Below are 144,179 nucleotides of genomic sequence, written 5' to 3' on the forward strand. Positions count from 1 at the left end.
GCCCGAGCACACTGCTTAACATAGAACTCTGCATAAAAAGCCGAAAACGGCCATAAAATGGACAGCCCGATTTTACTGGGCTGTACCATTGGTATAAATATAAAACTTTGCAGTGTTGGTGCGGTGCCTTAATAAAAATCTATTGGTTTAAAAATATATAACCTTTATATGAAGCGTTAAAAAGACGCAGTGCTATACAGTGAATAGGCCTAACGCGGTTAAAAAGCGGCGTTTTAATTGGTTGATGCGCTTATATAACGATGGCGCTGATTGGCCGAAATTTCTTATTAAGGATTGCCAGTAGGTCAATCCGTTTTAAAAAAGATTTTCCCACGGCTGACTTTGTACTTTTAAGAAAAAGTAAACAATAATGGTTGATATGCAAAAATATAAATGAAAGAACAAGAATGAGTTAATCCAAAAGAACTTGGAGTTGTTTTATAGTATTAGATTACTATGTTTTTGTTACATTACTGTAATTATTAATAATTTATATCATTCATATGATGTTGTTATTGTATGTTATTCTTTGTATTGTTTTTTAAGGAGGAGAGAGAGAAAGAATAGCCCAATTTTTATAAGTAAAGATGGTGAAAACACACATACTGTTGTATGTGGCAGCATCATTACCAGACCCACTGTTCAGTATATACTGCAATGGGTTTGTTGGAGTCTTTAGACTTTGTGATTTGTGGTTTAAAAATTTGAATCCAAATAGGACTATTTTAATATATTAATTATAGAAAAAAGGAATACACAGATGTGTAATATGTTTGTGTAACAATATAATAATATTTGAGGGTTTTCCAGATCACAAAGTGGTTGAACATTGCCACAATATGTTTACATGCATAGTCAAGTACCATTTTTATGTGTATGTTTAAAGTTTAAACTAAACGCCAAACAACAAGATCTAATCATAAGAGAGATATGTTTATATCTAAGAACATTTATTAATAGGGATGCCAGAGCCTGATTTAACAGCTCTCAAATGTAGAGTGAAGTTGCATGTGCAAATGCAATTATATGAGAAGGAAAGGAAAAAAAAGACAATATATGATATCACATAGAGTGTGTAACTCTCAATTATATATTAATATTGCAATTGAGTATTGAGTTGTTAAAAAATTAATGAGTACAAGTTTATGTATGTGGCTCAATGTTGAACACTTGCAGACAGGGAATATAGCCGTAATGCTCCAACATAAGACCCTGTCTGTATGGAACTTAAGGAGGATTGGGCTATGGAAAAGAGAGATCCCCCCAGAGTGGCATTAAAACAATATTTAAAAGTGGGTTTAGTAATAAACCCTTATATGTTAAGGGCAATAACTTACGTATCTCCAAACGGTCACCTTCATAGGGCCACATAAAAATTCAAATTAGTTTACAACACATGGACCATTTATATCTAGAATAAAACGCAGATACGGGTAAAGCTACCGAGGGTCAAATGATAATTGTATCAGAAAATGGTTAACATGAGAAGTGCTTATTGAATATTGTTACTATATCGTAATGACTTTGTAGATCTTTTTGTTTGCACCTGTTATTATAAATTTCTGTCACTAACAACTACACGTTACGTAACTTCCTATATTATAACTCCAATTATTTTATTAGAAAGTAAACTACAGTCAGAACAACGAACCAAAACGTTCAATTCAGTAGCACATATGACTGTTGGATGTTTTAAAGACTTGTCCATCAAACATTTTCAGGTTCAGAATTGACAAATGAATCTTGCTTAAAGGTCAGTAGGGTAATAGGTTTTATAATAAGTCAATATATAGTCAATAGTGAGGAATTGTTTACAGTCTGGAGATCTTTGAAGAATTGCAAATAGCAAGTATTTCTAGCACCTTTCGCTGGAAAAAATAAATTGCGATACCAATATAGACATGGAACACAAAGTCATAAACCATTACTATCTCTAAGTAAAGAAAGTCATATATACTGATCTGGAGCAAATTATCAATTAAGAAAAGTTGAGCCGACGGACATAATCGACATTCTTTGAGATTGTGAAAACAACCCATAGTTTGACTTATATAAATGCCATCGCCTTAATAAGTCATTTAAAAATTTCATGAATATAATGTTAAGGATATAGGATAAATCCCATCGATATGAATATTCACGAACATAATATTCTATTTAAATAAATTGATTATCTGAATAATTGCAATTAATTTACGGATAATTTTTCACGAACTCGCATGTGAAGAGATATAAGACAGCAATTACGGAACAATTTAGAGGCACACATTGCAAATTTCTATACATTTTTTATCGGACTCTCATTTATTTATTACTATTTATACTATTTATTACTATTTATTTATACATTTATTACTCTCATAAGAGTAATCTTCTTCGTTGGTCGGAAACAATTATTGCTAAAAAGGATACGGTATTAAGACTTTGAAGTGCAATTACTAATGTGAAGGAGTAGACGATGTGGTGGAGTTAAAGGTGGAATATACCATCTTACTAAAAAAACAACAGATCGAACGTTGATATATTAAAAACAAGATGAAATGTTTAGATAAAGTGATCATCAATAAACATCAATCAACTTAGTGTTTTAAATAATTGCAAATAATTGTTTGAGAATAGTGTTCGAAAATCCCCATAGTTGTGTGCAGATATGTTAATACGATACAAACATAATATGAAACACATTAAGTTTAAGTGTCGCCATTTAAGTGTCGTCATCACTTGTTTTTGAAACAGTCAACAATTTAATATATGAAAATGTAACAGGTCTATAAAATTAGTGTTTTGTAACCAATTTCTTGTATGTAAGGTGGTGTATCGGTTGTGACTAGTTAGACACGCAAAAGTTCCGGTTTATAATACTTGGTTTTACGTTTTGAGATTGACGGTTCAAATATCAATTGGAATCTTGCATGTTTTATGACATCTTTGTGCCAGGTATGGTGATCTTTGTTTAAAGGTATCTGTCCCTGTGTATTTCCTGCATTTATGGCCCAACTCGCTTCTATTTTCTTCTTTCCTTTTTGATAAAACTCTTGGGCTGTCAATAACTTTTACATTGGTTGTTGCACATCACTTTCACCTTGAAATATTTATATTACAGCAGTCACAGTGCTAACCTCCCCAGGGGCTGAGAGAGACCAGGTCGAGAGTAGCTTATACTCCGTAAGTAAGATGCGCAGTTTGTCAAAGTAACGATGTATAAACACTATTGTTATTGTCACTGTGTTGTTTTCAGGATACCTATGTTTTAAGATAATTAATGTTATCTTAATATGCCATTTGTATGTTAATATGTTGATTGGAACCACCACACAGCATACCATTATGTTTTAAAGATGAATATGAGTTTGATGTGTATGTATAATTATTGAGTATGGTTACCACGGTAACCATCTATAATTTGTAACCTTATTATTAAATATGCGTATTGATAATTTGTATATTTTCAGGACGGTCAGCTACAGATCAGTTTCAACGCTCGTATATTTATTATAAATCCACTCAATAAACTTGTAACTGTCAGTGCCTTTGTTGGGATTCTGCCCCACATTTTGGAGCTGCCAGTGTTACAAAACCATTAAAAAATAGTTTACATTATTTATTTAATTTAAAACATTGATTCATGTGATTGCCTTATTTTAACTTTGAAACAAATAAATGTTTTACATTTTTATCTTGAATACTCGACTTTACGAGGTTTAGCCAGTATTATGAATTCATTATCTATCACGACAAGTAAATAGAACATTATACACCGCATGTCTAATAAAGTATTGAAACTTTGAGAATAATATCGGAATTGGAAGAATGATATTGAAGTCCGCCAAACACTTCGTATTGTATAAACGTTAGACATGACACGTCCGTCTCACTCGTAACAAGTACAGTTTTGAAAGATTACATACATTTTTAATTTCATGATGATAGAAAGACGATCAGATGTTTCTCCGTCTGCATCGTTAAGTAAAAAAGATTGATTCACAAAAATCAATCTCAGATTTATCGGCCATGTAATTCAATTAGAACGCCCATCTTAAAAGTGAGACACTGGATCATGTAGATCTATATCATTATCCTACAGGCATTTAAAGTGGTGGCTTCTAAATTCTGGTCGACAAGGTAAGTGTAAATGTCCACTCGGTGTACAAAATACAAGCATAAGTGCAGTTTACCATGTTTGACATTTCATCTTGAGAATTTGAATCTATATTTACTTAGCAATTTTCTATGAACATTTTTGTGTGATTATTTTCGATACGTTTGACCATAATGTGTCATCTAATCGATAATAAATGAAGCGTGTTTGGAAGGCTATTTAATTGAGCTAATGACCGCTTGTTATTCTTTCAAAAAGTTAACCTTTACAATACAGTACTAGTTTATTGAAGTTTGTTGGGTCATTTATTTTTAAGATTTCGTTTGGTTAACTATTTGTTGTTAAAATTGTTTAATTTAAATTCTGAAATATCTGATTTATACTAAAATAGAGTTAACTGTTAATAAACAAATATACTTAAAAGAAACATACACGCAATATCGTATATATAGTTAAATACTGAAAGTGCTTTCCATTTGCAGTGCCTTCCAGTCGATGTGATTGATAAACTCATTATTTCCACTTGCAATTTTATGTTCCTACAACCAAACTTGTAAGATGTTTAAGCAATTGTTTTCGCTTTTCTTAATTTAAAAAAAAAAAGTTTATACAAATACTATCGAAATAAGATTTGCGTACACGCATTCTTTGACAAACATATTTACATAATACATTATTTAAGCAATTTACAAACCTTCGTCCGAAGAGTCGCTGATTAAAAGGCGAGAAATAATGAAATGAAAATAGAACTTAATTGCAGAAATAGCTGATCAACGCATAATTTCTTGCGTGTTCTGTCACATCCAAGACAGGCGGATATTGGGTTTTGACTGGCATGGTAATTTCCCGGGGAATATCATATTGCACTGTGTACAAAGAAAATGTAATGTAGATGGATAATAAAACTTAAAATATTCATTTTTGTTTGGGGTTTAATGATTGTCTATAAGCAACATAATAACATTTACCTAATGTTTACTTAAAACTCAAGTTTATTGGTCTGAAAATAAGTATGTGATTTTTCTTCTCTTCGGGCGCAAGTTAATATTCCATATTTAAACTTGATGCTAACATGTTCTTTACTGATATAATTTACAAACGACAGATATCAAGATTACGTAAATTGTAACATTATTCGTACATTATACAAATAAAAAAAATGATCAAAATGTATTGACTAGACACGTTTCAATTTCAAATGCAATAGATGTAAAAACAAATTAATATGATATTTTTTATTTAAAGAAAGTCTCTTCTTAGCAAAAATTAAGTTTAGGCGGAAAGAGTTGTTCCTGATTAGCGTATACGGAGTGCACAGGCTAATCTGGGACGACACTTTACGCACAATCATTAAACCCCTTTTTTACAGAGCACCACACATATCAATGTCAGCTTGTCAACCCAAGAACATTAAGTCATCATGTTACGGAAGAACTATTTTTCCATTTATGCAAAATAATAGTACGATCGAATCAAACTTTACAGTTTCCAGAATGATATTTTTGATTTCAATCATATTAAGCACTGCCAAATATGTACGTTTTTGAAAATTGCGAACGTTATTTGTAAAGGCTTGAGAAATAATACAATCCACAAAGTCTGTCTTCGTTTCTGCTGCACGTCATTTCATTGCTCCAAATTTATTCCGACTTGAATTTTATATAATTATTCAAATTTAATGTATCTTTCTGTGAATACTTGACCTAAATAAGCTAGAAAACAATTTGTTCACAAGTGCTCACATGTTAAAGGGTCTGTAACGTTCCATCGTATTTATCTGAAAATGCTTTTTCAAACCTTCACAAGTCAGTCCTAACTTCAGTTCCCAAACATACGATATGGCAAACATCTTGATAAGATTTTGCACTGTCTTTGATCATAATTTATCAAATATGTATTGTCATAAGATAATATAAAAAAGAAGTCAAGTTTATGACAATCAATTATAACATTGATTTTGTTATAAAGTAATTATGTTTTGAATTTTATTACATTTTTGACTACAAGCGAAAAAATTCATGTTCATTTATAAGATTGCTCTATTATTTTTGAAGTCAGGTATGATAAACTGATTAACATTCCTTATTTGCACGAATTTCGTTTCGGTATTTGTTGCGACTAGGAAGTTAATCGCTGCAATGAGTTAAGTAAGCGGCTTGCTTCATGTTTGTGTTGTCCTTGAGAGCAGTTTGGAAAGAAACGCGAGTTGTTACATATACAGCAATACTCACTTGCAATACTCTGTTAACACAGTTTCGAAATGTATAATGATCTCATTAATGCGTGTCTCTGTAAATTCGTAAAATGTTATTTGTTTCCGCCGACACAGCTGGGGCACACAATTAGGCTAAACGCAAGCAGAATAACCTTGTCTGGAATGTAAAATGCTTGATCGATTTTTTTTAAACCTTTAGGGGTATATCTTACCACCATTAAAAATTCGTCATTGAGGAAATATATTTGCGTTTTCTGTATTCGCCTTATTCATCAGGCTATTTTAGCGAGAGATATTAAATAGATACTCTGTGATGTTTATGTACAATGGTTAATTATATTATCCTTTGTAATAACGAACATCTTGTGTTCTGATTGTCTTTGAACTTTTGAACTACTTGGACGCGTTGAAACTAAGCAGTCTACTTAAACTTATGAACTTTATATGTGCAATATGATCTAGTTTAGTTAATGTGATTCTCTAAAAACCGACTTCTTGCTTTTTACAAATTGAATTAAATGAATCTCGGTATTACGGCTTTGATAACTAAATTAACGTTATTTGAGACTGACTTTTTAGATACGTTTGGTATGAAATATTATTATTGTTATAGTCCAGGACCGATATTCGATTTTTTTACCGAACCTCAAACAAATTGCAACAGAAAATGTTTTTAGTGATTTGGACTCTTGCATATGCTATCTATTACGTATAAAAAATCGCCATTGATAGATCAAGAGCAAAAAGTAGTTTTTTGCCTCTAAAATATGACATTTTGAGAGTTTTTTTAGAAATAACAATGAATATTATGTACACGGTTCTTTACATATTTGTCGTTGTTGTATGTTCCTCGCGATGCGAACTTGTGACACTGCATTTGCATGTTTAGAGTAATACATATGTAATAAACATAAATGGAATTTAGTGATATGACCTTGACCTTGAGAATTTGACCTTGGGCAAACCCGCGGACTGTTAACCAAATATAGTACATTGTCCACTTTATACATCGGTATCAGATACGTCCAGTTCATTTTGCAAACTATTCGAGCAACTCGATCCTTTGCATTTTTTACACGCTATGGAGCACTCAAGTCCATGTTTTTTGCACGAACACCGCTTACTGTCACAGTTCGTGTCACAGTTCGTTTTGCACTTCCATCTGATGATTGCCACGAGTTCTGATGGTGCGGGCGGCATGTCTGTCCTGATTGGAACAAAGAGCCCATTATCCAGCTTCCATTCCCAGCAACATGGATCTTGTGTCGACTCTACTATCCAATCTCCTATTTGAAGACGGGCGCGAAGACAGTAAAACTTTGCGGAAGCAGATGTAGGTGGTAAGGTATGGATTTCCACAGTTTTGCGGTTGTTGATGGCCTTTTCCGTGAAAAGTCGCAGGCGTAGGCTGTTTAAATTTTCAACGCTTGACCCGCCATATAGTGCTACTATAATTCTCTCACCTACGCACGTCACTTGTTCTTGATGTATGCATTCCTGGAAGTGGCTTATGTCATTCTGTAACACTTCACATGATCTCACTTTTTTCAACGCGGCCCCTTTGCCAATTCGAAAATTCGCGAAGTTGTATCACACCCTGTTAAGGCATGCACAGCTGGAAGTAAATTACAGATGCGTTTACCCAGAACAGTTTTGGTTTTTCTTACACTCCAAACCTTAACTTTTCGTGTTAGACCAACGTGTCTGTCAGACCGGAAGACTATGTCATTGTCCTCTAGCACTGCATGGTAGCACAGGAGCACCAATAAGTCTGTGTCTTCACCAATCAGTGTCGCTTTCTTTCTGGTAGCCCATTCGACAGCTGTTTTGTCGTCCAGTTCGAAAGTTAACACTGCACGTTTGATGATATAGTACATCTGCAGCTGGTAAATCGTGTGCATACCCCAATCGTGCCAGCACCTGATTTCCCCATTCATCATCTCTGTTTATTGACTGTTGTCGTATTTTATTTTGGAAATCAAACGTTAGAACTGGAAATACATCAAATCACCATTTGTTTCCACTAGTTTTCCCGACTTGTCCGCAAAATAAACAATGTTTTTCAAAGTCAAATCCACCGCCCGATCGCAAACGTTTATACTCTTCTGACAAATTATGATCAGGGTTTTTGGAACGCCTAAGTAATTAAAGTTCTTTTTGTCTGCAAAAGTCTCGCCGACACACTATATGTACGGTTTGTCCATGTATAACAGTGAAGGTGAGACCCAGTGTATGTGCTAAAGCGTTGATAGCATCACATCCTTTCTGGCGTAGAACAACTGTGGGCTGTCCATCTTCTATAAAGGCGTCGCAGAATATGCAACTCAGTTTTGGGCCCTGAAATAGACATAAAAATCGTTAACTGTGCAAAATATCCCACAGATAACAAGATATAAGAACGAATGAGATTTTGGATCTTTCATGATGACGCTTTAAATGAAAATACCCAAGCTTTCTTTGCATACACTTCGTCAAAATGTTTAAATGTATTGCAGTTATAATAAACTGCACTAACATGTCATTGAAATGTAATGTGTGGATGATTGGCACGTATAAATGATGATTGATTAAAAAAAATTCACCCGAATAGGATTCCGTAGTTTTATTTTTTTTTGAAAATAATGCACTGTATGTTTTATTTTTCAACAAGTACATACTATTGGTATCTCATCCAATGCATGCTTGTAAATTATCACCATAATACAACAAAACTGACACAAATAAATGCATTAATCTTGTTTCAATGATAAAAAAACAAGCCTCGTGTATTATGACGTCAACAATGCCGATCGTGACGTAGTAACTATATAAATATTGCATAAATCTTAATACAAAGCGGGTAAAATTACGAGGGATAAAGTTAAATGTTTTATCTTTACATCGTTGCATTTTTTGTATGTTAATAGTATACAAAGTTACTTACATTTTGATCACAATCGTTGACCGATGGATCAGTTATTGATTCTGGTTGTAACTTCCGGTGAAAACTTTCGGCATAGTAAACGCGAGTATGGTGGTAAATAATTGCCATAACAATCAAACACGGTAAAGACGATTTGTTTTTATTAATATTTTTTAAAAGGCTTCGAATTTTCATGGCGATTTTTTTGGTAATATGTATTTATTCATGGGTTACATGATGCAATTGATTTTATTTCTGTTGCAATTTGTTTGAGGTTAAACAGTATATGTCCTGGACTATTAAACATGCAACAAAACATAAAGTGTTTGTTTGTGGCCCGAAAAAACGCTTATATTGAATACTTTTTTATGTGCTTATTTAGGCTTTTACAAAAATCTCTAGTTTAATAATACAAAACAAAACACACTTTTATCAAATATCCTCGATTGTTAAATCATTCCATTAAGATACATTATATCAATAAATGTATTATTATTTGATACTTTCCCTACTTGGTATTTTTTATCCTTACAACGCAAGAAATGTAACAACTGTTTTTATCCCCACGTTTTTCGGAGAAAAAGTGGTGATATTGTGGTGATGTGCGTCTGTCCGTACGTCCGATCTGGCCACCTGCTCCTCCTACACTATTAGCACTAGAACCTTGAAACTTACATACATGGTAGCTATGAGCATATGTGCGACGGTGAAAGTGACGGAATTTTGATCTGACCCCTGGGTCAAAAGTTATGGGGGTTAAGGCGGGGCCGGGTCAGAGATTTTCACTCATTTTTTATGTTATTTTACATTAACTTCTTCAATTCTGCACCGATTTACTTCAAATTGATACTGAGCCTCTCTTATGACAATACGGTCAATCTCAACTATGCATGGCCCCATTCCAAACCCTGGGGCGCCTCGGCCACATAGGCCACGCCCACCCAAAATTGCCTTTTACTCTAATTTCTTCATTTCTACACCGATTCACTTCAAATTGATACTGAACCTCTCTTATGACAATACGGTCAATCTCAGCTATGCATGGCCCCATTACCAACCCTAGGGCACTCCGCCCACATAGGCCACGCCCACATAGGCCACGCCCACCCAAAATTGCCTTTTACTATAATTTCTTCATTTCTACACCGATTCACTTCAAAATGATACTGAACCTCTCTTATGACAATACGGTCAATCTCAGCTATGCATTGCCCCATTACCAACCCTGGGGCGCCCCGCCCACATAGGCCATGCCCACATAGGCCATGCCCGCATAGGCCACGCCCACCCAAAATTGCCTTTTACTTTATTTTCTTCATTTCTACACCGATTCACTTCAAATTTATACTGAACCTCTCTAATGACAATACAGTTAATCTCAACTATGCATGGCCCCATTACAAACCCTGGGTCGCCCCGCCCACATAGGCCACGCCCACCCAAAATTGCCTTTTACTATAATTTCTTCATTTCTACACCGATTCACTTCAAATTAATACTGGACCTCTTTTATGACAAAACAGTCAATCTCAACTATGCATGGCCCCATTACCAACCCTGGAGCGCCCCGGCCACATAGGCCACGCCCACCCAAAATTGCATTTTACAATTATTTCTTCATTTCTACACTGATTTACTTCAAATTGATACTGAGCATCTCTTATGACAATACGGTCAATCTCAACTATGTATGGCCCAATTACCAACCCTGAGGCGCCCCGCCCATAATAGGCCACACCCTCCCAAAATTGTCTTTATCCACACGCTTTTTGAAAAGCGTGGGGATATTGTGGTTATCTCCGCCGTCCGTCCGTCCTGGCCACTATGTCCTCCTACACTATTAGCACTAGAACCTTGAAACTTACACACATGGTAGCTATGAGCATATGAGCGATACTGCACTATTTGCAATTTTGATCTGACCCCTGGGTAAAAAGTTATGGGAGTCGGGGTGTGGCCGGGTCAGAGATTTTTACTCATTTTTTAAATTTATTTTAGTATAATTTCTTCATTTCTACACCGATTGTCTTCAAATTGATACTGAACCTCTCTTATGAAAATACGGTCAATCTCAACTATGCATGGCCCCATTACCAACCATGGGGCCCCCCGCCCACATAGGCCACGCCCACCCAAAACTGCCTTATACTATAATTTCTTCATTTCTACACCGATTCACTTCAAATTTATGCTGAACCTCTCTTTTGACAATATGGTCAATCTTAGCTATGCATGGCCCCATCACCAACCCTGAGGCGCCCCGCCCACATAGGCCACGCCCACCAAAAATTGCCTTTTACTATAACTTTTTCATTTCTACACCGATTCACTTCAAATTGATATTGAACCTCTCTTATGACAATACGGTTAATCTCAACTATACATGGCCCCATTACCTACCATGGGGCGCTACGCCCACATAGGCCACGCCCACCCAAAATTGCCTTTTACTATATATTCCTTATTTCTACACCGATTCACTTCAAATTGATACTGAACCTCTCATATTACAATACAGTCAATCTCAACTATGCATGGCCCCATTTCCAACCCTGGGGCGCCCCGCCCACATAGGCCACGCCCACTAAAAATTGCCTATTACTATAATTTTTTCATTTCTACACCGATTTACCTCGTATTGATACTTAACTTCTCTTATGACAATACGGTCAATCTCAACTATGCATGGCCCCATTACCAACCCTGGGGCGCACCTGGTCAAAACATGCGGCGTGGGGATATGCGTCAGCCTCTGCCGCGCCATTTCTAGTGCTATTTTACGGCGGGTATATGTTATCGATGGTCATCGAATTAAATAATTGCACTATTAGATACAGTGAACATACTTTATATGAGAGGAGAAATAAAAGAATCATTTTCTGCAATTAATATGATTTATTAATATAATCAATTGTTTTCTGATCAGCTATGTATAATAACTGTTGGTTTGTTAGGTCATTTGTTAACTTTAAAATGATACATGCGATTAGCAATTGATGTACTAAGAACAAAACACATATGTATCTAACATTAGTATTCTCTGATCTAATTGCAATACTGTTGAGAAACTTTTTGTCGTGAAAAGAGCGTAAGGTGGAAGTGCTCGATAGCCTAGCGCTATGTTGCTTTACACAGTACAATTTATGTATAAGTATGAACATCAATCGGTTCGTTGTTCTACAGTTTATCAATCATATCAAGAAAAAACATTATACTATGTATTGCTAGTACGAGGCTCTGAAAACTTATGATTCGAGTGGGTTGTGTGAAATCGTTTTTCTAGAACGTTGGAAATTAGAGAGCGATACTACATGATACAAACAACAAGACAAACTTTTATGACACCATCCTAATGCGATACGAATCCATTTGTAATACACCGTTTTCGTCATATCATTCCATAAATACCCAAACAAAAACGACATCAACGGAAGAAGGTAGACCATTTGTATACACAAAAAAGAAATCTGGGGATTTATATAAAGAGGAAACAGGACACTCTTTGTTGCTTTCAAATAAGAGTTGTAACATGTTTAACATTTGTTTTGATTGAACTTGCACCGATAAGTTTATTCTTAAATCGTTATAATAGTGGTTAATATCTAGTTTATAAACGACGTTTCAACGATACATTAGACATTATTATTTGTGTAAAATTATGTTTGCGACAGCTTCCGCAAAAAAAATGTTTTTTAGTAACCGATAAATGAATATAACAGGAAAATATTGAACCGTCGTTACGATTGCAAAGGCTCTATTCATTTAAGTATTTAAAGGAATTTGGATGTTGTGCTAAAACAAGTTTTTCAAATCCAATAACTGTGTCGTGGTAAAATACGCATACTGATGCTTTAGGACATTTACCGGTATTAAGACACTTATAAATGAACCCTTAACAGATCTGTTTAACAAACAAACATTTGCGACTGTAGGGGCGTTTTAATCAAATAAAATGTTAACTTTGAACTATAATGTGAACATCAGAGATTTTCTGAGAGGGCGATTTAAATGCAAAGCCTTGTCTTAAATAGCGGAAATATAAGTGATAAGAACATAAAATAGACGCCAACGCTAGTGATAAGAAAATGTATTAGACGAATACGTTTTTTATAAGAATATGAACAAGACGAAAACATAGGTGCTTAGAAAATGAACTAACAGAAAACGTAAGTATGTCATGGTAACATGTGGTTTGTTTAAATGTATGTCGATAGACTGTCTTTTCAAAATACCTTTAAACACTGCAAATATCTGGAAAAGCGCACCGACACACGATTAATGTTATAAAAGCAGTAACTAATCTTGCGCAGTTTATATGTATGTGTATAAAACCACGGCTTCATTATTCATTAGCAAAATGTGTAATAAAACTTATTATTTTTCTGTTTAATCTCTAGGTTATAAATTCGAAACAAGACAATACTTGGAAAAAATGCAAAGTTCCGTTTCTTCTTTTTATCTGACATGTTTTCACAAAACAGTTGTGATCAATAAATTTACTATTCCTGTCGATCATCAAAACGCTTAACATCCACAAACGTCTATTGGGCGAAATTGGAGGATCAACAACATTAGTTTCTGATATTTTTTCCGATTTGTAAAAGCCTATCATAGCGAATATCGGTGTTTTACTGACATCAAGTGATGCTTTCTATCTGTAAAGCAGATAAACACATTGTAAAATATAGAAAACCCCAATAGAAATATGTATCTGTTTAAAACAATTATTGACTTTTAATAGTTCTTTGTAGTATTTAGTTTCATTTGTTTTTACAATTAAGCGTATTGATGGAATAGTTTGAAAATTGTGAATGCAATACGTATAAAATTCGACTTCAATGTCAATAAGCGAGTTATTCAATATTTAAGTCCGTTGCAAGCATTAACGTTCTTGCATGGAAACGTAGAAAATGTATATCCTGGCCAGGATAAGTCTAGAAATGTACCAGTTTTTTTCTTTCTAGTTTACAAACTTGTACTGCTGCGATTTAAATTGGATAAACTGATAAAGATAAATGTTAGTTGTTTTGTTTATGTTTTATTCAACATTCTAATAAACAGTGATCAAGAATCAGACAGCTGTCCTCTGTGCACCGGTGTTTCAGAGCTTTAAGACAGTCAATAATTCCATTCTTATTGAGTCTTGTTTACTTCAAATTTAATCGAAATGGCAGTGTTTAGCCCTGCGAGTCACGAGAAATACAGCACAGCCACCAGACGTATAATAACCACGCAAACACACTCTACATGGATTTCTTGAAATACTCTTCACACCCCTCGACACTGCTTCCCTAACATTTAGAGGCATCGTGTACATAATACTTGTCCTTACTACCATGATAATTAAATGTGCTATTTTTAACTTTGATGTTTTGATGTGGAGGTATTCGACATATGTATATATTTGACTATTGAACACATAATGTGAACGTGATCTACATGTTTCTTCCCCATTAATGTGCGTTTTTAATCACAGCCTCACCAATTTAACATAAGATTCTTTATTTTTCGACGAGCGTATTTAATGTGCGTTCTTCTGCACGTTCTTCAACTAAAACAATGACCTTGCTCAGCATAATGATTGAAGGCCATTATGGATGCTGATGGATGCCAGCAATGACCTTGCTCAGCATAATGATTGAAGGCCATTATGGATGCTGATGGATGCCAGCAATGACCTTGCTCAGCATAATGATTGAAGGCCATTATGGATGCCGATGGATGCCAGCAATGACCTTGCTCAGCATAATGATTGAAGGCCATTATGGATGCTGATGGATGCCAGCAATGACCTTGCTCAGCATAATGATTGAAGGCCATTATGGATGCTGATGGATGCCAGCAATGACCTTGCTCAGCATAATGATTGAAGGCCATTATGGATGCTGATGGATGCCAGCAATGACCTTGCTCAGCATAATGATTGAAGGCCATTATGGATGCTGATGGATGCCAGCAATGACCTTGCTCAGCATAATGATTGAATGCCATTATGGATGCCGATGGATGCCAGACGCATGGGCATTTGTGTTCGACTTATGCTCTCAATCATACGTTCGGGTGGTTTCCTCGAAGACTAGGCAAGCACCTTGCATCATGTAAAAGAAACTGCCTAAAGACTTCTACTGATAGTATGTACATCCTTGATAACTTAGGAGGATTGAGAATTGGTTTGGGGTTGTGGGGGTGGTAATTATCTTTGAATCTGATACATGTTTGGAAAATTTCTAAATTTCTGATAGTAGTTGTTTTAATTGTGTTTCGATCTCACACCATATAAAAACCCACACCGTTTTAAAACAGATTTGCAACAGATTCAAACACATAAAATAATACTGAAAATCGATAGAAATACTACAAATGGCGTAGATTCGTACTGTAAATACATCATCGTATAATCATCATCATTTGAAATGGATAAAATTATAAAGCGGTATAAGAATGATTATGTTGTTTCCTTCTAATTGTTTTACAACACATGGGCCATTTATACTTAGAATAATACGCAGATAAGGTAAAAGCTATCAGGATTGCCGATGGTCAAATGATAATTGTTAACATGAGAAATGCTTATTTAATATTTTTGCTATATCGTAATAATGTCATAGATCTTTTTGTTTGCACCTGTGGTGCAGTATTATAAATTTATGTCACTTACAACGACAAGTTACCTAAATTCTGGCATCATTTCTCCAATTATTTAATTAAAAAATAAGCTACTGTCAGAACAACGAACTAAAAAGTTCAACTCAGCAGCACATATGACTGTTGGTTGTTTTGGGAAAACACGTCCGTGAAACATTTGCAGGTTCAGAAATGACAAATAAATCTTGGTTAAATGTCAGTAAGGTTAATTAAATGCCGATACCAATTACGACATTGAACACAAATGCATTAACCATGCAATGCATTTTGTCATTATTATCACTATGCCAAGAAGTTCTTACATACTGATTTGGAGGACATATATTATTCGTATAGGAAATACTAGTCGAAATAACTACGGATTATTAGTAACAAAACTATAAATTACGAAAATATTTTCCGACGGAAATACTCGACATTTTTTTAGATTGTGGACACAAACAACCCATAGTTTGGCGTATATTAATGACATCGCCTTAAAAAGTCATTTTGAATTCATATATTGTTATGGATAATTGATATATCACATCGATATGCATACCGATTTCACGAACATAATATGCTATTTTGATAAATTGATTATCTGAATTATTGCCATTAATTTACGGATAATGTATCACGAACTCGCATGTGAAAAGATTTAACGCAGCAATTACTAAACAATTTAGAAGAACACCGTGCAAATTTTCATTGATTTCTATGGGACTATCGTTTATCTTCGAAATAAGGGTTAGTTGCTACGGAAACAATTATTGCTAAATAATGATATGGTATTAGGACTTTGAAGTGTAATTGGTTATATTAAGAAGGAGAAATGATGGTCGAATTAAAGGTAGTATATACCATCTTACAAAAAAATCGAACGTTAATAAATAAAAAAATACTAGAAGAAATTTCAAAGGTGAGTGAGAGCATCATCAATAAACATCAATCCATGTAGGGTTTTGACAATTGCAAATAACTGTTTGCATAAAGTGTTTGAAAATTCCAAGAGTTGTGTGCAGATATGTTCATACGATACAAACACAATCTGAAAAAAATACTAGTTTAAGTGTCGTCATTACTTTTTTCAAAAAGTCCACAAATTGATATATGGAACCATTAACAATAGTTTCCATTTTTTATTTAATTCAAAACACCCATTCATGATATTGCCTTGTTTAAAGTTTGAAACAAAGAAATGGTTCACATTTTAATCTTGTATACTCGATTTTACGAGCCATTTACGTATTTTAGCCATTATTATGCATTAACCATTTATCACGACAAGTAAATAGAACATTATACGTCGCAAGTCTAATACAGTGTGTAAACTTTGAGAATAATATCGGATTTGGAAGAATGATATTGAAGTCCGTCAAACACTTCGTATTGAATAAACGTTAGACATGACATGTACGTCTCACTTGTAACAGGTCCAGTTTCGAAAGATTAAAAACACAATTTCATCATGCTGTTTTTCCCATCCACATCATGTAGTAAAAAAGATTGATGCACAAATATCACTTTCAGAGAATTTATCAGCCATGTAATTCACTTAGAACGCCCATCTTGAAAGTGTTACACTGGACCAAGTAGATCTATATTATTATCCTTCAGTCATTTAAAGTGGAGGTTCTGAAGTCTGGTCGACAAGGTTAGTGTAAATGAACACTCGGTATACAAAATGTTAGCAAACGTGCATTTTACCATGTTTGACATTTGATCTTGAGAATTTGAATGAAGATTTTCTATGAACATTTTATTGCGATTATTTTCGACACGTTTAACCATAATGTGTCATCTAATTGATAATAAATGAAGCGTTTTGGAAGACTATTTAATTGAGCTAATGACCGCTTGCTATTCTTTAAAAATGTTGACCTTTACATTACCAGTTTATTTAAGTTGTTTTGGGTCATTTATGTTTGAGATTGAGTTGTGTTAACTATGTGTTGTTAAAATTGTTTAGTTTAAATTCTGAAATATCTGATTTATACAGAAATAACGTAATCTGTTAATAAAAAAAATACTTAAAAGGAACACGCACGCAATATCTTATATATAGTTTAATACTAATAGTGCTTTCCATTTGCAGTGCCTTTCAGTCGAAGTGATTGATAAACTCATTATTTCCACTTGCAATTAAGTGTTCCTACAACCAAACTTATTAGAGGTTTAAGCAATTGTATTCGCTTTTCTTAATTGCAAGGCGTAACCAAGGGAATATGAGACCATGTCTGCATATTAAATTCCTCTCGCACGTAAGTGGCATAATGGCTTGCTTCAGTGACGCAATTTACAATGGCACTTTAAAATAACCTTCAACTAACATCACTGTAATTTCATCTTCTTGCACTCAAAGATATGTAGCGTCAGACAATCAGTAATACAAAAGCTAGGAAACACAAAATTGTTGTTAGCGATACGATGCGACCGCGAACGTAAGCGGCACAACAAAAATGATACGTGAAAATGAACTCTGTAAATTTGTTTAGTTCCTAAAACTTCTTACTCATATGCTTTTACGCAGACTAAAAAATCGAGCAAACATTTACAAATGTATTCAAATTAATCGTACAAGATAAGTATTGATGCAAAGCATCAATGGGCGTCGGGAATTTCAGTGTAAAAAGCACTCAATGAAATTACATAGAACGATTTTTTTTCTACTGTAAATATTAATATATTTGCCGATAATTTTAAACAAAATAGAAAAAGATACTGGTATAACCATTATCAATAATTTTGTGTTATAACCCCCAAATAACCATTATTTATGAGGTTGTGTTATAACCCCCAAATAACCATTATCTATGATGTTGTGTTGTAATCCCCAAATATTTCATAGTTCATTTTATTTACATTGGTTTCCTTTTTTTACTGGCATCCGTGTGCAGTTTTCATTAATGGAAAAGAACTGTGTAGGTTTTAAAAAATCTGCTTCATCTTGTAAGCGTAATTTCATATTTTTCTCAACTTCAAGGGTAGATGTTTCTGAATTTATTCTTACGTTGCTCATTTACGATAGGGGTTGAGTACTCATTGATATGAAAACACTGTAAAAGTTTGAAAATAAATTCAATGAAAACTGTAAATTGCATAAAGAAGCTGCATTTCACAATACTTTGAAATTCAGTAAAAGATCATAATAGATTTATTGCTCCGATATTCATCATTTTCAATAGGGTTCGAGTAATACTGATATAAAAACACTAAACAAGTTTAGAAAGATTCAGACGAAAGTTGTGCAATCTTTCAAACAAGTCGAAATTGTTTATTTTGTCAAATTTAATAGAAAAAAACTTATTGTCCCGATGTTTCTCATTTTAAATGAGGTAAAAATGCTCATGGATATGAAGACACTTTAATTTTGGAAAGAATCTGATGAAAAAAGTTGACATAATCACCTAACCAAGCAGTTTTTCACTTTTATTTTTAAATTCAAAGAGACATAATTCTGGACTTTCGGATTAAAATTTTGGACTTCGAACAACGATTTCAAAATTTCTCAAATTCTAAGGAAGATAACTATGGACGTAATGGTCGGATTATGCTAAAGGGCCCATACCACCTGGATAGTAATACGTGTCGCGCTTCGCGCTCTATATATGGTTCTTAAAAAAAACTCCGAGGAGTGCTTGACTCTAGGGAAACGGGTTGCTGGGACACAGCTTCTCCTTGATAAGCGGCTGCTTCCTTTATCGCAACTCATTGTTACAATCAATAATACGTGTCGCGCTTCGCGCTCTATATGTGGTAGGGATAGTACTTAGGGCCTATGATAGACAATCATAAAAATACATGGACAACAGATGTGTTGTTTGCATTTATTAGTTAATATAAAAACACGTGTATTTTTTATAAGATATTTAAGTGATGTAAGAAATTTTAATTAACGTTGTCACCACGCGGCATCCATTAATTTTAATAAAAATGTCCTATTGTAGTAAAATGGATTTTAAAATGTCTACATAAAATAAAGCTTTATTATATTTATTTACCTGACTGAAAAACATTGTCAGCCGCCGAACTGTTCCGTTCGTGCCGAACCCGGAATTGAACCGGGGTCCTTTAGATGATTGTTGCGTAAACAACTTCAGTCTAACGCTCTCCCAACTGAGCTATTCCGGCTGACATCATTTTTGTACTGCTATTTGGTGAAGTTGTGTATAGCGATCGTTATTATATGTCTATTAATAAACTAATACATTGTACGTTTTCGTACCACTACGCCTTCCAATAAACTTGCTTGCGCGATAGGTCGTCAAATATTGTATTACATTGATTCTCCGGTAAATAAGCAAATTAGAAAAACTACAAAATAAATATATTTTGATTATGATTGTTTTTATACAAAACCAGAAAGTTTCGCGTATTTGCCCAGTCCCTGTGATCTTTCCCCGGTGATCAGTTGTAGATCAGTTATTAATTAAAACAATTAGCTTTGCATTATTGGCAATAAATGTTGTAATAAATGTAATAGGCACAAATGCAGTACTTATTTACACTAATTTACACAAAAAATCACCGCTTTGCAAGATATTCTTAAAACAAAAATATATACATTGATCCGTAAAATAACTTTTCCTCCCATAAGCGAAAAAAAATGCATTACATACTAGTCGCCGCTCTCCAGAGCGACGCCAATAACAAAGCTTTATCAAGATATTGATATGGACGCTTATGAAATACAAATGCGATCTTAAATTACTTTCGTTTTTAAAGAGAGTGCATGTACGAGAAATTTGACATTAGACTCAAACATGTTTAGTTTGTTGAGTTAACCGGTTTATAAGCCATGTGTTAGCCGGTTAATTTTGTTGTAGCCTGTTGCATAGCTAGTAACAAGTGTTATTTGTAAGTTGCCAACAAGAAATAAATAAGTAAATCGCACCTTTGTGCGATAAGTCATTTATTTTAATGCGTGAACGTATCAAATGATGATTGCAATAAATTGCAGAAATAGCTGATTGACGCATATTTTCTTTCTTGTTCTGTCACCTCCAAGACAGGCGGATATTGGATTTAACTGACGTATTTCATCTGGTGGTAATTCCCCGGGGAAATATTGCACATTTAAAGAGAAGATGGAAAATAAACCCTTAAATGTTAGTTTGGTTGATAATTGTCTCTGTGCAGAATACCAGGTATCCACTTAAAAACTCGTGCTCATTTGCCTTCTCTACTGGCGCCTGGGCATTTTACATAATTTCTGTTTAAATTTCAATTGAGCGTGTTCTCAACTTAATTATATAACTTTGAAACAACTGATATGAAGATGGCGTAAATTAAAATACTTGTGTACGGTATTCACATGTCAAATGATTCTAAATATATGTATAAGCGAAAACGAAATCCACTTTACAATGAAATACATTTATTTTATACCTAATGATAAAATATGACAAATCTGATATTTCTTTATAAACCACCAGAAAGCATAAAATAAATGCTTTTTATTGATAAAATTGGGCGATCTTTTATTGATGTCAAATGTTAACTGATTTATTATTCTGACCTGGGATGATGTTACTTCTGACGGTAGTTGTTGATGTTACCGCAGAGCTTAGAAAATGACTTTCTTCGTGTGTTTGTTGTTGTCCGTGTGAATAGTTTGTACAGAAAATGAGGTGGGTTAGACATTTGGCACCGTGAGGAATACTCAGCAGTATCGAAATGTAGAATGATCTGATTAATGAGAGTCTATTTAATTTCGTGAAACAGTTTTTTCCCCTTTGTACACATCACAACACACAATAAGGCACAGCCTGGAAAGTGCTATTTCGATTGTTGTTGTTAACTTTGTGGGGGGGGGGGGGAGAACATCATAGGTTCTGATCGTTTTTGAACTTTTGAACTACTAGAAAGCGTACAAATTAAGCAGTCTACTTAATCTTATTAACATAATATGTGACGCGTGATGTGATATTGAAATTATTGAGCATGTCTTTAAAGTAAATGTTGTTTATTTAATGTGACCGTCTATTGAACGACATCTTTTTTTTCACAAACGGAAATAAATGTATGCGGGCATTAATTCTTTGATAACTAAATTAAACGTTATCCGTAACTGACTTTGTAAATACATTTGGTATGGAATACTATTATTGTTAGACTCGAAACAAAAACAAAAGGCATGCCCGTATATTGAGTACGTTCCTTAGTCCGTCTGTCTTTAAAAAGAATTCTCTAGTTTAAAAATGCGACAAAAGCATACACATTCATCAACCATCTTCGATTGTAAAAATATTCAAGTGAGACTCATCACTTGTATAATCATTGGATACGTTCCCCTGCGTTTGTATTTTTAATCCGTAGTAATACCAAATGTTTTACTATTAAATGGCGGGTATATGTTTAAGATATTCTTCGACGTTAATAGTTTGCATGCGTACAGACATTGAATATATGTTCTGTGAAAGGAGAAATGACCATTGATTTTTTGCTGTGAATATGATTTTATTCAATACGATCAATTGACATAACGCCTTATCAGTGATCGCTCCGCCCACTTAATCACAAGGCTCAGCGGGAAGGAAACCTAGACAAGCTAACACCAAAATGGCTTCTTTGCCTATAGACTGCATATAGATTTACGCGATATTCCGGATGCTTTTATGGACTTGTTTAACACCATATTACACTTGTAAAAGGGTTGATGCCATTTAGTTATTCTGCAAATGCAAAAAATATACGATTAAAGAGAACATCAGCTATTTATAACGGGCAAATCGGTACATTAAACACGCTTTTAAACGCTTGCGCGCTTACCGAATTCGAACCCGTTATTACGTGTAATGGTGGTATTTGCAATAAATTAACACTTCACCGGTATTTATCCGTGTTATTAACAAAATAAGTACGGAAACATTCCCCCCTACCCGTGTATTTGACACGAAAAAGCGCTTTATAACTGGGAATTCGGTGAAGTTTTACGCGCTTTCTGACGCCGGATGGGTACCTCAATCCCACATGTTATTGCGTATACTAGTAAAAGTGATATTAATCATATTAAAAATTGCTTATGGGACATTTATCAATCACTATAATTTAAAGCGCAAAAACAACACAGTAAGTTTGGACATAGTCTGATATAAAATTAGCGTTGTACGAAATGGAATACGGTCAGGCTATTATAAATTAATAAGGCTACCAATATCAGACGCTCGCGCAGGTACCGACTTCCCCGAAGTTACCGCATTTATTGGTTAACTAATATCAGTAATACTAACTCTTTTACAATAGCATTTATCGATACGTCTTTATTAAAATGATAACAAAATGGTTTTCACTTGTTTCTGACACACACAGAAACGCGATTTTTAACGGGGATTTCGTAAAGTTACACGAATTGGGTACCAAAATTCTCAATTATTTTACATGCACACGTGACATAATACATACTTAATAATGCTTAGTTATTGCTTATATGACATTTCAAGTTTGTGAAATAAATTAATGTTCTATAAAGGGGATCTCGGTAATTCTTGAAGCTTCCACTCGCTCTTGTCAAGACCGCATTGCCGCGTTGGAAATGGTATAAATTTAATTCATCTAACTTATCTTTCTGGATACCAAATGTCAGAGTTGCATTAACCCTTTTTACACCGTTTTTGCCATATTTCATTTCCGTTTTTTAATCGGAACAAAATAAACGAAAATCGTTTAAAAATGAGATCTAGGCATTCGAGCTCCTAGTGTGGATTAAAAGCGTTTATTGGTGACACCACATGACTGCAAATGTGTAGATACCGTTAATAAGATAATATATCACATGTCACCTTCAAATAACATGTATGATGTCAATTAAGTGTATTACTATCAGAGTAATAAAGCACAGCATGAATTAGGCTTCATGCTGGATTTCAGTTCTCGCAAAGTAATGCAGATGAACATGTCTATGATACGGTTAAGCGATATACACGATGATTTTGGTGAACATTTTTTGCCGTATAGATGCTCTCTACGTCAACGAATTCAAAGAAGAAAATTTGCTTATGAGTCGTACATTGACTCTGTCCGAATTTTTAGGGAAAATAACGATGAAATCGACGTCAAATCCCGTATTTTCAGAAGTCTTACACTTCTCAAGATCTTTTTTCGGCTTTGGAGACGAAATAAATTCAATGTCACCAACTAATCTGTCAGGATATCGATTGTCCGAGTTACATAATCCCCATTGACACCGTTTAACCATTTTTAATCGTTTTTTTAAAGAGGAAAACAAAAGAAACTCGTTGGAATAAAAGTGAACCTAAACATGTAGCTTGTCTAGAAAATGGCGGACAGGTCGTTGCTAACGAGTGAGCCCGATTAATCGATCGCTGATTGGTGGATCAATTCTATTGGGCGGAGCGATCATAGATAAGGCGTCATGTCAATTGTTTGTCTAATCAGCTAATTATATTTACTTTTGCTTAGCTATGTCTCGTATGACGTACTGTGGTCAATAGTTGATGTACGATGAACGTGAAACATTGATAGCTTACATTTGAGCCTCTGTGAAAAGGGTGTTAAATGCAGGTGCTTTAAGTGTCGTCCCATATTAGCCTGTGCAGTTCGCACAGGCTAATCAGGGACAACACTTTCCGTCTAAACGTGATTTTTGCTAAGAAGAGACTTCCTTAAAACCTAAAATGCCATAAAAGCGGAAAGTGTCGTCCTTGCTTTGCATGTGATTAGAACATGAAATAGAAGGAAACCTGTGTGATAAGAACAAACGTGTATTTTGTTTACGTTTTCAATAAAAAGAAACCGTGTTTCTTTGTCTTGCTCCGAATGCGGCACAGATTAGCTCTGTTGGTTGAACGCTTTTCAGTCTGTTTCGAGTTTTCCATCAGCATAACTTGTGTGGAACTTTGTCTGTCCTATTTCATTTCTGTTTCAAGCGGGGCAGGCCACAATTCCTGAAAAATAAAATAATAACGTAATGTTTGTCATGTTAACGTGCGATTTGATTAAATGTACGTCGTTATACTATCTTTTAAAAATGCCGTTAAACACGGGAAAATATCGTCAAATCACACAAGACACTTTCACCAGTACTTAATCTGGTGCAGTATATATTTAGTTTTATTAAACACGGCTACATTATTCATTGAAGATGTTTTATTTGACTTATTTTTATTTGTTTCTCTTGGTGGTATATTCGATACATGCCAGTACTTACAAAAACAACTATCCGTCAAATATCCATTTCTTCACGTACAAATATAAAACAGATGCGATCCATACATTAATCGATGCCTGTCGATTTTCAAAACGCTTAATATCCACAAAGGCTATTGAAAAAATTGGAGGATCAACTACATTATTTTTTTTAATGTCCGTTTTGTCAATGCCTGGCAACGCAAATATCTGTGTTTGACGTATTTCATCAAGTGATGATTTATATCTTTAGATAAAGCAAACACATTGTTAAATATAGAGAAACCCTAATGGTGGGTGTATCTTTTACAACAATTTAAATAGTTCTTTGGAGTAATAAATTATCACTGCTAAAGCTAAATTTCGTATCTATCAGCTTTATTTTTGTGTAAAAAAGTGCATTCATATTGTTTTCTCTTTGGGTACATATATTGTTACAATGTTTACAATTATTGGTGTAATATGTTAAAAGTATTATTGTTATACTAAAATTGCGATGTTAAAGCCATTGAGTCATTGATTCAATATTTAAGTACGTTGCTAGAATTTACGTTCCTATTTTGGTTCGTAGAAAATATCTGTCTTGGTATGGCCAGGTCTAGAAATGTTCCCGTGTCTATCTTTCTTTTCTTTTGCACTGCTGCAACTTGAAGTGGAGAAACAGATCAAGATACACTGATCAAGATAACGCAATTATTTGTCTAATTAAACGTTCTACCAACCAGAGATCAAGATTCAGACAGTTATCCTCAGTGTTTCAGAGCTTTGACACGGAAACACAGTCCAGAGTAAACTTCCTAATTGAGTTTGGTTTGCTTCAAATTGATTCACATTTGCGTGTTGAGAAGATAGAATATGTGCTCTTAAAACGGTGGAGCACGGGTTATGAACTATTGCCATTAGAAGTTTTATAACCTAAAAAACACGCGTTGGTTAAATGAAATAGTATTACTATACGACTGCACACACACTTAGAGGAATACTCGTTCTTACTAGCGTGTTAATTAACATTCAATATATGTAGGGTACTTTCTTGAAATGATCCTGGCTCACTCAATTTAAGCGCCAATCGTGAATCATCGACTATCTACGGAACCTCCGTAAGATTGTGTGCTGATCCAGAGAGGCAACGCGCATTTTATTTGCTTTAAACGCGATGTTTGAGGGTCATATGCAGCATGAAAAGCATGCTTAAATAAACTAACGCGGATTTTCAGCAGGTCCGAGGAGTGAATGATAATCATTATATTGTGATCCTTTATTTATGGCATTATTGAAAAAACAAACATGACATATGTACACTACACACATTGCCCTCATAACTAATGATGGAGAAAATATACAGGATGACAAACATATTATAAACATCAAAACCTGGCATGGCTTTAATATTAAAGAACTGTAGTTCTGCTTGTTTTACCATTCATTGTTTTATTGTTTTATACTGTCTTATATGCTGATGCCCAAGACTATATCCGGGGATCCAAAGACTTATTTATAGCTGTTATATAATCAGTGCAAAAACGCTCACATTTCTACAAGCATGTTCTGTGTACATTGATAATTAAAAAAAAGTCTTTGACTAAATGTAGTATATTTTATAACGTGTTAGGTAATAACTTGGCAATAAAAATATCGTAAAGTGCACCATGCAATTATGCTTCAAAATATAGAACTATTTAAATATTCAACAATTGTGAGGACAAATACTTTATCTTCTAATGCCATTTCATTGAATTTGCGTTTTTTCCTCATAGTGTTTGCAGTTAAACATTTGATTCTGTATTTAAAGACGAGCCTATTTTATACACGTTCTTCAACTGAAACTATGTAAACGATCAACATAAATCAGATTGAATGGATGAGGATAGAAGCCAGACGGGATGACATTTGTATTTTAGACTTATTTTCTCAATCTGACGTTCGCTTGATTTCCCTGAAGGCAGGGCAAGTACATTGCATGATATAACACAAGCTGTCTAAAGATGGATACTGATAGTGTGTTCATTCTGCCAACATAAGCGAATTGATCAGGGTTGTATTCAATTATTTTAGGATTTGATAAATGTTTTAAAAACTGCGTATCGTATTTGTTTTCATTTTGTTTCGGTCTCTTTTTACGTAAACATAGCATGAATTTAATTTATTATTTTATCGATAACAATGCAGATTAATTGTATTTTGGTCGGACAGATATCGTTTACAAACGGATTATGTTTGTTTTATTATATTTTGGGAATTGGTCTATAGTATATTTTCTATAAAGAGTATTACCTTAGTATACTGCACTTTTTTTTAATAAATTCGAATTATATGTTCGTAATATAACTAGTGTAATGTAAATGCATGTCCTTGCCTATTCTTATAAAATTGCGGATCGTAATTTAATTACAAGGAAATAAACGACAGATCTACTATTAGACGATATATATTGGAAACAAATTGCATATTTTGCCTCAATAAGAAGAGTTGTTTCAAGACATGTGAAACACGCTCGTCTTTATTTATGCGTGTCAAGAGTGTCGGGCATTTTTAAGACGATGTTCGTTTAGTAGGAGCAAACTATCTTGGTTATTTATCGTATCAATTCATTCAGTATTTTCTTTTTTACCATCATCGAGCCACCTAAAAATTGATCCAAAACACTCTATGTGCAATCTTTATATTTGTATCTGAAAACCATGATCTTTACTTCGTCCACAATGTACCTTTTTCTGTATTTATAAAAATGAATGCGCCATGACTTCGCCCGCCTCAAATGCGATTCCGGCTGATGATAAAGTATCTGTCATGAAATTATAACTCAATTATGCAGTTCTCGAGTAATTGACGGGAGAGCATTTCTCTAGTTTAAATAATCTTAACCTCGATCGCATCAGTCTAATCCGTGTCAAGAGAGCTCTCCACTAAAGTATAATAACCGTATATGGTACAGCCCAGTCTGTCACCCAATATAATGACCGCGAATATGTAATTGAGGATGAACTACTAACACGTTCAACTAGATAAGTCTATATATGTAAACTTTAACCTAACATTGTATACTATACAAAAATAGTTTTTGCAACAAAATACATTTATACGTAAGAGATATACAAACATAAATTACACATGATCCCTAATAAGAAGTTTAAATTATTATTATAAAGCGAGGCCATTATGAGAATCAAACTACTCATTCATTATAAGTATTATGCCTGGTATTTGTTTTAAAAATATCACTAATACTGCTGTAACATGTAATTCATATTTGTATGCTTAAACAAAGAGTCCGTGATATTTACACTCATTCCTGGTTTGAATGTATAGAGTCTCAAAGTAAGCTTAATTATTATAACATATTTAAAAAAGAATTTTGTTTTAAAACCTACTTGAATTGTGTAGATAATGAAAAACATAGAATTGCATTGAGTAGATTTCGATTGTGCTCGCATCACTTACAAATAGAAAGAGGAAGAGTTAATAATATAAACGTCAATGATCGTAAGTATAAATTGTGTACTACTGATATGATTGAAACTGAATTTGATTGTCTATGTATTTGTCCAATTTATACAGATCTTGGGTCAAAATACAACATAAGGCTGTCATTTAACACATTGAATTATTTTGAAAAAAAAAATTGTCAACAAAGTCTGTAAAACGTATCCGCAAAGTATCGAAAATTATCTATTTTGCAATGTTAAAACGAAAAGATGTCATTGATTCTTCTGTTGCTTCCTAGTTGCTTAAAATTCCTTCACATTGTTGTTTTTTCTTTTTTGCTACATTTTACTGTTTCTGTAGCCGTTTTGCCTTTATTTATATCATCTATATATAAACTATATGTATTGATACCAGATATGTGATGTAAATGTTTGTGTTCATGTTATGTGTATACATTTGGTATTAATTTTTTTTACTGGTAAACAAATATGTCTTCCTTTATGCATGTCAAGAGTTTCGGGCATTTTTAAGACGCTGTTCGTTCAGTAGGAGCCACCACCGTAGTTATTTCTCTATCAATATATTCAGTATTTCCCTCAAAATACCTCGATCCACTTAAAAAATGATCCAATACACTCCTTGCGCAATCTTTATATAGGTAAGGTATCTGAAAAAAGGTTCTTGTTTTGTAACCACGATCTTCACTACGTCAACAGTACCTTTTTCGGTATTTATTAAAAAAAAAAAGAATGCGGCATGACTTCACCCACCCCAAATGCAATGCCGGCCGATGATAAAGTATCTATGACATTTACCCATGTATGCCTAGTGGACTCTTCCATCCTTCTAAATTGGATCAATTTATTTCCAAAATTAGATATGTCTAGTATATTTATTTCTATATTTAGAGTATTTCTTACAGAAATTCCTTTAAGCAAACAGCGCAGACCCATCTGGGTCTACGCTGTTGGCCAAGGCCTTTTTTCTAGACGCTAGGCATACATGGAATAAATTACAATAACTCAAGTATCAAGTTATCGAGTAATTTACAAGAGAGCATTTCTCTAGTTTTAACCCTTTCAGTGCGGGAACCGAATTTTGAAGGCCTTTGCAAACAGTTTGGATCCAGATGAGACGCCACAGAACGTGGCGTCTCATCAGGATCCAAACTGTTTGCTATTCTGATAGTATTCTTTGAAAAAAAATCGAAGAATATGCTAATTTTAGAAATTCAGCAGACGACATTTTAGCAGAAGACAAATTTCCCAGCATTCAAAGGGTTAATAATCTTAACCTCGGCCTTATCAGTCTGATCCGTAATTGTCAAGACAGTTCTCCACTTAAGTATAATGCACAGTACTTGGGCCTCTTCTGTTTCTGCTCTCTACATAAATGATCTACCTTCATCTGTGAAGTCAAATGTCCGTCTATTTTCGGATGATTGTGCCATCTACAGACCCATAAAAACTTCGGCTGACACTATTCAGTTTCAGAGAGATCAAGATAGTCAATCATTGTGGGGGCAGAAATGGAAGATGTCTTTTAACATAGAAAAATATCATATTGTGCATGCTACTGTAACTGTAAACCAGTAAATACTTCTAGCACTCTTCACAATCAACCTCTGTCTGTTGTAAACCAAGCAAATTATCTTGGTGTTGAAATAAGCTCAACTTTAAACCGGTCACCCCATGTAAATAAAAATAGTAGTAAAGTAAGTCATAGCTAAATTAGGCTTCTTAAAACAAAATATTCATTCTTTTTTCTAGAATGGAAACTAAGGCAGCGGCATATAACAGCATTGTTAGACCATCCTTGGAATATTGCTCTAGTGTGTGTGACCCTTACCATCAGAAGGATATTGATAAAATTGAAAATGTTCAGCGTCATGCCGCCAGATTTGTTACGAATAATTACAGCAAGAACCCGAGCATAGTCACAAATATAATTAAGGATTTTAATTGGAATACCTTGCAATCAAGAAGACAACAAGCTATGCTCTTTTTGTTTTATAAAATTGTATATAATCATGTTGACGTCAATCCCCTTCACTATCTCACTCCATACAATAGACACACACGCCATCATCATCACATGGCATACAATATACCACAAAGTAAAGCTGATTACCACATTTTTTCATTCTTTCCAAGAACAGTTGTACAATGGAACACACGTCCATCATATGTAGTCAGCGCTGATACGATCCCTAGATTTAAATCAGCGCTGTCTTCCATCCTTAGTTCACATATTTTTGCTTTGATCCTGTTTTTAACTTTACTTATATTCTCATCTCATGCAATGCACAGCAGTATATGTATATATTTAAATCTTAAGGGTTTACTTGTGTTTTGGCACTGTTGATAGGATTTTTCTTAGTGGATTGAGTAACTCGGGTAACCTATCAATATATTTATTTTTACACCCCCCCCCCCCCCAAGGCATGGCCATGATGTATCAGTAATGAACAAAGCTATTATTATAAAAGAAGAAGAAGAAGAAGAAGAAGAAGAAGAAGAAGAAGAAGAAGAAGAAGAAGAAGAAGAAGAAGAAGAAGAAGAAGAAGAAGAAGTACATGGTACTGTCGAGTCTGTCACCCGCGAATATGTAATCGAAGTTGAACTAGCTACTAACATGTTAATTTAAAATTGTATTTGCAACACAATGCATTTATACGTAAGAGATACACAAACATGAATTACGCACGGTCCCATAATAAGAAGTATAAATTATTATGATAAAGCAAGGCCATTATGAGAATCAAACTAGTAATTCATTATAATATAGATGGTTTAGGTCCAAAAAGGCCGAAAACCAAAAAGGCCGCATACCAAAAAGGCCGAATACCAAAAAGGCCTTACCAAAAAGGCCTCAGAGCGTACCAAAAAGGCCGAAAATTGAACTAAAAAGGCCTTCAAGTAATTATTGTTTTTTTTTAGGCTTTAAACTGTGTTTACAAAGAATTACTAGTAAAAGGGAATAAGACCTAAAACAGGTATGCTTTTTTTTATTTTCTTTATTTGTTGATTATGTTTAAATATATATTTACGATTTATACAGTCAATGAACATGCTTAGTCACACAATTTATATAACAAAATTTACATAATCAAGCAAACATTTACAGACAATATACAGTCACACTGACAAAATACAACATAATTACATCATATTATTCTAAAAAATGTTGTTTTTTGTCTTTATTACAAAATATACATATTTTTAATTAATTTCAATTACATAATAATATGGTTTAACATGTAAATTATATTTTCTATTAATTCAAAATGGAGTGCTACATTATGAATGAACTTTTTTATTTTCTTTATTAAGAAAATACATGTACGAGAAAAAAATACAGACAATGTACAGTCATCGTGATACAATACAACATAATTTACAACATATAGCATAATAAAATATACATGTACAAGAAAAAGTACAGACAATATACTGTCAACGTGACAAAATACAACATAATTTACAACATAACTACATAATGAAATATACATGAACAAGAAAAACTACAAACGATACACAGTCAACGTGACAAAACACCTGTTCATTAATCCAGCACAACGCCGTACGCCTGACCGCCTTTCTTACTTCCAAACATAGAATACACTCGGAAAGTGTCTGTAAGTGAAAAAGTATAGATTAACATGACATACCTAATCACTAGGGACACTCACTTCTAGCAGTGGCATTGGGCGATCGTCACCGGCATCGTCGTCGTCGTCGTCGTCAACCTGGGGAACTGTGGCCTATGTAAAATTGTGCCATATGAACACGACATGTATTGCCAAATTTTATTGTTGAAGTTACGATGATATTACTAGTATTTAATCACTAGTCACCGTTTCACTAATCACAGGAAAAGAACTCGAGAGTGAATTGGCATCGTCAGATTACAAAAATAATATCACTTACGCTTATCTCTAGGACGGGCATTTCGTTGTCCAGGGCCTCTGCGTCTATGCATGGACGACACACATACGTTACTTTCCCGAGACGCATCGCCTCCCGATATGCTGTCTGGGTTATGCCTGTATTAATATAAACATTAAAACCCCGATATAAACACCACAAGAGACTTATTGTATTCATTATTTTTTAATAATATCACATAGAATACAGCATATTATTTCTTTCGGTTTAAGTCTTCCGAATTTAATGTAGCTAGTTGTATATCGTTAAAGAAACTATTTTAAAATGCGCAATTATCAATAGGTGTCAATAAGTGTCATAATCTACTAATCCGTTATCAAAACAGATGCAACAAACTGTGAATGACCCTTGAAACTTGGATACCCGGTCTAATTAGCGAGGTTTTTTGTACATGCAAATTCTTTCAAGTTTTTATATTTTAAACATTGAAAGAAATGTTGATTACAAGAGGACTAGCCTAATCAAAATAATGTACAAAACAAGCTACAAACAGATCCTCATATAATATGTAACTTATATGTGTTAAATATATTAAATATATAGTTAATATTCATATAATATAATACTATAACTTATATTATTGCGTATATTTTTTTTTGTACATTGTATTGTCAATTTTTTTAATATATTTTAAAATCACTGTGTATTTGCAATATTCTGAGTATAAGAGGAAAGTATCAACATCGGAATCCCGGTTCGGAATGTATCTCCTGTTCGTCAATACAACCAACGTTGAAGGGTACGTAGAATCTCACGGAAAATACTATTACATTAAAAACGTATAAATTTATTTGAATGTTATTTATTTTAAATGTTTAAATACATTATGTTTTCATGCAAGTATGGCACTTTACATCTACGATAATTCCGTACATTTAATGTATACTGAATACTGCGCTCGATCCCTAGGTAAAATCAATGTACCTATGCGATTTTTGTGAACATATATAAAATACTAACACAACGACGAAAGCTAAGTAAAATATAAATGAACTTTCTCTTAAAAATAGACGTTTTGACATATTATTTGGTATCTTATAATTATGGTTAACATCAATTTCATATAGTACATTTTGAAAATGTTACCTGTGCCACATTTGCGGTGTTGCCATCGGTTGCACCAGTCGCACTCAACTGCATGCTGGCGGGGCCGCACCTCCTGACCGCATCCTACACAAGGATAGGAGGCCAAACCACAACACTCAACGATATAAAAACACTATAATTCAAACGCTAAATAAAGTCCGGTATACTTTCCAATTTAACGAATAAAAAAGCAACTACTATTATCCACTCTGACACCTGAACGGGTTATATATTTCTCATTAATTCTGGATCTTATATATATCTGGCCGCCACGTAGTTTACAACACCTTCATTACTAATTTGTTACACTTTTAGATGCAAACAACAAGTTCAAAGAAATTCTTATTTTCTTAAACGGATAATTCCTAGTGATAATCGGCGATAACTATGCCGACTTTGATTACAAAATTAACGGCTTTTAATTAAATGAAATGAGGTATCTACTCAAGGAAACATATTGTAACTAACGAACAATACCTATGCGATAATTGGCGATAATTTTGCCGTCTTTGATTACAAAATTAACGGCTTTTAATTCAAAAACTGAAATATCTACTCAAGGAAAATATTGCAGCTAACGAACAATTTTTGCCGACTTTGATTATAAAATTAACGGCTTTAAGTAGACTAAAAGTTAAAACCAGAATTAATATGACTATTCAATATATATGATAATAAAATATCAGCATAACTAATCAATGATAGTACAAAATGTTGTATGGCCTTTCTGGTATACCATGAGGCCTTTTTGGTTTACTTATGCGGCCTTTTTGGGAAGGCCTTTTTGGGAAGGCCTTTTTTGTAAACGGCCTTTCTGGTACTATACCATATAGATCGATGTAAGTTCCTTGTCGATAACGTTGAAAACATTCGCGTCTGAGCATGCGCACGTAATCAATTTCCGGTAAAACGAAGTGTCGTAGCATTATTTTGTTGTTGATCCGGTTGATTGTTATCATTAAAACGGTAAGTTAACAACATAAGTACATGTTCATGTCTAACGCATATTTGCTTACACAATATTTATTCAGCTTAGTTTAACAGCGTTTGCATGTTGTACCAAATATACAGTTGCTCGAAAATAACTTGTCACCTCACAATAATTTGAATAAATGAATTAGAACCTCAAACTCACAAGAACGCACGAACAAATACATCGACTTTCCAGTTTAACAAAGCTATTGGGTGGTCATTTTGTCAATTAGGCCTTTTACATCAAGCATTTGTTAAGGGATTTTGCAAGATAAAGTAATTAAAAATTTCGAAATATTTGGTATTTTTTTAATTTTGGAAATTAATGTTGTCCTGGTGTTAGTTTAATTTTTAAACTTATTCATTTAAGCTCAATTTCATCAAAAGCCTAAGGTTTATTGAAACGTTATCGAGTCCATTTCCTGGGACTAAGAACCAGTACTTCGTGCCTTTGGGGAAGTTAAAAAGAACGCTCCCACATTGGGGATCAAACTAGTTGCAATAATTCAACTCCAAGCTTTATAGCCCAATGGGCTGCTTTGAGTTGCAATGCGCTCTCTCTTGGCCATGGGTGCAAAATGTTATCAACAATCCAAGGGTTAAGGAACACTGAAACTGCAAGAAGTTATTAAAGTTTACCTATCTAAACCACAAACTTATTCTAAATGGTACCATTAAAGCAAGAAATAATTGATTTTATTGACTTAGGTTTTGTTTTGTACGCTGTATCCGCCATATTGGAAAATTGACCCAATATTGGTTAGGTCGCAGTACACCAATATTTTGCACGTCAGGTTATGTGCTCCAGCCTATAAAGTTGATAACGATGTGGTATTCGATACAGAATACACTGTTTCAAATTTAAACATAAACATGTCAGAGAGAAAAGTGTGTTGAAACATCGTCGTGTTTTTATAGGGTGCATGCGAAGGATAACATCCGTAGGTTGCCATTCAGGTAAATTTAACATGTTAATGAAGTTTATTCATTTTTTTCCTCAATTTGTCTTGAACGACGTCTGTTTAGTGAAGCGCACGGATGTACCCATGTTTATGAAGGGGCAGTGCCTTCCCCAGGAATTTGTTCAGGCGCCCCGGGGGTGGGTTGGGGAGGGGTGTCCCCTCCCGACGTTGATTTTTTTTTTAATTTAACGTGTCAATTCACGTTCTGTGGTGCGTTATAACTCAAAGAAAAACAGCGTCAAAAGACGTCATTTGGTGCGTTATGACTCTTCAAAAAAATCCCCCAGTCATTTAAAAATATGTTTTTTTAAATTGTTTAATTGTTTTAAAACTTTAACGCACAGATAGTAAAATCCCGACTCGAACGATTCCCCAATACATCCGTTTCAACCCGACTCTATTACTGAATACTTACTATTTTTCAAGTTCCTATTTATTTCCCGATAATCCCGTTTATTCCGTTTTAATCAATCTCTTTCTGGTAAATATTTACGATAAAAGCTTTCAGTTATTTCTTTAACACAAACCTTGCCATTTTTTAAGTGACTATTTATAGATTTGATGAAACATTGCCTCTGAATATGCGTCAATCCCCTGACCTGTTGTGTGCTTGTTAAAACGCTCAATACACGCCATTTGTATGCAATAGACGCGACGTTGTACATGCTGCATAATTTTCGCGCTCTTTTTAATTGAGAAAAAGATTCGACACAAAATAAATTTGCACTGCTAATTTGAAGCAAAAATATTTAACGTTGCGGTAACATTTACATTCGGAACTGTGTTTCGGATTAAAAACGCGTTAACATCGACTTACGGTTCTGGGTTTCGGATTACAAATTTAATTATTTCCATTTGAGATTTCAACAAATATTAACCGTTGCGTTATAAATTCAACGATAATTTGTTTACACACTTTACGAGTCGAATAAATGTTTTGATGGAATTATGCATGAAATTCACGTTGTCCACGAGGATCACGGCCGGTTGCCATCATCAGTCTTCTAACTATCGAGTATCGGACGAAACATTTACAAGTCTGCGTAATTAATTCAACGAAAATTTGTTAAAGCGCATAACGTGTTGAATAAATGTCAGAAAAACGAGGTGAATCAGTTCTATAAATGGACATGTTGAAATATACATGTACTGGAATTAAATAAATTGTTATCACATAATTGTAACCGGGAGTCATTTGCACAACTTACTCGGCTATAATAATTAATTGTTTACCACTTGCAATTAATTTCTCGTATTAATTATGAGTCATAGGTAACACTTGTTTACAGTAAAAAGGTGTGATGATGATGCCCGAAACCGTCTTTAATGTTCTGTACTGTACTAATTACCGGTTTTATATTACTCAAATGGTACAACTTCTTGCTATTCAAGCTGCGATAAACTCTTACTTCATGCCCGACGTCAATCAAAAATAATGGTCGATAGTTAACCCCGCCCTCATAAGCATTCGCGTAACCGATTGGACGATGAACTTCACAGTTTGACGACTGGAAAGTTACCAGATACATCCTTGTCAGCATTTAAATGACCGTGTAATGTGGCTAGAATAATCGATACGCGCGTCATGCTATTCTCTTATCAGTGGACTATCCATTACCCCATGTGGTGTTTATGGCGATTACTTGTGAAAGTAGGTACCGAGTGCTCTTTTAAAACAGGGCATATTGATACACTGATAGGGAAACCTTGATTTTTTTTGGACAATCTCCACTTTCTGTTACTGAAGAATACACTGATCGGAAAATTTCAAGCGCCCCGGGAACTCTGATTTCGAAATTCAAGCGCCCCGGCAAGGGGCGCTTAAATGGCCTGGGGAAGGCACTGAAGGGGTGCATATGGACTGCCAGAGCCGCCAAAGCAAAAATTATCAAAGGCTCTGGGAGTCCGTTTTAATGGACTAGGGATCGAACCTGTGACCTGGTCGCTAGGCTGACACTATATCCACTTCATGAATTTTGAGAGTTGTGCCTCTTGTATATATATTGATAGTGTTTATCTAGTACATTTGTTAAACGCCCCCTTGTTATCAACAATGTTATATTGATGAAATTGCCAATGAAGACAAAACATCAGGCCTCGATACTAACAGTGTCCCGGGAACCCGAGACCCCCAAATTTTGGTGAGGAACACCAGTTTTTCCCAGGATTTTGCTCTAATTTTAATAGGCAGGGTTCCCTGTGGACACCTATTTGTAGAAGTAAGTGTCAAGCCCTGAACATTTTTTTGGTAAAGGCCTCCATTGGGACTGTTCAATTAAAATTTCAACTGCAAACAAGCGCTGTTATCATTAATGTTATGTGTATAACCAGGGGTTAACGTAAGAAATTGACACTCACTTGCCCGAGGGGCAAGTTACTTTGAACATCTACTTGCCCTCATTAAAAACTGGTTGCCCTATTTTGAAGTCAATTTTTTATTGTCATTTGATCTTTAAAGAATTGATACACATGCATTATTATGCTAGATTTAATTTCAGCTAAATTCAATGCATCAAAAATAAAATAATAATCGTTTTTATAATATAAAGTTGTAAACAAAACAAAATCTGGACAGTTTTATTTCATTGAATAGTCACTGTTGAATACAATACATATGAAGAGTTTATTACTATTAAAATTTTAAAACGGTATACTTGTCACTATATCTATACAAGTTATGGCATAGATTAAAAGGGGGGAGGGCTTAAAATAGTACTGTGAAAATGATTGTTCAGAGTTTGAAAATCATGTTGATGTCTTTAATGAAGAGTTTCTCACTATTTGTAACTGTGAATGTGTAACAAACAAGTTATTCACATTTTAAAATAGTGAGAAACTCTTGATATGCATTCTTAGCAAGTTTTAAACAGTCTGCATATTAAACATGATTTTCAAACTCTGAACAATCCTTTTCACAGTTATTATATTCATGTTCATAGACATCACTGTCACTCGTATACGCTTCTTCATCCAGTTCTTGTAACTGTTCTGAAATTGTTTCAGTTTGAGTGCTTTTACACAAGAAAATTGGAATAGCACAGTTACTACCAACAATTTTATCTTGCTTGTTATTAAAATCAGGGACATTGTTGTTTTGGTCTGGTTCAGAACATTTAAAATGTTTAAATGAAAAGATCGGCTGGACGCTACCGTCCGCCATGTTGAAACGTCTGCCGAGTAGAACTTGTTTTGAGCGTTTAGATTGGCTGATACAACGCAAGCGACCAATGAAATCTCGTTTTACTAGTACTTGATAAAAAAAATATTGACCCAAAGAAAATAAATAGATAAAGGTGAAAAGTCGAACAAATACCGCAATTATGCTAATACGAAACGGGCTTGCCCGGCGGACTATCTACTTTGGAAAATCACTTGCCCGCGACGATTTTTACCCGGCACGGGCAAGCGGGCGTCCGCTAAAAAAAAGCCCTGATACCTTTTGCTCATGTGCATTTCATTTGTAATTATTTTACTACTAAATGTACACCTGGGGCAATTTTTTATTTTGATATTAATATTTTAATGAGCCCAAGCATTTTTATGTTGCTTTTTGAACATGTTCTGTTCCTGTTAAAAAGGGAATTAAAGTTTTGATTTCCGCCTGCGATGTAACCAACTTGACTGTCTACTTATGCTTTGAAATCAGAATTGTGTATTCCCGTCTGATCACTGCTGTCTGCATGAATACGTCGCTTTTTTATGAAAATATTTAATTTTAGATTTTAAAAACAATACAGTTTGAACTCTTATATTTTAGATTGTCCAAGATAGATCCTGAAAGTCCCTGAAACAACTGAGAAGATATTGCATATAGAATGCAGGTTGGCACTGCTTCGGGACCTGAGAATCCCACATCGTACTACTTTAATCAGCGAGGGATATGGCTGACCTACATACTTGTGATCTTCCTAGCCCATCTCTTCATACTCAGCATGCCATTCTTTAGCACTGCAGTGGCGTGGACAGTTACAAATGTTCTACATGACATTGTAAGAAGCTAATTTGTGTCATAGCCTGCTTATGGCTCACATACATGACTTTAAGCTGATGCTGGGTGGTTCTCAAAAAAGGGCAGGGCTTTAAAAAGTTGTTGCCACACTGGGGCTACATTGGGGCAATTAAGACCAAGAATGTTATTAAAATACAAACAAAAACTAAGCATTTTACAGTGATTTAATAACAGTATTCTTAATAATAACAGCACATTTAACATGTTATTTTAGTAACAGCACACCCTGAGGGTACAATAAGTAGCCATGCTAGAAGGATTATCAAAATTATTAATATACATATAAACATTTTTACTATAGCAATTGTTAATTAGACTTTTGAAAGATGACTAATGAATGGCCTTGCTAAATTTGCCAGTATGAATTTAAACTGCTTTGACATCTTTCCCAATCATGTATTCCTTCACAAATAAACTTTTGGAAATATTGGTTATATATCTATGTCTATAAAAATAGGGTAAAATAGTGAATGTCCCCAGGTAGTTAAATGTTTTTGAAAACAAGAAGTCAAATGACTCTCGTGCTTGTAACATTCAGGGGTAAAAAGTCTCGATATTTATTTACTGAAGTATCTGTTCATTGCTCTACAAAAGTGGCTTGTATCTATTATTTAGATCATTTAATGTAATGAAAATAAATTTAATATCACTCTTAATCCTTGAAGTCTAAACATATGTCTTGTAAGTCATTACAATTTCTTTTATCTCATAGTTTGTATTTCCAGTGTATGTTTATCATTCTTCATGTGACACGAGGCACGCCATATTTCCTGGATGACCAGGGACAAGCCAGAAAGCAGACACAATGGGAACAGCTAGACCAGGGCAAGCAGTTTACACCAACCAAAAAATTTCTTACAATAGTGCCCATTGTTCTGTAAGTAGCTTTTCATCGAGCAGTGTCCGACAAATTTCTTATTTTTCAGGTAGCCCACTGGGCTACCAATAAAAATATTTGGTAGCCCATAAAATTTTCCTACAAAATGATGAGAGGCAGATTTTCATCTTTATTTCATTTCTTCATTTACATATACATAATATGTATACATACATATACATAAAACAGCAAGTAGTCTGATGTACACAGTCAATATCGTAAATTAATGCTACAGTACAGTCACCGTGTACTTAAATGTAAATGTACCAAAGAAAATCATATACTACATGTAGATATTACATGTATGTGCACATGTATTTGTACTTAAATTTGGACAGCACGTTAAGTCGTAAACGTAAATAAAACGTTTAGATAATCAATACGATTCGACTCGTATGGTGTTTATCAGTGCAATTTCCCTTTTTAACAACAAATACCGAGTTTCAAGAAATCAAGAGTATTAAATCATTTATTTACTTGTGTCAGACTTTAAGTACTGTCCGAATTTATGTATTGCATCTGTATGTTACGACACTTGTGTGCAGTCAGTATACAATACAATAATTGTTTTAATAATGAAGGAACTGATACAGCTAACGGTAACGATACAGCGTGTTTACATGATATTTTATTAAGAGAAAATGTCAAAGCCAAATAATTCGCGAGATACCCCAGAGGCGTATCCAGACAATTTTCAGAGGGGGGGCTGAACAGGGGAGGGTGCGGGAGGGGTGTCCCCTTCCGTCGACGAATTTTTTTTGAAATGGCACCTTGAAATGATGCGATTTCCTGCTATCTAATCAGCATTTTGCATGATAAAAGTGCATGTAAAACAAATAAGAACATGTGTTCACACATCAAGTGTGACAGACACACGGACAGACAGACACACAGGGGTAAATCAAATGTCTCTTAAACCACTAAAGTGGTGGGAGACATTATCTTTATCCATAACTTTTTTAACAGAGTTAGATGGTTGGACCTCCTATTTAACCTTGTTGGATATCATACTAGGTCAACTTAGGTACAACATTAAAATGTTTATGTCAATGTCCCTATGAATGGAAAGCAGGCACACAGCGGACAACCTGTCCTGACCCATTGATGATCTTAGTTTTGTCTTAACAAGTCCTTGGGCACTGATACTCCTTTCACACTCGCATGATGTAACAGGGAACACACATGATATGGACAAAACAGTGTAAATGATGGGGTACAGCTGGGAATCACAATGTGCAACAGAGCCCTGAAGGGTAGTAGGTGGGTTGGTTACACCTTTCCACATAGCCTGCCATATAAAGTGCAACTCAGCAGGGAGGGACTGAGGGGAAAGGAGATCATCAATGAACCATTCAAGGTCACTAGCACTGACAGGAGAGGCGCACATTTGTTCAGGTATAAACTTCAATCCCATGGCTGCCTTAGTCTGCAAATCACTGAATCAGGTGTCCATTTCGTTCACAATAGTGTTAACAAGGGGAGTCGTTAGATTTCTGTGTAGTTTAATTCGGGTGTTGCTGCCTCGATGTTCTCACGCTTTGAGAAAATGATTTAGTTTCATATAGCAAAGTAATTCTTCATTTTTGAGTCTTTTTTAATTTTAAAAAGTATGGATGAACATCATAGCAGTAAGCCCGATTTGTAAAAAAATAAAAAATAAAAAAATAAAAAATTGCCATTCATTAAGTGTACAGTTGAATTTCACTGGCAATAACTTGTTACTCAAAAGGATTATCACTCTAAAGAGCTAATACCAATTAAATTCATCAAAGAAATTACCGAAAAAATACTTATGATTGTCCATTGCGTTCGTCTAAACTCTTTAATTGCTACAAATTGAAATATTGTTTTTCACAAGTCTCATGCGGCAGCCATTTGTAAACATTTATCTATAGCTAAATGTATGGATGAATTTCATTAGTTGAATGTATCTTCTTCAGCCAATCAAATAGCGCAGTTTATTACTTACAGTCAATGAAGCGTGCACTTAAGCTGACGAAGGTTAGATGGTCTGTACACATGCCTGGGGGCTAATCACACAAATCGACAGCTGTTTATGGCTTAATTAGGGACATATGACAGGAAATACTCAAGTGGATTGAAACTGTAAGGGGCTCATTTTTATTAAAAATCGTGTCTAGCCAGCCAGCTGGGGGGGCTTTAGCCCCCTGGCCCCCCACCTAAATACGCCTCTGTACCCCGGTACTTTAGTTGAAATTCACAACAAAACTTTTAATGGAAATTAAATGATCTCAATGTTGTACCCGCTACGAAATTTTTATTTACAAATAAATACACCCATGCCAATTTTCACGCGCTTTTTATCAGTACAAAGAAATTCATTTCTTAAATGTAGAATTTTGTTACCTAAAATAGCTGTACACAACGCGTGCAAACCGTGGCAGGTTATTTACGCATGTTGCAATACAACGGTCCTGATTGGGAGCTTATTTCATCATATCTTTAAATAGAACCATATGCCGAAATTCATTTGACACTTTAGAAAATTTCAAACATTTGTGTTTATGACTCTTATCGTCTATATTACCCACCCATAATTTGGTTTTAAAAATATAAATCGGGCATGTATGGGATTATTGAATAACAGTCGATTAATCCAATTATTAATTGACAATGCAAACTAATTAGCAGGTGTTAACCGCGTTCACAAAGTTGTCATTAATATTCATTTTCGGTTTCGTTACTGTTTTGAAAAATCCGCTATTGTTTTGATTAATTTAATGTTTGGCGTCCTTGGATATTTAGCAACATCAAAAACGTTGTCGCTATTACTCATTGTTGCGGTAAACAAATAATTCCAAACTGCGAAATGATGTTGCATCATGTGCGCCAACAATCCAACAGGCTCTCATTATATTATTAGCAGACGACAAATGTTGATTCTGATTGGATGATTAAAATACACTGTTACTGTTTAAGACATTACCGCAAGTGATCGGTGACTGATTAGATAATTGATTGCACTTTGTTATCAGATTATAAGCAATACACAGTGTACAAACACATGGTCAGCGTGTTTATTCTACGTATGTCTGTCAATAAACCGGGCTACCGCTCTTATAGATTTATAGTAGCCCGGCGGGCGTCAGCTGGAAAATTTCAGTAGCCCGATGAAAAATTTCGGTAGCCCCCGGGCTCCGGGCAATGGATTTGTCGGACACTGATCGAGTTCGATATTTTGATATAGCTGTATGTGGGTGCTGTGCAGTCGAAGTTTTTCAGGACTGTTACTTAGTCATTCCAGGGCTCGAATTTAACTTTTTTTTCTACTAGCAAAACATTGCGAGCAGCTTAAATACCAGCTGGCAAAATCAAAAACAAATTTTGCTGGAAACATAAATAAAAGCAAGTTTGGACATTAGTTTAGTACTATTAAAACTAAATAAAATATGACACCAACCACAAGTTTTGGTGTTATATAGGAAGTTATTTTTCCCATTTTTTCACTGTTTTCGTGGAAGAATTTAATTTCCGTTTTTTTTCTCTCAACTCAACGGTTAACTTTGCTTTATATTTCATATTGTTATTTCAATCTGTGGGCAAAAAGAAACTAGTTTTTTTTCTCTTCGACGACATGACTGTTCAGGTTTTTTGTCTTTTATAGTGAACAATTGTGGATAATCGACTGTTTCATGTTCTTTTTACCAATACCATCCGCATATATGTACTATAAGTGTACCAGTCTACATACAAGGTGCGAGATTCCTCATATGGGTATTCGGACATTCTATTAATTGACATGCGGTTAAGCGTTCACAATGTCGAGCGCATTTAGCAATATAACTCTTTTTTTTTCACTATTTCTTCACTCTCAAGAAAATTCTAGTGGCTTAAAACTTAACTCGCAATCGGTATTGTTCACTCGCATTTTGCGAGTGTGCGAGTGTCAATTTCGAGCCCTGCATTCATCATGCAATTAAAGAATAATTACTACCAATACAGGGTTTCATCTTTTTGAGACATTATGTGTCATTTAATCCCACCATATGACTTTTTAACAATCATTTAATGAATCCTTTTACATTAATGTCATTTTCTCTATTATTACTCGTATGAATGTCATTGTGTACTCTATTATTACGTGTACATGTATAAATGCCATAGTTATATTTGATACACAAAGTCAAAATTAATAATAAGCTCATTTTTATAGGAAAACAATTTTTGTCCGGACTATAGCGTGGTCATTTGTTATGTCATTCAAAAATAATTAACCACCATAAGGAGACAAAGTTACAGTGTTGAGCATGTAACACCCAGCTCCTTACCGCAAAGGCCAGCAAGATCCCAGCTAGGGGTCAAATGTCAAAATTTGGCTATAAAGCTGCTTTTTCTTACTGTAATGGTTTCATTTACCATTTATAAAAAGTTTAGCAAATGTCAATGAGGAGAGGATGGTTCCCTACCCCACAGGTCAAGGTCACGTTTTAAATAAAAATTGGTCTGGACTGTTACTTCATCATTCATCATGCAGTTTTAAAGTATTAACCCTTTGCATGCTGGGAAATTTGTCGTCTGCTAAAAAGTTGTCTGCTGAATTTCTAAAATTAGCATTTTCTTCCATTTTTTTCAAAGAATACTATCAGAATAGCAAACAGTTTGGATCCTGATGAGACGCCACGTTCTGTGGCGTCTCATCTGGATCCAAACTGTTTGCAAAGGCCTTTAAAATTCGGTTCGAGCACTGAAAGAGTAAAATTTGCCACAAATGCTCACCATGAGGAAAAGGTGTGTCACCACATGTGAAAGGTCAAACATGTTAATGGTGCAGCTTGTTAAAAATTGCAACCATGATTGACAATTTCCTTGACATGTTAACAAAGGCATCTAGCGTATAATTTGTGCTGTTTGTTTTTATTATTAGCAGAGTAAACAAGAGTGCCAAACTGTCACAAGATACGCCAGTTCGAAGGTTTTGGACAACTTGAACTTGACATATATATCATCTAAACACAACTTCGGACCAAAGTTGGTGAAGATCGGATGAAAACTACTTCAATTAGAGAGCGGACACCATGCTAAATGCTTGAAATGCACTAAGTGACCCCGTGACCAAGGCATTACCCATATTCGAACTTGACCTAGATATTTTCTAGATACCACTTCTGACCAAGTTTATAATAATAATAAAAAAAAAAAAAAACCCGATGAAAATATCGCAAAATAAAACTGGATAAAAATATTGCATAAAAATATTGCATGTGTTAATCGGTTGCATGTCTCCAATCAGACCTGACTGATATATAATCTATATACTACCTCTGACCAAGTTTGGTGAATTCAACTTGAACTAGAGCTTTGTCACTGAATGTGACTTATACCCCCATACCACTTTGACGCAGGATAAAAAGTTGTTTAAAAGTTTCGGATGAATACAATTTGAATTAGAGTCCGGACAAAGTGGCGCCGTTGAAAATGCACTAATTGACCCTATGACCTAGTTCTTGACCCGACATGACCCATATTCGAACTTGACCTAGATATCAACTAGATGCAACTACTGACCAAGTTTGGTAAAGATCGGATGAATACAATTTGAATAAGAGTCCGGACAAAGTGGCGCTGTTGAAAATGGACTAATTGACCCTATGACCTAGTTTTTTACCTGGCATGACCCATATTCGAACTTGGCCTAGATATCAACTAGATGCAACTACTGACCAAGTTTGGTGAAGATAAGATTTATACAATTTGAATTAGAGTCCGGACAAAGTAAAATGCACTAATTGACCCTTTGACCTAGTTTTTGACCCAGCATGACCCATATTCGGACTTGACCTAGATATCAACTAGATGCAACTACTGACCAAGTTTGGTGAAGATCGGATGAATACAATTTGAATTAGAGTCCGGACAAAGTGGCGCCGTTGAAAATGCACTAATTGACCCTATGACCTAGTTTTTGACCCGGCATGACCCATATTCGAACTTGGCCTATATATCAACTAGATGCAACTGCTGACCAAGTTTGGTGAAGATCGGATGAATACAATTTGAAATAGAGTTCGGACAAAGTGGCCCCTTTGAAAATGCACTTATTGACCCTATGACCTAGTTTTTGACCCGGCATGACCCATATTCAAACTTGGCCTAGATATCAACTAGATGCAACTGCTGACCAAGTTTGGTGAAGATCGGATGAATACAATTTAAATTAGAGTCCGGACAAAGTGATGCCTTCCGCCCGCCCGCCGCCCGCCCGCCAATGGGTTTCACATAATACGTCCCGTATTTTATACGGGCGTATAAAAACTGACTTAAAATTACCATACATTTATATTATAACTAAAAATCGTAAGTTTTAAAGAAAATGTATATTTTTTATAAATTATTTATTGCCAGCATATCATTTTTAATTGACTTATTCCATGTGCTATCCAATATAACAACAGTTTAACCTTTCAGTGCGGGAACCGAATTTGAAAGGCCTTTGCAAACAGTTTGGATCCAGATGAGACGCCACAGAACGTGGCGTCTCATCAGGATCCAAACTGTTTGCTATTCTGATAGTATTCTTTGAAAAAATAATCAAAGAAAATGCTAATTTTAGAAATTCAGCAGACGACAAATTTCCCAGCATGCAACAGTTTAATTATAGATAAACAGAAATGGCTGTTTCATTATAGCTTAAGAACTTCAAATACAGAGTGCACTTTATAACTACTTAAGTTTATAAATGCATATTCATAATCATACACATCATACATGAACTGGTAGAAAGTTGAAAGAGGTAAAACAATCCATTAAGTATATGTTAAGTGTTCACACTTGAACAGCTTTCTTTCATCAAAACATCAGTGTTGTTTATGTTTGATAAGTACATAACATTTTTTTGTTTTTTATTTTATTTCAGATTTTTCCTCGCAAGCTTTTACACAAAGTACGACTATCTTCACTTTTTAGTGAATGCTTCGTTCTGTGCTCTCAATGTGGTAGCCAAGTTCCCTTGGTTCCATGGAAAACGCTTCTTCGGAATAAACAAGTGGTAAAGACATCCCTGGTGATAATTTGGATAGAGACCTCAGTGCACAAATGGACGGTGTAAATACATGGAAGATGTTTGAGTGTTAGAAGTGCTTGAACGCTAAGCCTTTCATTTTCTCGTTTTCTACCTAGCAAATGTGTTTTTTATGCACTCCAAAATGAAGCATATAATAGCTGCTTTGTCTGTCAGTCCAAATGCTTAACCCATTTATGCCTAGTGGACTCGCCCATCCTTCTAAATTGGATCAATTTATTTCCAAAATTAGGGATGTCTAGTATATTTATTTCTATATTTAGAATATTTCTTACAGAAATTTCCTTTAAGCAAAGAGTGCAGACCCTGATGAGACGCCGCATCATGTGGCGTCTCATCTGGGCCTATGCTGTTTGCCAAGGCCTTTGTATGCTCTCCCAAAATTTATTTTGGGGGGAGCATATAGTCGCCGCTTCGTCTGTCCGTCTGTACGTGTGTCCGTCCGTTCACTTTTTGTCCAGGCTATTTCTCAGCAACCACGGTCCTTTGAAATTTTCCATTAACTTTACATCTAGTGCAATTCTTGTCCGGGCTACTTCTCAGCAACTTATTACGGGAATTCAATGAAACTTTATGGGAAGCTTCACTACCAACAGGAGATGTGCATGTTATCAGCCGGTTATGGTCGGATGATTTTTCACAGAGTTATGGCCCTTTGAAATTTTCTATAAACTGTACATATAGTGCAATTCTTGTGTGGGCTATTTCTCCCCAACTACTGACTGGAATTCAATGAAGCTTTATGGGAAGCTTAACTACCTTGAGGAGATGCGCATGTTATTTGTGGGTTCTGGTTAGATGATTTATTTAGAGAGTTATGGCCCTTTGAAATTTTTAAGTTGCTAAACCATCCATCGTATTATTTTGTCCAAAGTTATGCCCCTCAAGACGTTTGCTTTTATCTGAATATATAGTGCAATATTGTGACAAAAAAACCTTTGGGGAGCATAAGCCGTCTCCGACGGTTTCTTGTTTCTAGATGCTAGGCACACATGGGTTATATTGATGGAATTGAGTTTGCAGGGGTCTAAAACAATTGTTCTAGTTTTTGCACTGAGCTATGTCCTTTCTTTCTTCCCTCACACATTTAATTTCTTCACGAGATCTGAATAGGATGAAGCTTGATACAGGAAGAACATGCGCATATCGTTATGTCTTTCTGCTACATAACACTTGAACAATTACCATTTGTTTCTATGCCTTGACAATATGGGGGAGCGTTTATCAGTTTCAACTATATTCTTGTTTAGTGTTTGACCTAGGTATGGGTTTATTTAATTCCATTATGACCTGTACTCTGTGAAAAGGGGGTTAAATGCATGTGCGTCAAGTGTTGTCCCAGATAAGCCTGTGCAGTCTGCACGGGCTAATCAGGGACGATACTTTCGGTCTCAACTGGATTTTTGCTAAGAAGATACTTTCTTTAAATAGAACATATCATCAAGCAGAAATTGTCGTCCCTGATTAGCATGTGTGGACTGAACAGACTAATCTGGGATGACACTTTATGCACATACATTAAACCCCTTTTTCATCGAGCACGGCCCATATAATAAGTTATTGCTAAGGAAGCATGTTAGTGTTTGTGTGTGTTTTATTTTTCCATTCACTCAATACACATATTTGAATTTTTAATATTAAATATTTTAATATTAAATATTCGTATATGGCTGGTGGTGTTTTCATTGCTGACAATGATACATTTTCTATTCTGGAAATATATAAAGAGTATAAATGTGTGATTTGTCATAATTTTATTTTTTATATTTGTATAGTCAATTCTATGAAGAGACCGTTTGTTGAAGAAAATATGATATTTTACTGTTCATGTATAATAAGTAATTTTACAGTATGAAAAAGTATATATGGTTGATCAACAATCAAAGGAGACAGCAAGGTTATTATAAATCCATTTGGCATGTTAAGTTTATTTATATTTATATGCATGTAATTAAACAGTACAACGAGTCAAGATTTCCTGAAATAGCTTATGACAAAAACACATGTAACATTACTGTACATCTGTTTTCTCAATTTGGTCTTAAAAACAACTTTTGGACCAAAAGAATCACTTGTATTTAAAGTCTTTAGTTAAATGTGAAAATATTTGTTGATATTATTTTCATGGAATATAAGCATAAATATGAAAGGAATGTAGGATGGTGACTGACTTCAATGTGGAAATGCTTGAAAAGGTATTGTGAAGCTGGCCAAATACTGTAAACGTATAGAAATTCGTCGGTATGAAATTTCGTGGTTTAATAAAAACAACTTATTCGTTTACACGTAATTTCGTGGATTTCAAATAAAAAATAACTAATTCGTTGTAGGTCATTTCGTGGATTTCAAAATTTTGGAGAAGACCTTCATAATCATTAAACTTTTGTTAAAACAACCAGAGTAATAACGAAGCATAATCTGCTAATCTGTGATGACAGCAAGATTTGAGGTTAATGTGCACTGAATCATGAAAGTGTTGCCGATAATTGTCGATAAGAGCGATAGTGGCGCACTTGTGGGTCCCTGCTTGCTCATTGCAATCAATGTTGTTTTGACAATATTTGCAATTCTCAGCGCAATCGGTCCCCTAGGAGTAACAATTTAGTAATAAAGTCCCCAAAATACACGTGTGAAAACCGTTATGTCTCTTTTAACTTTAATTGGCACTAATTGACATATGTGATAAATCTTCAAACTGTTAATTTGACGACGTCACGTAAACGAGAACAATCGTTGATGTATAGTTAAAATACAGTGCTTGATTTAAAAATATTATTACCCAAACACTTATCAAGAAAACAACATATTGTATAAACTAGCGTATCTCGATCAAATAATGTCTCTTTCAAAATGGTTGAAAACCGGAGCAGTTCAGACACGTTCTCCTACTATAGCAGGATTGCCTGACCCTTCAAAGGCTCAGTCTATGACTGAAACATTATTGACACAGGCCGCTAACGATTCAGTTGAAGAAATGGTCAATGGCCGTAAACACAAGCGTTGGGAGTAAAGTACATTCGGAAATGACCGATTTCGGATTAAATATGTATTACTAATCGTTGGTACTTGAATTCGTGGTTCAGCGGACCAACGAAATCCACGAAAATTCGTACCACACGAAATTTAATGGTTTTACAGTAAGAGCAGTTTTGCACATAGTAATACTATTTTAGATAATAAACACAATCATCGTTTACTCACTATGTTTTGAATTTTTCTTAAATATATTAGGATATTCAATTGGTATTAAATAGGATATAATAAAACTTGTTTACAAATAAGTGAATGTCTGTTGTGATGAACTTCACATTTAAGATATGGCATTGCTAGAAAGGCTCTTGTGAACACAGGACAGTCTTCTCAAATATCTTGCATTAAATTAAAGTTACAACTGAATGTTAAGCTCACAGCAAAAAAATCATATTCACCATGTTCCTAAATAAAGGGCATGTGAAAGATTGAAAGGAAAAAAGGTTGTAAGGTTGTTAACCCTTTATCACTTAGATACATATTTCGACGCATTTGTAGTTCCAAAGAAAGATACATTAAATACCTTTCTTACTAAATTCAAGTTTTAAAGGCTTTCTTTCTAACCCTTAGTTACTAATGAGCAGCAAACAGCTAAAAACCTGAACAGCTTGCATGTTACATGTACTCGCAGGCTGTTCTGGTTGCTGGTTGCAAAAGCCATTTTCACTTTGCTTCTTAGTGGGCAAGGGTTAAGAGTTTTGCACATAGCAATAGATAAAGTAACTTGCAGGCTGTTCTGATTTTATGCTCATCGCAAATGTCATTTTCACTTTTCTTCTTACTGGGGAAAGGGTTAATAAAACAGGCCCAAAGTCCTTGTGATTAAGAGGAACAGAGGAGTATTTGGATGGCTACTTTAGAATCAAGCAATGCAGGAGCATCATGGTATATCTATATCTATTATATGTTTTCCAATAACTTAATGCAACAAGAGCTGTGTTTGTGAAACACAATGCCTCCTAATGCACTTTGAAGCCGCATGGCAGCAATTTTAGAAAAAAAGACTTGACCTTGAAGGATGACCTTGACCTTTCACCACTCAAAATGTGCAGCTCCATGAGATACACATGCATGCAAAATATGAAGTTGCTATTTTCAATATTGCAAAAGTTATGACCAACCTTAACGTTTTGGGACAGACACACACATACAATGACAGACAGACAGGCCAAAAACATTATACCTCGATCATTCGATCCGGGGGCATAAAAAGTAAATACAATTTCAATTGCTCTTTTCAGACAGATAATCATTTACATTGGATATATAATCATCCAAATTGACAATGCTTTTCATATTTATTGTCTATTAACTTTCACAATGGAGAGGTCATTAACAATAATCATGCAGAACAAAACATACACAAATAAAATCTAAAATGATTTCCACACCATTACCAAGGCTTCTGAATGACAAGTGTGCAGACAGCTTGTGCAGTCAGTGACAAATGTAATGAGAAAGGTTTGTAAAATTGTGTATATTGAGAGCTTAGTAGATCTGCAATGCTTTACACTTTTAAATGTTTGACTAATGGCTTGTTGTGCACACGGTACAGTCCAGGGGCCTGCTTTCACTTCACTTCATCTGAGTGCACGCTTTCATGTGAAGAATCCCTTATGAACCTTAATCATTAAAAGCTGACAGCAGTGTATATTACACATACTGTATACAGTACAAAAGGGCTTCTTGACAAACAGCTAGTTCAGCCATGGGCCAGTTGTATTACAAACTCTACACCTGTATCAATTTCAGCACTGAATTAAGTGAGAGCAGTAGATCATAGTAAGAATCATTAAAATGAATCTTTAACAGTATGTCAATATTTTACATAGAATATTGCCCCTGATGTTAATGTATATAGCCCTACAGAAGGTCATCTTGTGCAACAGCTGAATAAGCAAGGCACCAGTGCATCAGAAAAAGCACATATGAGACATCAATTATCAACACTTTGTCAATTGAGAGCATGGTATATTGCCCATGCAGAACACAGTCCTACAGAAGAGGTTGTTGTGCAGACAGCTGGTTTAGTCAGTGTCCAATACATTAGAAATACCACATATGAATTACCAATCTTCAACACTTTGTCCATTGTGTGCATCACCCACGCAATATAAAGTCTAACAGAAGGGCTTGTTGTGCAGACAGTTGTTATAACGAGGTGCCAGTGCCTTAAGAATGCCACATTAAATGAAATTTCAATCTCCAACGCTGTGTCAACTGTGTGCAGGGTATATCACACAGGGTGTATACAGTCCTACAGAAGGGCTTTTTGTTCAGACATCTGGTTTAGCCAGAATCCAGCGCAATATGAATACCACATAAAAATTGTAGATTTTCAAAACTGTGTCAATGTTGAGCAGGGTATATCGGCACTGCTATATACAGTAGTAGAGAAGGGCTCCATGTTCAATACTGTAAATTGCCAGCAGGGTATATCGGCATGGCATTATACAGTAGTACAGAAAGGATCCATGTTCAACACTGTGTCATTTGTGAGCAGGGTTTATCAGCATGGCTATATAGAGTAGTACAGAAGGGCTGCATGTTCAACACTGTGTCAATGGTGAGCAGGGTATATCGGCACTGCTATATAGAGTAGTACAGAAGGGCTCCATGTTCAACACTGCATCATTTGTGAGCAGGGTATATCTGCACTGCTATATACAGTAGTACAGAAGGGCTCCATGTTCAACACTGTGTCAGCTGTGAGCAGGGTATATTTGCCATGCTGTATACAGTAGTACAGAAGGGTTTGTTGTGCAGACAGCTGGTACATTCCTGCCCCAGTACTCGCCCCATCTGTTCAAGCAGATCTTCCATGTCCTCACGGGTCCTATGCAGGCCTCGCTGTCGCATCATTCTCACTGCTTCACCCTGCAGACATACAGCAATCTGTGATATCCTCATTGTATTTATATGAACCGTGCTTTGTGAAAAGGGGGATTAATTCATATGCGTAAAGTGTCGTCCCAGATTAGCCTGTGCAGTCCGCACAGGCTTATTAGGGACGATACTTTCCTCTTTTATGATATTTTCGTTTAAAGGGGCCTTTTCATGTTAACCTAGATTTATTGGGCCAAAGTTTACAAATTTTTTAAGTAATTAATTTAACCATACACAAAGTTGTGAGCAATATCCATCCGAAAACAAATAATAGTACCTGTAGGTAGAATAGAACTTTCAATGGCCTGGCCTCATAAAGTGTCTTGGCTCCAGTGTTTTGAATAAGTTCGAGTATTTCTGCCAGGTCCTTAACCCCAAACATTGGCATACAGGTTGCCATAGCAACCAGCTCCATAGCAACAGACCCATCCATGTCAACATGGCACTTGACCTGAATGAGTGAGATACAATTTGAATAACTGTACTGTTTTTAGTTACTAAAACAAGGTTCTTTACCTGACTAAATTAGATACAATTTGTTTACCAGAGTACTGTTTTAGCAACTATTTATTAGTATAAGAAGAGTGTTCTCATACAAGCATGTCTAACGCCCTGTCAGCCTTTCGTCGGCTGTAGACAAGGACAACTAACTAATGAAAGTATGGATCATTGTCAGCTGTATACAAGGACAACTAACTTATGAAAGTATGGATCATTGTCAGCTGTATACAAGGACAACTAACTAATGAAAGTATGGATCATTGTCAGCTGTATACAAGCACAACTAACTAATGAAAGTATGGATCATTGTCAGCTGTATACAAGGACAACTAACTAATGAAAGTATGGATCATTGTCAGCTGTATACAAGGACAACTAACTAATGAAAGTATGGATCATTGTCAGCTGTATACAAGGACAACTTACTAATGAAAGTATGGATCATTGGGGAATAAAAGAGTGTTGTGCACATCTACAATTCAGAGCAATCATTAATAACATATTTGCAAGTTTTAATTTTATTGCTTGGAATGTGGACACAATTTGCTCCACATACTGATAACATTTGATATAGATGAACAAACCAACTGACCGGTCAACAGAGTGACTATATAACCAATAGAGAAAGAATATTGATATTGTGCTTTTAGGTAATCAAGTTTGGTAACTGTAAGAGAAAACAAGAGATGTGTTTGTCAGAAATACTATGTACCCTACTGCGCTGCTTTTAAGCCATATATTTGACATTTGACCTTGAAGGATGACCTTGACCTTTCACCACTTGAAATGTGCAGCTCCATGAGATACACATGCATGCCAAATATCAAGTTGCTATCTTCAATATTGCAAAAGTTATGGCAAATGTTAAAGTTTGACGCAAACAAACAAACACACAAACCAACAGACAGGGCAAATACAATATGTCCCCCACTATAGTGGTGGGGACATTAAAATGCTATCCTTGACAAGGTATCTAACTCATTTACATGTATGAGCAATTAACGCACAAATTAAACAATTAGCACAAAATATCGGTGTTACCCAAGAAATTCTAAAAGCATGAAATCTCTGTTGAAACCAAACAATGTTTTTACTGGCAAGTACGAAAATAAAAATAACACATTTTGGTTATGTTCACATACCATTGCGTTGCGTTGAATACAGGTTTATTAACTTAAATTTTCATTATACATATTGTTTTCCTACAGATAATGTTTAATGAATCAAAGCAGTTAAGACGTAGATTAATGTATTACTCCAATAATTTGTATGACATGGGTACCTGTAATCAGGTACGACACTTTCCTCTTTAATTGGATTTTCGGTTCAAAGAGAATTTCTTGCTTTTATGGAATATTTTGTTTGAACGAAGTCTCTTCTTAGCAAAAATCCAGTTTAAGCGGAAAGTGTCATACCTGATTAGAAAGTGCGGACTACACAGTCTTATCCCGGACGACACTTAATGAAAATGCACTTATACCATTTTTCCCAGTATGAGGCTCAAACACCTGCCTCCATTCCGTTACCTGCCTCCATTCTGTTACCTGCCTCCATTCTGTTACCTGCCTCCATTCTGTTACCTGCCTCCATTCCGTTACCTGCCTCCATTATGTTACCTGCCTCCATTCCGCTACCTACCTCCATTCCGTTACCTACCTCCATTCCGTTAGCTTTCAGCCTGGGATCGTCAATATACGTGTATGTCTGTGTAGTCTGATGTGGGACCAAGGATTTCAGGGTGGCATACAGCTGTGCATCTCCAATTGACCTGCAGACATACACACTGATTTTCATTATTTATTTTATGCTTTCCGCTTGTTTATAGAGAAGTATCATTGAATTAAAACCTATATTTCACTGTTTCAAACAGTGAACAAGGGCTGATTGTAAAACATGCATGCCCCCCATATGGGCTGTCAGTTGTAGTGGCAGCCATTGTGTGAATACATTTTTTGTCACTGTGACCTTGACCTTTTATCTAGTGACCTAAAAATCAATAGGGGTCATCTGCCAGTCATGATTAATGTACCTATGAAGTTTCATGATCCTAGGCCTAATTATTTTTGAGTTATCATCAGGAAACCATTTTACTGTATCGAGTCACTGTGACCTTGACCTTTGACCTAGTGACCTGAAAATCAATAGGGGTCATCTGCCAGTCATGATCAATGTACCTATGAAGTTTCATGATCCTAGGCGTAAGCATTCTTGAGTTATCATCCAGAAATCATTTTACTATTTCGAGTTACTGTGACCTTGACCTTTGACCAAGTGACCTGAAAATCAATAGGGTCATCTGCCAGTCATGATTAATGTACCTATGAAGTTTCATGATCCTAGGCCTAACATTTTGCTATTTCGAGTCACTTTGACCTTGACCTTTGACCTAGTGACCTGAAAATCAATAAGGGTCATCTGCGAGTCATGATCAATGTACCTACTAAGTTTCATGATCCTAGGCCTAAGCATTTTTGAGTTATCATCCGGAAACCATCTGGTGGACGGACCGACCGATCAACAGAGTGACATGTGCAAAACAATATACGCCCTCTTCTTCGATGGGGAGCATAAAAATAACAGTGAAAATTACCGATAATTTTCATTGTTTGACCAGAACTATTTTTACTATTTTTTAGATATCTTTTGTTTCCCCATTGTAACCCCCCAATGTTACCAAGGGCGATTAATCTGCACTGAATGTTTATAAAAACATACGGCTAATTAAGCTTCCCGTGAACATACATGTAATAACATTTCGTATCGCCAAGCGGGGAATTTTATTGTCTGTGATGGCAAACACACAAAATAATCACTTAAAAGCATGAAATAACAAGAGCACCGCCTTGCGGATGCAGACCGCTAATCTATTTTTCTTTTTTAAAGTGTAGGGACCTATCTCAATTTCAAACACAAAGGAGGGAGGGGTGGAATGGAGAGGGGTGTATAGTGTGGGGGTGTGGTCAATTATTACATAATCTTCCAAAAATGCAAAAAAAGGTAAAAAAAAAAAAAAAATTGGGGGGGGGGATTCTTGGGTGGGATGGTTGTTGGGTCAAGTCTATTGTGGTATGTCAGGTAAGAGTTGTTTTGTCAAAGTATCAATACAATTTAATCATAAATAAAAAAGTTATGGCAATTTTAGCAAAATTTTATAATTTGACCTTGAGAGTCAAGGTCATTCAAAGGTCAAGGTAATATTCAACTTGCCAGGTACAGTACCCTCATGATAGCATGCAAGTATTTGAAGTTTGAAAGCAATAGCTTTGATACTTTAGAAGTAAAGTAGATCTAAACACAAAATGTAACCATATATTCAAAGTTACTAAGTAAAAAAAGGGCCATAATTCCGTAAAAATGACAACCAGAGTTATGCAACTTGTCCTTTACTGTCCCCTTGTGATAGTTTGCGAGTGTTCCAAGTATGAAAGCAATATCTTTAATACTTTATGGGTAAAGTGGACCAATACACAAAACTTAACCAAATTTTAAAGTATAACGGGCCCATAATTCCCTCAAAATGCCAGTCAGAGTTACATAACTTTGCCTGCACAATCCCCTTATGATAGTTAGTAAGTGTTGCAAGTATGAAAGCAATAACTTTGAAACATTCCATATGATCATGACACAGAGTAATATAATTTTGTCAGATTGAAAATAATACATCAATTATCGTCTTTTTGTTGTCTACTCTGTGCATATAGATTTTATCAAAATTATTTTTGTCTTACTATTTTTATATGTATGTAATTTCCATGTAACAAATGTTACAAATTGATGTATTTGTAAACTGTAAAATGTATTTATAAAAAAATAGAATCAATGCAGCGTGGTCCTGAAAAACAAAATTCATGTCACAATAACTCTATGAATATAAATGAAATGTCAAATACTTGTCTAAGGAACTCACACAATTTAGGTTAATTTCTGTCAACCGTAAAAATCTATTTCCTACCAAATCCATTTTTTTTCACTCATAATTTTGAATAGCCCTTAAACAATTTAATTGTAAAAAATTACATTCTTATTCAAACCTTTCCCTTTTAGAAGCGAAGTGAAAATGGCTATAACTCGCAGTCTGTTCAGGTTTTATGCTGTTTGCTGCTCATCAGTATCTAAGGGTTTGAAATGAAGCCTTAAAAACTTGAATCTAGAAAGAAAGGTCATTAATTAAATTCAACTTATTAAGGACTTCCAATGCGTCAAAATACATATCTAAGCGGGAAAAGGTTTAGCCAATACGATATCAAGTAATTAACCTCTCATTCAAGCCGATGGGGTTCTCCAGTTGTGTGGAGGGTATCACATGGCTCTCCATAAGCTGGCGATGTAGCAAGGTCTCCTCTAGGCGACTGGGGTTCAGCAGCTCTATCTGATCACCATGGTAACACACCCAGCTGTGGTAGTACTTGAGGGGACCTACTAGAGTCAGGCCTCCCTTATGGGACCTGTTTAAAGAAGTTAACTCTTTAGTGCTGGAACCAAATTTTGAAGGCCTTTGCAAACAGTTTGGATCCAGATGAGACGCCACAGAACGTGGCGTCTCATCAGGATCCAAACTGTTTGCTATTCTGATAGTAATCTTTGAAAATAATCGAAGAAAATGCTAATTTAAGAAATTCAGCAGACGACATTTTAGCAGACGACAAATTTCCCAGCATGCAAAGGGTTATGTATACGAGCCTTGCTCTGGGAAAACAGGGTTTAATACTTGTACCTAAGTGTTGTCCCTGATTAGCCTGTGCAGTCTTCACAGGCTAATCAGGGACAACACTTTCCGCCTCAACTTGATTTTTGCTAAGAAGAGGCTTTCATTAAAGAAAAAATCATAAAAGCAGAAAGTGTCATCCCTTATTAGCCAGATCGAACTAAAGAGGCAAATCTGGGATGACATTTTACGCCCAAGCAGGCTAATCAGGGATGACACTTTACGCCCAAGCAGGCTAATCAGGGATGACACTTTACGCCCAAGCAGGCTAATCAGGGATGACACTTTATGCCCAAGCAATAAGCCCCATTTTCCAAGATTGAAATTCATGTGTTTTATGTTGTTATGTTGGTAAAGGATTAAGTTACCAAAAGTTCACTTCTTTTATACACTTTAATAACCCAACCTCACACTATGCAATTTATCAAAATCAATGTGTCTCAACTTAAAATATTGACCAGTCAAAATGAGGCACGTAACCCCACTCCAGACATTTATAGTCATTTAAATTAAGTTCTTGACAATACGCAAGGAAATAACAAAACTACTATATTTTTGTATAAATACTTTTGAGTCTGTGTACACCGTAGACCAGAGGCATATTTCTCTCGCAGCTGTTCCACAGAGAATGTCACCATCACAGACTTGACGGGGACATCACATTTCTTGGACCCTGCACTAGACAAGAGCTGGTCTTTGATAGACGGGAGTCCCTGAACCTGTCTCAATCAAAACAAAGATTTCGAATTTCTATAACCAAAATCGTGAACTGAAATTTCCAGGTTGGAAAGTTAAAATGCCAATTAATATGCGAGTCAAAATTTTTATACTTACATGCCAATACTTTTCTAGTTATACATGACAGAAAAATTACATGGACAGATGGACAGAAGAAGTTATTGATGTAAGGCTGAAAAGAAAGGGGCTTATCTAGATGTCCCTAATCTTATGATAGTGCCCTATTAAAGGGGCTTATCTAGATGTCCCTAATCTTATGATAGTGCCCTATTAAAGGGGCTTATCTAGATGTCCCTAATCTTATGATAGTGCCCTATTAAAGGGGCTTATCTAGATGTCCCTAATCTTATGATAGTGCCCTATTAAAGGGGCTTATCTAGATGTCCCTAATCTTATGATAGTGCCCTATTAAAGGGGCTTATCTAGATGTCACTAATCTTATGATAGTGCCCTATTAAAGGGGCTTATCTAGATGTCACTAATCTTATGATAGTGCCCTATTAAAGGGGCTTATCTAGATGTCACTAATCTTATGATAGTGCCCTATTAAAGGGGCTTATCTAGATGTCACTAATCTTATGATAGTGCCCTATTAAAGGGGCTTATCTAGATGTCACTAATCTTATGATAGTGCCCTATTAAAGGCGCTTATCTAGATGTCACTAATCTTATGATAGTGCCCTATTAAAGGGGCTTATCTAGATGTCCCTAATCTTATGATAGTGCCCTATTAAACTTTCATACTCAATACACAATATGTCAGCCTTATTTGACTAAAACCCAAATCATTAAACCACGCGTAAACCGTATTAAAATTAAACTTACTTACTTATTCATTACACCATATCCAGCTATTTTGAACTAATTTGCTTAATCATTAAATCATGACGCCATTAATGATTTCTATCTTGCTTAATTAGATCGCCATTTGTAAGCGGTGCACTAAGCATAAACATAAGAATCAATGTACAGCCAGTTCATTTTATACCAACATGTTTTGATGTACAACCAGTTCATTTTATACCAACATGTTTCGGTAACGTATGAAAAGGGAAAATTATTCCTCGACATTTATCATAATTTTATTGCAGATACAGTTGATTTTCCCTTTCCTGGATATCATGTGTTTTTTTTAAACAGAGAAGAATTGTTCCACATGGCGAGACCACAGTAACCTACAGCAGTGTTTTTTTTATGGCAATTTCGGGGCGGATATTCGGCCCATTCCCTTAAAAAAAAAGAGTATATATTTTCCCCAATTTTGTAGAAAAAATCCCCTCGAAGATTTAAAAAAAATATATATATATTTTTTTTTTTTAGAAACAACTGTCTTATGATAAATATATCTCAAATTTATTTCATAAACAACTCACAAAGTTTATTACTATAATAAGTAGGATTTTTTATTATTATAAAGAATTATATTAAATTAGTTTTTCCCAAATCAGTTGACTTTTCACATGAATTGGATTGTTTCCCAAAATGGCCAGGAATAGGCTGATGTTACATTGTATCTATATTGTGTCAATATTTGTTGATAAAAACATTTATATGTGGTCCATTTTATTGATAAAAAATGCTCAAATTTGCCATTTTATGGCTTGAAACAATCCCAATTAGACTCAAATTGATTGGCTTGGAAAACTGAGACTTTGCATGACGGCTGAACTGTCTGAAAGTAATGTTGAAAAAATCATTCACATATATATCAGAAAAAGGACTGAGACATTCAGCTGTGAATATTACATTCATACATACATGTGTATTCATATAATAAATATCATTACATATACAAGAGTGAATTTTTAATTTTCCCCTTTTCCTACATAACAACGCGTCTTTCCCCTTTCGACAGGCCCCGCCACCATATTCCCCTATAGGTGAAAAAAAACACTGCCTACAGGTTGCATTCTTCGGTCAGTTTTCTGCATGAGTTTCCTGCCAGCTGTCACCCTCTTCTGCAGCTCAGCAAGCTGTTTGCTGCCCCTCAGCTCAAAGTCCTGCCTCTCGACCGCTGTGAGGCCCTCCCACTGGGAACGCACCAGGCGAGATATCTTGTCAAAATCAGCCGACGGGTACTCTTCCACCACTACAAATCAATATGATACAAACACTTAACCCTTTCCCACTCAGAGGCAAAGTGAAAATTGCTATGTGCAAACAGCATAAAACCAGAACAGCCTGCGAGTAACTCGCAGCCTGTTCAGGTTTTATGCTGTTTGCTGCTCATCATCATCTAAGGGTTGGAAATAAAGCCTTTAAAACTGGAATGTAGTAAGAAAGGTCTTCAATTAAATGTAACTTTCTAAGGGACTACAAAGGGATATCTAAGTGGTAAAGGGGTATCTAAGTGGGAAAGGGTCATGTGTCAAAATACAATTGCAACTTCAGGAGATGAGACGTCCTATGGTGTCCAATACAACTACATGTCCCACTGTTGAGAGAACAGTATCAAAAACAATACCAAAGGCTTTTTTGGCTTGTTTTGTAGACATTATTTGCTCCTATTCCCAATTGCAAAAAGTATTTTGTTTTCCTGAATTCAGTCCCACAATTCCAAGTTGATGGTTTCGTATTGAGATGTTTTCAAATAGAGCTGTTAAGTGTAGAAATAAAGTGTTTTAACCCTCTACCACTTAGATATGTATTTTCACTAATTAGTAGTCCCTTTTAGAAAGTTATATTTAAGACCTTTCTTACTAGATTCAAGTTTTTAAGGCTTCATTTCCAAACCTTAGATACTGATGAGCAGCAAACAGCATAAAACCTGAACAGACTGCCAGTTACTCAGCATTCTGAGATTATTTTCCGTTTCATGAAAGTTTTATCAATATCAATTACCAAATTTCATCGGCGGAGGAAATATTCTCAAAACAGTGAGAAAATGCCCTTTCAGCATTGAACAAACCACTCACAATAATGAATGTAGAGAACCAGCTCTGCAGAGTTGACACTGTGAACCATTTCTTTCAAATTTATAATAACTGCTTTTAACCCTTTCAGTGCGGGAACCGAATTTTGAAGGCCTTTGCAAACAGTTTGGATCCAGATGAGACGCCACAGAACGTGGCGTCTCATCAGGATCCAAACAGTTTGCTATTGTGATAGTATGATTTAAAAAAAATCGAAGAAAATTCTAATTTTAGAAATTCAGCAGACGACATTTTAGCAGACGACAAATTTCCCAGCATGCAAAGGGTTAAATAAATATGCTATATCTGCAAACAATGCAAGAAGGCCAATAAATAGAAAAGAAAAGCTAAAGAAAATGTCAAATAAAATATTGTAATCTAATAAACTCACTTTTAGGTCTGATTTCTTTTGAGAAAGCCAGATATCCAATTGAGTTCTTGTTAGAAGGACTATCTCCAATGACATCATAGAGTTTGGGCTGGGAAAGCTACATGTATAATGATGGGACAGAAAACAAAGTACACACATAATTCATCAAATAACATTATTACATGATGTCTTATATAAATGATGATTAATTTTTTTTTGCCATTTCCTCGTCGAAAAAGAAATTTGCAATGTTTTAAACTGTTACCGGTGAATATCGAACTGTTGACCGGTCAACAGTTTGAACTGTTGCCCGCTGGAATAATGACGTCGTTTCGTCGAAAAAATGACGTCATTTTACAGTTAAACAGTCAAAATTATTTATTTTATCGATAAGTGTTGTGTGTAAATAAAAATTTAGTTTGCTGTTATTTCTATGTTGGAAATTTGATCAGGTAATAAAACACTTATTTCATGGATGCTTGGTGAACAGTCAAAACTGTTGTCCCTCGGTATCAGGGCTGACATTTGGAACTGTTGCAACAGTACCAAAGTCATCCCTGATACTTTGGGAAACAGTTTTGACTGTTCACCGCGCATCCATGAAATAAGTGTATATTGGATGCACAGAGAAATTTACACCAGTAATAAATCATTTGAAACACTGAACAAAATTAGCATTTAATCAATAATTTCAAAATAAAATTGTATGATTTGTTTCTTTTTACATTAATTTATTTGACATTTAAAACTCATGAAATGCTATCACTTTCACTGGTCAAACAGCTCAGTTATGACTCTTTACACAGTATTTCCCCAATGAGATGTGGCAACCTGTCAGATTGTGTAGCAAGTTGTGATAATTATGTAAACTGTAAATAATAAGAATTCTAAGCTGAATATGCTGCACAACTTTAGCAGTATTTAAAGTGGGATAATACAAATTCCATGGGGTTTTAGGTCTTTTTTTTGGCCAAAATTTGGCCCCATTTCCTATTTCAAAAAGTAATTGTTTTCCCTAATGACCAGCCGCATTCCCAAATTGGTGAAAAAACACTGTAACTTGCAAACACAGCTTTTTATAATAAACAACAATACATGCAAGAGTAGTGTAGTACTTTGTCAAACAAATTTGCTAAAACATGTTATAAAAAATTTAAGTTAAAAAGGATCACAGTTTTTAATTTATAATATATAACTAAACAAGAGATGTGCTTGTCAGAAACACAATGCCCCCTACTGTGCCGCTTTTATTTATTATTTTAATTTTATTATATCAAGTTAAAAATATTACTTCCCTTGTAAAAATGATCTGTACCTGCCAAATTATAAGTAAAAATTATCTCACTTTAAGGCTTGATACTTCCCTTGGATTTGTTTTTTTTTACCTTCAACCTTGAAGGATGACCTTGAGCTTTCATCACTCACAATGCGCAGCTTCATGAGATACACATGCATGCCAACTATCAAGTTTCTATCGTCAATATTGCAAAAGTTATGGCCAATGTTTAAGTTTTTGGACGGACGGACCAACAGACAGTTCAAATGCTATATCCCACCCTACTGGGGGCATAAAAATGTTACCATATCTGCCATAGTAACAACAAATACCTAAAATGCCCCATGTCTATAAAATGGAGCATAACTAACATAATTATAAAAGCAGGGTGATAAACATTCCACCTGCAAGACTTCATATCAAAAGGAACAATGCCTGCAAGTTGGAATGAATACATTTACAGAAGAAGCCCATGGTGACTGAATTAATTTGGGGGGGGAAGGGGGATACAAACTTGAACTTTTCAATACTGATGTGCTTTTACTTTGCAGCATAATCAAGAAATTATTTGTTTCGTCAAAAGTCGTATAACTTGCTTGTTTTTACATTTGCATTTTACTTAATTTTTACTTGCAATTTCTGGACCTACATCACACCATAAAGCTCATTGTTGCAGACCAAAGCACACTATTATTTTCCTTCAGTTGTGGCAGAATTTAGATCTATTTATATTTTAAAACAAGAGCTGTCTCCATCGGAAGACATATGTCCCCAAAAAATGCTTTTTTCGAAACCTAAATGCAGATTACAAAACTCAAACGCGGACCCTTAGTTCAAGGTCAAAGGGGTCAAAACTTGTGTGCGTATGGAAAGGCCTTGTCCATATACACATGCATACCAAATATGAATCTTACATCTGAAGAAACATAGAAGTTATGAGCATTTTTCAAAACCTAGACGCAAAAGTGTGACGGAAAGACAGACGGATAGAGACAGACGGACAGTGTGATCACTATATGCCCTCCTTCGGGGACATAAAAAAGCAAACCTCATCCATGGCTTTCTTTTTGGCAGGTGGTGAAACTAGTCCAAGACTGTCAATATCACAGAGTTGTCTTTTCTTTCCTACTTGATCCAGTCTTGACAGAAGCTTAACTGGCTGCAGGGTTTCACCCGTGGGGTTTCTCTCTGAGACACCTGCAATCAACAGAATTTAAATGGGCCATGCTCTGTGAGAAAGGGGTTTAATTCATGTGGGTAAAGTGTCGTCCCAGATTAGCCTGTGCACTAACCTGTAAACTAGTGTTTTGCTTAGAAGAGACTTTCTGTAAACAAAAAATACCATGCATGTGGAAAGTGTCGTCCCTGATAAGCCTGTGCAGACTGCACAGGCTAATATGGGACAACACTTTACGCACATGCATTAAACCCCTTTTCACAGAGCACGGCCCATTTGTGCAGCATTCAAAGTTTATAAGTACCGCAAACCAAAGTATAATTAAAAAGTTTAAACTAGTCATTAAACCTAACTCCAGAGAAATAAGTATTTCATGGCATTCCACAGAACGTGGCGTCTCATCAGGATCCAAACTAATTGCTATTCTGATAGTATTCTTTGAAAAAAAATCGAAGAAAATGCCAATTTTTGAAATTTAGCAGACAACATTTTAGCAGACGACAAATTTCCCAGCATGCAAAGGGTTAACAACATGTATATTGTTTGCACTACAATTGGCATATGTTGCACTGTGTTATTTTTTCCAGTATCATACAAATGTGGGTGCTTATAACAACACACTTATGATAATTCTGAAATGCATTAGCCCAACAGTGATATTACCTTTACTCCAGTTTAAAGCAACCCCTTCAGTGACTCTCATGTCACTTTCAACTCTATCTGGCTCAGCTTCATATCTCTCTCTATTGCTCAGTGACGCAGTTAATGGCATGTTAGCAAGCAAGGCGTCCGATTCATTCAAACTATTGCCAGGACATTTCAGGATTTCACCATTTAAGGAACCCTCAGCCTGGGTTTGGAGAATTTCTTCGAGATCTTCATCAAGAATGTCAAATGTTACATTTTCTACTTGTGTGAAACAATTTAAAACCTCTTCAGGTTCATTGTTAAACATTGTACAATTGTCATCAATTTTCTTCTTTTCATTATGATTTACTGTGTGAACTTCATTACATGTAGTTCTGTCAGCATTCGTACAATTCATATTCTTATGCAAATCAGTCTCATGCACTTGTGATCTTCCATGAGTGTCTTTGCTCTTATCATAACCATGATTCGTACCTAAAAATTCATCTAATGCTTCTAATGCATCTTGTTTAATGTTTTCCTTGTCTGCTGAAGAATCATTCACACGATGATACTCAATATTAACAGAGTTCCTCTCTAAGGCACTGATGTTTTCACAAGGTATCCTCTGTTGTTTGAGCTCTGATTTTGAGCCGATACTCTTTGTCAAATCATAATGCTGAGCTGTATTGTTTGAAATCACGCGCGAACCCAATCTTACAGCTTGGGAATCTTTATGTTTGTCATCACCAGAGTCAAAACTGTTGACAAAATCACTGGACAGGTCAGCAGAATCTGATAACCCAGACGCGTCCAATGAGCTAAATACTTTCTCTGACACCTTTGCATGCTTGTCCGATGCAACTGGACCATACACACTTTCTAACAGAGACTTGAGTAGGGAAATAACCTCTTCCTAAAAATGAATGACAAGTAGGCGTCTTAAATTTTAAATTGGAATCCAGTTTCATGGTACAAAATAAGGTCAGAAAGGGTTAACATTAAACCATGCATAACAGCAGCAGAAAGCATTAATAAGAGCTGTACCTACATGTAAACTCTACTTCCACATTGATAGTATGCTCTTATAATCTATATTTTCTGTCAGTTTCCTGATACAATAACCACAAAAACATATCTGAAGGTGAATATATGTAGTAATTTTACAGTATATGTAAACTTAAAGCTGAAATTGTTAGAATTAAAAAATGACTGTGCTAAGAAACTAGATTATAAAATATTAAACAATTAATTAAGTTGAATTTAATTATATCTGGAGTGTTCCGAGATTTTTGGTCAAATATGGGTACGTGGACAAAACTGACTTATTTACATTTTCAGAAAGCTCCATGTTTGGTGCACACAGTAAAATTAAGATGTTTGCAAAATTTATCAGTTAAAGGTTAAAATGTCTGATTTAGAAATGCATATTAAAACACAAAAATAAACATTTCAAATTCTTGATTTATTTTCATGTTAATAAATTATGTTAATAGATTTTTAATAAGTCTTCAAGTGCATGAATAAATCAGTAACATATGGTTTTATAATATGATATACTTAATTCCTTAATACTTCTCAAGAATTTGAAAAAAGTATAAACATTATAAAGTGTTTATTGGTTACCATGGAAACACCTTAAATAATTCAAACTATTGAAATTTTTTGTATGAAATGCACTTTTTAACAGTTGCTTGTTTAATAAATGATATATTGAATCAAACATTCTTCCATACCAAATGCTGATACAAAGTTTTAGTGTCTATCTCAATAGATATAGACTCTTGTGGTTATTTGCGCTAAATTCGTTTGCAGTACATTTGGATCTGATAAGATTACCTACAACTAGCAAATTTTAACAAATTAAATGACACTGCAAAATATGTCTTACAAACTGTACCATATTTCAAAATTTGAATCTACTGTTTTCCAAAAATCATCAGTGATTGTTTACAAAGAATCTCAATGTTTTAATTGTACTGTAACCAAGGAAACCAAGATCTATACCCAACATTATTTACTTGAAAGAAGTGAAAATAAAATGAAAGAGGTGGACAAATAAAATAATGTATTTAAAAGACTTGAACATTAAATATTATGTTCATTTAACCTTGTAAAAAACAAAAAAAACAAACAATGTAATTACAAATTGCACTTTTAAATCTCTTAGCAATTCAGATTTAATTGTAATTCAAATATTATATACATCTTTAAAGAATTAAAACAGATCCCATTTAGTTAAGTGCATACATAGAAAAACACATTGTTCTCAGATTTGTTCAATGTTCATTTAATTGTACAATTAATTTACACATGGCTATCTTAAAACCTATTAAACGACAATAAATTCAGGAATCATCAATTTTTAAGTGTTATTTGCATGGAAATGATCACAACTTTGTGGTCACCATGTTTACCATTGTAAAAATTAAAATGCATACAGTTGTTTTAAGTTGACATATAATGCTAGAATGGAATTAAAATTATAAAAACTGCATAATAAAATTCGTATAGGTAAAATGTCTTAAACATTCAAACATATTCCATAAATATGAGTGAGGTCCTGAGACAATTAACTCTTAAATCTACAATTGTTGCAGCACATCATGATAGACTGCTCATGATTTGAAAATATTACAGCAACTAGTTGTACTATGAGTTATCAGTCACATATTGTTGGCATTGCTACATCTGCAAGTGGGATAGACAGGAATAGTTCCTTTTGCACAGCATTCTTATTCTTCCTCTTATAGCAGAGGCATTGAGCAGAGAGGCTTAGTGTTTCCTGTTGGATTGGTATACAATAGGTTACGAAACTTCTTCCCAAGAAGGTCAAGTATTCCTTCTGCACATTGAACCTGTCTGGCTTTTCATCCTCCAGCTGGCATGTCTGATATTATTCTGTTTCCTGTTGGACTGGTATACAATAGGTTATGAAACTTCTTCCCAAGAAGGTCAAGTATTCCTTCTGCACATTGACCCTGTCTGGCTTTTCATCCTCCAACTGGCATGTCTGATATTATTCTGTTTCCTGTTAGACTGGTATACAATAGGTTATGAAACTTCTTCCCAAGAAGGTCAAGTATTCCTTGACATCTTCTGCACATTGATCCTGTCTGGCATTTTATCTTCCAGCTGGCATGTCTGATATTATTCTGTGTAAAACAAAAATGAGATTTAATCAGTTTTCATGAAATCAAGCAAATTGAGGCCACAATGTTGCTCAATGGCAACATAAAATTTTAATTGCACTTTCCCTTTTATACAGTGAGTGAAACACTGTGTATAGGGGAATTTCCTGATAGGAATTTCTCCAAAACAAAACTGTGATTTTTTTAAAACAAATTTAGGTGAGAAATAAAAAAAAATAAGTGATGGAATTTCCCAATCAATTATAATAAAACAAATAACAACTTCATTTATTAACTTAATGTAAACCAAATATAAGGAACTGGAAAATGTCAGGGTCGCCATTTTTACTTTCGTTTTCAGTTGTAAATATGTTGTTTTTTTGTAAATATTTTGGACATTTAACATAACAAGATATGCGTTTGTCAGAAACACAATGCCTCCTGTTGCGCCGCTTTTAAATAAAATTTCAATCTATCAATTGGCAGGTTTAGAAATTATCTCCCTTTTAAAGGTTATTACTTCCCTTGGATTGTATTTTTTTACTTTTGACCTTGAAGGATGACCTTGACCTTTCACCACGCAAAATGTGCAGCTTCATGAGATACACATGCATGCCAAATATGAAGTTGCTATCTTCAATATTGCAAAAGTTATGGTCAATGTTAAAGTTTTCGGACGTACGGACAGACGGACAGACTGACGGACAGTTCGACTGCTATATGCCACCCTACCCGGGGCATAAAAAGTGAATTTGATTAAAAGAATAACACCTACCTTTTCAAAGATGAGTTCAATCAAAACATTATTATTAGCATCGAGCTGAAATTGGTATCAATATATGTTGAAAAATTGTGCATGGCTGTAAATATTCAGTGGCCGACTTAAAGGGAAAAAGGTAAAAGGGAAGTAATAACTCAGCTCATTGACATTAAAAGGTCAAAATCAACTATTTGTTTGCTAAAAAATTCTTTCAAGTACTAGTCTTTGCCAATATTTATATTACTTAAATTAGATAAATGGTAAAATCACAGAAAACCATAAGCAATTTATTATACAAAATTCAGCGCAAGTTTAGCGACGTCATTGCAAATGAGTTTTCTCATAATGACGCTTGCCAAATTAGTACCAAAAGTCTCAGAACACAACACATAAATAAAGTCAGAAATTAAGGTCTGCATGTAAGCTACCAGTACACAAAATTGAAGCACGAAACCACCATCCAAACTTAAGTGAAAGAGTAGAAACCATTTTCTTTTTGTTGTAACAGTAACCTGAACCCACTGACCCAAAATGCAATTTGTCACTTGGCAACCTTTCTACTTGATCAGTCTCATACCTTCATACATACACACTTTCAGTACAAAATCCCCATCCTAACTGAAGTTATTGAATATCAAACATTTTATCAATATTAAGCAACATTGACTTTGATGTAAACCATATTAACCCTTTCCCCCATATTAGAAGCAAAGTGAAAATGGCTTTTGCAACCAGCATAAAACCAGAACAGCCTGCAAGTAACTCGCAGTCTGTTCATGTTTTATGCTGTTTACTGTTCCTCAGTATGTAAGGGCTGGAAATAAAGCCTTTAAAATTTGCATCTAGGAAGAAAGCCTAAGGTCTTTACTTAAATTGAACTTTCTAAAAGACTACAAATGCATCAGAAACGTATCTAAGTGGTAAAGGGTTAAACATTCATAGGCCTGCATGTCAGCTACAGATAGCGGTTGTTGCTGCATGCAAACCCTAACATGATTTTCCAAATTAGAAAAAGTACAATAACATGGGCTGTTTGTAAAACATGCATGCCCCCCATATGGGCTGTCAGTTGTAGTGGCAGCCATTGTGTGATTACGTTTTTTGTCACTGTGACCTTGACCTAGTGACCTTAAAATCAATAGGGGTCATCTGCCAGTCATGATCAATGTCCCTATGACGTTTCATGATCCTAGGCGAAAGCATTCTTGAGTTATCATCCGGAAACTGTTTTACTGTTTCAAGTCACTGTGACCTTGACCTTTGACCTAGTGACCTGAAAATCTATAGGGGTCATCTGCCAGTCATGATCAATATACCTATGAAACTTCATGATCCTAGGCGTAAGTTTTGTTGAGTTATCATCCTGAAACCATTTTACTATTTCGAGTCACTGTGACCTTGGACCTAGTGACCTGAAAATCAATAGGGGTCATCTGCGAGTCATGATCAATGTACCTACGAAGTTTCATGAACCTAGGCGTAAGTGTTCTTGAGTTATCATCCGAAAACCATCTGGTGGGGACAGAGACCCCACCACACCAGTACATAATAAAAGACGATTGTCAAGTAATATAAGTCCCCTACCGGCTCCACCATTGTAAGAAATTCCAGATTTTTTTATATAATATTTGTTGCCATAGCAACCAAATTTTTTTATTTAAGAACAAACTGAAATGACGTGCATAATGTCCATATTGCCATCTATCCGTGTGTCAAGTTTCATGAAAAAATATTAAGAACTCTAAAAGTTATTGCAGGATCCAGAAAACCACCATTTCAGCAGTATTTCTAGTCTATTTGTTGCCATAGCAACCAGAATTTTTGACGTCGGAACGAAATGAAATGACGTGAATAATGTCCATATTGCCATCTATCCATGTTTCAAGTTACATGAAAAAATATTAAGAACTTTAAAAGTAATCGCAGGATCCAGAAAACCACCATTTTCAGCAGAATGTCTTGTCTATTTGTTGCCATAGCAACCAGAATTTTTTACGTCGGAACGAAATGACATGCATGCATAATGCCCATATAGCCATCTATCCATGTTTCAAGTTTCATGAAAAAATATTAAGAACTTTAAAGTTATCGCAGGATCCAAAAAAAACACCATTTTCAGCAGTATTTCTAGTCTATTTGTTGCCATAGCAACCATAATTTTTGACGTAGGAACGAAATGAAATGACGTGCATAATGTCCATATTGCCATCTATCCATGTTCCAAGTTTCATGAAAAAATATTAAGAACTTTTAAAGTGATCGCAGGATCCAGAAAAGTGTGACGGACCGACGGACGGAGACAAATCCATAAGTCCCCTCCGGTGAAACCGGTAGGGGACTAATAATCTGCAAATGTGGTCCTAAACTGCATCCAAGAACGAGTCACTGTGACCTTGACCTTTGACCTAGTGACCTCAAAATCAATAGGGGTCATCTGCCAGTCATGATCAATGTACCTATGAAGATTCATGATCCTAGGCGTAAGCGTTCTTGAATTATCATCCGGAAACCATCTGGTGGACGGACATACGGATGGACGGAACAACATGTGCAAAACAATATACCATCCCCTTCTTCGAAGGGGGGCATAAAAAGCATAATTCTGCTAAATTTCAGCTCAAAGTTATGGGCCTTGGTGGGAGACCTCACATTATGATATTAATGACTAACATGAGTTTAAATTGAATATCTGTAGTAGCAATAGAGATATGTACTTGTTGCATATACACACTGTAGTAGCAATAGAGATATGTACTTGTTGCATATACACACTGTAGTAGCAATAGAGATATGTACTTGTTGCATATACACACTGTAGTAGCAATAGAGATATGTACTTGTTGCATATACACACTGCAGTAGCAATAGAGATATGTACTTGTTGCATATACACACTGCAGTAGCAATAGAGATATGTACTTGTTGCATATACACACTGCAGTAGCAATAGAGATATGTACTTGTTGCATATACACACTGTAGTAGCAATAGAGATATGTACTTGTTGCATATACACACTGTAGTAGCAATAGAGATATGTATTTGTTGCATATACACACTGTAGTAGCAATAGAGATATGTACTTGTTGCATATACACACTGTAGTAGCAATAGAGATATGTACTTGTTGCATATACACACTGTTAGTAGCAATAGAGATATGTACTTGTTGCATATACACACTGCAGTAGCAATAGAGATATGTACTTGTTGCATATACACACTGTAGTAGCAATAGAGATATGTACTTGTTGCATATACACACTATAGTAGCAATAGAGATATGTACTTGTTGCATATATACTGTAGTAGCAATAGAGATATGTACTTGTTGCATATACACACTGTAGTAGCAATAGAGATATGTACTTGTTGCATATACACACTGTAGTAGCAATAGAGATATGTACTTGTTGCATATACACACTGTAGTAGCAATAGAGATATGTACTTGTTGCATATACACACTGTAGTAGCAATAGAGATATGTACTTGTTGCATATACACACTGTTAGTAGCAATAGAGATATGTACTTGTTGCATATACACACTGCAGTAGCAATAGAGATATGTACTTGTTGCATATACACACTGTAGTAGCAATAGAGATATGTACTTGTTGCATATACACACTATAGTAGCAAAAGAGATATGTACTTGTTGCATATACACACTGTAGTAGCAATAGAGATATGTACTTGTTGCATATACACACTGTAGTAGCAATAGAGATATGTACTTGTTGCATATACACACTGTTAGTAGCAATAGAGATATGTACTTGTTGCATATACACACTGCAGTAGCAATAGAGATATGTACTTGTTGCATATACACACTGTAGTAGCAATAGAGATATGTACTTGTTGCATATACACACTGTAGTAGCAAAAGAGATATGTACTTGTTGCATATACACACTGTACTGTAGTAGTAAAAGAGATATGTACTTGTTGCATGTACACACTGTATATTATGAACATAAATTTCAACTTGCACGCAAAACTGCACCTCACTTTTCTAGGTACAATGGGGAGCATAATCATGCGTAAAGGCTGGTCAAACTTATAGGTCAAGGTCAGTGACTGCTTATACAGAACACTGAACACATATGTTTAATTTTATGTCAATATCTGTAGTGGTCATAGAGATATGAAAATGTTGCATTCAAAAGATAACCTTCTAAGTAAGAAAGGGGTACAATTCTTCAAAATTGCAGGTCAAAGTTAAGGAATTTGTTGAGTGACCTTGTATGATGATCCCAAAGACATGGTTGAAGTTTTAATTGAATACCTGTAGTAGTTACAGAGATAAACACTTGTTTCATACAAACTTCACCCTGAATGTCAACTTGCAAATGAATCACAACCACATTTTTAAAATTATAAATTGTTGCATAATCCTGCGCAAAAGCTTAACCCCAATATATGGGTGAGCAGTTTAGCAGGCAATTTCCAAGGAATCGTCTAGCTTTTTAATGGCACATGACAAAACTTTCATTCAAATAATTAGAGATAGAGATATTTGTTCAAGTCAGTGTAAGATCGTTTATTATATCATGAGTGATCATAGAAAATACTATTTTTCTATGATCACGAGTGAAATAACAAACGATCTTACACTGACATGAACACATTTTCTGTTTCTTTTATGCCCCTTTTTCAAGAAAAATAATTAACACCTGTTTCTCTTCTGCCGAAAAGTTACCTTTTCTTCCGTGGAATGCCTCAATACACAAAATGACGTCATAAATCCAGCGAAATTATTTAGTTTCACTCTTTTAAAATGTAAATAAACGGTGAAAAAAAAGACAATTTGTTGGATTCGATGGTATATCTATTTGAATTCACTCATGATTATAAAAAATACATAGTAAATCTTCATATTATAATCTAATAATAGAAAAAGTAGTTCCGAAAATTTGCTATTTTCACCGGTGAAAATAACAATTTGATTATTTTCACTGCTGTTATTTCACTGCAGAAATTTCATATTTTATCATTAGGTATAAAAGAACAAGAGTTAATAGAATAATTATTATCAAGTTAAAGAAAATTTTAACATATAGTCTCCAATATATGGCCTTCCTTAAAAGATTCTGCATCTTTGTTGAAAGAAAAAGGCTATCATTGTTACCTGATGATGTAGCATGACTTTTGTCTTGTTAGGATCCACATTGACGTCCACATCTTTGCAAGGCAAGGTCACATGTATGTAGTACACAGGATGTCGGCCCTCACAAGGCACACTGTGGCAGTAGTACTCACGAACAACCTTAACAGTAAACATGGTATGCTTTTTTTTCTTTTTTTAAACATAAAAAGATCAATGATAGACAATTTATTTATAATAATTATAATAATATAGTATGTGTATAAAACCCTGTTCCTATTTTATTTCATTTTTAAAACAGTGGTATTGTTAAGGTAGTGACCAACAAAAGCTAATAATAAGTGTGCTATATAAAGAAGAATAGCTTTCTTGCCAAGCCCTGCCCCTTTATTGTCAACTGGTACTCTTGCTGCCTTCTTATCAGCTCTTAATAAGTGTCAATTTTGAAGTAAAGTGCAGGTCCTTAGTCGTTTCAACTTTCAACCATGCATTCAGTCATCACCTGGTGTTTGCCACAGTCATATGTTAAATGCTTCAGCAGGAACATGCTTGATCTCAATGCAAACACAAACACCAGCTATAATAATTTTCTTTCTTCAGAAAAAAGGATATCTGTTTCAACATCGTATTTTCCATGTGCACCATTTATGAAAACAGACACATCCAAATGTCAAAATGTGGGTTAAAAAATTCATACCAGTGTCAGAACTAACCTTTTCAATGTCTTTCAGTTGAACTGGACGTTGATTCATGACTACAAAGCACCTGTCGTTAGTAGAGCGGCTTGTGATGGTCACTGCAGACGCAGGCTTAGGCAGGCAGCACTCAATTCTCACCTGTTGGCACAGTATAGTGTTTGTAGGCTTGTATATAATTAACCTGCCCGTGTTTTCATTTACAAAGTGTAATATTTCTGATGCTACACAGTAAGAGAGATTGTGATCCTGATTTTTAACATTCTGAAATATGAATTAAAAACTATTTACCGGTATATCCGTTTAATGATTTTGGATGTACAAATACTATGAAGAAAGTTTGTTGAAAAGGTGATCTATTAACAGAGGATACTTCCATGTTTCCAAAAAAGTACAATAAAAAACCAACCCTTCACTCGTTAATTTGGAATAGCTTTTAGTTGTTATCTTATTTCATTCTTCTTTGCTGTTTTCAAATATAAAAACAAACAAACAGAAATCACTCTGTAACCTATTTCAGATTCCTATTATTCAATGTTTCAATCAATGTATTAACACTTAACAGTGTTCTTGTCATACAAGAGTTTTCACCAAAGCCACAACCAAGGGTACAGTAAGACACAAACTCTGTAACAATCATTCATAGGACACCTTCCACCCCGCCAAGGACCTTGGCGCCTACAACAAGCCTTGGGAAGGCCCTGCCTGTGTTTCTACTGTCACTCACCTTGGTTGTTTCTGATTCACACTGATGACTGTCCAACTGCACGGCACAAATTCTCCCAAATACTGCTGACAGGGCACTTCGCAAGTCTGGAAAGCTTGGTTTCTGCCACACCAGGTCCTGGATATTAATATACGATTAACTCTTTCAGTGCTGGAACCGAATTTTGAAGGCCTTTGCAAACAGTATGGATCCAGATGAGACGCCACAGAACGTGGCGTCTCATCAGGATCCAAACTGTTTGCTTTTCTGATAGTATTCTTTGAAAAAAATGGAAGAAAATGCTAATTTTAAAAATTCAGCAGATGACATTTTAGCAGACAACAAATTTCCCAGCATGCAAAGGGTTAAACCACACTCTCGGAATGCTGGGCTTATGCATTGGGTACAGTATCGTCTAAGATTAGCAAGTGCAGTTTACACAGGCTATGCAGGGACAACATCACTTTTATGGAATTATTTTTCTCTCAAAGGAAGTTTCTTCTTAAGGAAAATCTAGTTAAGGCGGAAACTGTCCTCACCAATCACCCAGTGCTTTCTGCATAGGTTTATCTGGGACAATGTAAAGGCGGAAACTGTCCTCACCAATCAGCCAGTGCTTTCTGCATAGGTTTATCTGGGACAATGCTATACACATGTGCATTATGCACAGTTTTATTGAAACATAATACATTGGAACATAATCTGATATACAATCGCAGGCTGTTCTGGTTTCATGCAGTTTGCACATAGCTATTTTCACTTTGCTTCTGAGAGGGAAAGAGTTAAAACAGGACTTGCACACCAAATGCTTTTCTTTGCAAACTATGAATTTATGCACTTCAATTGATGTGTAGCTGCTGTGTTTTTTGCTGTTTTTGTAAAAAACATTATTTCTAGGGGATTAATGCCATCAATTTTTAGATAAAAAGTACTGCTTCTATACAAGAATTTAAGCTAGCTCTCTGAATCTGACAAATATGAGGACTTGCTATCGTTGAATGGTCAATAGGAAACAAAGCCATGACTTAATGTGTGGATTTACATGTAAATACATGTGAATAATTTAACATTTCATATTCAACAAACTGAATTATCATGCCCAAAACAAAGTTATTACCACATTCAGGATTTTGTTGACAAACTCAGAAATTTTTTAATTCTGTTTTGACACACTTAATTTTTTGACATCTTACAATATTTTGATCTAACATAATGTTAATGTACATGTACCTTAAAACTTACAAGTTCCTTTTCCAGTCCTTTTACACATGCAACTAAACTTAGTAATTCTTTAACTAATAAAACAGTACCTTGTTATTGTGAAGGGATATTCGAACATCATGTTTTATGATGCCATAAATATACAATAAGTCTTCAATCTTCTTTAGCTCTTCTTTCTTCTTCTTGACCGAGTTGAACATCTGTCTCCTTACTGGCACGTTTGTGAACAGATTTGTGGCCACTATTGTTGTTCCTGAAAAAATAAAGACTTCGAACATTTCAGTTACAACCTTGCTTTTTGTAAATGTTATGGTTAGCCTTCAAAACAGACTAACAGCATATTCAATATATTGTTTTACATTCACAGTATATTCCATTTTTTTCACTGAAACAAGAGAATACACATTCTATTTTGCTTTTCTATCAAAAAAATTGACAACCTTTGAATATAATTCATTTGGGTTTTCAGCAAAAAGTAGTCACAATTATAAAAGCTGCACACTAACAAAAACATTTATGTTGAATACTGACAGTTGCAAATGCACTGACGGTATCGTAGTTACCTTCAATCCCAAGAGATTCTGTCACAGTAGACTTGTATGAGGGCATTATATTACTTGTTCAGTATCAATTATTTAATGTTTTAATAACCAAGTCTTAACTCTTAATGTCAGCATTGGTGTTCACCTAAGCCCAACAACATTTTCTGAATCTCTGAATTACTATCGTTTTTTTATATGAAATTTGCCTGCCTTCCCACTAAAAAGACAACTTTTTAAAGGCCCAACATTTCATAACAAAGAACAATTATTATAACACACAGCAATGTCCATTTAAACAAAAAGTTTTTTTTTTTATTGTTATCTAATTCACATAATTACCTTGACTGATTGCTGCTGGTTTCTGAGAGGTAACATTACCATGGTGATCAAATGTAAAGGTCTGACCAACATCATCATGCTTGGTTTTTGAAGTTATCGACAAAGAGGACACTGTGCATAATGAACCTGAAAGATAAAAGATAACAATTTATGCAAAACAGAATAACTTTTTGTAAAAAAATAAGTTATTTTAGAACCTCTTGGTTTCACATTATACAACCAAATATTACCTACATAAATTCTTTGCAAGAATTAGATTGAACTAAGTTTACATTATTAATCTATTACAAATGACAAAATGGTAAATGCAGGGTTTCTATGACTGCACTGCTTTTACCAACAAGCAAAGTTAATAAACAGAAACTACACACCTACTGCTTCGCCTCTGAAACCGTAAGTAGACACAGCTTCAATATCTGAGACGGTGGCTATTTTAGAGGTATGATGTCGCTTGGCAACCAGGGGAATGGAGGATGATGGTATACCCTCGCCATTGTCACGGATTTCTATTTTATCAAGCCCATAATTCTCCTGGAATTTTTTACATATAAGTTAACAATAAAACCATGCAAATGCCATAAGAAAAGCATTCCACTAGAATACCATAATTGCTCTAAGTTTTCTGACCTGGGCTCGACACCAAGGCACGTCTGAACGACATTCACTGCCTTTACCTAGGTCCGGGCTAGCCAATGTCCCAGGAATATGCCCGACCGGTCGTGTGTATTCTGGGCGGGATTATGTGTTCTATATCAATAAACTGCACTTGAAACAAGACTATTGCCAAGCAATATATGTCCCGTAGGAGACAAGATGTGTTTGTAAAACACAATGTCCCCCTATATGATGTTTGACCTTGTAGGATGACCTTCACCTTGACCCTTCACCACTCAAAATGTGCAGCTCCTTGAGATACACACGCCTTTCAAATATAAAATTGCTAGCTTCAATATTGCAGAAGTGACATTACATGCGCAATTTTGACCCACATATTTGACCTTGAAGGATGACCTTGATCTTTCACCACTCAAAATATGCAGCTCCATGAGATACACTTGCATGCCAAATATCAAGTTGCTATCTTCAATATTGCAAAAGTATTCATAAAATAAGCAATTTGGGCCACATATATTTGACCTCTGACCTTGAAGGATGACCTTGACCTTTCACCACTCAAAATGTGCAGCTCCATGAGATACACATGCATGCCAAATATCAAGTTGCTTTCTTCAATATTGCAAAAGTATTCATATAATAAGCAATTTGGGCCACATATATTTGACCTCTGACCTTGAAGGATGACCTTGATCTTTCACCACTCAAAATGTGCAGCTCCATGAGATACACATGCATGCCAAATATCAAAAATGAGCGATTTTGGCCACATATATTTGACCTCTGACCTTGAAGGATGACCTTGACCTTTCACCACTCAAAATGTGCAGCTTCATGAGATACACATGCATGCCAAATATGAAAATACTATCTTCAATATAGCAAAAGTTATTGCAAAATGTTAAAGTTGGTGCAAACCAACCAACCAACAGACCAACCAACCAACAGAGATTTGGTTTTTGATTGGTTTCCTCGAAGTGACGTGTTTTCTGGATAAAAATACATTTTAAACTAAAAGCCGGGATCACCCATGATCGTCCGGGATCGATGAAGGTATCAAACTCGACATTAACACAAAGTTACATTAAAATTATTAATTTTTTATCAATTTAAATAACTTTAATTTGTTTGATCGATTAGAATTGTTTTGACAATCTTTTCTACGCAATTCAATAAGCAAAACTAATATTAAAGGTCGATCCCAGCTTTTAGTATAAAACTTAAAGGGAGCTAACCCTGCACAATTTTACCCTAACACGTAATTTTGCGACATTTAAGATTCACTTACCCATTAGTAAGGCAAGCTAATAAAAATGATTGAATCATAATTGCGCATCACCATGCACAAGAAAATACAAGTTGAATGATAAATATAAATGTTTTGATAATACTTGGGTCAGGGCACATGAAAGATTGGTCAGGACTAGCAGGTTCTGTATTGACTAGCCGGATTGGGCTAGTTGAAAAAAAGTTAGTGTCGAGGCCTGCTGACATTTAAAAATAATAAAATTTTGTCTGAAAATTTACAGACTACAAATGAATCAGGGTCGTTTCGCCCTAATACCTGTTCGCCCCTGAGTTGTTTCGCCCTAATAACTGTTCGCCCCTGAGTTGTTTCGCCCTAATACCTGTTCGCCCCTGAGTTGTTTCGCCCTAATACCTGTTTGCCCCTGAGTTGTTTCGCCCTAATATCTGTTTGCCCCTGAGTTGTTTTGCCCAAATACCTGTTCGCCCCTGAGTTGTTTCGCCCTAATACCTGTTCGCCCCTGAGTTGTTTCGCCCTAATACCCGTTAGCAGGGTTGTCATTTAGATTTCAAACAAGGGATTATTTTGGAAAAGTAACCAATTATGCCGGGGGTCAAGGGGGCCGCCTAGGCCCCAATGTGTGTCCAGGGCAACGCCCTGTTAGGGAGGCTTTGGGGGCAAAGCCCCCCTGACCGAAAACGAATTCTAGACATTTTGAGGGACAAAATATTGCTATTCTCAGAGCACAAAAAGGTAAAATGAGGTCTTAAAAGAAGAGAAAGATTTTCACATTGTTAGTACACTGTACAGTAAAGTCCACGCGTTTCCCCCAATTTCCCTCGCTACTCCGCGGGCACGCTTATGGAGGGAGAATAAGAACGTCCCAAGATACGCGGAGTTTGCATGATTGAAGTCTCCGAGGTTAACGATCGGCAAATTGATAAGCTGACGCGGCGACCCTTGGCGTTTGGCAACGCGGAGGAAACTCCGTTTTTAAAGAGATAACGATCAATTTAACTTTGTTTGACTTCCTAATTTTTAAAAAAATTACATTTATTACAAGTATATATATATATATATATATATATATATATATATATATATATATATATATATATATATATATATATACCGGTATATACAATAAAAAAAAAAATCGACCAAGATCGATCGATTCCCACGGTAATTGTTGTAGAAGTAGTTGTATAGGAAACTCGTTGATTTACGACAAACAAAACGTAGTCTTTTAACTGATACTTACCAATTAATATAATCACAGTTTGCAACATTGTTTTTATTTTCATAATTTAATCCAAAGTGTTTATGTTAACAGGTGTTTTTTCTATACTGAACATGTAAACAAATGACCGAGGACCCTAATAAAAGTCTCTCAGAAATTCGCAATCTGTGTGAATTGACAGTTTGACGTCATGAAAGGAAAGCTGCTTCCTGTCTGAAAGCATAAAGCCACACCATTCTCCTCGACAAAATTGGCTTCCTTTGTCTAGCGTCTAGCAATAAACATGCTTAACCAATTGGGTGATTATAACTCAATAGCAACCATCCAAATACGTAACAGCACGTGCATAGCTCCGCCTTTGGAATCTTTTGAAGGGAACGGAGGTGGAGTTCAACGGTTTATTGAACACGTGTTTTACGCAAGTGGGGTCCCAATTTGCCGTAATTACTCGGCATAAGCTTGGAAACGATGAATAAATTTATTGTAGACGTACCTATGAATTAAAACATATATTAATTTTCTATACAATTATCTTTATTTTTATTAGCCACAGTATTTAAACAATTTTGAATTAAAATGTTTTTATTTTTGCATGTACAGTTGCACACTGCTACCGTGGTGTTGCGCGGCGGTGAGAAATGTTGACCAATTTCTACATGATTGGCCGTATACCGAAGCGATAAACCAATCAAAAGCCGTTTTACAAAACGCGGCAAATTATTGGTGTCGCGGTAGCTAGTTAAAACGGCCCCAGGTCAAAACATTCTATGGTTATTCCTTCAATTATTGTCGGTTTTCGAGATCAAAACTTCTGATTGCAATTTTAAAGATTCTGGAAAAACAACCAATTTTCTGGAAATTTTAACCGATGAATTCGATCGGCAATCGGTTAATAATGACAAGGCTGCGTTAGCTCTGGGTCGTTTCGCCATAATTTCTGGGTCTTTCACCCTAGTTTTTACACATACAGCGATTTAAAAGGATTTTTCTTTAGCTTGTCACAAGCTGAAGTCCTACTTCCTTTTGAAATTTAACAACAATGTTTGGGGATAAGGGGATACTTAGAAAGCACATAACAAGTGTTTTTATGCTATTAATTAGCCAATCATCTGTCTTATCAAACATCTTCGGATCTATGTTGGTTGGATAAATGTTAAAGGTCCTAAAATTATTTTAATTGGCAAATCAACTAATCATACCTCTGCCAAACTTATTAATTATGATACTTAGTTTGTAACATAATGCAACATAATGTTTCCGTTAATTTATTGCAATTACAATCAAATGGATAATTGCGGAATAATCAAATGTGTGTCTTAGTTTCCCATATATGTTAAACAAAACCATTATATTATAAAACAAGAGCACTGCATAACGGGTGCCATGCTCAGCTGTGGGTGCAGTTTTGAATGAATGAAAGCTTGTCAGATTATATTTTTTTTAGAGGTCACAGTGACCTTGACCTTTGACCTAGTGACCCCAAAATGATTATGGTGTGTAGAACTCATCATGGTGCATATACATATTAAGTATCAAAGTTTCAGTTGGAAGCACTTTGATTTTAGAGCAAAATGTCAAGGTTTTAGCACGACACACTGGCTATAACAATACCTCCGAAAACAGCCGAGCTAATAAGGGAGCAACAACCCACTTGTAAGGGCGAAACAACCAAGGGCAAAACCACTCAGGTTGACTTAGGGCGAAGAGGTTATAGGGCGAAATGACCCGATACCACTACAAATAGAGTAGTCGGAAAATTTGGAGAAAAAAAAGGTGATTGAAAATAAGGGAAACTCTGAAACCAGAGGGGGTAATCACGCGACAGACAAGATGGCGACGTCCATGCCGAGGCAGGTATTTTTGTCGTTTAATACCAATTATAACTTTTATTATTATTTTTTATTCCGCTAACTTTCCAGCCATATTAGGAAGAAAGTTACTGGCTTTTATTTCATAGTAATATTCGCTCTATATCTCGACTTTTCTCGGTGTGAAATTTCTTAGCGGGATGACCTAATTAGGGATCCACTAAAAATTTGCGTCGAGTAAAGTCGAGGTATAAAGCGAATTTAAATATGATATAAATGCTTATCACCTTTTTACTGATGTGGCTGAAAAGTGAGCGTCATTTAAAAATAAACAGAAGTAATAAATGGTATAAAACGGTGAAAAATAACTGTCTCGGTATGGACGTCGCCATCTTGACTATCACGTGATTACCCCCTCTGTCTGAAACTATTGCATTGAAAATCAAATTCGGGTATGCAATATGCAAAGCATTAATTGTTGCAACATATTACTCCTACTTAAAAATACCAGTCTGTTAGCAATACATTTCTTTTATATATGTTTCACTTTAAGCTGTTGGGTGAAACCGTTGTCTTTTACTGGTTTACATAGTTATTTATGCAAATGTTATGGCCCAGAAACCTTTAGCCAATGGTCTGCTAGGTTTTAATGCATACAAGCCATACGTCCCGGATTGTCCAGGATTGTCCTGGAAATGAAGAATATGTCCCGCAGTCCCAGAAATCTGTCAAATGTCCCGGATTTTACAAAATCCATATGTACCTTATTAATCTTAGGCTTAACTGCACCTCGAATTTGTGTTCCCACTAATCCGCAGTGTCTCCATGGCAATGCCATGACTTCGCTACGTGTCATAAATCGATCAATTAACAAGGGTCCTGTTATCATATCGAAATTCGGCTGCTTCCCAATTGAAAATAGGGTCATTTTTTCCCAAAATTGATAGAGAAATTTCTCAAATTAAATGTTGTTTTTTTTTTTACTTCGACATATTGGGCATCTCCCAAACTGAAAGCAATAAGCTCTAATATGATTAAGAATGAACCACAATGTGTCTTAATACTTCTGCACAATGAAAAAGACCCTGTTTGAAAAACTTTCAAAAACACGGTCTTTCACAAATTAGCAGTATCGCACATGAAATTCCCAATTTGGAAGGCTAGTGCCTTTTCCCAATTTCCTGATGAAAAGCCCTGATGTTTTAATCAATATAAACTAAGGCCACTCCAAATTGATTTGTTGGTCTACAGATTTTTTTTAAACAAGAGGGCCAAGATGGCCCTAGTTTGCTCACCTGAGAGGAGTCGGTTCATTCAATCTTTACCACATGTCAAACTTGACTTAGATATTGTCCAGACAAACATCCTGGTCAAGTTTCATCATTATTGAACCAAAACTCTGGCGTATGGAGTGTTATTGTCTGTTTAAGATTTGACCTTGTTACCTATATTTTGAGTTGACCCCCCTTTCCAAACATCAAACTTAATTGCTTACAAAAATAACAAGGGCTTTTGTAAAACATGCATGCCCCCCATATGGGCTGTCAGTTGTAGTGGAAGCCATTGTGTGAATACGTTTATTGTCACTGTGAACTTGACCTTTGACCTACAGACCTGAAAATCAATAGGGGTCATCTGCCAGTCATGATCAATGAACCTATAAAGTTAAATGATCCTAGGCCTATGAGTACTCCTGAGACATCATCCGAAAACAATTTTACTGTGTCGAGTCACCATGACCTTGACCTTTAATCTAGTGACCTGAAAATCAAAAGGGGTCATCTGCGAGTCATGATCAATGTACCTATGAAATTTTGTGATTTTAGGCGTAAGCTTCCTTGAGTTATCATCTGGAAACCATTTTACTGTGTCTGGGTCATCGTGACCTTGACCTTTGACCTAGTGGCCTGAAAGTCAATAGGGGTCATCTGCAAGTCATGATCAATGTACATATGAAGTTTCATGATCCTAGGTGTAAGCGTTTTTGAGTTATCATCCGAGAACAATATTTCTTAGTTGAGTCACCGTGACCTTGATCTTTGACCTAGTGACCTGCAAATCAATAGGTGTCATCTGCGAGTCATGATCAATGTACCTATGAAGTTTCGTGATCCTAGGCTTAAGCGTTCTTGAGTTATCATCCAGAAACAATTTTACTGTTTCGGGTCACCGTGACCTTGACCTTTGACCTCATGACCTGAAAATAAATAGGGGTCATCTGCCAGTCATGATCAATGTACCTATGAAGTTTCATGATCCTAGGCCTAAGTGTTCTTGAGTTATCATTCGGAAACCATCTGGTGGAAGGACTTCTAGAGTGTTCACATGTTTTCACTATATACATATAGAGAAAAATGCCCCACACACTGGCGGCCATGTTTTTAAACCGATCCGGACCATTTTTGAACTCGTCCAAGATATCAATAAAACCAATGTTTTGACCAACTTTCATGATGATTGGGCAAAAATTGTGACTTCTAGATTGTTAACAAGATTTCTCTATAGCCAAATTGGGAAAACTGCCACTATATACATACAGAGAAAAATGCCACGTCCACTGGCGGCCATGTTTTTTCACCGATCCGGACCATTTTCAACCACGTCCGAGATATCAATAAAACCAATGTTTTGACCAACTTTCATGATAATTGGGCAAAAATTGTGACTTCTAGAGTGTTTACAAGATTTCTCTATAACCAAATAGGGAAAACTGCCACTATATACATATAGAGAAAAATGCCATGCCCACTGGCGGCCATGTTTTTCACCGATCTGGACCTTTTTTGAACTCCTCCGAGAAATCAATTAAACCAATGTTTTGACTAACTTTCATGATGATTGGTAAAAAATTGTGACTTCTAGAGTGTTTACAAAGTTTCTCTATAGCCAAATAAGGAAAACTGCCCCGCCCACTGGCGGACATGTTTTTCAACGGACCGGAACCACTTTTGAACTCAACCAAGATATCATTAAGACAAACATTTTACAAAGTCACATGAAGATTGGGCATGAAATGTGACTTCTACAGTGTTTACAAGGTTTTTCATTTTTTTTGACCTGGCACAGCCCAATTTCGAACTCGGCCGAGATTTCATTGGGACAAAGCTTCTGACCAAGTTTCATGAAGAAGGGACAAGAAATGTGGCCTCTAGAGTGTTTACGAGCAGATGTTAACGGACAGACGGACGGACGACAGACAAAGACCAGTCACAAAAGCTCACCTGAGCAATCAGGTGAGCTAAAAATACAATTAACTATTTTAAAATCATTTTGTTTAGTCAATCTGAATAAAATGATCATAAGGGATCTACTAAAATTACAACTTAATGCAATGTGGTTCACCAACTTGCTTCTCTTTATATTTTGCTTTTCACAATATAAAATTAATTTGACATCTTTTTTATATGAAGGTCAGTTCATTATAGGGTGTGAGATAAAAAGAGAATTTGTAATTTGATTTAGTTACAAACTAAATTATATTAAGTTTTTGCATCATTTGATAACAGCACCATGACTATGCGACTGCACTGCTTAGGTCCTTGTCAGGGGTAAGTTGCTACACAATCTTTTTTGACAATCGCTGAAAGCAAAAAAAACAAAACAATTTATTATTTTACAATTATTTTGTTTAGTAAATCTGAATGAAATTATCATATGGGATCTTCTAAAATTACAACTTAAATAATGCAACACCTTTTATGTGATAGCAATAGCTTTCTTAAATATGTAATTGAAAAAAAGGCTTTACATTTCGTGGCAGAGTACCCTTAGTTCAGATTTCCGCGTTGCATTTCAAAAAGCAGAGAAAATATGGAAAATTGCGGAACAGTTGCGGAAAGCTTCATTTTCCGCAAATCTCCGTGAACAAGAATTTGCTATTTGCGGAAATATATCTTAAATGTGGAGAAAACGAGGAAAAATGACACATAGAAAATGTTCAGTTGCGGAGATTTGGACTTACATGTAATCTATTTCACAATGCAAAGATTTATAAATTAAATGTGGAAAAATGGACTTTTACTTTTTCAGAAGGATTTATTTTGAGATTCAATGCAGATGGGATTTCGCACTTTGTTGCTTTTGTGAGGTGAAATTCCATACTTATAAAATGATTTAGATGCCACGATATGGAATTTTGAACTTCGTGTTTTATACAGAGCCTTATATAGGACTTAGCAAAATTCAATGAACCTGAATAATAATTAAATATCAAAGAAAGTACAGAACAAAAAATGACTGGTAACTGATAACTTAATAAACATTTTTATTTAAAAAAAATCATTGTAATTATACATTGCACATTTAAATAAAATTCATTATAAACATAACTATTTTGTTAAACTACAGGATAAATCATGATTGTCACAAAGCTTTGATCTAATATCCGTGCATATTTTTATTCAATGTTAAATTGCTAGAAGCTTAAAAGCTTACTTTCAGACCTAACATTTTATATTTCTGTTTAAAAATTCAAAAGTAAGGATATCAGCTGTTTTAAAGGTTTGTAAAATGTTAAATGATAACTAATTATAAAACACAAGTTTTAATTAAAATATGTTTTATCTACTGCTGTCTTTTAAACTTCTAGACTTTAAGACTTTCCACTAACTGCCTACCTGTCTATCTTTGTTACAGATCTTTTGTACGAAAAATGGTGGCAATTTTATTTTTATATATACTAGGAATTTTTTTTTATATATACTAGGAAATTTACATTTAACATAATAATAAGTCCAAAATATGACATTACAAAAAATATACATTATATTATAATTAACATTAATTTCGATTCACCTTTAATTTATCTTTTTTGGCAAATTTCACTCTTTTTTAATTATTATTTCATTATTACAATAATGAATGGTAAGGTTTTATTATAACAAGATTTACGGTTGTTTTCATCATTTAAGAGGTTTCCTTAAACAAAACACTCAACAAATTTTTTATTCTATCATAAATATAAACTATAACAGAAATTTATATTAGTATAAATTTTCCCAGTCTGAAAATGTACATAAATATACCAATGTTTACTTAATCTGATACTGAACACTGACCACAGGCCCGTAGCCAGGGTTTTGAAAAGGGGGGTGCAAAATTTCCCATCAAAGATTGTTATTGAGCAACGAAGTGGCGAAGGAGTAGATGCAGGAGGGGGCGTCCCCCTCCTGCAATCAGGTGATTTGGAGGTCCTTCCCCGTAGACAATTTTGAAAATAAACGTAAAATCCTGCATTCTGGTGACATTTTATCTGTATTTAGAGACTGAAGTTATAATACATTTTTATATGAAATTTCACTTTATTGACGATTATCAGTGAGTGATCGACATGAATATGATATGACATGCATGTATTCCCCACTACCGTTTTTAATTAACCACCTTTTTCTATCAGTCACGAAAATACATTATTTTATACAGTGATAAACCCGACACTAGTAAGCGCGCACACATTTTGTTTACATATGCAACAACAAATCAATAGAAGGTTAAATAAACAATAAGAACGGTATAAAATATCATTATTTATTGGAAACTTGATAACATTTATGTATTTTACCATTCAAAAATTCTGCCATTCATATTTCAAGCAAATTAAAAGGAAATATTTGACATTTTATTCATAAAAAAAAGTTGTTTGTCTGCTACCAAGGATAATACCAGAGGCCTAGCATTGCTCTAAACGTGCTAATAGTGTATTGCAAAACAAACAATGATTACAACAAGAGCACAGCATAACGGGTGCCACGCTCGGCTGCGAAAGCTTGTAAGAATTTTTTTATTTTTTTTAAGAGGTCACAGTGACCTTGACCTTTGTCCTAGTGACCCAACAAGAGATGTGTTTGTCAGAAACACAATGCCCCCTACTGCGCCGCATTGAAATAACATTTCTATTTATCATTTGGCAGGTATAGAAATCATCTCCCTTTAAAGGTTATTACTTCCCTTGAAATTTGTCCAATCCAACCGGAGGGGAGGGGTGGGGAGGGTCTCACAGTCAATTATGACCATGTCAGACATCACTGACAACCAAGGCCTGTGGTTTAAAAGAGATCATAGCCAGAGTTGATCATGTACACATGTATCTATGGACATAAGTCCACAGGTATGTAATGAACATTAAAGAAATTATATCATTTAAAAAAAAACACTTTGACAAATCAATCATTTGGGTTATAAATAATCAAAATAATAAATCTGTACAGTTACTGTGAAAAGAACTTCAATTCTTGGTAAGGAAATATGTAATATGAGATATATAATTATATAAATTACTTCCCTTGAAAATAATTGTCTGTAAAAAATCTCTATTTTAGTATTTTTAGTAGGTAGCAAATAATTAAAAGCCACTACCGTGACTGCAGATTCACCACTCAAAATGTGCAGCTCCATGAGATACACATGCATGCCAAATATATAAAGTGGCTATGTTCAATATTGAATAATTTTCTCCCTTTTTAAAGCTTATTACTTCCCTTAAATCTGTATTTTTTACCATAGACCGTAAAGGATGACCTGACCTTGACCTTTTACCACAATGTGTTTGTCAGAAACAAAATGCCGCCTACTGGGCCGCTTTGATTTATTTAACAAAAATATATCCGTGGGCAGGTCAGATAAATATGTCCATTTAAAGCTTATTACTTCCCTTGACTTTGTTTTTTCGATCATAGACATTGAAGATGATGTTCACCTTAAAATTTTACCACTCAAAATGTGCATCTCCATGAGATACACATGCATGTCGAATATCAAAGTGCTATCTTCAATATTTAACAAGATGTGTTTGTGAAACACAATGTCCCCCTATATGACGTTTGACCTTGTAGGATGACCTTGACCTTGACCCTTCACCACTCAAAATGTGCAGCTCCATGAGATACACATGCATTTCAAATATGAAATTGCTAGCTTCAATATTGCAGAAGTGACATTACATGAGCAATTTTGACCCATATATTTGACCTTGAAGGATGACCTTAACCTTGACCTTTCACCACTAAAAATGTGCAGCTCCATGAGATACACATGCATGCCAAATATCTAATTGCTATCTTCAATATTGCAAAAGTATTCATAAAATTAGCGATTTGGGCCACATATATTTGACCTCTGACCTTGAAGGATGACCTTTACCTTGACCTTTCACCACTCAAAATGTGCAGCTCCATGAGATACACATGCATGCCAAATATCAAGTTGCTATCTTCAATATTGCAAAAGTACTCATAAAATGAGCGATTTTGGCCACATATATTTGACATCTGACCTTGAAGGATGACCTTGACCTTTCACCACTCAAATTGTGCAGCTCCATGAGATACACATGCATGCCAAATATCAAGTTGCTATCTTGAATATTGAAATACTGCAAAAGTGTACATTGAATGAGCAATTTTGACCCATATATTTGACCTTTGACCTTTAAGGATGACCTTGACCTTTCACCACTCAAAATGTGCAGCTCCATGAGATACATATGCATGCCAAATATCAAGTTCCTATCTTCAATATTGCAAAAGTTATTGCAAATGTTAAAGTTGGGGCAAACCAACCAACCAACCAACAGACCAACCAACCAACAGACCAACCAACCAACAGACCAACCAACCAACAGACCAACAGACAGGGCAAAAACAATATGTCCCCCACTACTATAGTTGGGGACATAAAAAGTTATGGCTAATGTTAAGGTTTAAGCACGACGCCTACGGCGGACGGCGAGCTGGCTATAACAATAGCTCGGGTTTTCTCCGAAAACTGCCTCGCTAAAAACTGTGTCTTCTCTAATCGGCATCAATACTAAACAGGAACCAAAATTGCATAACTGGCTACTTTTATTTTTTAAACTATCTTTAACAAATAAGTTATCTTTTTCAGAAACATAAAACAGTTAAAGGGACTGTCAACCACAAACTAGGAAAAAAGAAAAGTTCTAAAATACCGTATTTTTTACAATTATTAGTTTATATTGATTAAAATATCCCGACTGGTATATGTTATTTAATTAAATACCTTTTTTACTAAATTCAAGTTTTTAAGGCTTCATTTTAAACTCTAAGATACTGATGAGCAGCAAACAGCATACAACCTGAACAGACTGCCAGTTAATCGCAGGCTGTTCTGGATTTATGCTGTTTACACTTAGCCATTTTTACTTTGCTTCTGATTGTGGTATAGGGTTGAATATGACATTTAAGCTCCTCAGATCATAAATTAATTGAACAGTTGCAGCTTGAAAAGACATCACAGACTAAGTTTACCGATTATTGTTTTATACTTTTGTAGTAAAATTATCGTATGGTTACATAGTCTGATTGGTTTCAAATGTATATAAACATATAGGTTGACTAAAGTATGTGAATTTGTATCAATTTTAAATTCAACCGTTACTTTATTTAGAACTTTATGCATACTAAGATAACATTTTTTTAAATTGAATAGTAATAATTCAATTTGTTGATTCAAAATTCACCAACAATTAAAATTAGATACTATATGTTTTGTGATGCGACTTCAAATTTTGCAACAGAGTACATGAATGGCAAAAGTTGTCAACACAGTTTTTCACTTGATTACAATGCTTTACAATTTATTACAATGCTTTACAATTTTGAACAATCATTTTTGAAAAAAAAACTAGAGGAAAGTTATCACTAAGAAAGTAAGGAATTTAATTCCTCTTGATTAAAGTGCACCGTCATTTTTACTAACTTGTCTCATTGTATAGTCCAATTATTTATAAGCACCTGACAAGCAAAGTATATTTCATTGTATAGCCCAATTATTCATAAGCACCTGACAAGGAAAGTATATTTCATTGTATAGTCCAATTATTCATAAGCACCTGACAAGGAAAGTATATTAACAACAACAATTCACACCACTCCCATTGGTCGTGCTAAATTTGTACTGGTCGATTGGCCGTTACAATAAAACTGGGAATATATCGCAAAATTATATTTTGCTGCAGCAATACTGTATGGTGTCTAATAACTGATACTATTTACAAGGAATATAAAGGCTGGGTTGTAAAATTCCTGTTACAGACTCGTCTGAACAGGTAATTTAACCATTGTACAAGTCACAATTTCCTGTCAACCAGTCTGCAGACAAATGCAATATTGATCTAATAAAACGAAACATGTTTTGATGACATGTTTTAATTTTCAATTTTATCGCTTGAGAGATGTGAAAGTAGATTACCACAAATCAATTCTGTGCAGAGTAACCGACCAAGTGACGCCAATACACAATTGCAGATTTGGAAACCTGAACGCTGACCTCAAGTTCAAGGTCAATGGCACAGGGGTAAACAAATTGTATGCGCATAGAAAGATGTTGTCCAGAAACACATGCATACCAAATATGAAAGCAATATCTGAAGGGACACAGAAGTTATGAGCCTTTTTCGAATCGCGGTCGCAGATTTTGAAACCTGAACTCTGACCTAAAGTTCAAGGTCAAGGTCACAGGGGTTAATAATTGCATGTGCATGGAAAGGTGCTGTCCAGATATACATGCATACCAAATATGAAAGCGATATCTGAAGGGACACAGACGCTGTGAGCCTTTTTCAAAAAGTGTGATGCCACGGACGCCGTGGACGCCAACGCGGCCGACGCAAGCAACACATATATGTCCCCTGACCATAGTCAGGCGACACAAAAACCTAAGTAACAAGGGCTGTTTGTAAAGCATGCATGCCCCCCATATGGGCTGTCCGTTGTAGTGGCAGCCATTGTGTGAATACGATTTTTGTCACTGTGACCTTGACCTTTGACCTAGTGACCTGAAAATCAATAGGGGTCATCTGCGGGTCACGATCAATGTACCTATGAAGTTTCATGATCTTAGGCATAAGCGTTCTTGAGTTATCATCCAGAAACCATTTTACCATTTCAGGTCACCTTGACCTTTGACCTAGTGACCTGAAAATCAATAGGGGTCATCTTCGAGTCATCATCAATGTACCTATGAAGTTTGATGATCCTAGGCATAAGCGTTCTTGAGTTATCATCTGGAAACCACTTTACTATTTCGGGTTACAGTGACCTTGACCTTTGACCTAGTGACCTAAAAATCAATAGGGGTCATCTACGAGTCATGATCAATGTACCTATGAAGTTTCATGATCCTAGGCCTAAGCGTTCTTGAGTTATCATCCGGAAACCATTTTACTATTTCGGGTCATCGTGACCATGACCTTTGACCTAGTGACCTGAAAATCAATAGGGGTCGTCTACGAGTTATTATCAATGTACCTATGAAGTTTCATGATCCTAGGCCTAAGCGTTCTTGAGTTATCATCCGGAAACCATTTTACTATTTTGGGTCATCGTGAACTTGACCTTTGACCTAGTGACCTGAAAATCAATAGGGGTTATCTGCGAGTCATGATCAATGTATCTATGAAGTTTCATGATCCTAGGCATAAGCGTTCTTGAGTTATCATCCGGAAACCATTTTACTGCTTTGGGTCACCATGACCTTGATCTTTGACCTAGTGACCTAAAATCAATAGGGGTCATCTGCAAGTCATGCTCAATCTACCCATGAAGTTTCATGATCCTAGGCGTATGCGTTCTTGAGTTATCATTCAAAAACCATTTTACTATTTCTGGTCACCGTGACCTTGACCTTTGACCTAGTGACCTCAAAATCAATAGGGGTCATCTGCGAGTCATGATCAATGTACCTATGAAGTTTCATGATCCTAGGCCCAAGTGTTCTTGAGTTGTCGTCTGACAACCACCTGGTGGACGGACCGACCGACAGACCGACATGAGCAAAGGAATATACCCCCTCTGCTTCGAAGGGGGGCATAACAAGTCTTTTCATAATAAAGCAAGTTATACGTAGTTGTTTGGCTACTTAAATGCTTCAAAGCATAAGATCCCTGGGGTGTGGAATGTGGCATATCCAGGATCATAATTGACTAGTTACATACATAAAAGAGTTAATCTTATCATTTTAGTGTGACTTAGCCATTTAAATATTTTAGGTGACAGAATTATGCACTTCTGTTAAATCATCGTTACAGTAAATGGGAATCAGAATATTATCGTATTATAACTTGTGATGTCACAATGATCGAATACAATCGATTTATCTTCGTTAAATAAGAAAGTCACCAATAATCAAGTCTCTTCCAGCACAATCAATGCAACTGATTAAACAGCCAATAATTGGAAATACTCTGTCAGCAGTCAGTGGTTACCATCTGTGTCCATTTATGACACAGTTTAAAATACGTCCCTTTGCTTATATTGGTTTACATATAACCCGTTAATTGTGATATGAATATCATTGTTCAACATTAAAATTTATATGAAATAATGTTGTCACAATATGTTTTATTTATTTGTCCTCTTTGTCCGCTTGATACATTCAGCTGAACATACCAATACTATTGATGCTCATTAAGTCTTTGTACATGTACACAATGGAAACCTAAACTATTAGACTCTTAACCATTCACATTATGCTTCATTAAAATTAGTTCACAAATTAGGCATTTTTGGGGCAAATCGAAACTCAACTTACGTAAAACACTAGCTCAAATTAACCGTTAAACTCCGCCTCCGTTCTCAGCAAAAGATTCGAAGGCAGAGCTATGCACGTGCTATTATTAAATTGGAGGATTGCAATTGAGAAACAAACACACGATTGGTTCGGCATGTTGATTGCTAGACAAAGGAAGCCAATTTTGTCGGCGCGAAATTTGTCGCTTTATTGCTTCAGACAGAAAGCGGCTTACCTTTGATAACGTCAAACTGTCAATTCACACAGACTGCACATTTTCGGAAGACTTTAAATGACTCCTTGTTCACAATTCCAGTAAAAAAAAAACACTTGCTAACATTAAACTTTGGATTAAATTATCAAAATAAAGCAAAAGCGAAGTTGACAAATACACTTCAACACCATTATTCCGAACACCGATAATCCGAAGTCACCGTTATTTCGAAGTATTTTTCGGGTCCCGATATTGGTTCTTCTTTGTTTTATGTAAAATTTCATTGTTAATCCGAACTTCATTAAACCGAAGAAATCGTTAATTCGAAGTGATTCAGTCGGTCCCAACACTATAATTCGCACCTTTTTAACAATCTTTAATCCGAAGTCAAAACTGCAAAATACTGAGCGTAATTTCACAACTTTGTCTTTGCTCGTCAAAAGCCGATAATTACACCTTTGTCGTCTGCGCGAACGCCGGTGTTCAGAGAGACATCGCGTTTTAGTTAAAAAAATGTTAATTAATTTCCGAAAATTTATTTATATGTATATGTATGTCTGATAATTTGTGCTATTCATTATATTTTATATGTTCTGTAATAAGACAAAAATAAAAACAAGAAAAATAATCGTTTTATTCCTTCTTTTGTTTCTGTCAAATGTTTATTTCGAATTATCGTTAATCCGAAGTTTTTTTAACGGTCCCAACGACTTCCAAATAACGGTGTTGAAGTGTATGATTAAATTAATTCGCGTCAGTTCAAATAAGACGTTTTGCGTTGTAAATCAACAAGTTTTCATGACAAAAACAACTTTAACAAACATAACCGCGACGACGCGGGGATCAATCTACCTCGATTTTTTTTATGGATGATCTCATAAGTCGAGTAAGAGCAAACACATAATTTGTGTATGAGTAGTTTATCTTATAATTTATAAGATTAATGCAATGGGCATCGCATTGCGTAATGGTGCGCATCGAAGTACGGAAATGAAGCGCAGTTTTTTGTTTTAATGGGAGAAGAACGCATGTCATGTAATGGAGTGTTTAAAATTGCCTGATGTTACAAAAGGTGCTTTTAGGACTCATTTCATTTGAAGATATAGATGTGTTTCATTGCATAATTTGATTTTTTGTCTCTGTGTTAAGGTTATAAAAGATATGTTTTCTTTGTTCTGATGTTATTAGTATTAACTTTTTTTCCAATGTTTTTTTTTTTTCGACCGCCCGATGAACCATTTTCAAAATAATTTTTGTAAACCAATAAAAAAACAAGAGGGCCAAGATGGCCCTAGTTCGCTCACCTGAGAGGAGTCGATTCATTCAATCTTTACCAAAAGTCAAACTTGACCTAGATATTGTCCAGACAAACATCCTGGTCAAGTTTCATCATTATTTCATCTGCGAGTCATGATCAATGTACCTATTAAGTTTCATGATCCTAGGCGTAAGCATTATTGAGTTATCATCCGGAAACCATTTTTCTAAGTTGAGTCACCGTGACCTTGACAGCCATCATGTGAATAAGTTTTTTGGCACTGTGACCTTGACCTTTGACCTAGTGACCTGATAATCAATAGGGGTCATCTGCGAGTCTTGATCAATATACCTATGAAGTTTCATGAACCTAGGCATAAGCGTTCTTGAGTTATCATCCAGAAACCATTTTACTATTTCAGGTTACTGTGACCTTGACCTTTGACCTAGTGACCTGAAAATCAATAGGGGTCATCTGCGAGTCATGATCATTGTACCTATGAAGTTTCATGATCCTAGGCATAAGCGTTCTTGAGTTATCATCCAGAAACCATTTTACTATTTCAGGTCACCTTGACCTTGACCTTTGACCTAGTGACCTGAAAATCAATAGGGGTCATCTTCGAGTTATCATCAATGTACATATGAAGTTTCATGATCCTAGGCATAAGCGTTCTTGAGTTATCATCTGGAAACCATTTTACTATTTCGGGTTACCGTGACCTTGACCTTTAACCTAGTGACCTGAAAATCAATAGGGGTCATCTACGAGTCATGATCAATGTGCCTATGAAGTTTCATGATCCTAGGCCTAAGCGTTCTTGAGTTATCATCCGGAAACCATTTTACTATTTCCGGTCATGACCATGACCTTTGACCTAGTGACCTAAATATCAATAGGGGTCGTCTACGAGTTATTATCAATGTACCTATGAAGTTTCATGATCCTAGGCCTAAGCGTTCTAGAGTTATCATCCGGAAACCATTTTACTATTTCGGGTCATCGTGAACTTGACCTTTGACCTAGTGACCTGAAAATCAATAGGGGTTATATACATATAGAGAAAAATGCCCCGCCCACTGGCGGCCATGTTTTTTCACCGACCCCGACCATTTTCAAACTCGTCCGAGATATCAATAAAACCAATGTTTTGACCAACTTTCATGATGATTGGGCAAAAATTGTGCCTTCTAGAGTTTATACAAGGTTTCTCTATAGCCAAATAGGGAAAACTGCCACTATATACAATATAGAGAAAAATGCCCCGCCCACTGGCGGCCATGTTTTTTCACCTATCTCGACCATTTTCGAACTCGTCCGAGAAATCAATTGAACCAATGTTTTGACCAACTTTCATGATGATTGGGCAAAAATTGTGACTTGAACTAGAGTGTTTACAAGGTTTCTCTTTAGCCAAATAAGGAAAACTGCCCCGCCCACTGGCGGCCATGTTTTTTAACGGATCGGAACCACTTTTGAACTCAACCAAGATATCATGAAGACAAACATTTTGACATAGTTACATGAAGATTAGGCATGAAATGTGACTTCTAAAGTGTTTACAAGGTTTGTCTTTTTTTTGACCTAGTGACCTAGTTTTTGACCCAGCACAACCCAGTTTCGAACTCGGCCGAGATTTCATTGGGACAAAGCTTCTGACCAAGTTTCATGAAGATGGGACAAGAAATGTGGCCTCTAGAGTGTTTACGAGCAAATGTTAACGGACGGATGGACGGACATACGACGGACAAAGACCGGTCACAAAAGCTCACCTGAGCAATCAGGTGAGCTAAAAAAGTTGAAGAGTCGAGCGAAAAATCTGTTGTTTTTTTTGAAAACAGGAAAATTCTCGAGCGAGCGAAGAATAACAAAAATCACATTTCGATAGAAAAATATTGCATTATCAAGAGATACAGGTTTAAACAGCTATATATTTTTCATTCAAATAAATTCTTATACAAAGAATATATATCAACCTCATATTTATAGGAGTAAGTTGCATATGACTGTTGACCACGAAATATACGTGTAAACATATCATTGAAGTGAGGGACACATGTCTACCTACTGCTGCTTATATTTTTTTGAAGTTTTAAACAGTGAAAGCTGTTAAAAGGTATACCATGTTGCAAGCAAGCTGTGAAAAGGTATACCATGTTGCAATAGCACTTGGAGAGGGACAATCATGAAAATGATAATGACAGACAGTCAAACAAAGGCCATGCATACAATCCATTGTCGCTACCTTATTTTAAAAGGGGCATATCAATGGCTAGTATACGGTATTATATTTTTCTGAAATAAATTTATACATTATAAAGAACTTATTTGATGTTTCTGAAATACATGGACCTAGCTGTTAAACATGTTCAGTCAACCATGTATTTTAAAAATTATAAAATGTTGTCCCTGTGAAACTTTTAGAACCAGCATTTAGTGATTTTATGTTTATTTTTTGTTGACTTAAAATTGTGTTATAGGAAAAATGTGCCTACATATAGGGACATATCGTCCATATGCCCATTTAATGAAGAAAAAGTATAAACAAGAGCACCGCATAACGGGTGCCACGCTTGGCTGCGAAAGCTTGTCAGATTTTTTTTTTTTTTTTTGGTCACAGTGACCTTGACCTTTGACTTAGTGACCCAAAATGGGTGTGGCGTGTAGAACTCATCAAGGTGCATCTACATATGAAGTTTCAAAGTTGTAGGTGGAAGCACTTTGATTTTAGAGGCAATGTTAAGGTTTTTGTTTAAGTTTTATATTAGAGGTCACAGTGACCTAGACCTATGACCTAGTGACCCAAAAATGGGTGTGGCGTGTAGAACTCATTAAGGTGCATCTACATATGAAGTTTCAAAGTTGTAGGTGAAAGCACTTTGATTTTAGAGCCTATGTTAAAGTTTGATATTAGAGGTCACAGTGACCTTGACCTTTGACCTAGTGACCCAAAAATGGGTGTGGCGTGTAGAACTCATCAAGGTGCATCTACATATGAAGTTTCAAAGTTGTAGGTGGAAGCACTTTGATTTTAGAGCCAATGTTAAGGTTTTAGCACGACGCCTACAGCGAACGTCTGACTACGAGCAGGCTTTGACAATAGCTCTGGTTTTCTCCAAAAACAGCCTCGCTAAAAATCTTACGTCATGTAGGGTCAATCCGGGTTAAATTGGACAGGGGTAAAAAATCAGACACTTCATAAAATATCTTATTATGGGACATAAAGTTCATCAACACCAGTTATTTTTGGATCTTATGAATAAACAGTTATTCTTAGAACTGATATTAAACAAGAAATGTGTTTGTCAGAAACACTATGTCCCCTTCTGCGCTGCTTTGATTTTTTTTGGATTTTTTTTACCTTTGACCTTGAAGGATGACCTTGACCTTTCACCACTCAAAATGAGCGGCTCCATGAGATACACATGCATGCCAAATATCAAGTTGGTATCTTCAATATTGCCAAAGTATTCATAAATGAGCGATTTTAGCCACATATACTTGACCTCTGACCTTGAAGGATGACCTTGACCTTTCACCACTCAAAATGTGCGGCTCCATGAGATACACATGCATGCCAAATATCAAGTTGGCATCTTCAATATTGCCAAAGTATTCATAAAATGAGCGATTTTGGCCACGTATATTTGACCTCTGACCTTGAAGGATGACCTTGACCTTTCACTACTCAAAATGTGCGGCTCCATGAGATACACATGCATGCCAAATATCAAGTTGCTATCTTCAATATTGCAAAAGTATTCATAAAATAAGCGATTTTGACCACATATATTTGACCTCTGACCTTGAAGGATGACCTTGACCTTTCACCACTCAAAATGTGCGGCTCCATGAGATACACATGCATGCCAAATATCAAGTTGGCATCTTCAATATTGCCAAAGTATTCATAAAATGAGCGATTTTGGCCGCATATAATTGACCTCTGACCTTGAAGGATGACCTTGACCTTGACCTTTCACCACTCAAAATGTGCGGCTCCATGAGATACACATGCATGCCAAATATCAAGTTGCTATCTTCAATATTGCAAAAGTATTCATAAAATGAGCGATTTTGGCCACATATATTTGACCTCTGACCTTGAAGGATGACCTTGACCTTTCAACACTCAAAGTGTGCAGCTCCATGAGATACACATGCATGCCAAATATCAAGTTGCTATCTTGAATATTGAAAAAGTTATTGCAAATGTTAAAGTTGGAGCAAACAGACCAACGTACAGACCAACAGACAGGGCAAAAACAAAATGTCCCCCACTATAGTGGGTGGGGGACATAAAAAGAATACTACATCATCGGGAATTCCTATTGCATTTAAATGAGTTCTGGGATATTCTGCGAACTTCCTTTCAAAACCAAAACAACGCCATCCAAACCTTCAAAGTCCGTTCAAGGAAAAACTTTACATCCTATAGGTAATATAACACTTTCATAATCAAATTTTGTATTAAAAGTGATCCTTATTCAATAGAGAGCATTTATGTTATAAATATTCATGGATAACTTGAACGTTATTAACATTAAATGAGAAAAAAAGGCACTGTCTGAGTTTTCCCTGTTTAAAAATCGCTCAGGAAAATGTCTGACAGTCAATTTTTCCCGCTTAATAAAGTTCGTTGCCTCGCACAATCTCTTTTTTAGAAGAGTCTAAAGGCTGCAGAGACTCTACTTGGTGTTCTCATGCATATGCGAGTTGTTTCCCTTTTCCTATCTCTACTTTGCCATTATACCTTTAGCTACAATAAGTTAATTTTCATCTATATTTTTCATTGCAAATTAGTGTGCATGTGTTTTAGCCAATATTTTTTATGATAGGATTATTACTTTTCATAAAACGAAGAACGTAATCGTGTATGGGGTATACGTTTTCGGTATTAGGGGTATTCCACCACGACCTGATTCCCAACGATTTGTCCCGATTTCCAATATTTTGAGGTCGGGGACAATCGTAGCTCTATCGGCGAAGGTCCTTGCACATTTGTAGCTAGTCATGGGCCGGTTGTAAGTGATTCCTGCAACTCGTGAGCTCCCGAAAAATCGTGGCCAGACGTGTTTAAAATTTGGCCAGGACCTCCAAGACTGAATTTAATTGCAGTTGACTCGTAACAGCGTCATAGTGCGTTCTTGGGTGTTGTAATGGAATCGTGACTCAATCGGGAAATCGGTAATCACGTGATCTGTCTACGAATCAGCTACGACTTTTTCAAGACTCACGAGTTCACCCCGAGTGAGTTGCGAGCCCGCTAAGATTCTCGCGATTTAGATCAATATCAATAGATATTGGCGCCTAATTCATGGATGTGTTCGTTGAGGTCCTAGCTTAGTCGTGACCGATCTGCATCGTTCGTAGTACAATTGCAGTAGATTCTTACACATCGTAGTTAAGTCGCGACCCTATTCGCAAGACTTCAACCGAACCCCAAGATTCGTCGTAACTCAATCGTACCAATGTCGTAACTGAATCGTAGACCGTCATGAGTTTTCCCGATTCAATAAATGCGATAAATCGTAGTGAATCGTGGGCTTGTTTTCGTTGTGGAATAGGGCCATATGCACCGCTGGGCTTCTAGCGAGTTGGAAATCGGAACACCGTTCTTTTGTTGCCTCAAAACCCTGTTGACAAAAATGTCATAGAAGTCTACAGCGATGCAGCTTTTTACAGGCAACTGTGCTATGTCAGAAAAGAAGATGCAATTAAGCTTGGGAATGCCTTCAGGTTCGTAGTCGGCGCCTTTTATTTTAAGGCGAAAAACCGCCCGTCTAAGTTCGGTCGTAAGGGTCTGATGCAACGATGCAGTGTGGGTTTTAAAGTGAAAGACTGTTACGTGAACAGTGTACGAGAAGACTTGTCGCATTACTTTGCAATTTAAATATTTTAATTTATGAACAAAATATCGAAGTTATAAAAGTTTTTATAATTGTTGAAGTTTGCAGGAATATGTAAACTAAGTTTTACTCAATGAACATTATAATTGTATTGACAAACATACATAATACATATGTATATGATTTATATAATGTATATATGTATAGAATAGGGATATACAATGATTAATTTATAATATGCACATTTCAACTATTATTATAAATGTATGATCATTTTTATTTCTCAGAGTTATAAATTTATCAAAGATCTACTTACAAAACAATATAATTGGTAACATGTTTGATGCACAAAATATTACTATAGTAACTTATACAACCACAATGATCAATTTTCTAGAGAAAGCAAATCATGTGGAATTAATGAAAAGCGATCCTTGTTTAGTTATCTCTCCGTTGAAAGCGATTGTTGTGTGATTAGCATCTTTGGTATAACACTATTTCGATTCCTGTCTTAAATCTGAGTCTATATTTTAGACTTAAAGCGTTGATGAATACAGGCCCAATGGTCTAATATAATTATCTAAATCGGTCCAGTGGCTGACAAGAAATAACGCAGGACAACACCGATAAGTTTTCAAAGTTAAATAAAAAAAAGTTGTACGTTTGTTTTTGTCGGATTCTAAAGTTAACAACAACCTGGAAATGTTGTGTACAAATCAAATAAAATAAAGATTTCAAAACAGTAAACTGTGATTGCATTACCAAATTTATGCATTGGAACTAAATAAATGAAAACGAAATCCACGTAGTTGTGGCATTTTACTACCCAGAATTTGCTTAATAGCGTAGATATTTGTGTTGGGCTAGTAAGATATTAGATCTAGTAAAACTTACCACCACCAAGAATGTTTTGTTGGATTATCGTTTCGAGTATCTGCTAGAAACAATAACTTCAGTATATGTATCCATTAGCTTCCTGTATACCACCTTATACAATAAGTGATTACTTGAGATAGCCTATATTATTATTTTTTTTAATCATACATGTGTCCGACTTTTCTCTACGTGTCCGAAATTTTCCACTTTGTGTCCGAGTTTTACCTTCCTCGTCCAAGTTTACCCGCTTCGCGGTTACGCCAGTTGCTTAAAATTTTCAATAAATCCGCATATGATACGTCAGCACATAACGATAAAATCTGAAGAGTACCGTTTGATGCTTTTGGTAGCCTTTAATAGTCCGAAATATACCGTTGTTTTGGTCATTTGAAAACATGGCTATTGACAACAGCTGAAAAGTGTCCGAGTTTACCTGGATTGAACGTATCCCGATGTTGTTTGAAATTGAACAGGCTTCAACGGTATCTGCTGATAGTTGCATGTTCGAACGTAAACAAACACTTTCAAATAAGTCACAGAATGTAGAAGATGTTTTTATATTTTTAATGGTTGGCTGCAGCAACTTTTCACCTCAATTTGTCAAAACGGTCAAGACAGCAAAACATGTACTGGTTGTCTTGATCAAATATTTTAGCGTCTGCAGTTATCGATTAAAAAGGTTACAAAACACTATATTTGGCATTCGTATTCAGCCTCAAAATCGTTTCTGCTTTTTTTGCCCAAATTAAAAACAAAACAAACATGCACTATGATTACAGAAGAACACAAAAATGAGTCAGAGTGGTAATTTTTTAATTTTTTTTCCATTTTGAAAAAATAGGTGCGGCAAATCCGACGACCAACATATCAATTTGGAGTGACCTAATAATTGTAAAAAAAGAAGGTAATTGAGAACTTTTCTTTTTTCGTCGTTTGTGGTTTACGGTCCCTTTAATATGCGACGTTATAATTTCCCTCTGCGTAAGGGCAAAGGAGTTGTTCACACATCTGAAGATTCGTGCGGTTGTGAATTAGTCATGCGTGAACAACCCCGTGTCATAATCAATCTATAGTGTAAGTGGCTTTGTTATACCAAGAACACTAATCGGTCCGTATTTTGTACTCCTCCACGATAAAATCGTGGACAGTTACTTCGGAAACTTTTGATGAAAACATCGATGTTGTCCTCGTGGAAACTGTGCATTTCATGCATTATTCGGTTGTATCAAAACATTTATTTTTAAGCAAGATTAAATTAAAAAAAAAAAAATACGAATCACCTATTAGGCGGATATATTATACGATTTTAAGTTGCTACGCGCACCTGCCGCTTGCATCATTTCAACAAGATGGCTTTAAAGAAAATAAATTGTGACTTGGCAAACATGGCAAATAAAGATAAAATTAACGATGGAGATCATACACTTCGAAAAGATTAATGAAATGCCTGTGATAATCAACAATGCATAAAATCGTTTTAGATGCTAACAACATATTTATAAGTAATGTACTCAATTTACTATGTGAAAAACAAAATGCATACCAAAAATGCATATATGTCTATATATATCGCTATATGTATACATGTCGCGGAAAATCAGCAAAAATCCCGGAAAATTTAGCTCAATGTCCTGGAATTACTGGCATGTATGTTTAATGAAATTTTAAATGTTTAAATGGTGTTTGATCAAATAGAAAATTGATGTGAAACGAAAAAAATGTTATAGTCAAGTTAAACAAGAAATATCTTTAAACAAGAGTGCAAAACAGTCACAAGATACACCCGTTCGAAGGTTTTGGACACCATGCTCAATGCTTGAAATGCACTAAGTGACCTCGAGACCTAGTTATTGACCCGGCATGACATATATTTGAACTTGACCTAGATATCATTTAGATGTAACATCTGACTAAATTTGGTGAAGATCAGATGAAAACTACTTCAATTAGAGAGCGGACACCATGCTAAATGCTTGAAATGCACTAAGTAACCTCGTGACCTAGTTTTTGACCCCGCATGACCCATATTTGAACTTGACCTACATATCATCTAGACACATTTTCTGACCAAATTTGGTGAAGATCGGATGAAAACTACTTCAATTAGAGAGCGGACACCATGCTTAATCCTTGAAATGCACTAAGTGACCCCGTGATCTAGTTTTTGACCCGGCATGACCCATATTCGATCTTGACCTAGATATTGTCTAGACACAACTTCTGACCAAGTTTGGTGAGGATCAGATGAAAACTATTTGAATTAGAGAGCGGACACTGCTGTGGACGCCGCCCGCTGACCGCCCGCCAAGGGTGAAACTATAATACGTCCCGTTTTTAAAAACGGGCGTATAAAAAGATATACGGCATTGATTGTGGTTGGAGTTTATGAAAGGTAAAGAGTTCAATGAATGAGATCAAGGATAGATAATGTCTTTTTTTCTGCAGTTCTTAGCTACATCACATGCAGTACGGGATGTTACCCAGAGTTTTCGCGGCTTATTTTACATTATTACTTATTGCTGGTCATAAACCTATAGATACAAAACAAAAAACAAAAAGAAGAATGGAAGTGAAATTAAAACATATGAGTCAACCTGCCACACGCGAAGTATCCGTACATATTTTTAATATTTATACGCACATTCTTCGAACAAACCTGTTTTAGTGGTTTGTCGGGCATTGCTATTTGATTCGATTATTAACAGTATTGAGAATCATCGCGCTCATGCTTAATACATTAGTCAATATGGTGGAATAATTCTTGTTAAATTAATTAAAAATAATATTTATCATGGTATTGTTGAAAACACATTAAGAATCTATTATTGACATACCATAATAATATCGCTGGATATCTTCATTTAACATCTTTCTTGTCTAAAGAAAATTCCAGTTCACCTAGTTCACGCTATAGCGTCTTTATTATATAAAGATTATTTTACTGGCCCCAAACTCTGGTCAGCACATAAGGTAGTCGTGACGACGCAGCGATGACCTGCATATAATCTCTGACATTTTGGCCGCGAACTGACCCTGATACCTCGCGGGTTGAAATGCAATGCATTTAAGTGAGGCCTCGCTTCCACTGCTCTTTATACTTTTACATGTTAACATGTTGACAGGAATATGGAAGTTAGTACTAAATATGAGAACATAGCCTTTAAGTACAAACGTTCTCGCGCTGGCAATCCTCTGAAAATAAAAGGTGCACGCACAAACTGTATTGATGTCGAGATTGAGAGTAAAAATGTTTTATCTATTAAGCCTTTTCATTAGAGATAAAATTGTTTCATGCTGAACACGCAGTAAAACAGTGTTACAAAGACGCAGACATGTTTCCAATATTCTCGTCGTATGCTCAAATCAGCCTATGGGATAAATGAAAAAGTTGAGTGGCGTGTAACCTGCGTGGGGTTCACTTTTCTTTTAAGAAACAAAAAAATCACTTACTAACTATTCTTTTCAGCAGAGAAACCCTAAACCTCTTTGTAAGATCAGGTATTGAGGCAACTTACACAGAGTGTGCCAGTATTTTCCATTCTTACTGCCATAACAGATCTTGGCCCACACTTTGTTCTTTTGTCACGTATTTTCGCGACCTTCACAATTTTTCTTCGACCTCGAAAGTTTCGTACTTGTACGATACCTGAAGACAATTATGTCTGCATATACTCTGTGTGTGTTGGGGCTATTGCTCATCCCTCTTCATATTACATCCTGTTTTTAACTCAACTAATATTCTCACCACATGCACAGTTGTATATGTATATATTTAAGTCTTAAGGGCTTAAGGTGTTAGGTTTTGCACCTTTTTTTATCACTGTTGATCGGATTTTCCTGAGTGGATTGAGTAACTTGGGAAACCTATCAATCTATTTCTTTTTAATCCCCCACGCATGGCCATAATGTATCAGGATTGAACATAGCCATTATTATAAAAGAAGAAGAAGAAGAAGTGTATTCATTCTGACCCACAGGGATCGTTAGGTAAAAAATACTCTATTATACTATATACATATATACAAGGGATACAACTGTCAAATTGCCTGCACAACATCATGGTCTGAACAATAGCAAAAAAATCGCTTCCAAAAGCAATAATTACACCAAAAAAACTGTATAACAACAGCTCAGACATTTATCTATCAGATAATAACTATGTTTATAGCAGTAAAGGTGTTCATAGTTGTGTTTGAAACGAAAGTTTCATGAAAAACGGTAAAATTTTCGAAATGCGACACAGGTGTGCACACCCACTTTGACACATTTTGTTTCATAATTTAATAATTACAGAGAAGTTGAGCAAATTTTACCTTGTTTTATTATCCATAGACACTTTATTAATCAAAGTAGACACCTTCCATAATTGCATGTAACTGCATATATGCAAAACACCGTAAATATTAAATTTGTTTACATTTCTACTATCTTCAAGGAATTGTATGCAATTTGTCAGGTAATGTTACGTGGAACGTGAATGGTTGGATTTATTACTGCAGTGGAATTTCAACCAATCAAATCGCATGTTTGAAATATATGTGAACTATCCAAAATGAAAGTAAAACATTGTCATTGTGAAATTGAAGCAGATTGATGTGAATTTCTAGCAAAATATGCTTACTAAATAGTAATTATGTTCTTTTTTACTATGAAAAAAACTATCCAAGGAATATGTACCAGCAAAAGAGCTTTATAACAAAGGAATACGAAAATTACTGCTAGAATTCTAAGTTTTCAGCTGTGCACACCTGTGTCCAAGTAAGGATTTTTGAGCATTTTGAATGAAACTTTCTCTCTTAGTTCAATGAAAAGCTTGTACTTTATTGCCAAGTGTATTATTTTCTGAAAGATAAATGTCTTAGCTGTTGTAATACAGTTTAATTGGTGTATTTATTGCGTTTGGAAGCAAATTTTTCGCTATTGTTTACACCATGGTTGTGTGCAGGAATTTTCACAGTTGTATCCCTTGTATATATATGTAGTATAATAGAATATTTTTACTTAACGGTCCCTATGTTCTGACCTAGCCGCGGGAAATTTTATTTGAATTTTATTGGACAGTTACAAAGATTAGGTAAGGTGAAAAGCTGGCGTATACAGCTACGCCGAAAAAACTGATGAAACAAGTTTATATGATATTGGTTCACAACAGTGAAATAACAACATCCGATCTAGATGTCCGAACTAAAGCTGAACTTTAAATTCTACGCAATTACCAGTTTGACTTCCACTGACGACGCCTTTGCATCGAATGAGTTTTCTATCAGCTCTTTTGCAACACTGTATACAGATGTTATAACTTGTGAACTTCCCAGTAAACGAACTACTTCGTCAGAAAGCTGTTTAAGCGAATTCTCCATAGTTTTTCCGCGAAAATATCATGCTCGGATTACCTCTGATATTGCGCTTGAAATAAATATCGGAAAGGAATAAAACGCAGATTTAGACCTTTAAAATACCGGATTTGTACTGTTTTCTGCTCTAAATCTAGTCTGGTTCCCAGCTTATTTTGTAAAGGGGCAGGTTGTCCAGACTACTCTAAATATAATATTTTATTTTGAGTTCCCAGCCATATTTGTTTGAGCAGAAGTGTGAATATTTGATTAGGTGACATTTTATGTCCAGTTTGTGTTTATGTTACGAATATGACTTTTTAAAAACCTTTTCATGAAATGTCAATAGCTCATGATATTAAAGCACTCTCATTATAAAAGATGATTAATACAAATAGATTTTAATATATTTATTTGAGCCCAACCGAATGGACACCCTTGAATTATGTAACGGTGTTGTGTCCGAAACATGTCTATACCAGTGGAGCATTGGCAAAAAACTATTTGAACTAAAAGAAAATCCTCTTTTGCTAAAGAAATCGTTAAATTAAAATGGATAGCTATATTTGGAAAGAAAACACTTTTTTTCTATTAATGTAAAAAATAATAATAGCAAAAACATTTGTCCTTAATATTGAATTTCCACACCGTAACATATTCTTTGAATTAAAACGCGCAAAAATGACCACGTGATTTTTTTTCCCGCTCATACAAGTCTACAGCGCCTTTGTTCTTGTTTACATTTCGAATAATTGTTAAACAACTGAAAAATGATGCTCAAATGTGGTAAGTATAAAATTTATGTTTATTCTTTTTCCATACCACACTTTTTGCAACTGTTCTTGTATGAATGTATATATAAATTTAAGCGGTTTAACAAACTTTACAAAGTAATAACGAATTAGGTAGTTCTTTAAGAAGTCACATATTTTCACGATCATGTATGCAGTTAAGTACGTCAAAACGTGGCTTTTTCACCACCGTTACATTCATCACCGTTACAAATTACCAATAACGGTGTGGACAAAGTCGTAACGGTGGTGAAATGAGTATATGAATTGTTTAATATTAGCCAACATAACATATAATTATAATGCAAATAAGATCACATATAAACGCATTCTCAGTAAGCAAGTGCATTTGGACCATGTTAAAATATAAAACATAAGTGTTATAGAACAGTTTTTTTTAACTATTTAACAATAAACTATAAGGTATTTCAAACATTTCTGCAAACATTTGTGAACAGCATTTATCAAACAAACATGTTAAGACAGTCTTGAAATAACCTACCCAGCAACAGAAAAATTGAATGCTGACATGTGCGTTACCAGGGGAATACATTAACAAAATTACTCATTTACATATATGTTTCTACACTTAATATCAAAATGTTACGTTATCCTGATAGAGTACACATCTGTGGACGTTTTCTTTTAATTTAAGCCATAATACAATGTTTTGATACTAAAATATGTGTCTTTCTTCAACAATCTAAAAAAATTATTTCTATCCTGAAAATCTGTTTATTACAAGATTCTAAGTTAAGAAAATATTCTGATAAATTATATTTTATAAACATTTTGAGTTTACATGAATAAAAGATTGACACATATTTCGAAATTATCTCACACAGAGATCAAATTGCATGGTCACTTATAGTTAAACCGATAACAATATACCATGGTAAAACGTAGCGGACATGTCATGAACTGCATTTTCATATTAAGAAATATATGATTTGATATTATATATCAAATATGACACATACGTGCATTTTAAGCGTTTCATATCAATACAATATCAGAATATAACATAACTTCATCATTCAACGACATTCATAAATAATCTTATTTTTGTTTGACACAAAATTTGTTTAAAATTGACACAGTTTCACGTTATGTATAAGAATATGTAGTCAATGAAAGCTTTGGACATACTCAATACCTATAAATCATCGTGCGATCGAAGTTATGAACATTATGATTGTTAGTGGTTCAGTTTAAATGACATGTTAACGTGTAATATACAATGGAAGTGTGTTGTTCTTAAATTTGAAATGTTCGTTACCAAACATCTATAAGATATCTTCACATGAAAACAATTATAATGACATAATCAACTATTAAAGTGTTCTAACACAAGTCAAACAGCTAAACTATTGAACTGGTAAATATTTTTAAACATTAAAGTAGATCTCTGTTACTTAAAGTAACGAACATGTCTACAGTAACAGTCATGTAATTGTTTTCACTGGTGGTCAAACATATCCTCCCCCAGTTTCATATCAGTGGGTAGAATTTGAAGCATCCGCTTTGATTTACCAACTGGCGTCTGTTTTGTGACTTTACATAGTATTTGATCGTGGTCAACCCAAATGATGTCCGGCCTATATGACCACTGAAAGGCCTTCTTCTTATGTTCAAAAAAGGAAATTTTCACAGTATTGTCCTCACCGTCAACATCCAATACCTTTCCAACATACCAGTTGTCAAGATATTTGGCTGCCACATAATCATTTTCTTTAACATTGACACGCTCAGTATTCTTATTACTGCTATTGCGTTCATCTTGCGTCTGCATAATCGACGTGTTAGTGTCTTCATTTATAGTGAACTCGTCCATCCATGTTTTACATGATGTTTCGGGATTTATACACTCTTGGCAATAACAACTTGTGTTACGAATTGCGATCATAGAGTTGCCTTTCCCTTTGACAGCATGTACTTTCATTGTACCTCGTACTGGTTTCAGTTTCAACTGTGAGAGTGCGTTAGCCTTCTCTTGACATTTTGCAGTGTCAACAAATACAAATTTCACATTGCTCATGGTGCAGAATTCTGACTGGGTCCATGCGTAAAAGTCATTCGAATCCTGAATACACACCTTTCCCGATTTTACAGCGATGTCTGCCATTCTTTTGACGGTTCCACCGAGACTATCACAGGGGCCTTTGCCGTGCCCGGCCTCCCAATAATTCCATGTTGCGCTAATCCTTTAAGTCATTTTATGGTTCGCAACTGCATTGCAGATGACTTTGATTCGATATTGGGAGGTAGGGCTATCTGTCCAATAGTGAATATGCTACATCTGTGGGTTCAATGATAACAGATCAGTGATCAACTTGTCGACAAAGGTAAGAACAGTTGAAGAATTATGAGACATTTTGTCAAAAATGTATACGAAACTCTTGTGTAGTAATTCACCTGTGTTAAATTTGGAATACACCATTATCGGATGTAATATAACACTCGTTTGGTTCCAGTAAGCTGACTGGATACCGACTCGCAGGCGCAATTTTCACTGAAATCCATGTGGTCGATGCAATGATTTTCAGGTAAGTTCTCTTTTAAAGTTTTCATCTGGCTGTATTGTGTTTTGATACTAGAAACGTGTTCTTCAAACTCACTGCTTTGCTTTGTAACATGCTCAACAACAAACTCTTTCTTTGTCATATCAGAGTTGACTATTTTCATTCCTGACTTCTTCTGTCCTTTAAACTCCGTTTGAACTCGTTTCCATTGACTTACTACAGTAATGGTATCTTCATGCACATTGTCTTCAATGCCCTTAATCAGCTCTGTTCTGTTCTCTAACATATTTTCTCCATTTGAAGGGGTATAGATATGTTGTCGCTTTACAGCCTTCCGAGTCAGTGACATTTTCTGATGCTTAGTGCATAAACATGTGTCTCTTGTTATGAGAGACGTGAGGATAATATGTCGCGGCCGAATCCTGCAAAACGAAGAGAGCGATAACTTGATTCTTGGGTTTTCGCTGATAAACTTTCGGGAAAGTGTTTTCAAATAATCTGTCAGAACCCTCTTCTGTATATGTGTACCTACTTTAGTCTTAACGGAGTCAGCATTTCCTGGCAATTTTCTCGAGTTTTCATCGCGCTCAAACAATGCAATAACTTTGTCTCTGTGCTTTGCAACTTCTCGTGTGCGTTTGTTGTTCGGTAGGTCAACACTCTTATTCGTTATCTTCGACAGAGTGTTTCTACACATTCCAGTTCTACCTGCAAATTTTCTAAGTGTCCTGTTTTTCTTAAGTACACTTCCAACAACTAGATTTTTCAGAAGCCTTTATGTTTTCAATGGTGCTTTCTTGGCCGATGACTTTATTTCATCACAAATTGCATTGGCAAAGATTAATTATTTTCTTACTGTTGTTTCTTGATCCGGGGTTAACTTGATTCCTTTCATGAGCTTTCGGGCTTTAGATCTTGGTGTTGTAGGGCTTCTACATGCTTTTCGTTTCTCTCTTTGCATTGTTCTAGCAGTACTTCTGTACTTTCTCTTTAAGTTATCATAGGTTTCCCTCAAATCTTTCAGTTGCTTCTTTGTCTTTTGCAGCTCTCTCGATACTCTTAATCTCGGTCTATTTGACATGCTTGGAAAGTTAATTCTAACCACCATTCTATTCTGACTTTCTGACTGACTTTCATAGCCACTTGTGCTCGGCTGTTAAACATTATTTGGTTCAATATCTTGTTCAATGATGTGCACTGCCACTTCTTTTTTCGCTGCTCTATACATCTTTAAGTAAGCTCTGTTTTTCTTATTACGAATAGATCTCTGGGCAGCTGACTGGTTGGCACATAGGTATTTCGACGTCTTTCACGTTCTTTTGCAAGGTAAGCAGCATTATTTTTGACGATGCTGCGAAGCAACTCGTCTAAGTTATCATACCATGAAAAAATTCTTCACAATGGCAACCTATGTAAAACACCGAGCCAGTCCGATTGAGATAGCTCGATTTTTCTAATCGGCATACCTCGCTGATATCATTTATAAAGGTATAGATAGCTCAGCTATAAATAGGACAGCATATTCTGGGAAGAGATTTTATAATAGTTTGAAAACGTTAATTTTAAAGCAGCTATATTCAATCCATTATATGTTTATAGATCAATGAAACAACTATGCATTTTCTGTATTGTATTTGACATTTGTCTTGATTCAGTAAATAAATTGCGAATTAAAACGTGTATAATTAACTTTCAACGCGATCAGAAGTGTAAAGAAAACGAATTATTTCGAACCTGCCATTTGTCAACGTTGTAGCGACTATGGTATATACCGTAAACAGCATAATAGCCGTATGACATCTGTGAAACTCGCTCTTATGCGTGCTTTCTCATTTTGCATATTTAATAAACTAAACAGAAATTACAGAGCCACATCAGTGCACATACTATGTTTGATAATTCATTCGTTTGTTGGATATTGTTTGCTGTTTTAAACACATATTAGGTCATATCGCGGAGATTTAGTTAACCTCAAGTGCTCTTACGACTATGTGCTCATACCTACTTGCGGGAATCATCATGAAATTATTGCCGTACTTAACGAACAAACATGCCTAAGCTTATTGAATTAGAGAAAAAAACAATAATCAAAAGAGAAAAATTATATGTTCATGCACATGGGCATGTAAAATCACGTCCGTACACATAGCATCATTAACTTAGGAAAGGAAACTACGAAATATAAAGTTTGGTGTGATATACATGTGAAATTAAAGAGCATGTAAGTTTTGAATTTATCTGCTGAAACGTAATGTTATAACCCACAAACGTTTTACTGTAACAGAACGTTTTTTTAAGATAAGTGGTACAGCAAATACCTGTCGAATATCTTTTTTTTAAGATATTTCTTGTTATATTTGATCGAGAATGTAACCGGCCTCCCAGTTTCGCTGAATGGATCAAGTTCCCCACGGGCACTACTTCCCCGTACCCCCAATTTTTTTTTCGTACCCTACATTTTTCGTACCCAATTTTTTTCGTACCCACTTTTTTTCGTACCCAAAGTTTTGCTCGTACCCAAATTTTGTTTCGTACCCAATTTTTTTCCTACCCAAATGTTTTTTCGAAACCAAATTTTTTTTCGTACCCAATTTTTTTTTGGCATAATTTTTGTTCCCAAAATGTTCGTACCCACATACACAATTGATGTAGATAAACTTAAAAAGATGCTTTTATATCAATCCTCTTCAAAAGCATCGTCACACCAGTACTGTCAGTACTTTGTTTCTTTATGTCTTTGTCTGTAAGCCTTCTGTATTTCGGCCCTTGATTTTGCTACAACTTCTACAATAGTTAATGCAAAAAATAATTTAAATAAGCCGTTAGCAAGTCATTGACAAGTACGTTACTTTAAATGACATGTCCGTAACCGTGTTGAATAAAAGTTTTACTATAAAGTATTACTTTGTGTTGTTGTAATTTTCTGAATAAATTGTTGACACATTCATAAGATGGTATTCTAATTATACAGTTGACATTTTTAATTTCAAAACATGCATACATGAAATATATTTGGGTCTTTGTCCGTAACGATGTTGAGGAATGTCAGCAACACATTCCAAACATTTGTTGCTATAGCAACACAATGCGATGGATTATTTTGTGCTCACACTATTTATATATACTAGACACAATATCCTGCCACTGGGTGAAGAAATGAAATCAATATCTTAAGAATTTTTTTAGTTGAACTTCAAAGTAAAAGTGGCACCTAATAAAATGAGTCGCGTTCTGAGAAAGCCAGACTTAATGCATGTGCGTAAAGTGTCGTACCAGATTAGCCTGTGCAGTCCTCACAGGCTTATCAGGGACGACACTTTTCGCTTAAACTAGATTTTAGGTAAAAAGGGACTTCCTTTAAACGAAAAATACCATACAAGCGGAAATTGTCGTCCCTGATTAGCCTGTACGGACTGCACAGGCTAATCTGGGACGACACTTTACGCACATGCATTTTTTCCCAATTTTCACAGAACAAGACACAAATATTCACCCAGAACAGGTAAGATTTTTAGCAAGGTACAATATGATTTCCTTGTGAACATGTCCAAATACACAAATATGGGTCCTACATGGGTCCTATATATATAAAAACAACACGTGCCCTATATGAGCCTTGTATAATCATTCCGATGTTCAAAAAATACTTTATATATTATGGGCCCCTTACAGAAACCGATTTCCAAAACAATGATATATGTTCTGAATCTGAAGGAATACGTTGAAGTGACCAAGTTTGGCTTTCATTTAACGGGGAGTGCGCAGGAAGTTAGTATGAGCTAGGCAAATGGCCCACTTTTGCCGATATTGCGGCCTGAAAACACTCAATAGAAGTTTAGTTCACAGTGCTTTTATGGCAAGCGGTTCGACGCACAATCCCAAGAAACTAGGTTTTTCATGAGAGCCTAGGTTCTCATTCTGAGAACTTATGATCCCAAATGAAATCTTGTGTTCTCATGAAAACTTAGGATATCCGAGAGAACGACAAGAAAAGCTGTCGAGAACCTTGGTTCTTGTGAAAACCTTGGATATCAAACGAGAACTTTTGTTCTCAGAATGAGAACATAGGTTCTCATGAAAACCCTAGTTTCTTGGGATTATGCGTCGAACCGCGCTGAAAACCGGGGTTCTGATATGATAAAAAAAAAAATTAGGTTCTCATGAGAACCTAAGTTCTATGTGTCTTTATGCGTCGTCTCGCCGAGAACATGGGTTCTCGAGCGTAAACTAAGGTTTTCAAATGAGAACATCGGTTCTCATGAACAACCTAGTTTCTTGGAATTATGCGTCGAACCGCTTTTTATATTCCAAACGAGCAAGTTTGTAGCAGGAATGATTTTTACATTACAGTCTTATATAATTTAGTATTAAATCTAGTCTTTACTATTTAGATTAACATTCTATTATCAGCCTTCTATTGTTATACATTATAGATCTTATTCTGCAATTGTTCCCAGTTATTTAACTAAGGTTGTCTTAGCCTGTGTACATGTTGAATCACTCATGCATTTTATTTAATACACAGGAGGGCTTTTTCACAACTAGAGTTAAACTTTACTATAAGCTATAAACCCTTTTAGTCTATATTGGATAATTTAAATATCTATTCAATGTATAGATTACTTTTGTATGGTCCCTCTAACATTAGGCAGTTGCTGCCTTTTTGTGCATGAGATTCCCATGCTTGTCTCTGCCAAAAGGGTATATAAGGCTTTAGATTTTTGAAATTGATGGCCGAGTTCAAGAGACACCCAAGGTAACTGTTACCTAAGTCGAGAACGGAGCCATCCCCTCCTATCTAAATAGTCAATTGTTTTCAATAATTAGAAAGCTAAATTCATTTAATTAGGACTTGTCAAATAAGTTTAGATTATTTCATTAAATTAAGTATTTAAAGTATTTATAAAACAGTGATTATGTTTAACTTGTGTTTATATGGAACAACAGAAAATCTAAATAAAAATGTGTCTTGCATGAAGGTGTTTTGGTTGATAACAGTATTTACGAAGGGAAACCGGTTACATTTTGGGGGCTCGTCCGGGCTCGTTACGGTTCATTTGCATTTAAACCCAATATGGCTCAAATTCGACTGATTGAACAAAGGCAAGATACATGGCCTAATCAGACTCAGTCTCACATAAAGCGATCAATGCGAAAGGCTAAAGAACCAGAAAAATTTGATGGTCAAAGTGCAGATTGGCGTGACTATATTGTGCATTTTGAGAATGTTGCACATTGGAACGATTGGGACAACTTAGAAAAAGCACAGCAGTTAATCATGAGTCTGAAGGGAAATGCTCAGAAATTGTTAAGTGATTTGCAACCTTCTCAGATAAACAATTACAGCTATTTGCTTGAGGTGTTGGGTCGTAGGTTTAGTCCAATAGAAAGAGAAACAGCATATAGGTGCGAGTTTCGAAACAGACGTCAAAAGAAAACTGAGTCTGCTGCAGATTTTGGCTATGCTCTGCAAAAGCTTTGCTTACAGGCCTATCCAACAGTTCACTCAGAAGCTAGAGAGATTTATGTTATTGATCAGTTCATAAACGGTCTGAATCGACCGGAGGTCCGTAGTCATGTTCAATACAGACACCCTATTACGATAGATACAGCAATTGCATTGGCCATCGAATTTGAGGCATTTGAGGGCTCCCAGCGTATTCTAAGAAAACCCAGATTTGATGATGAAATTCCTAGAGTAGAGTGTCATACAATCAATGAAACCAAATCTAGTGATATTACCCTCAATGAAAAAGCGGAATTGATTTCCAGGGAATTTCAAAATCCCTTAATGATTAGTATAATTTTAACAAAATAATGCATATTCAATAAAAATGTGTAACATTTAACCTCAGTGTGTGACCTTCGAGGACTGAATCTTACCTGCGACACCGCCAGATAAACTAAAACACGTGCACAAAGTTATTACAAAAAAACATTGATGCTTAGTGAAGTTATGTGTACAATATGAATAAATCATCAAATATTTGATCTTTGACCTCGATGTGTGACCATGACATTTAGGGTTATGGGTCTTGCTTGTGATTTATCCCCAGATTAATTAGAACAATTGAATGTTTTATGGCCGTTGCTCATATGCTATTGGAGATCCGGATATTGAAGATACAGCTCCGTGGACGTGTCCACACAGATATCGGAACAGTAATTATACGACGCTTTTGATATTTGACTTCATATTAAGTATCGCCACATTTTAGTTTAGAATGAGGACTTCGCAAAGCATGGTTAAATTGAAGAAAATTACAATTGCGAGAAAAAAGCAACGTTATGTTGGATTCAAAAGTGTGTCTTCGTTTCTCGAAGGTTTTTTACATAAGGTTTATGAAAAATATCTTATTATATGTTTTGGTCAGAAAATTTAAGCCGAGGCAGTTGCCTCGTCGTAGTTACGAGTCTGTTGATAGTGTAAACATTTACATTATGGTCTAAGTAGCCACTACTGTTGCCAATTGAATAAATATGGATAACACAGGCTTATCCAAATGATAACTTTTGGTTATTTGTCCGTATATGGATATGTTATCCAAGGTGGTTATCCTGTTGCATACAATTTCAAAGGCATTGGATATCTTTGTTCGATTGACAAAAATAGCCAAACAAAATAAACCATACTGAAAATATTATCTGGGTCCGATCAAGTCGGTTAAATACCCTGACAAGTTAATTCCTTTCTTTTTGAGATACTGTATTATTAAATCTCAGTATATCCATACATTTATCTATCCCAAATATTACCGTTGTGCAGAACAATACGTTTTCTTATACATACGTTTATATTTAATCGCCTTCAGTAATTATCATAAAACAACTTACTTGAAAATCTGTTGAGCCGTTGTTTCGTTCTCCTCCAACGACACAACCGCACCGACTGTCGTATTGTTCAACACGATTGAAAGCGTTGACGCTAACGTTGTTAACACAGAAGTAATGTCCGCACGGGACGTCGTGGTGGTATGTTGCACGTTGCTGAAGCAACATGGGAAATGTATGTTCCAGGGTGTTCCACTCGTTGTAACAGAACGCTCGTGGGAGTTCCGGGAAGAAGATATACATGAAGAGCAGCATCCAGCTGAACAGGTTCGTAGCTATCAGGGTGCCGTGTCCGACGCATAGAGCCAAAATAAATGAGCTGCGCACTCGCACATTATACGGACCATTTATCACGCCGAACGGGTTCAGTAAAAAAACACTGTATCTATTGTTCAAAGATACGAAGAATCTAGTTTATAGGAAAAGACGCGACATGCGAGTCTGTGACTGTTGGACGGTATAGTTGCCCATGACGCGACATGCGAGTCTGTGACTGTTGGACGGTATAGTTGCCCATGACGCGACATGCGAGTCTGTGACTGTTGGACGGTATAGTTGCCCATGGCGAATCGACTTTATTTTTTATTACAAAGAACGTTCATCAAATAAGCTGTGTGTTCGTCTAAGTTGTTCGCTGGAATAAAGCTTGAGTGAAAAAATGTAAACTTACAGTAGTGATTTCCAAATCTTTAAGAACAAGATCACCTAAAATAGTATATTTTTTCCATTAATGGCCCGGTGCCGTTCCGTGTTTAAGCCGACAACGCACGTATTCATTACCCCCGCCATAGGCGGAGGGATATTGTTTAGGAGTTGTCCGTCCTTCCGTCCGTCCGTCTTTCCGTCCTTCCGTCCGTCCGTCCGTCCGGCACTTTTGGAAGTGCTTAGGAGGATTTCATTGAAACTTGGTATGATTATATATATGGATTAGAGGATGATGCGCGCCAAATGGCATTGTACACCATCTTTTAATAACGGAGTTATGGCCCTTTGTATCTTGAAAAAATGCTTTTTGTGTGTGTCCAAAGCCATATCTTGGAAGTGCTTTGGCGGATTTCATTTAAACTTGGTATGAGTATAACAATGGATAAGAGGATGATGCACGTTGGCGTATTCATTATCCCCCGCCATAGGCGGAGGGATATTGTTTTGGAGTTGTCCGTCCTTCCGTCCGTCCGTGTTTCCGTCCTTCCGTCCGTCCGTCCGTCCGGCACTTTTGGAAGTGCTTAGGAGGATTTCATTGAAACTTGGTATGATTATATATATGGATAAGAGGATGATGCACGCCAAATGGCATTGTGCACCATTTGATAAAAACGGAGTTATGGCCCTTTGTATCATAAAAAAATGCTTTGTGTGTGTTTCCGGAGCCATATCTTGGAAGTGCTTAGACGGATTTCATTGAAACTTGGTATGAGTATAACAATGGATAAGAGGATGATGCACGTTGGCGTTGTCCATCCGTCCAGAAATATTTGTGTCCAGAAGTATATAAGCGGGAGATATCAATTCTACGAATTTGCTTGTTTTATTTATTTATTTATTATAGTCTCATAACTGTACACAGTATATAATCACATACATAACACGGTTTAAAATACAGTACAGTATTGCCAATCTAAAAAGATTTAGAAGAGACTTGTAATGTTAACATGACAAACTTATAAACACAATAAGATAACCAAGATACATAGACTATACTTTATATACACATTAATACAAATAAGATCTAAAGTATCCTTGTTAATCGGGTAATTAACATCTGCCTTAAGAAGGGATGTTGAAACACATTCTCAAAATGGGTGTAAAATAATGGAAAGCGTTTGATCAGATCTAAACACAATTTGATTAACAAGGGAATTTTAGGATGGAGCTTAAACAATTGCACTAGAAAATAATTGTCATATATGCACTAAAACATGTATCTAGGAATATAAAACTAAGACATGTCTTACATAAAATGTGTTGGTTTTTAAGTATTTACACTTATATTTATTACGCTACATATTGTTATTGTACAATACCAGTTTTCTTTTATTCAGCATGTTGAAGCAGGTTTGGGCACTATAAAAAGCTATGTCTGAATTAGATAATAAAAAACCTACTTTATCAGTATCAGATAAGGTTACAAAATGTGCATCTAATTCTTCTGCCTTTTGTAACAGATCATATCTAATAGTTTGAAATAGTGAACAATGTAACAACACATGCGTCTCATCTTCAATAGTATCTGGACAATGAAAACAGACTCTGCTCATCTGGCAAACCATTGTATCTTCCTAATTCAATACCTATTTGCGCGGTTCCACTGCGGAATTTGGCAATAGCTCCCCTGTATGACCTTTTTAAGACAGTGCTACAATAGCTTTCAGTTTCATAAGTTTGTTTGAACATTCTATATAATCTCAGTTTATTACGACAATTTCCATTTCTAGCAGATTCACAATTTACATCATTTAACCAATCTTGCTTAAAACTGTCTAATATTTTAGGTAGTACAGAAGCATAAATATCATGTTTTTGTATAGGTATATCAATATTACAAAACCTTTCCAAGTTATAATCTTTTAGCATTTTACAAACTTTAAAATTCCAATTCTAATATGTACTTCTTGCAACACTAATGCCCATACACATATCTTCCTATTCAATCTACTATGACTCATACAGCTAAATCTATACCACCTGGCTAGTACACTCCAACAATGGTAAGTTATAGGCTTCCAGCCAACATCTGTTTAGCTCTATTGTATTTTCAAAAAATGACCATGTAGATTCCACCCAAGGAAGATAAGGCATACTGTATATAAACCGCCAAGACTTGAACGAAAGCAGACTTGAACGAAAACGAAAAAGAACATGGATTTTAATTTGCGAATATCGATATGCAGAGTTATTTTGATCTATGGATTATGTTTTAATTGTACGTATAATATGTCTAATTAAATGCGCATCAATTATTATAAATAGATAAATAAACTGAACCTCGGTGAATCAAGCATTTGTATTTCATTACAAATCAGCTATTATAGTTTTGTGCTTTATTATATTCTTATTTACACATATTACCACGGACAACGATTGTATTTATTGTTGTCGACTATTCTAGATATATAATGGAGTAATGGAAATTAAGTTTTAACGCACTTAGACTGAGTAAAACAGTACTGTTTGAAACATCAATAATCATTCACGCTTTTTCGTCTACCATCATATTGAAATGTGATAAGACAGATAAAAGACAGTCAGACAATATACAGACTGATAATTTAATTATCATTTCTGTACATACACTTGTATATAAGATTAAAACAGGAATTCATATAATAAAATATAATAAAATATAGTTAAGCTAAAGGGTACACAATACAATGTACAAATCCACTAAATTCGAGTTACAGAAGACTATGTACAGATTAACCGTGATATAAAGATAATTAAAACATGTTAAAACGTACAGATAGATAGAAGTGTTAAAGTATCATAAATGTAAATGGTTTTTCTACGATGTAGTAAAATGTCATTGTAGACTTTGGTAATGCATTTAACGAAAGAATAATTAGACATTAAATGTTCTGAACTATCTAGCGATAAAAAACGGGTTAAAGATTCATTATATTAACAAATATATATGGAATATAGTTTGAATTGCATTAGCACATTTTCTAAATATGTATGGTAGCCAAAGTAAGTCCGTGGGAAGCAAGTTCGGGTACTCTGTTTATATGAGTCGCGTTCTAAAAAAACTGGGCATAATGCATGTGCGTAAAGTATCGTCCCAGATTAGCCGGTGTAGTCCACGCAGGCTAATCAGGGACGACACTTTCCGCCTAAATTGGATTTTTGCTAAGAAGATACTTTATTTAAAGGAAAAATGTCATAAAAGCGGAAAGTGTCGTCCCTGATTAGCCTGTGCTGACTACACAGGCTAATCTGGGACGATAAAAGACATTTGAAGACATTTTTTTAATTATTTAATCTCGACCGAGAAACATGCATTTCAGTAACGCATGCTGCCAGCTTGGACTACTTGCGGTCTACGTTGACGAACTACTTTTCTGACACGCGCCATCACGCGACAAACCCAAAGTACAAGCAACTCACAGCCACGTTTATCTACGACGAATTCATCAGATTTGGACTGGAAACAACGTATCAAAACTTTGACTTTGACGGGGTTCGTTCAGAAAATTATATCATCATACTGTTTACGCTCTATTTTTACAAATTTATTTTTTCAATTTTAATGAAAAATCAATAATGGCAAATTATAAATAGTTTTTGATCGTGTTAGGTTTCCATCAACATCTCCAAATCAAATAGCATCGGTTGATGGTCTTAACTTGTGTCATTCCCTTTTTATATACACAAATTCCCACTTAATTTAGCGAATTATGATCGAAAGTAGCACTAAGTCTTAAATACAAAAAATGTTAAGTGTCGGTACAGAACAAGGTCGGTCGTGCTGGTGGAAAAAAAGAACGTTTAACATGTTATTAAGTTGCATGTAATTAGTACCTTGATCTGTTCAATATAAACTGACATTCGAAGAGTGTTTAAGTCAAATGATAAACACACTGGTAGCTTCCCTGTCATTATTTTCATATCACACTAACGTTTTCAAGAATAGAAAGCTGAGCGACCGTTTAACAACGTTGAATGTGTGTACAGTGTTGCAATTCTTTTTTCGTACATAAACACATTTATGCCTATTGGACTCTCCCATCCTTCTAAGTTGGATCAATTAATTTCCAAAATTAGGGATGTCTAGTAAATTTCTTTTTATATTTTGAATATTTCTTACAGAAATTCCTTTAAGCAAACAGCGCAGACCATGATGAGACGCCGCATCATACGCCGTCTCATCTTGGTCTACCCTGTTTGCAAAATCCTTTTTTCTAGACGCAAGGCATAAATGGGTTATGCATTGCAGCTGTCGAATGTGTTGCCTATTTTCACATTCACAGGTCGATTTTGCAAACGTCATTGGAGTGTTAAAGGGGGACAATTTTGGTACTTACGATGACCATATTATCGGAGTCGGTGCACACTACGACACAGTTAAGCTCACCAAGGGTAAGCTTCCAACGCGTGCGTTCATTTTGAGCAAAAGAAAACAAAAACAACAACAAATAATTGTGCGCAGAATATAAAATGTCCGTCAAAGTTTTGGTCGTCACAAACTAAAAGACGTTTTTGTTTTGTAAGAAAACTAATATAGTAAGCTTTAGGGTTTTTTCTCTCCATTTATATTGATATTCTTTTGTTACGTCGTGATAATTTCAGATTACGTAAGATATTCCAAACAGAAAGAATACATTAGATTCCAACAACGATATAATGCTCATGACCAAAAATAGTAAAACATGTCGTTTAATTGATTGATAACGATCAATGTTATAATATTAAGGAAATTGTTGTAACATCTGTTATATGAAACATAAGCGAAAACAACTATACAATTATTAATAATACAATATGGCGGATAAGATCTTATGCAGAATTGCCGGTGGAAGCATGACTGTAATATCCGTCGCTCCAGATCAATAAGAAGTACGCAAAAGCCCGGTGTTCCAATCCTGGTTAAGGCAAAATATTATTGTAGATTTGTCTTCGTGAAATGTTTATTTTAGATTTTCCAATATAACATTTTAGTAAATGCAATGATATCATTTCGAAAATACGGACATATGTGAACAAGCCCCAATAACTTCTGAGAAAATAAAATGCTTACATTTATATGATATTTGCCAATGGAACTATATTTGAATTCAGGTTTTTGGGCCCATGTTTTGTTTCTCGGCTGCTCTAGGTGTTGACGACAACGGCTCCGGAAGTGCAGCCCTCCTGGAAGTGGTTCGACAGTTGACGTCTCTGAAATCCAAAAGGAAACATACGGTCATATTTATAGCGTTCGACCGCGAGGAATATGAAAATGCACATTTCGATGGAAAATCGTATGGTATGTAACAAGTGTGTGTGTGGGGGGGGGGGGGGGGAGGGCGTCCCGATCAATTATATTTTGATTAAATAGATTAATTACTATATATTATTTTTTTATTAAATATATATAATCGAAAACAAGGTGTAGTCTTATTATTTGAGAACCAGAAAACAATGGTAATAAGGTTGTTCCTGATACGACAGTGTTTGGTTGTATTAATTTTGCAAAATTCGTGGTGAATTCATTAGTTATCTTAGAAATGATATTTTTGAGGCATGTGTTTCACTTTTTTTTTTTTAATGACGCTCATTAAAACAAATTTATCGTCATTTCGTTTAGAACTTAAAAATTCTTATAACTATTTTTTTAAGAGTTGTTTATTCCGGAAATTACCACTTGAATCGCGAATTATTTGTACACGTTTGTTTGCTATTCAATATTTACAGAATCAAGTTCGAAGTTATGTAAATAATTTTACTTCTATGTTTATGGTCTGTTAGATCAATTATCAATATTTTTGCATAATGTAACAATTAAAATGTGCATATAAAAGTTGACAGACATTCCAAACAATGTTTGACAAAAACAACAACAACATTTTATATTTATTTTCACCATTGACACTTTTGCCCTTTAACAGTTTTGAATTTTAACACACGCGAACACATATAACCTATGCTCATAGGTGCACTAGGAAGTAAAAACGGGATCTCACAGTGGCTGTTACCATGGATTCAAAAGAACTACCCACAAACCGTTGGAACATTTAGTCCCTACGGAATCATCGTCCTTGACACCATCATGGACTATAACAACACTGCGATGTCGCAGAACATCCCGCCAGACAGCCTAGAAATGGTAATAGGACTTTAATAATAATGGTATAAAACAATATATGAGCCGTGCTCTGTGAAAAGGGGTTTAATGCATGTGCGTAAAGTGTCGTCCCAGATTAGCCTGTGCAATCTTCACGGGCTAATTAGGGGCGAATCTTTCCGCGTAAATTAGATTTTTGCTTAGTACGAACGAAACATATCATAAAAGCGGAAACTGTCGTCCCTGATTAGCTTGTGCGGACTGCACAGGCTAATCTGGGACGACACTCTATGCAGATGCATTAACCCCTCCCCCTTTTCTCAGAGCACGGCCCATATATATATATGAATTATAAGAATGCGGTAACTCACAAGTCTTAGCCCTTTTTTCAATTTAAATTTCGGTCAGTATACTGGCTAGAAGACAGGCAATTGTAATATGTGAACCCTTTCGTTGTTTTTGAGATATACTTAACACGCTCTCTTTGTATTGACATTTCGTCAGATATCATCAGAAGCTGTCGTTTCAAGTCAGTAAGCGATATTATGTATAAATCTTTCACTTAAAACAATGAATAAACCAACAGACTAACAAATATCGCTCCATTTTCTGTCGATCCAATGATGTTTTTCACATGATTTTAAGCATATTGAACATCGATTGAATTATGCAACCATTTTCTAGTATTCACAACTGATATATAAAGGAGTGATTGCCCACTAGCAAATAAGCCTTTGGTCTATTTTAGTTTAAGAAGCTCTTTCCTGACGTTGTTAAGAACGTCCAGTCCGACAACCTGCAAGGAGATTTCCTCGCGACCATATTTCGGACCCAAAATGACAGCCGTCTCGCCAACGAATTTCATCAACAGTGGGGCAAAATGGGGCGAGCAGACTACGAAATAGAGATGTTTGGCTTGGCTCCAGACGTAACAGATGATGATTTGAATAAAATTGCCAAATTGTTCAGCAGTCACCACATCAACTTTTGGGCAAACAATATTCCGGCAATATTTGTGTCTGATTCCGGTAATTTACGCATTTTCCCTATTATATCAACATAATTTCTTTTCTTTTTATATCGACGTTGTTTTTTACGAAATAAAAAAATAAATATTCCATATCAATGAAATGGCTCGATACAGGCGCTTTGATGTTTTGAGAAACACAACGTGCAGTAGCTTACCATGGTGTTGCAAACGGCGATAATGTATACAACACCAGTATATGTGAGACAGTTAAACAACATCGTTTAGTAACATGAGTTGTACATTGTTTTGTTCGTTTAATCAGCTAACCTCCGCGGCAATATGCAGGCCTGTTATCACCACGCCTGCGACAATCTGGAAATGTTGCTTAACGACGGTAACTTGAACTTCCTCGCCAAAACCTCGGACACCATTGCGGCCACCGTGGACAAACTCTCGTCTGGCGCGGACAAACTCTCGTCTGGCGCCCCAGGGGTAGGAAAGACAGTTCTCACGTTGATGACAGCATCGTCTATCTGTGTATTTCTTATACAGACGGCATCAAGGTTGTAAATAGTGGAACAAGCAACAGCGACGTTTACGTTTACACTTATCGAACGTGTTTTAAATCAACGGACATCTGTGCCTTAAATATTTTTGCGTATTTGTAACGTGTAATTAGCAACTGCAATCATTAACTAATAAGCGACCATTTATACGCCCCACACTGTTATTAACAATTCCCTATTTGATACATGTGTTAATTTGTGTACCACACTGTATTATGTATTATGTTTATTGCTGATCTTCCTGTATTTGCGCGTTGATGATCTGAAATATTAACTTCATGATGCTATATTCTTCAATCTTTTTTAAAAAGAAAGAATGTAGTTGACACTTGTTCGTAGTTTCATTTCATCGTTCCTCAAAAAGTTGTAACTCTGTTTCTCTGGTCTCTTTCCTACCATTGAGTAATTAAATGGTAATTAAATTGAATGCGTTTTAATTCCCTTTTATTATTGTTTAATTTGAGTTGCAATGATATGAGGTTAAATTTTATTTACACTTATATTTATCATGAATATTACTGGGCCAAGTGTGAGGTTGAGCGTTCTAAAACCGGTTTTAACCCCCAATGCTTTGCATTGACCGTTCCAAGGCGGTGACCCCAGCTTTATTCTTATATAAATATGTGTTTATGTGGTTTGGTATTGTGCTGTTTTGTACTGTTTTGGCAATTGGTCACTTGCCTTAAATAAAGGACCAACTTATTGTATATAATGAGAATGAAATACTGTTCCAGCAGCTGGAGTTTTTCTTCTTTATATTAATATATACTCTGAACTGATTGTGCGCGTTTTTATATATTTCTTCACTATTGGAAAGAAGTATTACATTACACAAGGTGAATCGTTATCGCCATTTTTGTTTTCGATGTACTTAAATGATATTGAGGAACATTTTATGCTTAATAAGTTTGAAGGAGTTAATCTTGGTATGCTAAAATTGTTTTTATTGTTATATGCTGATGACATTATAATATTTGCGGAATCGGAATCTGGACTTCAAAATGGACTAGATTTATTAGAGCAGTATTGTACTAAATGGAAGCTACGTGTTAATGTAAACAAAACAAAAATACTGATTTTTAAAAAAGGCGGACAGAATAGACGAAATTTAAATGTTTATAACAAAGGAAACATTGTAGAAATAGTGAATAGTTTTACATACTTAGGCATAATATTTACCACTGGGGGTTCTTTTTCACTTACATATGACGCACTCTCAGGACAGGCTCTTAAAGCAATATACAAGTTGAATGCAGATTTAGTTAAATACCCAGATATATCAGTTAAGCATAGACTTGAACTTTTTAATAAACTTATTGAGCCTATTCTAAGCTATGGCTGTGAAGTATGGGGGTTAAATAATAGTGTTCAGATCGAAAGAATTCATATACGATACTGTAAACAAGTGTTAGGGGTGAGGTTGCAAACACAAAATAATTTTGTTTATGGGGAACTTGGACGTGTGCCATTAATAAATAAACGTATCATCTGTGTGTTAAATTACTGGTTTAAAATATTACAATCTGATAATGTCAAGTACATAAAAATTATTTATGATATGTTATTACATGATTACGATATATATCCAGATAAAAAGTCTTGGGTCAAATCTGTCAAGGAATCATTAGACAGATTAGGATATAGTGAAGTATGTTTTTTTTTCAAGGTGTAGGAGATATTACTTTATTTTTATCCATAGTAAAACAACGAATATCTGATATGTTTTTGCAAAACTGGTCAAGTGAACTTCAAAACACGACCAGAGGTAGAAGTTATAGCATTTACAGTAGCTTTAAGTCTCAACCATATTTAAATGTAGTAAATGTTTCAAAATTTAGAATTGCGTTAACTCGTTTTAGAGTATCTGCCCATAGACTTGAAGTGGAAGCAGGGAGATGGCACAAGCCTGAAAAAATACCGTTTAAAAACAGAAAATGCAAACGCTGTAACGTTCTTGAGGACGAATTTCATTTTTTACTGGAATGCCCAATGTTTAAGAATTTACGAAAGCAGTATATACATAAATATTATTGGAAAAACACAAACATGATCAAGTTTATTGACCTTTTACAGATTGAAAATGAAAAAAGCGTACGAAATCTATCTATTTTTGTTTTTAAAGCTTTTAAAATGAGAGCTGACTTGTGTTATCAATAGCTTCTCTCCATGTACTGACATTTATTTATCAATTTAATATTAAAGATGATACAAACATAACTATAAAGTGTATATAAATTGTTTGTACTAAGACTGTTTCTGTACGTCATTGACCATATGTGTATGTTTGTTGTAATATATGTGTACTCATGGGCTTTAAGCCTAATGTATGTTGAAATAAACTCTTTAAACTCATTATAAAACATCAAATTAGACTTTGTTTATTCTTAAACAAACATATATATATATATATATATATATATATATATATATATATATATATATATATATATATATATATATATATATATATATACATATATATATATAAACGATTTTAAAAACTCAAATCTGAAAGCGTTGCTTTTACATCACCAGTGTTTACCTTAAATAGATCGCTTTTTTCGGAACACGAAAATGATTTATTTTAAGCATTTATTTAATATACATTATTTGATATCATTTAAGATTTTCTGTTTATCGTAACGGTAATCTTGGTATAACGCTTGTTAAGAGCTAAAATCGCTCGACATATCTGCGTGCTATTGTAATTTTTACGTGTTTTTTTAAGCATTCAGCAACAATACATTCAGTCAATTGCAATTAATAGTGACATATTTACCCAAATTGTCGGTAAAGAGATTCAATATCAGCGTATTCTATTTAGCTGTCAAAATATTACCAATAAAACTTCGTTATTTTGTTAACCGAAAATATGTCTTGCAATTTGCGGAAATTACATTTTTTTCATAGATTTTGCATGAGGTCAGAGCTCACGTTCACTCAAATACGCTAAGCTTCTTGATTGTCTAATTACAGGTTATATTACACTTATTCCGATTCCGATAGGGTCCAATTAAAAAATGACAACATTCAAAGGATTGTTCGTGCCTTTCCGGCGTATCAATTTTTTCGAACCTGGAATCATTCTAACGATGGATCTGTTCTCTTCCAATTATTGCAATCAAAACATACTGTCTCGCAACTTCTAAGAAAGTAAATCGCTGTCGAATGCACCCATCGTAGAAAACAGTGTTTCGGAGGCCTCATTTCGACAAAAGCCCCATACAATAGAAAACACTCCCAAATAGTTAATATTTCAAGTAAGTTTCAAATCCAAGGCATCAAAGTAATCGAGACACATACCGGATATTAGAAATAACCACAAAAGGTATGTTTCACATTGTTACATGGCTTTTATTTAAGAAGAGACAAGGAAATTTTTTTGAAACAGGCACCACTTTTGACCACGGAGGGGTACACAATTATTTAGTGTAATGTGACCTACACAGTCACAGCGGAATATAAAGCCCGCGATTCGATATGGCTTGACTCGTTTCATAAAAAATAAAATACTAATTTGAATACACAGATATATCATAGAAATATGCCAAAAGTACGCTTTCCAATCCAGGCGCGGAGATTAGACTGGATCGTGTTAAAAGCTTCTGCCAAATTCTTCGCATTAGTCGACTTTTCCGCGGAAACCAGAGAAATCACAAATCTATAAGGATAATCATGTTGAAAACTGCTTCAATAAAAAGTATTTGCGTGATTCGTGTGCACTTCTTCTGATAAGACGTTGTAAACAAAATGACCCAGTAAACATATTCACAAATGTGGATGTATCAAGTTTGAAACACAATCCCTTAATAGTTGTTATTCGGAACTCTCCAGTCTGGGTTTTTCCGATGTTTGAGCACGCGCGGTAGGTACAAACAAAAGCTGACTAGCATATTTTAAAAGAGAGAGAATCAATAATTCCTCTTATCGCTGAATAGTAAGCACAACTTTTTCTGCTCAAACGTTCGTTATAGTTGATAAAAATACCATGAGTTAATTATTTTTCTTTAGATTAACCTATCTCGATCGTTTGTAATTGGTAAGAATAAGTATGTAACACGATATAATACTGCATGTAAATGTAAACAGTTTCGATCACGTAACCATGTCATTGCATATACTGTGCGTAGGCCTGGGAATACAGTTTTAATGGAAGTTTGTAAACGAAACTACGAAGACATTGACTCCATCGTATATATATTATACTGTTCAAATATATTTAAAATCACATAGACAAGTACCAAACAACAAACACCTTACTATTCTCAGTCCATTCGTAGTGTCCCATAATCGCTTATTGTTTGTGGAGGACACATAGTAACAAACAAAGTTCTTTTCCCTTCTTTTTAACAGTGAGTAACAAATCGTTCGATTACATGTCATGCGCATATTGCCATAATGACGTGACTCGCATTAACTACATTTTGCTACATTGCCAATAGGACAAGTCCGTCCCTTTCCATTAAAGTCAATTTATAAGTATAATAAAGTGGAATAAAATACTCAACAACAACGCCATATGTGAATTCCAGTCCAATGTAATATCTCATATAATTAATATTTTCAAATATATAAGTACAGTCTGACAACAACATGATTGGATCTATCTCTATCCGTTCACCTCAAAATATAAGCGCAGAGTTCTCTTTCTACACAAAACATCTCGTTTTATACTGAAATACACATCAACATAAAATATTACTATTCCTTTTAACATATTTGATTGGTCAAATCGTTGTACTGACTACTCGTTGATTACTAATTGGCTTGGTCAAATAGTACCCTTACTACTTATTACTTGCCCGCTAAAGTACTGTTCCAAAATGACACTCCCCGGGAATGGTGTAACCAATTTATTCACGTGTTTACCCATTTATCGGATATTCCTTTCTGACATCCGATTTGACTTCTTCTGGTGATAATATGGTATTATTTTAATCGTCTTCATCGTATAGTTCAATGGATGTAAGAGATACTTTAATAAGATAAGGATTCCCGCTGCAGTTCTTTGTATGTCTGGTGATATTAAGGTATTATTGTAATCTACTTCATCGCATAGTTCAATGGATGTAAGAAATAATCTAATAAGATTAGAACTCCCGCGGCAGTACTTTTGACCATTTTATCAACTTGGATACCTTGTTAAATACACGTCGCTGGGTAACAGATTCATTCATCTAGAGTATCTTATCTTTGACCTTTCAAATTGTTGATTTAGCCTACTTTAACAATGAATGTAAAGGTATGTCTGGTTTTTTACTTGCGAGAGATCTTAATTAAAGTTCTATTTTATGTATACTCTTATATTATTTATAATTTAACAAATAATAATAATTTTCAATATAAAGAAGTGAAACTCCAGCTGCTGGAGCAGTATTGAATTTTCATTAAAAACAATTAAAAAATAATAAATAATAAAAACACAATACCGCCACCAGCCTCTGAAGGCTGAAAATATAACAACATCGAAGATATGTACGGGGATACACGCTACTGCATCCACGCAGCACACATCAAACTGTTGTGCAATGCAATATAAAGAAGTGAAACTCCAGCTGCTGGAGCAGTATTGAATTTTCATTAAAAACAATTAAAAAATAATAAATAATAAAAACACAATACCGCCACCAGCCTCTGAAGGCTGAAAATATAACAACATCGAAGATATGTACGGGGATACACGCTACTGCATCCACGCAGCACACATCAAACTGTTGTGCAATGCAATATAAAGAAGTGAAACTCCAGCTGCTGGAGCAGTATTGAATTTTCATTAAAAACAATTAAAAAATAATAAATAATAAAAACACAATACCGCCACCAGCCTCTGAAGGCTGAAAATATAACAACATCGAAGATATGTACGGGGATACACGCTACTGCATACTGCATCCACGCAAGTCATATAATCATGGCCAATATATCACAAAGATTTATTATTAAATTTCCAAACCTCACTTATGTTATTATTATTTCTAACATTCAAATATTTTCTTTATAGAACTCTTTTTATTATGATATAAGATGTATCATTAATTTCAAAGGTCATTTTATTTATAAATATTAATGTAAATAAATATATGAAAACATCTATTAACTATTTATGTTATATGAATAAACAATATGTTATATGGATAAATAACTAATTAATTTATTTATCTCTACGGGGCTGTTACGTTACAGTAGTACTAGAACTAATATATTGCTCCATATCATTTGGATATTTATATGTCTATTGATATAGCTCTATTGTGATGCTTTTCTCTAATCTAATCTGAAAAGAAAATTATTCGCTAAAGACTAAGACCTTAAGATTAGAAGGCACATCACTAACGAGCTTTACCATACATTACTTTTATTTGCTATATCTATCAAGCATGCCAAAACAAATCAAGAACATGAATAATGTTTTTCAGAAGAAATATTAAATTGCATAATTATGTCAAGCCGTATGTATAGGTTCCTTCATTACCATACAGCTAACACAGTCTGTTTTTCATGTCTTTTAAGTTAGCTACTGGACCCATTCGTATAGGCGACCGTACATCTGAACAGTGTATTTAGACTTTAATCCTGTATTTAACGTCTGACATACATGTATTTCAGTGTTAGATTTGTTATGTGTAACTATGCTCTGTGTGCCCAAGTTCGATCACGTTCAACTTTGTCTCTGCGCATGCTCAACATCAACAACGATTACTGAAAACTTGCTATGGTATTTAGACAGAGTATTCACAACTGCATCCAAAACTGCCAAAAATGGAAATATAAACAAACAAAACGGTCGTAAACGGTTGAAAACTATATATTACCCCACCTGATCTACGTCACTGAGAAGCACTCCTAAGTTCGATCAGCTGTCTTCATGACGTCACAAATGGGGGCTCACATGCGGTTGATAACTAGTTAATTGCTCACACGAATACTTCAGCTAGGAGTGAGACATTCTAATGTTATTTTTTTTTAGAAAAGAAAGGTGTATTCATATATTTTGAAGACTTTCGTAATGTGCGTCTTAAATATTTATTAAAATAAACAACAACTATCAATTAAGAAGGTAACATAAAAGAACATTAAACACTCATAAACACACATTTGTACAATTACCAAACATATTTACATTATAATACGATATTTCTCCTAAACACAATGTGGACATAGGAATGTCTCACCCCTTATGATAGTCCGTTTTTCGTGGCAAAATGATACGTGAACGCTGTGACTGCATTTTTCACAGAACGCCCAGTTCACTATTTTTAAGAACTGCTTTTTGTCTGCTTGGGGATAAAATTGATTGCAAACGCAACAAACTTCCGTACAATTCATGTCATCATCAGATGAGTCTGATTGAATTAAATGTGTGTGCGTGACTATTCCACTTGTTGAAGGCTTGGAACTGATGCACAATGTTCCTTTAGATTTTTTTAGAAGACATGACCTCTTCAATACCAACTTTTTTATTTATGTGTTTGTCCACAGTTTGCTTTTTGACCGTTTGTTCGTTTACAGTGTGTTCCTTTTCCTGTTCGTATGCCTTGATTTCTTCAATATAAGTATGGCTTGTGATTTCTTTTCCACTTTATTTAGGTCTCTTGGGCGCACTTGGCTTGGCTTTACAAGCGGAGCTGAACTCACATGATTTCACTAAATAAACTGTTTTTCTGTGTACATATCCTTAAGATACGCATCCACAGCTTATTTACCGGACTTGACAGCTTTTAATTTTTCGAAAGGATTTGTATCTCTGAAAGCTTCGCATGGAAAGAGTTTGTTTTTATTAATTGCGTCAATATTTTAAGGAAACATCCCAGTCTTTTTGAAGGCAGACACGATGTTGCGCGGTGTAGCTGCTTTGAGATATGCATTGCATGCAATGTCAGCCATTTGGTACCGTGTAATAGCATGTCCGATGTTTTCGCGCATGTAGGTCGCACACTCTCTGTAATAGTACCCTTTAAATGGTCCAAAAAACGGCAACGTCCAACTGCTGTTATATGTGCGAAGTATGGGCTGGTAACACGAAAAGAATGATGTTTTTTGATACTGCCCATTCGATCAGTGGTTTAGAAGTGTGGCTTGCATGGCCATCAAATATTAATAATATGGGTTGGTTGTCATCAAGTCCCCTCCGTACATTCGGCAGGAAGTGAAACTCAAGGTATTCTCTAAATACTTGAGCATTAGACCATCCGGACTCTGACATTGTATACTCCCTTTCATCAAATCCGGGTTCTGCCTCTTGCCCTTGAATACATTTGGTACCGTGTAATAGCATGTCCGATGTTTTCGCGCATGTAGGTCGCACACTCTCTGTAATAGTACCCTTTAAATGGTCCAAAAAACGGCAACGTCCAACTGCTGTTATATGTGCGAAGTATGGGCTGGTAACACGAAAAGAATGATGTTTTTTGATACTGCCCATTCGATCAGTGGTTTAGAAGTGTGGCTTGCATGGCCATCAAATATTAATAATATGGGTTGGTTGTCATCAAGTCTCCTCCGTACATTCGGCAGGAAGTGAAACTCAAGGTATTCTCTAAATACTTGAGCATTAGACCATCCGGACTCTGACATTGTATACTCCCTTTCATCAAATCCGGGTTCTGCCTCTTGCCCTTGAATACAAAGAATGGGGGAATCGAATTTCCGATGGCGTTTACACATTTATGGTTGTAGTTGTCGAACGAGGCGACGTTACAGCCTATGCGTTTTCATGCAGGGGCGCAATTACGTTTGGGGGTCTGTGCCCTGGTTGGATTCCAGTTTCATCCACATTGTAGATGAACTGTGGATTGTTGAAGAGGTCATATGTTTCCATTGTTTCTCGAAGATTTGTAAAATATTTGTCGACAGTTTCGGGTGTTGAACATTTGGCACGGCTTGTTTCGAGCGAACTTGGTCCCATGGAACTTATTCTGGATTCCCAGCTTTTCAAAAAGTTGTTGAGCCACCGATTGCTTAATGCCTTATTGTGGGGACGCTTTCGTAAATGGAAGGCAAGGTCGCCTGCAACATTTTTTATCTTAGAGCTTGTGACGCCGTAGCCAAGCTGGGCAAATGTCTCCAGATATTCCACAATGCCCAGCTATTCTTCTTTGGAAAAAAGAGTTTCCTCATTTTTTTTAAAGCGCCAGCCTGTTTACGTCCGGCTACCCTGTCCAGAAGGGTACCATATGGAACACCAAAAAGCACTGATGCCTTCCTAACAGAAGTTCCTTTTCCGGTTACTTCTTCATAGGCTCTTAGCAAAGATTCCTTTGTGTATTGTCAATACTTCCCACTGAATTTTGTAGGTTTAGACTGAAATTCAAAAGCATTGTACGAGTCGAGATATAAGGAAAATATCGTCGTTTTTCATTTAAAAATGAAGGAGATACGACTGTTTCGCTTAACAATGTTGGAAATTGTAGATACCCAAAGCATATATTAATTTGTTTTAAAAAAACGGAATAAAAAATAACTTAACCGTATGAGAAGTTATTTGTTCTTAATCAAGTGGTGGAAAACAAAGACGATGGCGCTACAATAAAGAGCTTCAATTAACAACGTCTTAATTGGACGTCTATTATCTTAAAATGTAATGCGTCGATCTGATTTATGAATGCCCCCTTTTGAGCCACAGGAAAACAAAGCGCTTATTTACGGAGACTTTTTTTACCTCCCCTGAACACTGCAGCGTCCCCGGCAATGTAGAAAAGAGTATTTTGATGGATGTTTTATGAATTTAATAGTGATTTAAAGAATACAAGCACGATTAATGCATGAAAAGTAAGGTAATTGACATAATTAATGTTTTGTTATTCACACATACCTGTTTAAACCGCATTTTTACGAGAGGTTGATGGAATTAAGACTTCTGTTATGAGTTTTCGCAGAAAGGCTGGCGCGTGATGTGAGTGCTGGTATTCGAAAATACATCGTAAAAAACTGATCGAACTTAGGCACCTGATCGAAATTAGGCACACAGAGGATATTAATAATAATATTAACAGTAATAACAACAACACAAGACTTTAATGTTGACATTTCTTAAAAGGAACACTACTGTCGTTTAAATACTTATTATCCACTACAGAATGGGAAGCAAATCGGATATCGACGTTACTGGCCATTACTGTATAAATGACAATGTTTGTACCTCCCACGCGCGCTCAGAAATCGGAAAAACCCACAGCGCGCGAGTTCCGAATTATTATTATCTATTAATCTCTAAATTACCTGTGCACGGGGTTTGAAACACAATCTCTTGAATACTCCTTTTACCCATGTATGCATAGCGTCTAGAAAAGGGACTTTGCAAACAGCATAGACCCTGATGAGACGCTACATCATGCGGCGTCTCATCTGGGTCTGCGCTGTTTGCTTAAAGGAATGTCAGTAAGTAATATTCTAAATATAGAAATAAATATAGTAAACATTCCTAATTTTGGAAATAAATTGTTCCAATTTAGAAGGATGGGAAAGTCCACTAGGCATAAATGGGTTAATTACTTTTGCACGGGTTAACGGATTGATGTATGCGTATTTTCTGAAAATTTCATGGAGGATTTACTGGTATTTTCTAAAACTCGTATCGGCACATTGTGCGTTTTTAAATAACGATACCAGATATCAGATGCTATCAACTTCAATAAACTGCGAAGGTCTAGTTTGCTCTTGTTATTGTTATTGAATACGTGGAGAAGCTTGGATATAAAACCAGGTTAAGAAAATGACTCTAGCGGTGCGATAACGGTGGTGTTTGCAACTATTTATGCTGGAAGCTTGCGTCGTATGTAAGTACATCTGTACTTGCTTTGTTTGCTCGAATAAAAATGAATAAACAAAAAAAACCACTTACAAAATGTGTGAGAAGATTAACACATCGCTCAGAAGTTTTCAAAGTATTTTCTCGATTTAAATTGCAATGTCCATAAAGAGCACCTGTATTAAACATATAAGAACTACATGCTAAAGCGACATGGTTGTTTTACGTACACTCTTCAACTATAAATTACCCTACCAAACAATGGAAGCTGTTTGTTTTTACTATTTTAGTCACGCATGCTGCCAACTTGGACTACTTGCGGTCAACATTGACGGACTACTTTTCTGAAACGTGCCATCACGTGGCTAACCCAAAATACAAGCAACGCGCATCCACGTGTATACACGACGAATTCAAGAGATTTGGACTGGAAAGAACTTACCACAACTTCGTGTGGGAAGGGGTTAGTCCAGATTTTTTGCAGTTCACATTATGGTGACTTTTTCTCTGACACCAATATATCATAAGAAAAATAAGACAAAAAAAATTCTCTAACTGCACAATTTTACATTCTTAATATGCATGTTGTACCTTCTATACATAGATAGTGACGTCACTACGTTATTGTCACCTCTATATACTAAGACGCATCACATTCCCCTGGTTTGGGAAATTATACTTCCGCCAAAGTAGTTCTGCGTAGGAATGAAAATGTTAATAATGAAAGAAAAATCGTTGTTTATGGTTTGTTTAAAACGGTATGTTGTTTAAAGAAATGTTATTTAATTATGTTTAAATGTGATTTTGAATCTGTATTAAGACTGATTATCAGAAGCACGGTTACCTGACCTACGTTCGCTTTCACTTGTCACTCGTAAAAGAAGTGCACCCACAATTCCTTTCGCGTTAGTTCACAGGTCAGTAAGACCGTGTGTTTACAATGGCATGTTGTACCGTTGTTACTACTATTGAAAAATTGTTAGTAACGGATAACCATTGTGTCACACCGGTCTTTACTGACCTGTGTGAATGCGCGCTAAGCATTGTGGGAAACGGACTTTTTTCCATCATGGCGTTGGTAAACATAATAAACACGGAAGTGAAAAATGGTAATTAATTATTATCAAAAACAGGCCCCATCAAACCGGGCCAGCTGTAATATATAGTTGGATGCAGTTTGTGCTTCAAAAGGAGCCACTTTTCATGTCAGTGTATTGTTTGTAAGAATCACTAAACACGTAACTTAGACTAACTTAACATGTTGCCAGACTGTATCTTCGAAATAGTAAATAAATCTAAATCATAAATAAATATTTATAATTAAATACCTTCTGAAATTTGAGAACGTAAACGATTGAAAATAAACGCTGTGAACATTACAAGGAATCTCACATGTAGGCCTAATGTGTGAGAGGATTAGTCAGGGATAAAATAAAATGGAGTTCGAAGGATCTAACATTTTGAGGAAGACGTCATTGTATCTTGGACATTTGGCACTTTCATATATTTATTTAGTAGATACTGAAAATGCTGAATGTGCTAATTGCAACATCAAAGACAAGCAGGTGAGATTTTTACAGCTGTATTTTTCTTGACATAATATTGTATGTTTTCCATTTAATTTATATGCCAGTGTTTTTTCACCATTTTGGGAATGGTTTCCGGTCATTCCCCCCCAAGACGTTTCCTCCCCAAGACGTTTCCCCCCAAAGACGTTTCCTCCCCAGACGTTTCCCCCCCATTTTAGTTTTAGTGCAGATGTTTCCCCACCCCCCCCCCAAATAAATTTAATTGTTCGGTTGAAGCATAATCTTTGTTTATTATCAAAATTATTATTTTGTTTATGAAGTCTTTAATTAACTTTTAATATCTATGAAGCAGCTTGTATGTTTTTTTGGTTTAAGAATGGTTTTTGTAGGGTTTAACTGTGTAATGATTGCATGTAAATCATTAGTAAGTGCATGTTGGTGTACTAGTGGAATAAATGGAATATCCTCAAAATCTTACTGAGTATCTTATACATGTTGCTCAACACAAATGCAACCAAGAATAATGTGTAATCAAGACCCGTTTTGAATACACAATTAACACCTTATTTCAGTTTGAGTGAACCTGGGCAGAGTTGTGCAATTGTAGTGTTTGTTGTTTTTTATCCAATTAAAAATGGTCAATTGGTGAATTGAAAAATGGTAAAATCAAATTTAAATTAATTTCGAAACTGTTTTCCTTGTAACAATTAAATATGATAAATTAATATTTACTTTGTAACTGTCAACATTTTTTTCATGCATTCATATGTTTATTATCAAATTATTGGACGTCACTGATATTTTATTTCTTACTAATAACTCATTTAGACTAATTAAAACAGAATTGGACTTTCCTTGCACATTATTTTATTATTAATAATATAATTTATTAGCAAATGTAATAAAAACTTATTGATATAAGAAACACAAAACACAATTACCCGTTTTTATTAAATGAATTTGTGGAATTTAAGCAAAAATTAATAACTTTATGAATTAAAAAAAGGTAAATTCAAAGCAATTTATTAATAATAATTAAAACAGTGATAAACTATATAAAAATGTTTTTGTATGATAATGTGCTAATCTCATCTTATGAATGACTATCCCCCTTCATAAGATGTCACCTAATCTCATCAATGCTGATTAATGGGCCTGTATATTGCACCATAAGTACCCCTTTATACAATAGCTGTTATCTTGTTATATACACTTGCTAATACAATTAACGCGTGTATATTGCACCATAAGTGCCTGATATATTGTTCAATGGTAGGTGTGTGTTGTTACTTAATATTAGTGAAAACATAACTTTCCTTTTATTTGCCTGGTTTTGAAAATATTTTCATTGTTGAGTTTCTTTTAATTTTTAAAGAATATTTTTGAGAGGTAACACCTGAGTACTACAAATCAATGTAAAATGTTCATACTAGCTGTATTGGGACATTATAATTTAAATTTTACGTAACAATTTTATTTACTTGTCTCAAAATAAATATCCCAATATGATATTTATTTAGTCAAAATAATTTGTGTTTCAGTTAAAACTTGGATATAGTTATTATTCTTCATTAAAAATCACAACTATTCCACTTTAAATGACCATCACAGAACATCAAAGCTGTGTTTTTAGTCAATTTTTCAAGGATCTCAATAAATGAAAGAAAAAATTCAGGTACTTATAAAAACAATTCTAATTAGATCTATTTAATTGGTAAAATTTGTTTTAGGCTTCCCTAAAAACAACCAAAATAAATCATTTCATTGATCTATTGATATATCTATTTGATAGGCAGAATGACAAACAGAACTAGTGTGGTTTCTAGGGTCATAAATCTGGCCCCTAAGCCTTAATTGGTAATAATATGCATGCAGTGTTATGTCTCTGATCTGAAAGTGACAATGAAGCAAATCTGCCCTTAGGCTACAGGGCCCTCAATCTGTCAAATCCACGGCCGAAATTCGGCCGCATTCCCCCCCCCCTGAAAAGTGTACTTTTTCCACTTTTTTGGGGAAAAATTCCCCCTTAATTTTTTTTTTTTTTTATAGATAGATGTGTCTCATGATTATTATATCTCAATTCTATTTTAATTTAATCTTGTCAAACATACTAAATTATGAAAAAAGCAATGAATATAGTGCAAACATGTAAAAATGTTATAATTAGAGAGTAAGTAAATAATCCCCCCAAAAGGGCAACGCCGCGAAAATTCCCCCTGCTTTGGGTAGCGATCCGCTTCCCCTAAAATGGATTGAGGGCCCTGGGCTATTTCATTTCACTCACACAAAAGGAGATAACTTGCTATTAATTTAATAGTTACTTCTAACTTGTCTCCTTTCTGTATTAAGAGGGTTTTCATATTTTAAAGTTCAATTGGTCTTCAAATGAATAAGCAATCAAAGTTCTTGATTTTGCCAACAAATATTGTTACCAATTGTGGGTCTACTCTACTTTCTTTTAATAATTATTTTTAATTATGTTTTTTTAATTTTTATATCAATGGAAAGTAAAAAACAATTGTTCACTATTTTGTTTAAAACGTACTTAAAGAAATCCAGGCAAGAATACATGACAAGTAAGGGTTGTGTCAAGAAGGTGCCATTTAAGGCCCTATTATCAGTTTTGGATGCCCTAACCTGTATAGGTGAGAAGACTGGGGACAGTGGGGCATGAGGAACAACTAATACACAGTAATTGACAGTTTGTATTGAATCAAGCACAGAATTTTCTGAGCTTTCATGATTCATTAGAATTGAAAAAAAATTCAATCAACCAGAAAAATGCAGTTGACCAACTTTGACTTATTTGCATTGAACATGTATAAAATAGTGGGTATTAATAGCTTAAGACATTATTGGCAACATGCCTGTTTAATTTATATTACCAATATTGTTAATTAAGCATGGAATATTAATCAAAATTGGGGGTAAAGTTCAATCAACCAGTATTGACCAGTAATGACAAACTTGGGAGTATTGACCGGGGCGGTTTTAACCGGTAAAAACCGCCGGTTAAAACCGGGGGCGGTCGATTCGTGCCAACCCTGGGTGTAATAAAGGAATACTAGAAGAATACATGAGATATTCTCAAAATCTTACACATGTTGTTTTTAATATAATTAAATAGGATCAATTGATGAATTAATTCAGTTTGTGTAAACTTGGGCTGGGTTGTGGAACTATAGTTATTTGTTGTTATACAATTAAATAGGGTACTATGTAACTGTCAAAAAAACATATGCATTCACACGCATATAATCCAATTATTGGATGTCACTGATATTTTCAATTTTACTAGTAGCTAATTAAGACTAATAAAAACATAATTGGACTTTCCTTGCAAAGTATTTCATTATTAATAATATAATACTATAATTAGCTAATGTAATCAAAACATATTGATATTTTAATAATTTAACTCAATGGTATTAATAATATTTAAATTTTCCCCAAAACACTAGGGCAGGAAGATAGGAAGGATTTGTTTTGGAAAATCAACCGTGTTGTCAGTGTAAAATATTTGTAAAGCTTCTTCTGAGTTTGAACTTCAGTTGTACATTTTATGACCTGCAACATATTCTATGCTACTTTATTTCACTATGGTAAGTCATTAAAGTGTTATTTATTTTTCAACTATATAATGTGCTAATCTCATATAATGAATTACTACCCCATTTAAAAATGACACCTAATCTAAATTCATTAATACAATAGTTATAATTGTTTTATTGTAACATACTATTCCACTAAAAATGACCATCATAGAACATCAATGCTGTGCTTTTACTAAATTTTTCAATGATTTCAATTATTTAAAGAAAGAAATCTATCAGGCACTTATAAAAAAATATATAATAAGGGTGTCAAAATTTAACAAACTGAACAAGTCAATTTGAACTTCTCTTGCAATGCAAATGGAGCCACTTGAAATATCAAATTGTTCCCATACTAGTCGGCAATATAGCTATGACATTGTGTCTTTTCAAAACATGCATCAGACACTTTCTGAAACTTTTTAAGCGGTTTTGAAAACGCTATTTCATTGCAACCTTTCGTCAATACATGTTGTTATACAACCGAAAGTGAAAGTACTGTTTTAAAAAAATGAATAAAGAGCGAAATTGTTGAAAACTAACGAAAATTATAATTGATACTTACATAAGACCGTAAGACTGAACAAAATAATACTTAACTTTTAAATCATAACATGAATGTTTACTTATAAAGCAAATTCTTTATTCATCCGCGGACTTTTTTGTGTCGTAGTCATAAATGCCTCCAAATGGAGGTGCGTGATGCGTCTAAGTATAGAGGTGACAATAACGTAGTGACGTCACCATCTATGTATAGAATGACGGATAACGAATTAAGGAGATGTCTAAAATTAAAACATGTTCATGTAAAACCTTTTCTGGCACAATACAGCAACTTTCGCTTATTTATTTTTTCTTTACACGATGATTTTGCAAACGTTATTGGAATTTTTAAAGGGGACAACTTTGGTACATATGATGACCAGATTATTGGAGTCGGTGCACACTACGATACAGTCAACATCACTAAAGGTACTTAACCTACTGTAAATATATATTCATTATGTTGACATCCAGAGGAAAGACAGGATATATATTTTTAACAACATATGTATTCATATGCTAACAAAACTATTTGATATGGGTAATTCTAACTTATTATGCAGACAAGCTAAGTCGGTCTAAGATGATAGCTAGATAAGTCGTATAATCACATATTTATGTCAATGACTGACAACTTGCCTGCTTGAATGGAAGGTATGTCACTTAAGAACACACTCTATAACACCTTAATGCAACCACCGATGTATTTCGACACGGGCTCTTTAAGGCGTTGACGACAACGGATCCGGATGTGCAGCCCTCCTGGAGGTGGCTCGCCAGATGACGTCACTGTGATCCAAGCTGAAACACACAGTCAAATTTGTACTATTCGACCACGAGGAGTATGAGTTTTCCAAATACACTCCTAATCAAGAATTTGGTATGATACGTAACAAACTGTGGCAAATGGAATATGACTCATATATACATAGCTGCAATTAGGATCATGAAAGTCAATTTATTAAATAAAATTCAATGAACCTGTTATTCTGTACGATCTAGGCCCGTATTAACCAATACATTCTACGTCTTTAGAAACAGAAAAGATTTAGACCCAAAACAAAAACTCGAGAGTTTTCCTCATTACAGAATACCGATGTTTCTAATATCACAAACAAACGGTTCTAATTGCAGAACGGTGCACATAAAGGTTATATATAATAACAAGTTAGATATTGACGTAGAGCTTTCCTCTTAACGGATTACCGATGTTGCGTATAGCGCAAAACACATGGTTCTAAATGCAGAACGGTGTACATATAGGTGATGTATAACAAGTTAGACCTCAACATATAGTATTAATAGAAAAACATAGGCTTAATTAAT

General features: G+C 35.2%; 3 protein-coding genes and 3 long non-coding RNA genes across 12 annotated transcripts in view; 4 read left to right on the forward strand and 2 right to left on the reverse strand.

The window, feature by feature from the left end:
* Positions 1-2,761: 2,761 nt before the first annotated feature.
* Positions 2,762-3,525, forward strand: LOC127856919 (uncharacterized). The gene is made up of 3 exons (XR_008038237.1): positions 2,762-2,937; positions 3,104-3,165; positions 3,453-3,525. It is a non-coding gene; the product is annotated as an uncharacterized LOC127856919 (long non-coding RNA).
* A 27,404-nt stretch (positions 3,526-30,929) lies between these two features.
* Positions 30,930-49,276, forward strand: LOC127857592 (ORM1-like protein 3). Of its 2 annotated transcripts, none has more exons than XM_052394071.1 (4): positions 30,930-30,994; positions 39,141-39,372; positions 40,118-40,269; positions 47,144-49,276. In XM_052394071.1, the coding sequence occupies exons 2-4, from the start codon at positions 39,199-39,201 to the stop codon at positions 47,277-47,279; spliced, it is 462 nt and encodes a 153-aa protein (XP_052250031.1). In that variant the 5' UTR covers positions 30,930-30,994; positions 39,141-39,198; the 3' UTR covers positions 47,280-49,276. The 2 variants fall into 2 exon arrangements, with proteins under 2 accessions (XP_052250031.1, XP_052250029.1); XM_052394069.1 differs by lacking the exon at positions 30,930-30,994 and adding an exon at positions 34,297-34,415.
* Positions 49,277-51,623: 2,347 nt separating this feature from the next.
* Positions 51,624-108,075, reverse strand: LOC127857590 (PMS1 protein homolog 1-like). Of its 4 annotated transcripts, none has more exons than XM_052394067.1 (17): positions 107,885-108,015; positions 86,455-86,525; positions 78,408-78,567; positions 78,037-78,162; positions 77,245-77,408; positions 75,956-76,072; positions 75,247-75,369; positions 74,558-74,695; positions 65,567-66,446; positions 64,775-64,923; positions 62,472-62,568; positions 61,070-61,257; positions 58,998-59,149; positions 57,982-58,170; positions 55,382-55,493; positions 53,502-53,675; positions 51,624-53,215 (listed from the first exon to the last, which is right to left on the reverse strand). In XM_052394067.1, the coding sequence occupies exons 2-17, from the start codon at positions 86,455-86,457 to the stop codon at positions 53,030-53,032; spliced, it is 2,958 nt and encodes a 985-aa protein (XP_052250027.1). In that variant the 5' UTR covers positions 86,458-86,525; positions 107,885-108,015; the 3' UTR covers positions 51,624-53,029. The 4 variants fall into 4 exon arrangements, 3 of the variants coding, with proteins under 3 accessions (XP_052250027.1, XP_052250028.1, XP_052250026.1); XM_052394068.1 differs by lacking the exon at positions 107,885-108,015 and adding an exon at positions 106,982-107,103; XM_052394066.1 differs by lacking the exon at positions 86,455-86,525 and having other exon boundaries at positions 107,885-108,074.
* A 12,836-nt stretch (positions 108,076-120,911) lies between these two features.
* LOC127856968 (uncharacterized) overlaps positions 120,912-144,179 on the forward strand; it is a 64,216-nt gene continuing 40,948 nt past the window's right edge. For 2 of the 3 annotated variants that reach the window (XM_052393177.1, XM_052393179.1), the window contains exons 1-4: positions 120,912-121,068; positions 122,150-122,322; positions 123,113-123,221; positions 123,958-124,107. In XM_052393177.1, coding sequence (XP_052249137.1) covers positions 121,005-121,068; positions 122,150-122,322; positions 123,113-123,221; positions 123,958-124,107 — 496 coding nt within the window. In that variant the 5' untranslated portion in view covers positions 120,912-121,004. Of the gene's footprint in view, positions 121,069-122,149; positions 122,323-123,112; positions 123,222-123,957; positions 124,108-124,774; positions 124,948-125,653; positions 125,934-126,197; positions 127,222-144,179 lie in introns of those variants that run through there. The other variant, XM_052393176.1, reaches the window with a different exon arrangement.
* Positions 124,712-144,179, reverse strand: part of LOC127856972 (uncharacterized) — a 57,963-nt gene continuing 38,495 nt past the window's right edge. The window contains exon 2 of the long non-coding RNA XR_008038270.1: positions 124,712-124,762. This is a non-coding gene — a long non-coding RNA (uncharacterized LOC127856972). The remainder of the gene's footprint in view (positions 124,763-144,179) is intronic.
* Positions 143,600-144,179, forward strand: part of LOC127856973 (uncharacterized) — a 3,593-nt gene continuing 3,013 nt past the window's right edge. Inside the window, exon 1 of the long non-coding RNA XR_008038271.1 lies at positions 143,600-143,733. This is a non-coding gene — a long non-coding RNA (uncharacterized LOC127856973). The remainder of the gene's footprint in view (positions 143,734-144,179) is intronic.

This window comes from Dreissena polymorpha, chromosome 14, assembly GCF_020536995.1.
Source record: "Dreissena polymorpha isolate Duluth1 chromosome 14, UMN_Dpol_1.0, whole genome shotgun sequence".
NCBI classification, from domain to species: Eukaryota; Metazoa; Mollusca; class Bivalvia; order Myida; family Dreissenidae; genus Dreissena; species Dreissena polymorpha.

Bases quoted from the DNA above. Each gene is read 5' to 3' on its own strand.
- LOC127857592 (XM_052394071.1), top strand. From the start codon at position 39,199: ATGCAGGTTGGCACTGCTTCGGGACCTGAGAATCCCACATCGTACTAC. The intron at 39,373-40,117 runs GTAAGAAGCTAA...TTGTATTTCCAG, and splicing joins CAAATGTTCTACATGACATT to TGTATGTTTATCATTCTTCA. The intron at 40,270-47,143 runs GTAAGTAGCTTT...ATTTTATTTCAG, and splicing joins ACAATAGTGCCCATTGTTCT to ATTTTTCCTCGCAAGCTTTT.
- LOC127857590 (XM_052394066.1), bottom strand. From the start codon at position 108,028: ATGGAGAATTCGCTTAAACAGCTTTCTGACGAAGTAGTTCGTTTACTG. The intron at 76,073-77,244 runs GTACTGTTTTAT...ATTAATATCCAG, and splicing joins TATCCCTTCACAATAACAAG to GACCTGGTGTGGCAGAAACC. The intron at 62,569-64,774 runs GTTTGCTTTTTT...TTATACATGTAG, and splicing joins AAAAGAAAGCCATGGATGAG to CTTTCCCAGCCCAAACTCTA.